This window comes from Hemibagrus wyckioides, linkage group LG01 (genome assembly GCF_019097595.1).
Source record: "Hemibagrus wyckioides isolate EC202008001 linkage group LG01, SWU_Hwy_1.0, whole genome shotgun sequence".
NCBI lineage: Eukaryota > Metazoa > Chordata > Actinopteri > Siluriformes > Bagridae > Hemibagrus > Hemibagrus wyckioides.
The window spans coordinates 34705869-34845868 of record NC_080710.1 but is presented as its reverse complement, the minus strand read 5'-3'; the positions used below and the strand labels follow the sequence as shown (position 1 = coordinate 34845868).

General features: G+C 40.5%; 3 protein-coding genes across 7 annotated transcripts in view; 1 reads left to right on the top strand and 2 right to left on the bottom strand.

Annotated features, from left to right (window-relative positions):
- mybpc2b (myosin binding protein Cb) overlaps nt 1-24022 on the bottom strand; it is a 43279-nt gene extending 19257 nt beyond the window's left edge. The window contains exons 1-26 of one of the 2 annotated variants that reach the window (XM_058400697.1): nt 23937-24018; nt 18634-18660; nt 18484-18504; nt 17502-17519; nt 15186-15245; nt 14905-15053; nt 12805-12922; nt 12679-12727; nt 12484-12543; nt 12093-12262; nt 11110-11242; nt 10895-11019; nt 6480-6585; nt 5657-5823; nt 5293-5458; nt 4801-4907; nt 4460-4489; nt 4127-4269; nt 3307-3466; nt 3080-3184; nt 2781-2969; nt 2572-2706; nt 1815-1982; nt 1513-1601; nt 1072-1267; nt 44-183 (exon numbers count right to left, since the gene is read on the bottom strand). In XM_058400697.1, the coding sequence (XP_058256680.1) occupies nt 44-183; nt 1072-1267; nt 1513-1601; nt 1815-1982; nt 2572-2706; nt 2781-2969; nt 3080-3184; nt 3307-3466; nt 4127-4269; nt 4460-4489; nt 4801-4907; nt 5293-5458; nt 5657-5823; nt 6480-6585; nt 10895-11019; nt 11110-11242; nt 12093-12262; nt 12484-12543; nt 12679-12727; nt 12805-12922; nt 14905-15053; nt 15186-15245; nt 17502-17519; nt 18484-18504; nt 18634-18660; nt 23937-23958 (2853 nt within the window). In that variant the 5' untranslated portion in view covers nt 23959-24018. Of the gene's footprint in view, nt 1-43; nt 184-1071; nt 1268-1512; nt 1602-1814; nt 1983-2571; nt 2707-2780; nt 2970-3079; nt 3185-3306; nt 3467-4126; nt 4270-4459; nt 4490-4800; nt 4908-5292; nt 5459-5656; nt 5824-6479; nt 6586-10894; nt 11020-11109; nt 11243-12092; nt 12263-12483; nt 12544-12678; nt 12728-12804; nt 12923-14904; nt 15054-15185; nt 15246-17501; nt 17520-18483; nt 18505-18633; nt 18661-23936 lie in introns of both variants that reach the window. The other variant, XM_058400707.1, reaches the window with a different exon arrangement.
- Nucleotides 24023-29335: 5313 nt separating this feature from the next.
- Nucleotides 29336-109831, top strand: si:ch211-234p6.5 (uncharacterized). Of its 4 annotated transcripts, none has more exons than XM_058392059.1 (22): nt 29336-29413; nt 38694-38760; nt 38933-39028; nt 39275-39347; nt 59381-59481; nt 60037-60155; nt 60300-60452; nt 66122-66266; nt 81969-82079; nt 83047-83094; nt 83174-83254; nt 83365-83502; nt 83592-83690; nt 84588-84696; nt 84841-84896; nt 84970-85074; nt 85198-85261; nt 85328-85374; nt 85479-85739; nt 89631-89737; nt 106643-106701; nt 106787-109831. In XM_058392059.1, exons 1-22 carry the CDS (start codon nt 29370-29372, stop codon nt 107602-107604), a joined length of 2901 nt encoding a protein of 966 aa, XP_058248042.1. In that variant the 5' UTR covers nt 29336-29369; the 3' UTR covers nt 107605-109831. The 4 variants fall into 4 exon arrangements, with proteins under 4 accessions (XP_058248042.1, XP_058248035.1, XP_058248053.1 ...); XM_058392052.1 differs by having other exon boundaries at nt 106643-106710; XM_058392064.1 differs by having other exon boundaries at nt 29374-29420; nt 106643-106710.
- A 456-nt stretch (nt 109832-110287) lies between these two features.
- Nucleotides 110288-132779, bottom strand: LOC131351884 (fibroblast growth factor 19-like). Its single transcript, XM_058387572.1, has 6 exons — nt 132766-132779; nt 132594-132685; nt 114471-114605; nt 111187-111264; nt 110978-111081; nt 110288-110707 (listed from the first exon to the last, which is right to left on the bottom strand). The coding sequence occupies exons 1-6, from the start codon at nt 132777-132779 to the stop codon at nt 110408-110410; spliced, it is 723 nt and encodes a 240-aa protein (XP_058243555.1). The 3' UTR covers nt 110288-110407.
- Between the last annotated feature and the right edge of the window lie 7221 nt (nt 132780-140000).

Below are 140000 nucleotides of genomic sequence, written 5' to 3'. Positions count from 1 at the left end.
AAACTGAATTTAAATGAATTGAATTGAATTGATGATTCCTTACCTTGGTTTTCATATCAGCTTTCTGGATGGTGTAGCCAAGGATCTCACAGTTTCCATCATCTTTAGGTGGCTTCCACTCCAGTGCCGCGTTAAAACCCCAAACATCAGTCACTTTTACGGCTATAGGTGGCCCGGGCTTATCTGTAAACATTATTAACATAATTTCATGTTAATGTAAATGATATTCAATATTTAATAAGATATTTAGATAATGGTCATCATTAAGTGAGAGGAAACCAGAATTTGAACACTTATGATTTTGATATACTGTTCTTGTGGTTTTCTGTAAAGATGCTTTGTGTCTGTGTGCATTGTTAAAAGTCCCATATAAATACAATTGAACTGAATTAAACTGAATTGAATTGAATTGAATTGCATTAGATACAGAGAATGATTGTCATAATTTCAGGGAAACTGTAGAGAATTTGCTAAGTACTAATGTTGGTACTTTGTGGTGTATTAAATTTTTTTTAAACCTGTCTTAAATGTTTTAAATCTGTTTAAAACAAAATAAAACACAAAAATATCTACATATTAAATTAACTATGATTCCCCCTGACCCCACCCTAATAGAACAAAATTATCAAAACTAACAAGGAATAAAACCACAGCAGAAACACACACACACAATAGATATGTAAAAAAATCACTGTAACTTTAAAACCTGACAATTTTATAACCAATTTTATAATGTCTAGTACCACTTAGATTGTTTCACTCCTCTTCAAGAGACTGATGTAAATTCACAAATTTCTCTTCCTAAAATATTTTTTCTTGTTTGTTTTTATGCTGTCCCAACAGGTTTTAGACTCATGGTTTAGCAGCCACTGTGGACGGAGAGGTGGTCAGTATACTGAAGATTCTCATCTGTGTCTTATTACACTGAGATTACTTATGTATCTCTTTGTGCCTTCAGATGATTCCATTCAACAGATGAGAGAGAGAGAGAGAGAGAGAGAGAGAGAGAGGGTCCAGCTTGGGGTAGATGGGATTTAAATTCACAACCTACAGTTTTTTTTTCACACTAACCCACTACACGGATGTCGAGGGTGGCGCGGTCCTCCATGCTCTCAACCTGCAGAACTAGTGTGTATTTTCCAGTATTTTCTCTTTCTGCTGAACGGATAAACAACACTGAGTCAACATTGGAATTTCTGACTCCAACTTTCTTTGGATCGATCGGTTCTCCATCCTTCAGCCACTGAGCCACAGGGCGAGGTTTACCCTAAACACACACAAACACACACATGATTCAGGGCAAGGCTAGTCATTAGGGATAATTAAACTGTCCAGTGTTGTCCAGTGTTCTTCTGGTGTTAAAACACCAAATGTAATGGACATACCAGGAGCTAAGTGCCAGAAGAAAGACATTCAGAAATTCTGGACTAAAGTCTTGGGATGTATTCAGCACTGGATGATGCCAAATAACCAGCAATAGAAGACAATGTGATTATTCAAACACTGACTCACCTGGAAGGGAATGACCAGGTTGATGGTCTCTCCCACTCTCTTGATATATTTGGTTCTCAGATTGCGAGGAAGACGGATTTTAGGATGCTCTGAGAGAAATGGAGAGAAGGAATGAATTTAAGTGTGTAAAAGAATACCTGTCTGTTTTTTATTTATTCATTATTCCAGATATGATAAAATGATAACAGTCACCATGAGAGTTTCAGAACATATTTGCAGCAGAAAATATTAAAATATCACACATTTAAAAAGTTTAGTTAATTCAGATTTCCTTATCAGAATGTTTTGTCATACAGACGTACCCATGATCTCCCTGACAGTGATCGGCTGGGCGAGGAAGGCAGGAGCGCTTCGGCCTGCGATGTTCACCGCTACAACACGGAAGTTCATCTTCTCTCCTGTTGGCAAATTCCTTACCACATAGTTCTGACGGGTCACCAGCTCAGTGTTCGCCACCTGCCACTCCGTATCTGACACACAGTAAAAGGAACACACACATGAAGGAACTGTAGTATGAACAAATAACCAGTCCTGAGATTATCCAGATAATCAAAATTTATCCAGATCCTATCTGAACATTTGATCCTGATCCAGTTCCTGGTGTTTCTGATTCTAATACAGATTTTGTCTCTGATACTCAGAGATCCTGATCCAGCTCATGAATCTGATCTGAATGCAATCATGAATCCTAATTCAGTTCTTAATTCTGATTTATTCTTTGAACTTGTCCTATTGCCTGATCCTGATCTATCCCCAGATCTAAACCTTTCTTTCTGTACTAATCCTGCTATATTCCCTGAACCTGATATATCCCATTATTCAGTCCAAGCCCCTGATATTCACTTGAGATTGATATGGATCAACTTTTGTAGCTCCAGTTATGAATCTGGTTCTAGTCTCTGCCTTGGACTTGGCTCCTGTAGTCTCCATCTGTCCCAGTTACCCTTAGCCTCACAGCATCACCTGGTCTCCTGGACCTTTCTGTGATATGATCTTCTGGTTCCCATGCAGCAGTGTAGATTTACTCATACTGTGAGCTAGCTTATCATTTTTGCTTACCTCCCTCTTTGCAGAACTCAATGACATATCCATCTAAACCACCAGCACCAATTCTTTCTGGAGCCAGCCATTTCAGAGAGCAGGTTGTATCAGTCACATCTTCAACTGTTAACTTAGTGGGCTCACTAGTAGGAGCTTAGAAAGAGAGAGAAGAGGAGATCAGATGAGCACCAGGCAATCATAGTGTGTGTGTGTGTGTGTGTTCTTACCAATTGGCATGAAAGGTTTGGAGTTAAGACTTGGTGCTGAGACTCCAATGCTGTTAACAGCAAAAATTCTCATCTCATATAGAATTCCCTCAATCATCCTCTTGGCTTCATACTTCGTGTCCTCATACACATCAAAGTTCAGCTTTGTCCATCGAGATGATCCTTTCTTCTTCCTCTCCATCAGGTAACCTGCAAAAAAATAGAATAGTATTTATTGATCAGCATAACCTGACCTTCTGTTCGTCCATTGTTATGTGGAATGTAAAAAGTCTTCATCACATCACAATGAGTGGTTTCACCTTTAACTGGTGCTCCACCATCAAATTTAGGTGCCTCCCAGGTTATAGTAGCACAGTCCTCTCCTACTCCAATACACTTCACATGCTCAGGAGGATCAGGAACATCTACACACACACACACACACACACACACTGGGTTATAAAGGCTTACCTGGGTGAAGCTCAGTCCACACAGACACACTGATCTTAAAGCTTCATAATTTTTTATTTTGTCTTTTATTCCTCACCCACTATTTTGATGAACAGATTAGCTTTATCTTCTCCCACTGGGTTAGTCACAGTGATGCTGTAGTTGGCTTCATCATCACGCTCTGCCCCTTCAATGACAAAGGAGCTCAGGCCTTGCCTACTCTCCACCCTGACACGTCCTTCTGTTGCTGTGAGTTGCTGTAAAGGAGGAGGAGCCAATTACAAAAGTACAAAGTGACCAACGCATGGACAGTTTCTGACAGGATGATGCTGTGTACATAACCCTAGCCCTAACCCTAAGATCTGTACAATCTGTCTCATACCTGTCTCAGATCTGTCTTGTGCCTCGGGTTCGTCCTTGATCTGACATAAATCTGTCTCAGATCTGTTCTTAAATATGTTGCCGAAATGTTTTCTCTCAAGTTAAACTAAATACGCTCAGATCTATCTTAACTCTTAGTGTTAGATTTGTCTCGGATCCATCTTTAATCTAACTCCAGTGTCTTAAATGTGCCTCATGTCTGTTTTCAATCTAAGATAAGATAAGATAAGATAAGATAAGATAAGATAAGATAAGATAAGATAAGATAAGATAAGATAAGATAAGATAAGAGAAGATAAAACTTTATTGATCCCACAGTGGGGAAATTTGATTGTCACAGCAGTTCAACAGACAGATAACATGCAGGTTTTTAACCTAAAGATAGAAAGAAATTTAAAAAGACAGATAGTAAAAGAAAAGAAATGATGTAATAATTATAAAAGAAAATAAATAATATAAAATAAAACTTAAATCTCTAAACTTACTCAAATATGTTTTAGATATGTGTGTGTGTGTGTGTGTGTGTGTGTGTGTACTTCATCCCCCTTCTTCCAGCACACAGTAGGGGCGGGCTCTCCTGTGATCTCCACATCAAGGCGGAGCTTGTTGCCAGCGACAACAATGATGGTGTTCTGTGAGACGACGTTACCTGACACATCCAGATGGATCTTAGGAGGATCTGGAATAGATAGATAGATAGATAGATAGATAGATAGATAGATAGATAGATAGATAGATAGATAGATAGATAGATAGATAGATAGATGGATAGATAGATAGATGGCTGAATAATCAAATTAATGCAGTGAGTGATGGACAACATCATTGAGTAATTGATTGATTGATTGACTGATTGATTGATTGCTCACCTTGTCTTGGTACATAGTCAATCTTAATCTCTGAGGGAAAAAAGAAAGAGAAAATAAGGTTGATGAAAAAGAGAAATTATTTATGTGTACACTTTTATTAAATAAATCAGACATGTACAGACTCAGTAATAAACAGTGACTTGGACTTTTGCAGGAAGTGGTAAAATACTCAAACCTGTAGAATTTACATATTCATTCTTTGACTAGTGTCTAAACTTTTAGCATGTTTTCAGACACTGCTTTATCTGCTTCATTAATGAACTTCTTATAAAATTATTTTAAAGAGGCTTCTGAGTAATGAACAATAATTAAAGAGTAATTAATAATGAATAAAACCTCACCCAGGAAGTTGAGTTTGGCGGAGATGGACAGAGCGTATCCATCAGGAACAAATGTATAATCACCAGCATCACTCTGCTTCACATCATCTATAGTCAAACGATGGATCCTACACACATACACACGCGCACACACACACACACACACACACACACACACACACACACATTGCTTATATGGAGCATGTATATTTGAATCAAAGATGTATAATTGAAGTGTGTGTGTGTGTGTGTGTGTGTTTGTGTGTGTGTATATGTTTGTGTGTGTGTGTTTGTGTGTGTGTTTGTGTGTCTGTGTGTATGTTTGTGTGTCTGTGTGTGTGTGTTTGTGTGTATGTGTGTCTGTGTACATGTGTGTTTGTGTGTATGTTTGTGTGTTTGTGTGTATGTTTGTGTGTCTGTGTGTGTGTGTTTGTGTGTATGTTTGTGTGTGTGTGTGTTTGTGTGTATGTTTGTGTGTGTGTGTGTGTGTTTGTGTGTATGTGTCTACATTACCGGCCAATGTGTGTGATTTTGATGCGGTCATTTGGCAGAACTTCCACTCCATCTTTAAACCACTTTCCTGTCACCTTCTCATCTGAGACCTCACACTTAAACATGGCCTGTTCCGCTGACTTCACCGTCAGATCAGCTATACTTTGTAAAATCTCCAACTCCTTCTCTACTCAGATACAGACAGGGGAGGGATACAGGGTGGGAGAGAGAGAGAGAGACAGAGAGACAGACAGACAGAGAGACAGAGAGAGAGAGAGAGAAACAGAGACAGACAGAGACAGGAGAGATAGTGTGTTTGTGAGAGACAGTTGAACACAGCTCATACAGAGTACAGAGCTCTTCATGCGGCCACTCAGGTATCTACCCTCCACAATCAGCTCTCCTTTGGTGTGACCCCCGGTGGTGTAGGCATGGTACATTCCTGTGTCCTCCAGCGTGGCCTCCTGAATGATCAATGTGTGGCGCATTCCATCCTTCTTAAAGCGATAGTGACGACTATCATCACGGCTCAACTCCTGTTCCTCATAGCACCTACACACACACACACACACACACATACATCAAGTTCTTAACCCTGGTGTTATGTTGCTGGTCAAATTGACCCATTTTAAAGTTAAAAAAAATCTATAAAAAAAAAAGTTTTGGTATGAAACTTCTTCTGCTTGTGTTAATTACTGTGATCAACATATAGAACAACCCCCACCCTATTCCCCACTCCATGTTTATATTACATATATACTGTTTTCTGTTTTTGTGGGCAAACTCCACCCTCATTAAGTGGAGACTGGGCAGGGGAGGGGCAAAATATAGAAGGATTCTCTGCATGTGAGAGATCTACTAACATTACACTCCACAGCTACATGTGATATCCTCTCTGTCAGAACTTTACAAAATGAGCAGCAGAAGGAAACAGAGGCTCTGGAACTCTTTTTTGATCATGACAGTGAAATAGAGGAGGATGTGTCTGAAGATGAAGACCATCAATTGTGAGTCTGATCATTCTGATTATGAACCAAATGAGGAAACTGCTGTTCATAGTCCTCCAAGTAGGACATTCACATCGAAAAAATTGTCAGTCCAAATCCTCATGACTCGTTTATCTTGATTTTTAGTCAGCGGGTCAATTCAACCCTGAACAGAAAAGAACTGTGTTTAGAACTGTGTGTGTGTGTGTGTGTGTTTCTAACCAGATGACTTGTGCTCCTTCATCTGAAACTTCTACCTCAAACTCCACCCTCTCTCCAACCACCACCTGGTAGTCGTCCAGCAGCTTTGTGATTGTAACAGGTGGCTCTAAAACACACACACACACACACACACATTCCATATTACTTAGGTGAATTATAGCTAGGATGGTCATCAAAAACACTGATACAGTCTATCATCTGACTCTTGTAATGAACTTTGGAAAACAAATAAATGCTGGACTGCATGAGGAGCTACATGACCTCAGGACTGCATGCTGCTGTCTGGGATAGAAACATCACCTGACATAACATCACCTATTTCTAACACTCTTGACCCTCTGGAGTTTGCATACCAGGAGAAGGTGGGAGTGGAGGATGCCATTACCTACATGCTTCACAGATCCCTCTCTCACCTGGACAGCAGCAGTGGGGCTGTGAGAATAACATTTTTGGACTTCTCCAATGCATTCAACACCATCCAGCCGCTGCTCCTCAGAGATAAACTAACAGAGATGGGAGTGATCTCACACCTGATCGCGTGGATCACAGACTACCTGACAGGCAGACCTCAGTACATGAGACTGGGGGATTGCAGGTCTGACACTGTGGTCAGCAGTAGGGGGGCACCACCGGTCCTGTTCACCCTGTACACGTCAGACTTTCAGTATAACTCAGAGCTCTGCCACGTGCAAAAGTTCGTGGACGACACCGCTATCGTTGGCTGTATGAGGAAGGGACAGGAGGAAGAGTACAGAAAACTGATACAGGGCTTCGTTGCATGGTGCGTCTTAGGGCTGCATGATGACAAAAATCATAATTGTCGATTAATCCCTTGAAATTGTAATTGCGATTATTCATTACGATGATCACAATTTACATTAAATGGTGTTTTGAATAGCTTTATATCATTGTTTGAAGCAACTGCATGCCATATTTTATAACATATAAATATTTTTTATCTTGATGACTTTTCTATCCTATTTTTTTGAGGGTGGAATCATCAGAGAGTATCTCCGAGCCTTGAGTAAAACGGTCAATCACCATACTAGTATTTCTAGTGCTGAGAATTCCTTTATCAACAGACAGAACAGCCGAATGATGGAGTCTGTTCTGGTCCATTGTTCACCTAAACCACGTCTGTATTTTAACTTAAATACTGCATTAGTTGAATAATAGAAAGTCATGATGTTCAGACTGTAATGTCTTAGTGCTTTAACAGTTTAGATTTTATTTAGATCTGTCTTTAGGATGATTTAATTTAAGGCTTTTGTACGTCTTATGTATGGAATAATATTCTAAAGGGTCCTATATGTCAGGGGTTTTCAGAATCAGAGACAGTGGGCCTCCTTTTGGACACAACATACATTTGTTAGTGACTTTTATCAACTGTGTTAACATTAAATATAAGAAGTTATGCTATTATCTCAATAATAAGATTGTTGTGTCTTCTGACCATTTATTTTTTTTGCTGTCGTGGTCAAGAGCTGTAAGGTATTTTAATCACGTGGTGTGAAAGTAGCGCTGCACAGACCGATAGGTGTAGGACATTACAATATCGTGAGCACAGTTCTAGAGCATATTCCTTCACACACTCTTGCGGTATTTTGACCTCTTTGTGTGTGTGTGTGTGTGCACAGAGAGATAAGTCAAAAGTCATGTCTTTTCGGATCTAATTCTTGATTCTTCTCAGCAACACTTTGCAAACTAGTTAATGTTTCTTTATCAGTGCACATGTTCACCAAATGAACATGACGAGATAGACATGTACAAGTGGATAATTGGGGCGTTGATAAGGACAAGCCTACAGAATATTAGAACTATTAAAAGTTTTTATTTGTCCCTCACAACGTAACATGCAATAAACACCCCTTAAACACGCAGAATAATGGAAGTAGATTTTTTATGTAATCGCAGCTTTGAACGATTACATAATCGTGGCATCTGTAATCGTAATTGACATTAGAAAATCCATTAATTGTGTGGCCCTAGTGCGAAGATAACCATCTGCACCTCAATACCACAAAGACCAGGGAGATGGTGGTGGACTTCAGGAGGCCCAGGCCTCAACCGGAGCCTGTGGCCATCAACGGTGACTGTGTGGAGTTTGTTAAGACCTACAAATACCTTGGAGTACAGCTGGATGATCAAATGGACTGGACTGCCAACACAGCTCTGTGCAGGAGAGGACAGAGCCGGCTGTACTTCCTAAGAAGGCTGGCATCCTTTAACATCTGCTTCTATGCGGCAGTGTGCTGGGGAGGCAGCATCAAGAAGAAGGACTCCCCACGTCTGGACAAGCTGGTGAGGAAGGCGGGCTCGATTGTGGGCTCAGAATTGGAAAGCCTGACATCAGTGGCAGAGAGACAGGCGCTGAGCAGGCTCCTGTCCATCAAGGACAATCCACTGCATCCACTGTACAACATCATCTCCAGAGAGTAGAGCAGCTTCAGTGACCGGTCATTCCTCCCCCATGCCATGCAACTCTTTAACTCCACTCGGGGGGACCACACTACATACCGTATACTCCAGTTTGCACAGAACCCTTAAATACACTGAGATTTGCACAGGACTCGTTAAAAAACACACTTTATGCAGATTACCTCATTATCTCTTGGACCTTTAAATTTCTAGTATTTAGTAATTTTTGATATATTTTTTTTTAATTTTTTATTTATTACCTTATTACTTATGCTTGTGGATACTGGAAGTTATAAATTTCCCATTGGGATGAATAAAGTATCTATCTATCTATCTATCTATCTATCTATCTATCTATCTATCTATCTATCTATCTATCTATCTATCTATCTATCGGTTTTCGGTTCGATTCGGTTCTGATGTCAAATTAAAGTTGTTGTTTTTTTCCATTATTCTTTGTTTAGGTGACAGGGACAATAAGAAGTTAAGAAGAAAAAAAACTGGTTTTAGTTGCAATTCTCTTTATTTTACTTAAATGCAAAAATCAACTTGTACACATTCATAGTGTACTGAAAATAGTGAGATATAAAAATTAGCGCTTGTATGACTTTATTACAGGAGATGGGTTTGGAGTACAGCGCTCTTTATTTCCTGATCCGGTATGTAATGACCAGTCAGGGTGAGATAACTCTCTGTAATGACCAGTCAGGGTGAGATAACTCTCTGTAATGACCAGTCAGGGTGAGATAACTCTCTGTAATGACCAGTCAGGGTGAGATAACTCTCTGTAATGACCAGTCAGGGTGAGATAACTCTCTGTAATGACCAGTCAGGGTGAGATAACTCTCTGTAATGACCAGTCAGGGTGAGATAACTCTCTGTAATGACCAGTCAGGGTGAGATAACTCTCTGTAATGACCAGTCACGGTGAGATAACTCTGTTACCCCTGAGCTCCACCTATCTGTTATTAGAGCAAGACTTTGTGCTTTAGCCGATTCGGTTTTGATTTTTTTGTGCGTTTTTTCATAGAGATCGGGAAAAAAGTCCGTGTCAGTAGTGTGTAACACGGTTCACTTTTATAAGTTGCTGAAAGCCCACATCACCGATCACAGAAAACGGCTGCAAATCTTTAGCAATTATTATATTATAATTATTTTTGTGTCTCTCTGAACCAGTTGTGTCTGAATGCTGGAAGGGATCAGATAGGGGACTGTGGTTTTTTGGGTTCCTGTGTTCCCTGCTCTGCCCTCCTGCTTCCACACAGTGATATCTCTGGGTGATGGAGCTGTAGATGTGTGGTCATGTTGAAGTATGTCCATGTCAGTAACTCGTGTGGAACAGCGCTTAAACACAGACATGTTTTGTTTAGTGTTTTTGTTTCATCTCCATCAAAGTCCACAACAAATCCGAAATCTTCCCACACCACAGATCTGAGAGACGGAGCTTCCTCATGTTCCTGTCTCACTTCACCTCTCTCCAGGGTTAGAGTGAAATCTGACACCAGCATCACAAGCATGGTCACCGCCCCTAACTTTAGCGCTCACTGATTGGATATTTACTCGAGGGGAGGCGTGTCTGTCTCAGCGTGTAGACATACAGTACAGGCAAACACAAACAGGAAGTTCAGAGAGTAATAAAAGACATGGTTATTATTATTTTAAGGAAAAACTGAAAAAAACACGATTCACATACACATACTGAACCGTGGAGATCGTACCGAATGCTTCAATATTATATTGAGTATTACTACTATTTACCTAATTCCATACAGCTCAACCCTACTACACACCTGCCTGTTACACAGGTGAGGCTCTTTACTGCAGAGTTCCTGTGCTCCACTGCACTACAGCTCCACTCCACTGTACATCAGCTCCACTGCACTGACCACTGTTCTCTTTTTCTTCTGGATATTTACTTATTATAAGGGTGTATTTACTGTCCTGCGCTCATATTTGCACTTTATTGACCCCTGTATACTGTTATGTGTTTGATGTACCTTTGACATAGATCTCTGTGAAACATTTATCTTCTCCAATCACACACTCATAAGCTGCATCGTCGGCCAGGGTGCACTTATTTATGGTAAGAGTGCGGACATTCCCATTGGCCTCCATAATGTACCTACAACACAGAGGGCCAATAAGTTGTCAGAAAATAATCAGACAATCAGATGTGTCAGACTCAGAATGTGTGTGTGTGTGTGTGTCTCACTTGGCTGAAGGTTTAATTTCCTGGCCATTTCGGAGCCATTTGACTTCAGCATTGGGATCTGCAACCTCCACACGAAGCACAACCTTCTTCCCCTTCATTACAGAATACCACTCTTCCAAGCGCTTCAGAAATGCTACACACACACACACACACACACACAGATTACCCATTCTTTCAAAAGTCTTTTTCTCTCAAGCTACCAGACCCCTAGGAAATATTTGTATATAATAAAGTGAGGAAGAGGATGAAGAGTGGCTGTAGAAGGTGGAACATGAGGAACATGGTTATGGAGAACTAAAGGAGTTTCTGGAGCTTTATATGAAGATATAATGACCAGAGGTGAAGGCTACACGGTGAAGGTAGTATGTGTATTCTAGTTAGATGGACTGAAGAATTTGCTCAGATGAGTAGTGAAACGTTTGTAACACATAACTTCCAGAGTGGTATGAAGGGTTAGGATGGAATGAGGATAGGAATTGAGATTAAAGCAGATGTTTTTATGAAATGATTGAGGAGGATCTGGAACTGAGGTGAGATGTGGTTGATGGGACACTGAGCATGTGGATCAGGAGAGTTTGGGAGTGTGGCTGAAAACTTTATTGAACTTTATTGTGGAAGCTTTGGGCTTGTGGATGAGGAGGCAGTGTAAATGTTCGGGGTTTGGGACCAGGGTTCTCGTGAACTTTATTGTGGATGTCCTGGGATTCCTGTGGCAGGGGCTTTGAGGGTCTGGGGGTGTGAGGAGCTGGGACAACAGTTGAGGGTTGCTTTTGGAATGTGGTTCCAACTGTGGAAAGACCAATAGCAGAGAAAAATGTTCTGCTCAGTGACTTCAGGGAGAAGGAATCAGCATCTGGGGAACGTTCTTGGCCATGATGTACGGTTGTTATGGTAACAGCAGGATAAACCTCATTATTCCTCCTTCCTTTACTGTCACCCCCTCCACCCCCACCCCCGGAACCTCAAGAACCTCACACTCTCACCTTCACTGTGTTTCTGCTCCACAGGTTTCATCTTCTTCAAGCGCTTCAGCATTCCTCTCAGATCTGTAATCCCATATTTAAATGCAATCTTCTCATATTCACTCGGGTGAGCGTTCTTCAACATCTCCCAGATCTCATTCTCATCAATCTGTGGTTGCACCTTCGTAGGCCTGACACACACACACACATACACACAGACACACACAGACACACACACAGTGAGTGAAGGTATCTAATAAACACAGGTGATTGTTATTCTGTTCAATAAGATGACAATAAATCATATTATTATTATTATTTACACACTCTTATTTTTTATGTTTTGAGCAAATTATGGATAAAATAATTTCAAAATGTTTTAGAATTATTTAAAAAATAGTTGATTACTGACTTTTTAGCGGCTTTGAGCAGCGCGCTGAAGTCCAACTCTCCTTCATCCTCACCCGCATCACTGGAAACACACATTAATAAATACTCACACTTCACACAGACAGACACACACTGATCAGTCAGACCCAGAACCCACACTTCACACACTTTACACACTTCACACACTTTACACACTTTGTTTTACATACAGACTTACGCTCTTTTGAAGGCAGAGAGAATGTCCTGAGGTTGATCTGCTTCAGCAGCTAGAAGCACACATGGTTTCAGGTTTAAACTTAATGATACATCACTGTGTGTGTGTGTGTCTGTGTGTGTTGCTTACCTTCCACAGAGACCTGAAAGGTACAGCTGTCGCATTTATCTTTTGCGGTCACTTCACACCTGTAACCTCCTGCATCACCTGGCTTCACTTTCACTAACTTCATCTCATACGTATAGACCTGAACAACACATACACACACACACACACAGACACACACATACACACACATACACACTTAACAAGCTTCATCATATGAAACAAAGTTCTTCTCAACCAGCTCCAGGTGTTTATGTCTCCCTGAGACAGCTCTTTAGCCGTAGAGCTGGTGATGTTTGCCTCATGAAGCCACCTGAGAATTGTTCTTCATTTTAACCAGAGAGCAGAGGAACAGCTGATACAGGCTCACTGGCTGAAGAAGATGAATAAACTTTATCCAGACTCTGACCTATGAAACTGGGAACTATGGTATTGTGTGCTGTGACAGGACTGTGGTCTGTTCTGGTCAGTAAAACTGTTAAAGACAACTATACAACTACACAACTACACAACTGTACAACTACACAAATACAATGAGGGAAAAAATGATTTGATCCCCTGCTGATTTTGTACGTTTGCCCACTGACACAGAAATGATCAGTCTGTAATTTTAATGGTAGGTTTATCTGAACAGTGAGAGACAGAATAACAACAAAAAAATCCAGAAAAACACATTTCAGAAAAGTTCTACATTGATCTGCATTTTATTGAGTGAAATAAGTATTTGACCCCTTTGCAGAACATGACTTAGTACTTGGTGCTTGTTGGCAATCACAGACGTCAGACATTTCTTGTAGTTGGCCACCAGGTTTGCACACATCTCACATCTCAAGGAATTTGGGCCCACTCCTCTTTGCAGATCCTCTCCAAGTCATTAAGGTTTAGTGGCTGACCCTTCAGCTCCCGCCACAGATTTTCTATGGGATTAAGGTCTGGAGACTGGCTAGGCCACTACAGGACCTTAATGTGCTTCTATTTGAACCACTCCTTTGTTGCCTTGGCCGTGTGTTTTGGGTCATTGTCAGGGTGGAATATCCATCCACGACCCATTTTCAATGTCCTGGCTGAGGGAAGGAGGTTCTCACTCAAGATTTGACGGTCCATGGCTCTGTCCATCGTCCCTTTGATGCGGTGCGGTTGTCTTGTCCCCTTAGCAGAAAAACTCCCCCAAAGCATAATGTTTCCACCTCCATGTTTGACGGTGGGGATGGTCTTCTTGGAGTCATAGGCAGCATTCCTCCTCCTCCAAACATGGCGAGTTGAGTTGATGCGAAAGAGCTGGATTTTGGTCTCATTTGACCACAACACTTTCACCCAGTTCTCCTCTGAATCATTCAGATGTTCACTGGCAAACTTCAGATGGTCCTGTACATGTGCTTTCTTTAGCAGGGGGACCTTGCGGGCGCTACTGGATTTCAGTCTTTCATGGCGTAGTGTGTTACCAATTGTTTTCTTGGTGACTGTGGTCCCAGCTGCCTTGAGATCATTGACAAAATCCTCCAGTGTAATTCTGGGCTGATTCCTCGCCGTTCTCATGATCATTGAAACTCCATGAGGTGAGATCTTGCATGGAGCCCCAGACCGAGGAAGATCGACAGTCCTTTTGTGTTTCTTCCATTTGGGAATAATCACACCAACTGTTGTCACCTTCTCACCAAGCTGCTTGGCGATGGTCTTGTAGCTCATTCCAGCCCTGTGTAGGTCTACAATCTTGTCCCTGACATCCATGGACAGCTCTTTGGTCTTGACCATGATGGAGAGTTTGGAATCTGATTGATTGCTTCCTTCTGTGGACAGGTGTCTTTCATACAGTTAAGGAGCTGAGATTAAGAGCACTCCCCGAGAGTGCTCCTACTGTAATCTCAGCTCCTTACCTGTATAAAAGACACCTGGGAGACAGAAATCTTTCTGATTGATAGGGGATCAAATACTTATTTCACTCAATAAAATGCAGATCAATGTAGAACTTTTCTGAAATGTGTTTTTCTGGATTTTTTTGTTATTATTCTGTCTCTCACTGTTCAGATAAACCTACCATTAAAATTACAGACTGGTCATTTCTGTGTCAGTGGATCATTTTTTCCCTCACTGTATACACACACACAAACCCATACACACACACACCTTGGTGTTCCTGTCATACGTCTCTTTAAACTGCAGGTGTTTTCCAGCTTTACTGCCAAGATCAAGCCACTTCCCTTTCAGCCACTTCATAGTGGGCTTCCTGGCAAGAGTGGAGGAATCCACCTTAGCAATAAACACCACATCCTTCCCTACACACACACACACACACACACACAAACAAATGCATACAATGAAACACAGTCCAGTTTATCTGAAATCTGAATTGATGTCCATAGAAAGAAACTTACTATAGTGTGTATTTGTGTGTGTGTGTGTTGTACCTGTAATGGCCACTGTATCTTGCGGCTTCTCCACAAAAAGACCAGTCAGCTCAGTCTTCTCTTTAAACACAGAAACAAGTAAGAAAAGTAAGAACACACACACACACACACACACACACTGGATGTAAAAAACACACATCACTGCAAAATTACAACACACACTGACACACTGTAGCACACAGCTCATTGTGTATTTTACACACAACATGCATGGAGTACAACAAAAATCGCACACTTAAAACAGTTCATTATTTATTTGTGTGTTTATGGAGTGTTTATCAGGGAGAGTGAGGACAGTTTTTTTTTTTAAAAGCACTTTTAAAAATTGACAGAACAGATTTACAGAAATATAAACATTCTGGATTTTAATTATTTATAAGCTTATTCCTAACACTGGTGAGAAAAATCTCCTGAAAGGGATCTGAAAGGGAACGATACTCATCCGGGGAGCATCAGCCATAACATTCTGACCACTGACCGGTGATGTGAATAAGACTGAGTATCTCCTCATCATGGCCCCTGTTAGTGGGGGGGGTATATTAGGCAGCAAGTCAACATTTTCTCCTCAAAGTTGATGTTAGAAGCAGGAAAAATGGACAAGTGTAAGGATTTGAGCACGTTTGACCAAAAGGGCCAAACTGCAGCTCTTGTGGGGTGTTCCCGGTCTGCAGTGGTCAGTATCTATCAAAAGTGGTCCAAGGAAGGAACAGTGGTGAACCGGCGGTCATGGGTGTTCAAGGCTCATTGATGAACGTGGGGAGTGAAGGCTGGACCGTGTGATCCGATCCAACAGACGAGCTACTGTTGCTCAAATTGCTGAAGAAGTTAATGCTGGTTCTGATAGAAAGGGGTCAGAATACACAGTGCAGGACAGTTTGTTGCGTATGGGGCCGCATAGCTGCAGAGCCATCAGTGTACCCGTGCTGACCCCTGTGCACCACCAAAAGAACCAATAATGGGCATGTGAGCATCAGAACTGGACCACGGAGTAAAGGAACTTACCTGGGGAACACATGGCACCAGGATACACTATGGAAAGAAGGCAAGTCGGTGGAGGCAGCATCATGCTTTGGTCAGTGTTCTGCTTGGGTCCTGCATCCATGTGGATGTTCCTTTGACACGTACCACCTACCTAAGCATTGTTGTAGACCATCTACACCCTTTCATGGAAACGGTATTCCCTGATGGCTGTGGCCTCTTTCAGCAGGATAATGCACCATGACACAAAGCAGAAATGGTTCAGGAATGGTTTACAGGACTTAAAGGATCTGCTGCTAACATCTTGGTGCCAGAGCCCACAGCACACCTTCAGGGATCTAGTGGAGTTCATGCCTCGACGGGTCAGGGCTGTTTTGGCAGCAAAAGGGATAATAGAAGCATAATGTTATGGCTGATCGGTGTATATGTAAAATGCTTTGTCTAAAACTTTAAACTCACATCTTCATCCTCATCCTCCAATACAAACACTTTTAACACAAAATAAAATATGTTTAAAAAATCACATGTACAACACACACACACACACACATTGAGAGAAAGAATGGATCATATGTCTATTCACATTCACACACAGTCAGCACACAAATAAGAACTGATGTACTATTTATAAATTTTGATAATGACCAACTTTATTATGGAACACACACACACACACACACACACACACACACACATATATATTCAGTAAAATAGATCACATGTTTATTTTACACACAAACACACAACACAGTGAGAAAACGTGTGAAACGTCTTCATCAGCATCTCCCAGTCTCCTAGTCCTGAGCTCCTTATTCTCCTGATTCTCTGTGATTAATTCATGTGTGTGTGTATTAAATCACAAAACAGCAAAATAATATATACACACCTTATACATGTGTGTGTGTGTATTTATATAATTACTGAATAGTGATTTAATGCAACACACAGGTCAAAGATGAAGAGTTCCTAAACACAAAAAGTGATTGTGTGTGTGAGTGTGTGTGTGTATGAGTGTGTGTATGTGTATGTGTGTGTGTGTTTGTAAGTGCGTGTGTGTGTGTATATGTGTATGTGGCTGTGTGTGTTTATGGGTAAGCAGAGATTAAAATTATATTATGTTTTAAAACAAATAAATAAATAAATATAAACACATCTTTGACCTTCATACACAGGTATAGATGTATAATATATATATCATATGTGTGTACATATAAATATATATCCTCACATCCGCATGTGATCACATCTGCATTTTACTGCCTCTGGTGCTCTGTTATTATTATTATTATTATTATTATTATTATTAATATTATGTCTCCATGCACCAGTGTGTCTCACCATGTTCTCCATCAGTGTCTGTTAGGGATTAAACCAGTCATTGTATAAAGTGATTAAAAATAAAAAAAAGACTAAAGAATAAATATACAGAATCATTTTCATTGTGGAGGATGAACTGCACTAGTGCTTTTGTGTCCCAAAATCCAACGCATATATTACCACTAATTAGCACATTTGCTAGTAATTACTACTAGCTAGCAAGTTGCTAACAAGTTACAGTGGAACCTCGCATATGGACAAACTGAATGAACTGAATGTTACGCGTACGTCCAGGAGCCGGTCAGAACTCAGCATCAGTGGAAAGCCAAGCGAAAACTGTGTGGAAGGGTCATCCCATGATACCAACACTGCCTTCAGCATGTGTTCTAAAGCTATTTGATTTTTGGTGTTTTTTTGTGGACAGATTGGTGGTGTTGGCACTCTGTTCTATTTTTAGCCCAAGCTTGTTGGCACGACTTCCTGTGAGGAGACTTGACATGGAATGCTTTGCTTGGGTCAGTTCTTTGTAAGCAGTTTACATACGCTTTGTATTGGTCATATCGGTCAGATGTTTGGGCAGCTAGAACGGATTATCTGCATTTACATTCTGATGAGAAAAATTTATTTCACAATACAGATCTTCACCTGAAGAACTCGCCTCCAGAACCAATTCCATTCTTGTCCTGAGGTTCCACTGTACTGAAAAGGTTACCACAGAATAAGAGCTTCATAGTGACTCCATTCCGTGTGCAGCATTTAAAACTCTGCTGTAGAATAAATTTCACTAAAAACTCTTCTTTCACACATTTGAGACACAACCTCAGTGAAAATAACCAGACTGATGAGGACTAAACCCACTAGGGGGCTCTGATGAGCTCATTTCTCATCCTGAGACAAAATGTCACTTAAATTTAGACAGAAAAAAAAAACAGGATTAAAGTCATCAAATGAAAAATACAATAATTCTGTCAGCTCACACACACACACACACACACACACTTACCATCAGGTTCAGTTTCTGGGCCTGAAATTGACAAACAGTGGTGATAAGAAACATAATAATAATAATAATAATAATAGAAAGAAAGAAAGAAAGAAAGAAAGAAAGAAAGAAAGAAAGAAAGAAAGAAAGAAAGAAAGAAAGAAAATTTACCTGCTTGCTCTGCAGGAGCTTTCTTTGCTTCAGAGTCCAGGAGGAAAAGAGAAGAGAGTTTTAAAAGGAGAACTTTCTACTTATTTTCTTTATTTCTACTAATATTTACATATTTATGTGTTTGTGTAATAGTGGAATAAATCTATATTTTTCATCCTTTATTATATTTCTGTTCTAATACCCTTTACTCTGACGATTCTGCATTTCTCCCAACGATATCTCACTGTTCTGTACAGGTTCAGTGACCATAAAGAAATCTTCTCTTTTGTAGCTTCAAGAGTCTTTAATGTGGGTTTTTTTTATCTTTAATAACATAACACATTCTCTCAAATTCATTTCCTTATTCAGTTTGAATGTATAAATAATATATACACACACACACACACACAAATATATAAACACACGGGTGCAAACTGATCCTCATAAACGTAAGAGAGTGGGGGGGTGTGAAAGAGAGAGAAACCTGAGAAGAGATTGACCTTAAGCTTGACATATCTTCTTCTTTTTTCCACTTCTTCTGTTTCAGATGACCGAGTGTACTCTTATAATTTATACACATTGACAGATCAATAGACACACAGACATGAAGTCACCTCTGCTGGAGAAAATCAACTGTTTAAACCAAAACTTTCAGGCCAAGAACAACCAGGTTCTCTGGGTTCTCCAGTCCATATCTGAGCTGTGACCTGACCATTCAACTTCACAACCAATAACGAGAGAGGAAAGATCTTAAACCCATCCTAAAGAAGCTGTTATTCCGGATATGAGGATGAGCACTGCTTACACCCAGATCTCCACTCACGTCCCACATGAGCACAAGATGATCCTTTACATATTTTTATTGGTCACGGTCAGTAGCTCATAATTCTGTTTGGATTAAAGAATATCCAGGAGTATCCTGAGCTCATGTTAACCATGTCCTCCAGGACATACCACACTGCTTCATATGCAGCACACTGACGACAGCCTGGTGTTCTCTGGATTAATGAGCATGACTATTAAATCTGATAAGTCCTTCAGCACCATGAGCACCAGCGCTATATCTTCCAGGCTCCTCCTGTGGGATTATCATCAATCAGATAGATCTAATGAAGAACCAAGTGTCCAGAGACAAGCAATAAGTCATCAGAAAGAAGATGGTAGAGTTCTGTTTTCACCATTTCATCTGTAGCTTAAACACTAAGCACTTGCCTTAAGTAAGACTTCCTTCACTAAGTTCTTCTAGTAATACAGCCTGACTCTGCTGGACATGGTCAATACTGGACCTTTGTCATGTGACAGTACAATTGACCCTGGTCATGCTCATAACAATTCAGTAATTATTTGCTTTGTAAGAGTGGAAGTACTGACTGTCAGCTGAACACCTGAATGACTGTCAGGCCAGTCTTTCTCTCTCTCTCTCTCTCTCTCTCTCTCTCTCTCTCTTAAGAGTTTCAACTTAATCCTTCCACCCTCCACCCAAGAATGTGTAATCAGATGCCTTCACCACACAGCTCCAGCCTCCAGCGACAGAAATGGAATCTCAGATGATTGTCCCGAATTTCAAGAATTTGGCAGCAGATCAGTGGGGTATGCAGACCGTGGTCCAAGAAACACTACAGGGAGAACTGGATCCAAGTGTTGGACCTCTAACCTGCCCTCCAGTTCAGAGTGCTGAAAATGGGCTATTGCATCACCTTCATGGCCACACAGGGGCAATACTGTCTTGATATGGGCACTTACTCCTGAAGAAGTCCAGGGTCTGTTTTTGGTGACTCAAAATAGGGACAGACAGCAGAGCTCTCAGAAACGTCTTACCCCATTACTGTGACCTTACTATATCACATTCACACTGTAATACAGACTCCCTGGAGAGGTGCTTAATTAGCCATAGCCTTAGCTGTAATAACATTCAATGCTATTTAATATGGTCTTCTTTTTTGCTTCACAAAGACCAAACTTTTAAAAGTTAAAATGTCAGTCAGAGGTACAAAATGTCATGAATTCAGATAGTACTCTTTAAATTCCATGACCCCATTGTTGACCCCCATGACCACCGTGACTTTAATGCCCAAAGGTAGGTGGACATCTGACCATCACACCCAACTGTGTACTTGTTGAACATTCCATTTAAAACCCTGGCCATTTATGTTGCTCAGATTTGATCAATTGTACCTCACATGCTGGAGCAGGGTTTGGAATTTGAGTTTGGGGAAAAACACAAAGGAGTGTGATGGTCAGCAGTTGGCCATATAGTGTACATTTCTTCTTCTTGTTCATACTCCTTTTTTTTACTTTAATCAATAAAAGGAACTTTAAAATGAGGAGTAATGTCATTACTAATACAGTTTATTAACTCAGTGTTTCATCATACCTGGACACTGTACATTTTCTGCCTAAGAGCTGCTGCTGTAATCATAAGGACTGTCCACAGCTTAAGAACAAACATTAGTATATAAATAGATGAAAAGTTTGCTAAATGCTATTGCTAATACACTGATTTGTAGTTAAGCAGAACGTGATACAGTTGTCTAGCCATTAGACAGTAAACTAGCATATCCTTTCAATGGCTTTTAGTTGTTCCTTTCTTTAATTTTCATTCAAGTAATATAATTAAAAACAGGGTTGATTTGTTTTAACAGAAAGCTGCTGCTCCTCCCCCTGATCATGGAGCTGCAGGATTCCTGCCCTTCTGTTAGCAGGTTCCATTTTTGACTGCTAGCTGCAATAATAGCACTGTGAGGCTAATAGGGAAGTCAGCACACTGCACCAGGAATGCACGACATATAGAAGGAGAGCAACTCAATGGAACACACACACACACACACTGTGTAATATTGTGTGAATAAAAGCTTTAACCTCATGCTGTTATTAAAGTGTGTAATGAGTGTGTTTAAAGAAGAAATAGACTTTTTTTGTCACATATACATTACTGCACAGTGAAATTCTTTCTTCACATATCCCAGCCTTGGAGGTTGGGGTCAGAGCACAGGGTAAGCCATGATACAGTGCCCCTGGAGCAGAGAGGGTTAAGGGCCTTGCTTGAGGGCCCAACAGGGCATGGTGCTGGGGCTTGAACCCCCAATCTTCTGGTCAACAACCCAGAGCCTTAACCTCTTGAGCCACCACCGCCCCTAACACCCTGCTCTGAAAGTATTTAGAGCTTTATCTATAAATTTGACAGATCAGTAAGCCCCTAAACACACACACACACCCACACACACACCCACACACACCAACACACACACATACACACAGGTGTGAAGAGAACTTTAATGTAACACCATACAGCTGATGGACAGTAGCGCAGGTTTATATTAACGCACTTGCTCTGATACCTTATCATTTCCATAGCAACAGCTCATTCATATTAAACAGATTAAATAGGTGTGTAAATGTTGATATAAAGAATCTGTCTGTGATTTATGTAAACTATATGGAATGAGTCTCCAGTGTCAGTGCTTTGGGATAAATTTACACATTAAACTTTAGCTGATTTGTGACGATGCCAGTAATTAAAAGCAGTACACGAATAAAAGAGGACAGAATTGAATGTGTAAACAAAGTAAAGCTGTAAGTTAAAGTTTCCCACATCTTCTGGACAGAAGAGTATACACTTCTGTATACTTCTGCGACTTGCATTATCTTACAGCTGTAATCTAGATTATTTTACACTTTTAAATTACTTTCACTTTAAACTCTTATGCATTTAACGCATGATATACTGCAATGTAAATGTTTCAGTAATTATTTAGTCTCTGTGTTCAGGCAGGTGGAAATGTCCTGCGTCGTTAGATCCTGACTCACAGAGTTAACAATGAAGAACGATCAATTTGAATAAAATACCAGATATTCCTCTCTGCAGGGGTTAAAGCGATGTGTTTATTGGCTCAGACCTCGTGTTAGGGTGAAGACACACACACACACACACAAACACACACACACACACACACACAAACACACATGCATGTGTGTTGCGGAGATGAGGTCATATTCCTCTGAGTGTTAATTTGGGAGATTAACATTGGCTGAGGTTATTAAAAGGTTGTAAGATGAGAGGAAGGATAAAATTTTACACTCTTTACAGCTCAGCCCATTCCTCTTAAGCACACACACACACACTCTCTCTCTCTCTCTCTCTCTCTCTCTTCATGTTTGTAATGTCTCAATAATAATAATAATAATAATAATAATAATAATAATAATAATAATAATAATAATAATAATAATACACCGTATTTTTAATATATATAATATATATATTTTAAAATATTTAATAATAATTATTATTATTATTATTAGGTATTGAAATACATTTTCGTTAATAATTAATGTACATTACATTTGGATAATGTTAAATATGTTATAGAATTTCTAAACGCTCAAATGTTCTAATACTCTGTGACATCTGTGTTTATAATGTTATAATGAGCACATATTATAATGCATTATGTAATTCAGTTCAGTTCAGCATTTCAGCTCATGTAAGTGATATAGTGATGATATAGCCAATGTTTTCACTCTTTATTTTCTTTAATATTAGTCAGATTTCCCAACGTTTCATATTGTACATGTTTAACTCACAGGACGATCCCAATTACAGCGGAAATGACCATAATAGTGCCCTAAGCCCTGCTCCCATTTTCAACTGTGTCACTGTCCCAAACAGCACAAAATCACAGAATACACAAATACAGATACCTCACACTCACACGACACAGAACATACTACACACAATACAGTTAATACACACACCACCACAACAGCTTTACACAACCTGGATACAGATCTAGATTTAGATCCTAATGACCAAACCAGAGGTGACAAAATAAGCTTCGAGCAGAAACAGACCCAAAAATGAGCCCATCCTCACATGTGTGTGTGGGTCATTATGATTCCAAAACTGGTCCTGAGACCACAAATATCTGGACATAATCTTATTGCAGTGTATTATGGGATTTTATGGTTATAACCATGACTATAAAATGCCCCCCCTACACACACACTCTCTCAGATATCACTGACATTTAAACACACCTGTTAAGCCTCGCCCTAATCACACTGCACACTCTGCACTTCTTATTAATCTTTAACTCTCTGCAGTTTGAGTGTGTAACACATTTAGAGTATAATTATATTTACAACAACATGCTAACAATTATAACATGCACTTTACACGCATTTGATACACACTTCCATTTATACTACTACTACTAACCGTAATAATAACCATAATCATGTTGATTGTATCTTCTTTGAGGATGATGTTAAAATGGCTAATAATTCCATTAGCATGAAATCTAATCAGAATGAAGGTGAGGTACCTTTAGCTTTGGGCTCAGGCATGGTGACGGCTGAATCTCTCACTGGTCTGCAGTCGGAGAACTTTTTCCTTTTTATTCCTCACTCTGTCATTCCTAAAGGAGGAGGGGGAGAGCGAGAGAAAAAGATAGAGGGAAAGTGAGAGAGAGAGGTGACACCTTAAACCCCTCAGTGACTTCAAGGAGAATATTTTGGGATGGTGATCAAGCCCAGAACAGAAGTGGGGGTTCTGTTTCTCCTTTACCCTTTAACTGCACTCTTATTCTTTAATATCTATCTATCTATCTATCTATCTATCTATCTATCTATCTATCTATCTATCTATCTATCTATCTATCTATCTATCTATCTATCTATTGAGCTGTCTTGCTGTCTGTCTCTCTAAGAGTTGACAGAAAGACAGTAAAGCAGAAAGAAGAAAGAAGCAGAGGAACAACAGAGAGAAAAAAGAGAGAGAGAGATAAAGGTGTTGAAGTGAATGATTGCCGTCGCTGCCGTGTTGAAGTGTTGTAATGTCTGAATTTTCACTTGGCTTTGCACAAAGTCATGTAACGTTTCTCTGTATTCCTTTCATATATCTATCTCTTCATTTAACCTTCTTTTATTACACTCCTCAAACCGCTACTCTCTTTCTCTCTCCTTCTCTCTGTCTCTCTCTCTCTCTCTCTCTCTCTCTCTCTCTCTCTCCTTCTCTCTGTCTCTCTCGGCCTCTCTCTCTCTCTCTCTCTCTCTCTCTCTGTGTGACCAAGGTCATTTGTGGTTCCTTCCTTCACAGTATTTTCTACTAAATTTAGTGGTGAGCCACAAAAACACTGTGATTCCCTGAAAGTGTCCTGAAGAAAATTGAATTTAAGTGTGTTGTGTTGTGTTGTGTGTAGTGTGTGTAGTGTGTGTTGTGTGTAGTGTGTATTGTGTGTAGTGTGTGTTGTGTGTAGTGTGTGTTGTGTTGTGTGTAGTGTGTGTTGTGTGTAGTGTGTGTTGTGTGTAGTGTGTGTTGTTTTGTGTATTGTGTAGTGTGTGTAGTGTGTATTGTGTAGTGTGTGTTGTTTTGTGTATTGTGTAGTGTGTGTAGTGTGTATTGTGTAGTGTGTTTTGTGTGTAGTGTGTATTGTGTATTGTGTAGTGTGTTTTGTGTGTAGTGCGTATTGTGTTGTGTGTATTGTGTAGTGTGTGTTGTGTGTAGTGTGTATTGTGTAGTGTGTGTTGTGTGTTGTGTTGTGTATTGTGTAGTGTGTGTTGTGTGTAGTGTGTATTGTGTTGTTTTGTGTATTGTGTAGTGTGTGTTGTGTGTAGTGTGTGTTGTGTAGTGTGTGTTGTGTGTATTGTGTAGTGTGTTTTGTGTGTAGTGTGTATTGTGTAGTGTGTGTAGTGTGTATTGTGTGTTGTTTTGTGTATTGTGTAGTGTGTGTTGTGTGTAGTGTGTGTTGTGTTGTGTGTTGTTTTGTGTATTGTGTAGTGTGTGTTGTGTGTAGTGTGTGTTGTGTTGTGTGTTGTTTTGTGTATTGTGTAGTGTGTGTTGTGTGTAGTGTGTATTGTGTAGTGTGTGTTGTGTGTTGTTTTGTGTATTGTGTAGTGTGTGTTGTGTGTAGTGTGTGTAGTGTGTATTGTGTAGTGTGTTTTGTGTGTAGTGTGTATTGTGTTGTGTGTATTGTGTAGTGTGTATTGTGTAGTGTGTTTTGTGTGTAGTGTGTATTGTTTTGTGTGTATTGTGTAGTGTGTGTTGTTTTGTGTATTGTGTAGTGTGTGTTGTGTGTAGTGTGTGTTGTGTGTAGTGTGTATTGTGTTGTGTGTTGTTTTGTGTATTGTGTAGTGTGTTTTGTGTGTAGTGTGTATTGTGTAGTGTGTTTTGTGTGTAGTGTGTATTGTGTTGTGTGTATTGTGTAGTGTGTGTTGTGTGTTGTTTTGTGTATTGTGTAGTGTGTGCTGTGTGTAGTGTGTGTAGTGTGTATTGTGTGTTGTTTTGTGTATTGTGTAGTGTGTGTTGTGTGTAGTGTGTGTTGTGTATTGTGTAGTGTGTGTTGTGTGTTGTTTTGTGTATTGTGTAGTGTGTGTTGTGTGTTGTTTTGTGTATTGTGTAGTGTGTGTTGTGTGTAGTGTGTGTAGTGTGTATTGTGTAGTGTGTGTTGTGTGTTGTTTTGTGTATTGTGTAGTGTGTGTTGTGTGTAGTGTGTGTTGTGTTGTGTGTTGTTTTGTGTATTGTGTAGTGTGTGTTGTGTGTAGTGTGTGTTGTGTGTAGTGTGTGTTGTGTTGTGTGTTGTTTTGTGTATTGTGTAGTGTGTGTTGTGTGTAGTGTGTGTTGTGTGTTGTTTTGTGTTGTGTGTAGTGTGTGTTGTGTGTTGTTTTGTGTTGTGTGTAGTGTGTGTTGTGTGTAGTGTGTATTGTGTAGTGTGTGTTGTGTGTTGTTTTGTGTATTGTGTAGTGTGTGTTGTGTGTAGTGTGTGTAGTGTGTATTGTGTAGTGTGTTTTGTGTGTAGTGTGTATTGTGTAGTGTGTTTTGTGTGTAGTGTGTATTGTGTTGTGTGTATTGTGTAGTGTGTGTTGTGTGTATTGTGTAGTGTGTGTTGTGTGTAGTGTGTGTTGTGTGTTGTTTTGTGTTGTGTGTAGTGTGTGTAGTGTGTGTTGTGTTGTGTGTTGTTTTGTGTTGTGTGTAGTGTGTGTAGTGTGTGTTGTGTTGTGTGTTGTTTTGTGTTGTGTGTAGTGTGTGTAGTGTGTGTTGTGTTGTGTGTTGTTTTGTGTTGTGTGTAGTGTGTGTTGTGTGTAGTGTGTGTTGTGTTGTGTGTTGTTTTGTGTAGTGTGTAGTGTGTGTTGTGTGTAGTGTGTGTTGTGTGTAGTGTGTATTGTGTGTTGTGTGTTGTTTTGTGTATTGTGTAGTGTGTGTAGTGTGTGTTGTGTTGTGTGTTGTTTTGTGTTGTGTGTAGTGTGTGTAGTGTGTGTTGTGTTGTGTGTTGTTTTGTGTTGTGTGTAGTGTGTGTAGTGTGTGTTGTGTTGTGTGTTGTTTTGTGTTGTGTGTAGTGTGTGTAGTGTGTGTTGTGTTGTGTGTTGTTTTGTGTTGTGTGTAGTTTGTGTAGTGTGTGTTGTGTTGTGTGTTGTTTTGTGTTGTGTGTAGTGTGTGTAGTGTGTGTTGTGTTGTGTGTTGTTTTGTGTTGTGTGTAGTGTGTGTAGTGTGTGTTGTGTTGTGTGTTGTTTTGTGTTGTGTGTAGTGTGTGTAGTGTGTGTTGTGTTGTGTGTTGTTTTGTGTTGTGTGTAGTGTGTGTTGTGTTGTGTGTTGTTTTGTGTTGTGTGTAGTGTGTGTAGTGTGTGTTGTGTTGTGTGTTGTTTTGTGTTGTGTGTAGTTGTCACTCAGCCACAGTTCCAGGTGAGTTGTTAGTTGAATCTTTTTTGTAGTTCATCAGCAGCTGAAGATGAGCTGTGGAGGAACGCAGTACAGTAACAGGCAGGAGGTGTGAGAGACCAGCAGGAGCTGGACTTTACTACAGAAATCCAAGAGGAAACACTACCCAAAAAAGAAATTTCTTTAAAGGTCACATCTACAGGTCAGTGAGGTCAGCGGTTTATGAGAGTAATACAGATATTGAGTATGAGTTCAGCTTGGACTCACTGACGTGAGTGAAGGGAGAGTTCCTGGCCCAAAGATTTTCTTACACGAGCCTAGGATGGGGTGAAAACATCGGCTATGGCAACCCAGGCCTATTTCATGCTTTGGCCCTGGACAGAAGATGCAGCAGAAGAAGTAGCGGAAACTCCAGAGGAGTTAGTGTACACCCTGTAGTGCACTGAATGTTAGAGTGTGTGTGTGTGTGTGCCTTTAACCGTATTTAGAGAGCCCCCTAGAGGAAGGGAGGGGTTGGTGCAATGCCACCATGGTCTCAGTGTGTGTTTGGTGCAATTTGTGACACGCCTACTGTCCACTCTTTAAGTAACCGGTGTATCCACCTTAATAAATAATCTGTAATTGTCGACACTGAAAAAACAATGATGCATGTGTGACAGAGGCCAGCGGTTGGTGCTATGCAGGTAAACTCACTCCCCTGATCTCACGCTAGTGGCTGCAGTCTTTAGTCTCCTTGTTAGTGTGCCTGCCTCCCATGCCGGAGACCTGGGTTCGAGACCTGCTTAGAGCGGAGTTCACATCAAGACTCAAATCTGTAGAAACAGTTTAGCATGGGTTCGCTCAGCAGGTGAGGGAGTAAGTGTGGTGTCACAGGGTTACTAATCAGAAGGTCAGAGGTTTGAGCTTCAGTGTTGCCTAGTGGCTACTGTTCATCCCTTGAGTTAGCCTTAGCCCTCTCTGCTCCATAGGTGCTGTATCATGGCTGACCCTCTGCTCTGACCCCAAACCTCCAAGTGTGGAGAAAGAATTTCACTGTGCAGTAATGTATTCGTGACAAATAAAGACCACTTAAAGCTTTTAAATTTTTAATTAAAAGTCGTATCTCAGGATGTACATTTATGGACAGTGGTGGCTCTGGGAAGTGGTTAAAGATCTGATTTGTTTATCAGGTTCTTCTCTCTGCTCCTGGAGAACCATATCATGACTGACCCTGTGAACTGACCCCAAACTCCAAAGCTGGGATTTGTAAAGAAAAAGAATTGTACTGTGCTGTAACGTGTGTGTAGCAATAAGGCAGGCTTCTTCCTCTTCTTCCTCTTCTTCTTCTTCTTCATACACTGTAACTTCACACAGGTAGTATTCTTAATCTCTCTGTCTCCATCTAGAGGTGAAATCATGGAATTTACAAATGAATGCAAAAATAAAATTACAGTGATTTCTTTAGTTGCTCCCACTCACTGTGTGTATGGAGTTTATATGTTCTCCCTGTGCTTGGTGGGTTTTCTCCGGGTGCTCCGGTTTCCTCCCACAATCCAAAGACATGCTTCTAGGCTGATTGGAGTCTCTACATTTCCCGTAGAGTGTGTGTGTATGTGTGTATGTGTGTATGTGTGTGTGTGTGTGTGTGTCCTGCGATAGGTTGGCACTCTGTCCAGGGTGTATCCTGCCTTGATGCCTGATGACTCCTGAGATAGGCACAGGCTCCCCGTGACCTGAGTATAGATCGGATAAGCGCTACAGGCAATGAAATGAAAAAATATGTTTCACAGTTTCCTGGTGTTAATAGCAAATAAATAAATAATTAGTGTAAGGTTTATGGTGCATTTAAAGACAGAATCCACTGTTTCAGACAGACAGATTAATAAAATAGGGAATTAAATAAGATGTGAGTGTGATGTAAATGCCTTCATTGTTAAAAAGGCTGCTGAAATGAAAAGGTCACCGTGATGAGAGAGAGAAAGAGGGAGGAAGGGACAAGGACAGAGAGGCTAGTGTTCAGGGAAGAAACTGTGAGTCTTTACACAAAATGTGTAGGTGCAGAAAGCTTTGGGGGGTCTGGGGGGGGGCAGAGAGAGAGAGAGAGAGAAAGAAAGAGGACGAAGAGATGATGGAGTTAGAAATTGCTTTCGGACACAGACAACAGAACGGGTAAAAAGTAATCTTTCTTTGTTCTCAAAGATAACTGAAAGTGTGAAGTGTGTGTGTGTGTGTGTTATAGAAAGAGAGAGAGAGAGAGAGAGAGAGAGAGAGAGAGAGTTTGTTTATAATTACTTATAATTACTGTTCATAATGCTTTTTTTTTTTTAACTTTCACAATCCTACATGAACTTATAAAGCCTAGATTTTAGATATTCCAGTTTTTGAAGTGATGATGGTCACTTAGTATTGTGATGGAAAGACAGAGTGGGATTCTGATGATTCTGAGGATTTCGGATCTTCTGAATATACAGACATGACCAGATAGCATGATGTCATGATCTAGCAGAGTTTTTATACAATTGTGATGTTATGTGTCTTGAATTGACTTGATAGTAGAGACAGAGCAGAAGGTGATATTTATTTTAATACTTATTATTAGTTATTATTAGTTATTATTATTATTATTATTATTATTATCATCATCATCACTTCATTGTTTAATTATATGGGGTTTTACTTTAATTATTATTAATTGTAATTATTAGTTATTATTATTATCTGTTAATTATTTCATTTTACAAGACTATGGATCTGATTCATATATCTGTTTTTATTTATTTGTTTTTATTATTATTTGCTTACAAAGTTTGCTGAATTGAATGGGAAAACATTCTTCAACACCCACACACACACTCCTACAACAGCATTCCACTGAAAACACACACACACACACACACACACACACACAGACACAGAAACAATTTGTTTATTAGCATAAAAATGTGAGTCCGGCTGTGTTTACATGCATCAATTTCTCATCACATCGTTTATAATTTCACCCTAAACACATTCATCTGTCACTAATTTAACATAAATATAATATAAATATTTAGATATAATTGTTTATACTTAGTCATCATCATCATAGTGTATTATCAGATATAAATTATACATTTAAAGTGTGTCCATAATGAGCAAATCAATGGAACAGTGGCAAAACCTCCCTGTGTCCACATGAGGAAGAAACCAGACTGAAAGGAAAACCCATCCTCATCTGGGTGGCACTGGATGATGTGATTATAAATAATTCACTTCTATAACTGTATAAAAGTGCTAATTGTGTTAACTGGAATTTGTGCTTAAGCATTATTTAAGTTCATCTTGAGAAACGTTAGTGCAAACTGAGCTTAGAACTTACAGTCCTGTGGAACAACATGCACAGCTTCCTTCATGTTTTTCTCTGGTCCAATCCCACAGTCATCTCACTGACCTTTAGCAAACTTCAGAAAACCTGAGTGACCATGTGAGAGTGGTAAGGAGACAGCATCCAAACATCCCAGTACACCAAACACTCTATGACCATGAACCTTCCAGATCTGCTCCTTTACCTAAGAACTATATATTAAAAGCTTGACTAAACAAATGTGTCTTCAGCCTTCAACACTAATCTGAAGGCTGTTCCATAACTGTGGGGCAACACCAGTAGGGAGACACAACCCTGATCAGAGGTCAGTAACAGGTCATTGACCACTGTAACCAGTGCTGTCTCTGTGCTATGATGAGGCCTAAATCCTGACTGATACATTTCATAAATGTTATTTCTATGCAGGTCTGAACATAACTGCTGTGCTACAGCCTTTTCTATGATCTTGGAGATAAAGGGCAGGTTTGATATCGGTCTATAGTTAGACAGCTGACCGGGGTCGAGGTCCGGTTTTTTAATCAAGGGTTTGATAACTGCTAGCTTAAAAGATTTAGGCACATAGCCAGTGCTTAGAGAAGAATTAATTATTTTTAGAAGGGGTTCAGTAGCTACTGGTAATATCTGTTTAAGGAAAGATGTGGGTAAAGGATCTAGGATGCGGGATGATGTAAATGTAAGTGGAGGATTTTCTAGAAAAAATTAGTGAAATTAAATCAGTCTCTTGAAAAGGAGTGAAACATTCTAAACACTAGTCTAAGATCGATGTTAGTGTTATCTACAGGATTATCTATCAGATTATCTGGTTTTAAATGAATAGTCTAATTTTCTGCCTGATATTTTCAGTTTTGCCATCAAAATAAATTCATGAAGTCATTGCTGCTAAATGTAGATGGTGTGCGCTTTTCTACAGTGGTTTTACTCCTAGTTAGTTTTGCTACAGTGCTAAATAAAAATTTAGGATTGTTTTTATTATCTTCGATTAAGGAAGAGAGATACGCTGATCTAGCAGCACTAAGAGAATTTTTGTATCTCAGAAGGCTTATCATAAAATAATGATGTAAGGTCTTAGCATAAGAAACAATAAACTAGTAATAAGACTACAACAAAAAAATTACTAATAAGAAAAAAATGAATCAATCATTTAAACTAACAGGGAGAGAGTAAGAGTGTAAATGAGTCGTTACTATAGAAACAATCACAGGTTAGAAACAACATATTAATATCCATCTGTATAATTAATGAACACTTTCTGACCAATCAGAATTCAGAACTGAACAGTGCTATGATATGTGTGTGGTAGTGTGTGTGTGTGGTAGTGTGTGTGTGTGGTAGTGTGTGTGTGCTGTAGTGTGAGAGACAGTGTGTGTGTGAGTGGTAGTGTGTGTGTGCTGTAGTGTGAGAGACAGTGTGTGTGTGTGTGTGTGCTGTAGTGTAAGAGAGACAGTGTGTGTGTGTGTGTGTGTGTGTGTGTGCTGTAGTGTGAGAGACAGTGTGTGTGTGTGTGTGCTGTAGTGTGAGAGACAGTGTGTGTGTGTGTGTGTGTGTGTGTGCTGTAGTGTGAGAGACAGTGTGTGTGTGTGTGTGTGCTGTAGTGTGAGAGACAGTGTGTGTGTGTGTGTGTGTGCTGTAGTGTAAGAGAGACAGTGTGTGTGTGTGTGTGTGTGTGTGCTGTAGTGTAAGAGAGACAGTGTGTGTGTGTGTGTGCTGTAGTGTGAGAGACAGTGTGTGTGTGTGTGTGTGTGTGTGTGTGTGTGCTGTAGTGTAAGAGAGACAGTGTATGTGTGTGTGTGTGTGTGTGTGTGCTGTAGTGTAAGAGAGACAGTGTGTGTGTGTGTGTGCTGTAGTGTGAGAGACAGTGTGTGTGTGTGTGTGTGTGTGTGTGCTGTAGTGTAAGAGAGACAGTGTGTGTGTGTGTGTGTGTGTGTGCTGTAGTGTAAGAGAGACAGTGTGTGTGTGTGTGTGTGTGCTGTAGTGTAAGAGAGACAGTGTGTGTGTGTGTGTGTGTGTGTGTGTGTGTGTGCTATAGTGTAAGAGAGACAGTGTGTGTGTGTGTGTGTGTGTGTGTGCTGTAGTGTAAGAGAGACAGTGTGTGTGTGTGTGTGTGTGTGTGCTGTAGTGTAAGAGAGACAGTGTGTGTGTGTGTGTGTGTGCTGTAGTGTAAGAGAGACAGTGTGTGTGTGTGTGTGTGTGTGTGTGTGTGTGCTATAGTGTAAGAGAGACAGTGTATGTGTGTGTGTGTGTGTGCTGTAGTGTAAGAGAGACAGTGTGTGTGTGTGTGTGCTGTAGTGTGAGAGACAGTGTGTGTGTGTGCTGTAGTGTAAGAGAGACAGTGTGTGTGTGTGTGTGTGTGTGTGCTGTAGTGTAAGAGAGACAGTGTGTGTGTGTGTGTGTGTGTGTGTGTGTGTGTGCTGTAGTGTAAGAGAGACAGTGTGTGTGTGTGTGCTGTAGTGTGAGAGACAGTGTGTGTGTGTGTGTGTGTGTGTGTGTGCTGTAGTGTAAGAGAGACAGTGTGTGTGTGTGTGTGTGTGTGTGTGTGTGCTGTAGTGTAAGAGAGACAGTGTGTGTGTGTGTGTGTGTGCTGTAGTGTAAGAGAGACAGTGTATGTGTGTGTGTGCTGTAGTGTGAGAGACAGTGTGTGTGTGTGTGTGTGTGTGCTGTAGTGTAAGAGAGACAGTGTGTGTGTGTGTGTGTGTGTGCTGTAGTGTAAGAGAGACAGTGTGTGTGTGTGTGTGTGTGCTGTAGTGTAAGAGAGACAGTGTGTGTGTGTGTGTGCTGTAGTGTGAGAGACAGTGTGTGTGTGTGTGTGTGTGTGTGTGTGCTGTAGTGTAAGAGAGACAGTGTGTGTGTGTGTGTGTGTGTGTGCTGTAGTGTAAGAGAGACAGTGTGTGTGTGTGTGTGTGTGCTGTAGTGTAAGAGAGACAGTGTGTGTGTGTGTGTGTGTGTGTGTGTGTGCTATAGTGTAAGAGAGACAGTGTGTGTGTGTGTGTGTGTGTGTGTGTGCTGTAGTGTAAGAGAGACAGTGTGTGTGTGTGTGTGTGTGTGTGCTGTAGTGTAAGAGAGACAGTGTGTGTGTGTGTGTGTGCTGTAGTGTGAGAGACAGTGTGTGTGTGTGTGTGTGTGTGTGCTGTAGTGTAAGAGAGACAGTGTGTGTGTGTGTGTGTGTGTGTGTGTGTGTGCTGTAGTGTGAGAGACAGTGTGTGTGTGTGTGTGCTGTAGTGTGAGAGACAGTGTGTGTGTGTGTGTGTGTGTGTGTGTGCTGTAGTGTGAGAGACAGTGTGTGTGTGTGTGTGTGCTGTAGTGTGAGAGACAGTGTGTGTGTGTGTGTGTGTGTGCTGTAGTGTAAGAGAGACAGTGTGTGTGTGTGTGTGTGTGTGTGCTGTAGTGTAAGAGAGACAGTGTGTGTGTGTGTGTGCTGTAGTGTGAGAGACAGTGTGTGTGTGTGTGTGTGTGTGTGTGTGCTGTAGTGTAAGAGAGACAGTGTATGTGTGTGTGTGTGTGTGTGTGTGCTGTAGTGTAAGAGAGACAGTGTGTGTGTGTGTGTGCTGTAGTGTGAGAGACAGTGTGTGTGTGTGTGTGTGTGTGTGTGCTGTAGTGTAAGAGAGACAGTGTGTGTGTGTGTGTGTGTGTGTGCTGTAGTGTAAGAGAGACAGTGTATGTGTGTGTGTGTGTGTGCTGTAGTGTAAGAGAGACAGTGTGTGTGTGTGTGTGCTGTAGTGTGAGAGACAGTGTGTGTGTGTGCTGTAGTGTAAGAGAGACAGTGTGTGTGTGTGTTTGTGTGTGTGCTGTAGTGTAAGAGAGACAGTGTGTGTGTGTGTGTGTGCTGTAGTGTAAGAGAGACAGTGTGTGTGTGTGTGTGTGCTGTAGTGTGAGAGAGACAGTGTGTGTGTGTGTGTGTGTGTGCTGTAGTGTAAGAGAGACAGTGTGTGTGTGTGTGTGTGTGTGTGCTGTAGTGTAAGAGAGACAGTGTGTGTGTGTGTGTGTGTGTGTGCTGTAGTGTAAGAGAGACAGTGTGTGTGTGTGTGTGTGTGTGTGTGTGTGTGCTATAGTGTAAGAGAGACAGTGTGTGTGTGTGTGTGTGTGTGTGCTGTAGTGTAAGAGAGACAGTGTGTGTGTGTGTGTGTGCTGTAGTGTGAGAGACAGTGTGTGTGTGTGTGTGTGTGTGTGCTGTAGTGTAAGAGAGACAGTGTGTGTGTGTGTGTGTGCTGTAGTGTGAGAGACAGTGTGTGTGTGTGTGTGTGTGTGTGTGTGCTGTAGTGTAAGAGAGACAGTGTGTGTGTGTGTGTGCTGTAGTGTAAGAGAGACAGTGTGTGTGTGTGTGTGTGCTGTACTGTAAGAGAGACAGTGTGTGTGTGTGTGTGTGTGTGTGTGTGTGTGTGTGCTGTACTGTAAGAGAGACAGTGTGTGTGTGTGTGTGTGTGTGTGCTGTAGTGTAAGACAGACAGTGTGTGTGTGTGTGTGCTGTAGTGTGAGAGAGACAGGAGACAGTGTGTGTGTGTGTGTGTGTGTGTGCTGTAGTGTAAGAGAGACAGTGTGTGTGTGTGTGTGCTGTAGTGTGAGAGAGACAGGAGACAGTGTGTGTGTGTGTGTGTGTGTGCTGTAGTGTAAGAGAGACAGTGTGTGTGTGTGTGTGTGTGTGCTGTAGTGTAAGAGAGACAGTGTGTGTGTGTGTGTGTGTGTGTGCTGTAGTGTAAGAGAGACAGTGTGTGTGTGTGTGTGTGCTGTAGTGTGAGAGACAGTGTGTGTGTGTGTGTGTGTGCTGTAGTGTGAGAGAGACAGGAGACAGTGTGTGTGTGTGTGTGTGTGTGTGTGCTGTAGTGTAAGAGAGACAGTGTGTGTGTGTGTGTGTGTGTGTGCTGTAGTGTAAGAGAGACAGTGTGTGTGTGTGTGTGTGTGCCGTAGTGTGAGAGAGACAGGAGACAGTGTGTGTGTGTGTGTGTGTGTGCTGTAGTGTGAGAGACAGTGTGTGTGTGTGTGTGCTGTAGTGTGAGAGACAGTGTGTGTGTGTGTGTGTGTGTGTGCCGTAGTGTGAGAGAGACAGGAGACAGTGTGTGTGTGTGTGTGTGTGTGTGTGTGCTGTAGTGTAAGAGAGACAGTGTGTGTGTGTGTGTGTGTGTGTGTGTGCTGTAGTGTAAGAGAGACAGTGTGTGTGTGTGTGTGCTGTAGTGTGAGAGAGACAGGAGACAGTGTGTGTGTGTGTGTGTGTGTGCTGTAGTGTGAGAGACAGTGTGTGTGTGTGTGTGTGTGTGTGCTGTAGTGTGAGAGAGACAGGAGACAGTGTGTGTGTGTGTGTGTGTGCTGTAGTGTGAGAGAGACAGGAGACAGTGTGTGTGTGTGTGTGTGTGTGTGTGTGTGCTGTAGTATGAGAGAGAGTGTGAAATTCTTTTTGACATCTGAGGTTGAGAATTTAAGTGTGGCCATGTCATGGGTGTGTGTGTGTGTGTGTGGCTGTGAGTGCCTTCCCTAACATAGTACTCATTCCTCTGACTCCGCCCATGGTGACCACCTGTCACCTATCACTCCAAACTTAGCAATAGTTCATGTTCAGTGTGTGTGCATGTGTGTGTGTGTGTTTTCTCACAGGAATGGTTAAATGTGAGTGCAGAGGAGCTTCATCCAGCAGGTTAGAAGTGTGTGTGTGTGTGTGTGTGTGAGTGTGTGTGTGTGAGTGTGTGTGTGGGTGTGTGTGTGTGTGTGTGTGTTATATTCAGTGTTTCATGACTGTGTGCATTGAAAATGAGAATCTTGTACTTAATGTCACTCACAGTGCATTTTATTTATTTTACTTTTACTTAATCCTAGAATTATGTTACACCTGAGATAATTCTAGTCAGATGGATTTGAGGGTCAAGATGATTTAAGATGATTTGGATTCTTTGACTGTGTTGTGTCTCCATCTCAGTTTTATCTGTTTTTACATTAATTCTCGCAGAGGTGGATGGAAATGAAGAGCAGATAATCAGCTATAAATTAGAGTCAACTGCACCATAAGTCACATTATCTTAGGGTATAAACATACAGATTGAACTGTTTAGCTTCACAAATATTCCTCTTGGCTCCCAGAGCTCTGTAATGAGTCTCTGCTTCTATTGCCACATTCTTTATCTTCTCCTTATTTTCTTTTCCTAGGATAGTTTTGTTTTTAAAGCCTGCATGTTTCTAAGCAGTGAATAGGATTCATCAAATTTTGTTTATGCCTGAGGAAGTGTGTACATTCCCACACATTCCTGACCAGGTGAATGGAAGAGTTGTGGTGTAAAAGTGGAACAGCAGGTAAAAAAACCTGCCTCTGTTTTTATGCTGATGGTATCCTCAGTCTGTGATCTACTGAAGCAGTGTTAATGTATTCACTGAAAGAGACTTTAAAGTACTCTTGTACGTCGCTCTGGATAAAAGTGTCTGCCAAATGCCAGAAGCGTAAATGTAAACTGACTGTAATCTTCTCCAGGTATCATGTACTGTCATGTAACCAAGAGAGTAAATGCTAATTTCGGAGATCAGACAGGTGACACAGAGGAAATGATGAGTAACACTGAATAAAACATTTAAAGATGGTTTGGGGTTTTGCCTTACGTGAAGATTTGGCACATGCAGCTTTGTCAGTGGTCACTGTGTACAGCTGTGGACACGCAAGTGTGGTAAATAATGACCTCAGAAACTACACTGACCTGTCAGTTCCTCAGGAGCTCTTGGTTGCTGTACAAAGGACACTATTTACATTTAAATGATTTATTGTCCAGTGTCACCCAGATGAGGATGAGTTTCTCTTCTGAGCCTGGTTCCTCTCAAGGTTTCTTCCTCAGATCATCTCAGGGAGTTTTTCCTCACCACCGTCAACTTTAAACATTTATCTTTTTTTTTACTGTTTATGTTTATGTCTATATTTCTGTAAAGCTGCTTTGAGACAATGTCCACTGTTAAAAATGCTATACAAATAGAATTGAATACAAATTAAATTGAATTGAATTAAAAATCATTCAATTTTTTTGTGCTGGTGGCTTTTTCATCTAGATTGTCATTAATGAGACTCCTGGTCTGATCTCGTCTCCGTGTCTGATTATAATGTCATGTGTGTGCGTCCTATCAAATATAAACCTCTTATAGTACGAGGCCATGCTAGGCTGCCAGTCACCAACAGGGGGCAGCAATGGTGCACAGTGAGAGAGCCATTCTGGAGAACTGTTCATATGGATTGCCTGCAGCTAGCAGGGAGGATATTTAAGGCCAGTCTCAGTGTTCCCTCTCACACCTTTGTAGAGGGCTGTGATAGGTCAGGGATTTGTTTGAGCTTGATCGGAGTTAGAGTTAGAGTTAGAACTGCAAGAATCGAAAAGAAAAACAAGACAGAACTGGAAACTACTCTTCCTAAAAAGCTAAAGCTTTCAGAGGCCATTTTAATTCATAATAACTTTAACAATGTTCAGTGTACACAAAGCAGCTTTACAGGAATATAAATGATCAATTTTAAATTTAAATTTATCCCTAATGAGTGAGACAGAGGTGACTGTGGTGAGGAAAATCTTCCTGATACGTCATGAGGAAGAAACCCAGAGAGAAACCTCATTCTCATCTGGGTGCCACCGGAGAGTGGGATTATAAATCATTCTAAACACAGAGAGTGGGATTATAAATCATTCTAAACACAGAGAGTGGGATTATAAATCATTCTAAACACAGAGAGTGGGATTATAAATCATTATAAACACAGAGAGTGGGATTATAAATCATTATAAACACAGAGAGTGGGATTATAAATCATTATAAACACTGAGAGTGGGATTATAAATCATTATAAACACAGAGAGTGGGATTATAAATCATTATAAACACATTTTTTCATATTAAGTTCATATGTGGATTTCTTTGTGATAATGTTCATAGTTAACAGCACTATATAAAAGTAAAGGATCTACATTTGATCATTAATGAAAAGTTCTTGACCAGAAATAAAGATAAGGGCAGAAATCATGACAGTGTAATAAATAAAACCAGGTAGAAGTATAAATCAGTAATCGAGGAAAAGACATGAGACAAAATGTGACAAGAAAGACAAAGAAAAAGACAAAACCTGTCTCTGTCTGTCTGCAGGATGATGGAACAGGACAGAGTGAGTCAAGCCTCTAGTGTGGTCACAGTTTCCTCAACCAGAGACAAGGTGTGTATATTAAACACACACACACACACACACACACACACACTTTCAGTGAGCCTAAAAATGTCCAGCCTACTTATTCAAAAAAATTGTAAATTCCTATCAAATCTTTCTGCCTAGAGCTATTGATGATGATGATGTATGTGTGTGTGTGTGTGTGTGTGTGTGTGTGTAGACTGACAAGAAACTGCAGTCATTCTGTAAAAGGTCTCGCTCAGTGCAGAGAGATCCAAACTGTGCAGTAGTGATCAGAGGCTGGCTTCATAAAAAAGTGAGTACAAATACTTCCTCTTCTTCTTCTTCCTGTTCTTCTTCTCCTTCCTCTTTCTCTTCTTCTTCTCCTTCCTCTCCTTCCTTTTCTTCATCTTCTTCTTCCTCTTCTTCCTTTTCCTCTCATCTTCCTGTTCCTCTCCTCTTCCTGTTCACTCCCATCTCTAACTTTATAAACATCTTAAAATTAAAAGTGACTGTCTAATCTACTCTCTCTCTCTCTCTCTCTCTCTCTCTCTCTCTGTAGGACAGCACAGGGTTGAGGTTGTGGAAGAGGAGGTGGTTTGTTTTGTCTAATTACTGTCTCTTTTACTATAAAGGTAAGTCATACACTCTGTGTGTGTCCGTGTGTGTGTCTGTGTGTCCGTGTGTCCGTGTGTGTGTGTCTGTGTCCATATGTGTGTGTGTGTCCGTATGTGTGTGTGTGTGTGTGGTTGCTTTAATGTTTATAACTCATCATCTGTAATTAACAGGGATGTGACCTCTGACCTCCTCATACTGAGTCTTGATTGATTCTGACCACAACAAATGTCCAGTCTCAGAATCTGCCTTTATCTAATGTTTAGATGTAAATGTAATATTTCCTGGGCCCTGCTACATGATCCATCACTGTCAAGAAGGTTCCCAGGAGGCTGAACATCAGATCTTACTCCTATAAGATCACTGAGTGTTATTATTCTACATAACATGTCTGTCTGAACACTGAGTGAACACACACTCCATGTCTGTCTGAACACTGAGTGAACACACACTCCATGTCTGTCTGAACACTGAGTGAACACACACTCCATGTCTGTCTGAACACTGAGTGAACACACACTCCATGTCTGTCTGAACACTGAGTGAACACACACTCCATGTCTGTCTGAACACTGAGTGAACACACACTCCATGTCTGTCTGAACACTGAGTGAACACACACTCCATGTCTGTCTGAACACTGAGTGAACACACACTCCATGTCTGTCTGAACACTGAGTGAACACACACTCCATGTCTGTCTGAACACTGAGTGAACACACACTCCATGTCTGTCTGAACACTGAGTGGGAACTTCTCTTAAAAGGAATTTATTACAGTCTGTATATTACATAAACCAGAGCAAGTGCTAATTCTCTCTCTCTCTCTCTCTCTCTCTCTCGGTGCATGCTGGGAGTGTGTGGGTGTGCGTGAGGGTGAACATTGTGAGAGGGTGACAGTTTGGGAAACCTGACTGTTTTTGCTGCTTTTCTTACTTTCTTTTTGATAAAAAGGTTAGATTGAAAGGCGATTTAATATTTTATTAGGGGCGATTTTTGTGAGGTTTTGTTGGCGGTCGCGACGGCGTCCCCACCCACGGAGGGCGTCCGTAACGGCGTCAGGTGTGTACCTGTGCCATGTGTGACGGTGGAGGAAGTGTTAGAGAAGATGGAAAAGTCTATCGGGTATGAGAATCTAGTGTCGGCTTCCCGCATGAACAAGGCAGTGGTGGTGTTTGTGAAGAAAGAAGACTTAGTGAATGATCTGATTAGTGATGGCATTGTAGTGAACGGAGCTCACGTTATCGGAACACCGCTTGTAGCTCCGACAACTAAAGTCACATTGAGAAAGCGCTCACGTGCTACGGAAAGTTCGCCAGCGCAATTAAATCTATTCCGTTCGGATGTAAAAAGACGTATCTAAAACACGTTACTTGTTTCCGCAGACAAGTCCTTATGTATTTAACCGAGCCTGATCTGGATGTTTCTTTTCGGGTGTGGTTTGAAGGCAGACCATTCACCATCTATGCCAGTACAGGCAAAATGAAATGCTTTGAATGTGGAGATCTGGACCATAAACTGGCTGCATGTCCACACAAGGCAAGCACCAGTGGAACTACTGTGAGTAATGAGTCCACCTCAAACTCAGGACCTGGGAGCAGCTCCTCCAACAGTGAGGAAGAACATCCCCAGACTGTAAGTAACACTGGTGTACACAACACTGAGGTGAGTGATGAAGGGACAGCGGTTGGTGAAGCGGATACTGTGGAAAATGTGCATGTTGAAAACACTATAGATATGGATAAAAACATTAATGACGGAATGACGGACATGATAACAGAAAAGGAGACTGACCAAACACTGACAGAAAGAAATATGGGTGTAAGACAATACACATGGATTAAAATTACAGATAACAAGCTGAGTGGAGCCAGGTTAGATCATTTATATATAGGAAAAGAGTGGAGCAATAGAATAACTCACACATCAATCACTCCAAATGGTTTTACAGATCATCACATGATACATCACATGGTACACAACATACCATGTCATGTTTTTAACATGAAGCAAAGGTCAAAGCCCAGGTATATCTTGATTTTTTATTGTCTGAGCAGGTCAGAGACACTTCAATCAGATCACGCTTCTGCTCTGTCAAAGATATGGATTCACCAAGCACAGTCTTTTTTGGCATGGAGAAAAAGAGTGTCCACAAACAGGAGATGAACCACCTACCACGTCCAGATGGGAGAATAACTGCAGACATGAAAGAAATGAGAGACCTGGCAGTGGAGTTCTACACCTCACTGTACAGTACACTGCGATCCAGAAAGCACTGCTAATCTTCTACAAGACCTACCAAAACTGGACTCTGAACAGAGAGCATCTCTGGAGGAAGAGATCTCACTCCTGGAACTAACCAGTGTGATGAAGCAGCTAACCAGTGTGATGAAGCAGCTAGCCACTGGACGATCTCCTGGAGTGGACAGACTCCCAGCTGAATTTTTCCAGCACTTTTGGGAAACCCTGGGAAAAGATTTTCAGGAAGTGCTAACAGAATCCCTAAAAGAAAAAACACTCCCAACCAGCTGAGGGCATGTGCTATCACTCCTGCCGAAGAAGGGCGATCTTGGGCTTTTAAAAAACTGGAGGCCGATCTCACTGCTGTACGCGGACTACAAAATACTGTCCAAATGCTTGGCCAAAGGTTTTAAATACAATAATTCACAAGGACCAAACATACTGCATCCCAGAAAGGTCAATAACAGACAATCTGTTTTTAATAAGAGATGTCATTGATCTTGGGATTTTTAATGATCTTGATCTGGGTGTCCTGTCATTAGACCAGGAAAAGGCTTTTGATAGAGTTGACCACAGCTACCTTTTTAATGTTTTAAAGAGTTTTAACTTTGGACATAATTTTATCTCTCTGGTTAAGTTATTGTACAATGATGTTTCTGTGATGTTAAAAGTGGGGGGAGGACTTAGCGCTCCTATAAAAGTTACAAGAGGGATCAGACAGGGATGTCCATTGTCTGGACAGCTGTATAGCCTGGCCATTGAACCCTTTCTAATGTATGATAAGGAGGGAGCTCTCAGGCACTACTATGAAAGGTGTTAAAAACTGTCAAGGTACATCTGTCTGCTTATGCAGGTGATATCACACTTTTTATTTCAAGACGGAGAGACGTTGAAGTTTTAAACAAATGTATTCAGCATTATGAGAAAGCCTCAACAGCCAGAGTAAACTGGGAGAAAAGCAAAGGTTTTATCACCGGACAGTGGAGTGGGGCTGGCTCCCCAAAACTTCCCAAGGGTTTAAAATGGGAAAGAGAAGGGTTAAAAGTATTGGGAGTGTTTTTAGGAACCCCTCATTTCCAGACCAAGAACTGGGAGGACCTGCTGGACAGGGTGTTAGCCCAATTGTCTAAATGGAAATGGCTATTACCACAGATGTCCTATCGGGGTCGAGTCCTGCTAATAAACAACCTGGCTGCCTCAAGTTTATGGCATAAAGTGATGGTCATGGATCCACCTGATGAACTGATCCACAGAATCCAGCGAGCAGTTGTGGACTTCTTCTGGAGTGGGCAGCACTGGCTAAAGGCTGCAACACTATCACTGCCGAAGGAAGAAGGAGGACAAGGCCTGGTGGACATCAGAAGCCGAATCCGAGCTTTCAGACTGCAATCAGCACAGAGACTGATGTACCATGAAGACCTGGCATGGACTCACACTGCCTGTCTGATTCTGCAGAAGGCTGGTCATCTCGTACTGGATAAACATCTGTTTCTGCTGAAAGGTGAGGAGGTGAATCTAACTGGGGTCACTCCATTCTACAGGTCAATGCTACAGACCTGAAGGACAATTTTAAAAACAAAAAGGACTGTGAATGAGAGTGAAGACTGGGCCCTAGAGGAACTGCTATTTTTTAACCCACTCATCCAAACCAGACTGTTGTCCTCAGCGAGTGTGCGAGCAGTTCTCATAAACAACGTCACAAAGCTGGGACAACTTCTCGACCAGCATGGATGGAAACCTGATGAAGACCTGAAGGTGATGACAGGCCGGCGGTCTACACGTCTCATCTCAAAAATGAGGGAAGAGATCTTTGCTGCTCTACCGAGTAGCTACAGAGGCATCATCACCAGAGAACTTCAACAGAATGGAGAAACCAATTAGGACCTCCCCAAGATAACGATCAATCCAGCCATCAGCAAGGAACAACAAAAAGTAAAAGTAAAGGAAGTAGTGATAAATGACTCACTCATATCAGTGCTTCCTCTCAGTACTCCATCTAAAAAAATCATACTGTCATACAGAAAGCTACTGCAGATGTTCTATCAGACTGTTGTGGTGAGTGCCCTCTTCTATGCGGCAGTGTGCTGGGGAGGCAGCATAAAGAAGAAGGACGCCTCACGTCTGGACAAGCTGGTGAGGAAGGCGGGCTCGATTGTGGGCTCAGAAAACAGCCTGACATCAGTGGCAGAGAGGAGGACGCTGAGCAGGCTCCTGTCCATCATGGACAATCCACTGCATCCACTGTACAACATCATCTCCAGACAGAGAAGCAGCTTCAGTGACCGGTTGGTGTCACTGCCCTGCTCCACTGACAGACTGAGGAGGTCGTTCCTCCCCCATGCCATGTGACTCTTTAATTCAACATGGGGTGGGAGGAGTCAGTGCTGACACTACTCTCTCTCTGTACTGGACTGTACAATAAACCACACACTACACACACTACACTCCGGTTTATACAGAACTCTCACTACACTCCGGTTTATACAGAACTCTCACTACACTCCGGTTTATACAGAACTCTCACTACACTCCGGTTTATACAGAACTCTCACTACACTCCAGTTTATACAGAACTCTCACTACACTCCGGTTTATACAGAACTCTCACTACACTCCGGTTTATACAGAACTCTCACTACACTCCGGTTTATACAGAACTCTCACTACACTCCGGTTTATACAGAACTCTCACTACACTCCGGTTTATACAGAACACTCACTACACTCCGGTTTATACAGAACTCTCACTACACTCCGGTTTATACAGAACTCTCACTACACTCCGGTTTATACAGAACTCTCACTACACTCCGGTTTATACGGAACTCTCACTACACTCCGGTTTATACGGAACTCTCACTACACTCCGGTTTATACGGAACTCTCACTACACTCCGGTTTATACGGAACTCTCACTACACTCCGGTTTATACGGAACTCTCACTACACTCCGGTTTATACGGAACTCTCACTACACTCCGGTTTATACGGAACTCTCACTACACTCCGGTTTATACGGAACTCTCACTACACTCCGGTTTATACGGAACTCTCACTACACTCCGGTTTATACGGAACTCTCACTACACTCCGGTTTATACGGAACTCTCACTACACTCCGGTTTATACGGAACTCTCACTACACTCCGGTTTATACGGAACTCTCACTACACTCCGGTTTATACGGAACTCTCACTACACTCCGGTTTATACGGAACTCTCACTACACTCCGGTTTATACAGAACTCTCACTACACTCCGGTTTATACAGAACTCTCACTACACTGAGATTTGCACAGGACTCATAAACACACAGTTTTTGCACATAACAGTTTCGCACATCAGCTAGGTCTGTAACCTTAAACACTTGTTTTGCACATTACTTCTAATTCTCCATATTCATTCCTAAATCTCTGTATTTAGTATTTTTTTTGCTATATTTTGTTATATTGTTATATTCTGTTATTTTGTAATATTTTATATTTTGTTATTTGATTTTTTTTTAAATATATTTTATATTTTGTTATTTGATATATTTTTTTTGTTATATTTTGTACCCTAATTTGGGTATTTAGTATTTTTTGTTATATTCCTTCCTATTTTATCTATTACCTGTGTTTGTGGACACTGCTGGAAACTGTGAATTTCCCTTTGGGATGAATAAAGTATCTATCTATCTATCTATCTATCTATCTATCTATCTATCTATCTATCTATCTATCTATCTATCTATCTATCTATCTATCTATCTATCTATCTATCTATCTATCTATCTATCTATCTATCTATCTATCTATCTGGTGTGGATGAGCTAGACCTGGTGATGAAGTTTCGGGTTGATGGTTTTGATTATGTTGTGTTTGTCTCAACCGACGTTGGCATAAATTGTTTCAATTGTGGTGAAAATTGGGCCATAGAGATTCTGGGGAAGATGGTACCCCAAATGCTATTGTGGCTAAACCTGCAGGGGACAAAGCAGGAGCGACTGAGCCTGTGACTGGTAGAAAAGGTATGGGCAAAACAACGCCCAGACAACCCAGGAGGAACCGGAGACTATGATAGAGACAACGGAGGTACTGATGTTGATATGGAAGCAGAACTGGCTTTTAAAGTCCCCACTAAGAGGAAGAAAAGGTCCAAGAGTAAGAGCAATAAGCAGGCAAAAAAAAGTGAGTCAGAGCTGGAGGAAGAGAGCGATGACTGCTCTACTGACTCCAGCCTATCACAACTTGATGAGAAAGAGGTGGTCTACACAGCTGCATACATCTCAAAATTTTTAAAAGACAATAAAGGGAAAAGGGCAGTAAATCCAGAGGAGTTTTTTCCAGACACAGTGCAGTTTGTGCAAGACTTCAAAAAATGAATGCGAAATGGAGCTTTTGAAAAAATCAAGATTCACTGTCTTAAAGCAATAATGAGCAAACTCAGAAAGAGCACAAATTAATGAAAGTAGCTTTTAGAATGTATAGCTCTGACATAAATTAATAATGGCTATACAAGATTAACTACACAAGATTAGAGGTTACTTTCTTTATAATAATGAGTGCTATCACGGCAGTAACCCTTAATATTAATGGTGCCAGAGATCCAAGTAAAAGGGCAACACTCTATGAGCTGGTGAAGCAGAAGCGAGCCGATGTCATTTTCCTGCAGGAGACACACAGTGACGCAGGGAACTCCTCGGACTGGGTGAGCGAGTGGAAAGGGCTTGTGGTTCACAAGTCACAACACCTCACTTAGTGATGGGGTCACTCTTATGTTTTCACAGTCTTTTATCCCGCAGTCTTATGATGTTGAAGTTTTAGAAGGAAGACTTTTAAAAGTAAAAGCATGTTTTGAGAATGAGGTTTTTGTTTTTATTTGTCTGTATGCTCCTACTCTGAGAGTAGAGAGAATGTTGTTTTTAAACACTTTAAGCACTGTCATTGGTTCCTGTAAGCAGAATGAAGTTTTAATCACTGGTGGAGATTTTAACTGCACTGCAGACAGCATAGACAGGAATCATCTAGAACCTCATGCTGCCTCCCAAAAACGACTATACATGTGAACTAATAGAGACACATGACCTGAGTGATGTATGGAGGAACTTCCACAGAACACAGAGACAGTACACATGGTCCCACTGCAAGGACAACACACTCTCTCTGGCAAGGCTTGATTGTTTTAATACTTTTAAACATCAGCTAAATATTTTTAGGTCTTGTGTTATTTATCCTGTGGGTTTTTCAGATCATTTTATGGTACAGTGCACTTTTCAGAAAAATAATGTAAAGCCACATACCGCATACTGGCATTTTAATGCTGCTCTTTTAGATGATGTTAATTTTAGAGACAGGTTTATTTTCTTTTGGATTGTTTTTAGGCTCCAGAAGCCAGTTTTTACATTACTGCAAGATTGGTGGGATGTGGCAAAAGTGCACATTCAAATGTTTTGTCAACAGTACGCTCACAATGTGACTCAATGTGGTCACTTAAAGCTCTAGGAAATCGAGGCCATATTGAGGCTCTCAAAAAGAAAAAACATGCGTTGGGTAAGTTGTTGGACACAACAGTGCAGGGGGCGCTGGTCCGCTCTCGCTTTAAAAGCGTAACAGAGATGGACGCTCCTTCCAAGTTCTTTTTTAGTCTTGAGAAGAAAAATGGACAGAAAAGGTTTATACATGCTTTGTGTACAGATTCAGGGGAGCTTGTAACTGATCCCACTGAAATTCGCAAGCAGACAGTCAGCTTTTACTCAAAGCTGTATGAGAATGAGCCCACAGCTGTGCAAGAGGTGGAAGAAGATTTTGTCAGGAATCTTCCTAAAGTAACCGAGGAGTCAGCTAGGGAACTGGACAGGGAACTGACCATCGAGGAGTTGGAGGTTGCAATTAACAGCATGGAGAATGGGCGGTCACCTGGCATTGATGGGCTATCCGTCAAGTTTTTCAAGGCTTTCTGGTCAGTATTAGGGAAGGACTTGCTAGAAGTGCTGAGGGCGAGCATACACGAAGGCAGACTGCCGCTGAGTAGTCGCAGAGCAGTCCTGACCCTACTCCCAAAGAAAGGTGATCAGACTGACCTCAGGAACTGGCTCCTTACTCTGCACAGACTGTAAGGTGCTCTCAAAAGCATTGGCAACAAGACTACGGAAGGTAATGGAGCAAGTTGTCCACTTTGACCAGAAGTACTGTGTGCCTGGCAGGTCTATCCATGACAATGTACACTTGATTTGTGACATTTTGGACTTCTCTAGGCTATTGGGATTGAAGACTGGTCTTATTTTCATGGATCAGGAGAAGGCTTTAGACCGGGTTGAACACCAGTATTTATGGAGGGCGCTAGAGAATTTTGGGTTCAACTCCGGGTTCAAGGCCATGATCCAGGTGCTGTACAGTAACATTGAGAGCGTACTGAAAGTTAACAGTGGTTTATCTGTGCCTTTTAAAGTGTATAGGGGTATTAGGCAGGGCTGCTCTCTGTCTGGCATGTTATACACCCTAGCTATAGAACCATTGCTATGCCAGATAAGAAGCAATATTACTGGTCTGTCAATACCAAGGTGTAATACCCCATACTGTGTTTCTGCTTATGCCGATGATGTTGTTGTGATGGTGACTGAACAAAGAGATATTGACATTTTAACTGAGATCATAAAAAAAGTTTAATGTGATATCTTCTGCAAAAGTAAACTGAAACAAAAATGAAGCCATTTTAGTTGGTGATTGGAAAGGTGGGGAGCCATGTCTCCCAGATAATTTAACATGGAAAACAGGTGGTTTTAAATATTTGGGAGTGTACCTGGGAGACAATAGCTATGTAAATAAAAACTGGGAAGGCATAAGTGAGAAGATAAAAGGACGTCTTAACAAAGGGAAATGCCTTGTTCCAAAAATGTCATATAAAGGCAGAACTTTGGTTAGAAATAATCTAGTTGCTTCAATGTTATGGCACAGACTGGCCTGTATTGACCCCCCTCCAAAACTTCTAGCAGACCTGCAGGCCATGATGGTGGACTTTTGTTGGGACAAACTGCACTGGTTACCACAAAGCATCCTATACCTACCCAAGGAAGAGTGCGGACAAGGACAGGTGTTTGTCATGTACAGAAGCTCCTCACTGCCGCAGAGAACCTCTCATGGAGAGCAGCTGCGAAAGGAATACTAAACACAGTGGGAGAATGGGGTCTAGACAGGTCACTGTTTTTAATTGACACTTAGCTAAAACTAAGCCTAGCTGGATTACCTGCTTTTTTATCAAGGTATTTTTAAAGTTTTTAACCATTTCAGGGTGCAGAAGGAGGACTGTTCGTCACTGTACTGGCTTCTTGATAAACCACTCATCCATGGCGCTCAGCTGGATGTCACATGCAGGATCTCTCCATCCTTAACCAGAGAATTGATCTCCACAAGGACTGTGACACTGCGACAGTTGGTGCAATTGTCAGGACCGGACTTTACTTACTCGAACCATGTAGCAACATGGCTAGGGGTGAAGTCTGTATTTATGATTGCACAGCTTTTACAGAGGTGGAGGTCAGCACTCACATCTGAGGAGCGCATGCAGCTCAGGGACTACTGCGCAGGGGTGGTCAGCTCTGAGGAGGGTGAGCCCAATCCAGTTCTTTCTCTTGTACCCAATCTGTCAGAGTTCTCAGGTCTCCTCCTGGGAGATGGGGAAAAAACAGCTATAGGCCTTAACACAGCCTAGGGTAAGAGCCTCTACAATCTGTGTGTCAAGGTATATAACAACAGATGGTTAGATGGGAGGGTAGACACACCCTGGCGCAGTGTCCTTGGGCTGAATGATAATGTAAAACCTGAGTGGCAAACGTTGTACAAACCACCGTTAATGCCATCAGACTTTTTTCTGATGAAGAAAAGTGTAAAGGGTCATTGGCTTTTCTTCAAAAAAGGGTTGGCTTTGATTTGCTGAGTGAAAAAAAGTGCTTTCATTTAAGAAAGCAGATCACAGCTATACATAAACGTAAAAAGAAATATTAAGTTATAGCTTGGTGTACAGATAAGCCATGTTTCACAGGTGTCTTCCTCCTCTTTATTACTGCTTCATCTTCTCTCTTTTCCTCTTTCTCTTTCACATGGAGACTCTAAGAGTGGGCTCTTTAAACATCAATGGGGGAAGGAATAGATATAAGTGTGCTGCAGTAGCTGAAACTATAAACCAAAAAAAACTGCACATTGTTTTTCTTCAGGAAACACACACTGATGTAGATAATGAAGTGGGGTGGGTGAGGTGGTGGGATGGACAGCAGAGTTTTAGCCATGGTACAAACTTCAGTGCAGGAGTGGCAGTTTTGTTTTCTCCTGCAATTGGTGTAAAAATTATTCGAACACAAGAAATAGTTAGGGGCCGATTGTTAACAGTAAAAACAGAGATTAGAGGTAATGTGTTTAACTCTAACACAGCTACTAAAAGAGTTTAACCTCTTAGACACATGGAGAATTAAGAATTCTACTGACAGAATGTCTCTGACAATAGAGTTAGTGCAGCTCGGCTAGACCGAATCTATTTATTCAGACACTTCAGCAGCAGAATCATGGAGTGTTCAATCTCTCCAGTTGGGTTTTCTGACCACCACTTGGTTACACTCAATGTTTTTTTGTCTAAGTTTTCTGGTAGATCACCATACTGGCACTTCAATGTAAAACTCTTGCAGGACACTGAATTTTGTGAACAGTTTGGTTTATTTTGGGAGCACTTTAGGAGTAAAAAGAACCTTTTTGAGAATTTAAGACAGTGGCAGGACATTGTAAAGGTGCAATTAAGAAGTTTTTGTCAGCAATATACTTCATTATCAAGTTTTAGAACAAAGCAAATTATAAAAGACCTGGAAGATGAGATAAATTATATAGAACTCAAACTGATTAACAAACACGACACTGCCTTGTCAAGGAAGCTACAGGGGAAGAAAAAGGAGCTGGGGTCCTACATGAATGAAAGAGCGAAGGGAGCTCTGGTGAGATTCCGATTTGCATCAGTTGCTGACATGGATGCACCAACAGTGTACTTCTTCAACCTAGAACGTGTCACTGCACAGCATAAGCAAATGACCTGTCTCCATCTACCTGATGGAATGGCAACTTTGGACACTGGGGAAATGCGAAAGCATGCGGTGGATTTCTACTCTGCTCTATATAGGGCAGAAAACTGCGACTCAGAGTGCACTGAACTACTGACTCAAGGACTTCCACAGCTGGATGCAGAATCTGGAGCTGACCTGGACACTGAAATAACTCTAGAGGATCTCACAGTGGCAGTCATTCAGCTCAGATCAGGAAGCTCACCAGGCATTGATGGCCTACTATCAGCGTTTTACAAACATTTCTGGAGTCTTGTGGGAGGGGACCTCCACGAAGTCTTTCAGGAAAGTTTCAGATTTAGATGTTTACCGCTTTCATGCCAGCGTGCAGTGCTGTCTCTGCTACCTTAAGGGGATCTTTCACTGTTAAAGAACTGGAGACCGGTAGCACTTCTATCTACAGACTATAAGATTATTTCAAAATGTCTTGCAAATAGACTAAAGCACTATCTACGCAAATAGACTAAAGCACTATCTACATTGTCATACAGAAAGACCAAACCTATTGCATTCCTGAAAGGTCAATAATGGACAATCTCTTTTTAATTCGAGATGTTGTAGACCTTTGTAACATTTCTGACATGTTTGTGGGTTTGCTTTCTCTTCATCAAAAAAGGTTTTTGACCATGTATATCACTGCTACCTCTTTAAAACTATGCCGGCTTTTGGTTTTGGGAACAATTTTTGGAATATGGTTAAATTATTGTACACTGACACAACATGTAAGATTAAGATGGGGTGACCTAAGCCAGCCAATTGCAGTCACCAGAGGTATTAGACAGGGATGCCAGTTATTTTGCATAGCCATCGAACCATTGCTTACTCTACTTCGGGGGAAGCTAGAAGGTTTTAAGGTTCCATTGCGCTTGCAGGAATCATGCTATCTGCTTATGCAGATGACCTCTTAGTGTTTGTTAACAACAGTAGGGACATCAAAGTTTTATCGGAAGCACTTGATGTATACCAGAAGGCTTCTTCTGCTAAAGTGAACTGGAATAATAGTAAGACTTTATGGGCAGGTCAAGTTAATGCAGAGGGTCTTCCTCTTCTTCCAGGGAACCTGAAGTGGAATAGAGAGGGTCTAAAGTTACTGGGTGTATTTATAGGAACAGAAGAGTACAGAAAACAGAACTGGAATGGTGTAATGGAGAGAGTGTGCACCAAATTGTCTTGATGGAAATGGGTACTACCCCAGCTGTCCTACAGAGGAAGAGTACTGGTGGCCAATAACCTTGCTGCCTCCATGCTCTAGCATAACCTAAATGTTCTACAACCACCTGCTGGATTTGTACAGGAGATACAGAGAGCCTTAGTGACCTTTTTTTGGTCAGGCCAACACTGGACAAATTCAGCTGTACTCTACCTTCCTCTACAAGAAGGGGGTCAAGGTCTTGTGGACATTAAATCCAGGATTATGACTTTTTGGTTACAAGCAGCTCAGAGATTGCTGTTCAGCAAGTCTATCACTTGGGAATATACTGCAGTTTCCACAGCAGGAGGAATGGGACTGGACAAACATCTGTTTTTAATGAAACTGCAAGACTGAACTAGTAAGCCTAACCCTGTTTCAACGGTCAGTGTTGGAGGCTTGGAAGGTTCTCTCCTGCTCAAGGCCATGTGACTCACCTGCTGGCATGTGGTTAATGGAGGAGCCTCTATTCTCGAACGGCTTTCTACCTTCAAGGCTTCTGCTCTCTGCTGTTCTGCGGTCCCGTCTCTTAACCACAGGGTATATGAAGCTGGGAGACGTTGCGAGAATGGACATGTCGGTGTTGAGCGAAAGGACTGGAATCCGCTCAAGTCGTCTTCTAAACCAGCTTACAGTGGAGATATGGGGCTCACTGCTACCAGACTATAGAGCCTTTCTAAGGAATCTCTCTAACTGTGTGCAATGGAGGGAGGGCGTTTCATACAACTTCCCTGCTTTGAAGGTTAGTGCTGCTGTGGGGGACTGGAACGAGAACCAACAACATCTCCTGTCATTCACCACACCAGAACTGGATAGCTTCAAAAGTCAAGAGAAAAAAGCGCTGTACACAACCTGTGTGAAAGTCAGCAATATACAGCTTCTGAAAGAAGTTCCATCATCAAGGTGGCTTTCTTTGGCACCGACTCTTCCCCTAAAGGCTGCTGGCGGTCCCTGTATAAGTGTCCAATTGACAAAAGGACTGCTGACCTCCAGTGGAGGATTGTACAGGGGCTATAGCCACAAACAGACATCGGGTGCACCTCGATCCTACGGTTGGGGTGGGCTGTCCTTTCTGTCTCGAACCTGAGTCCCTTTTCCATCTCTTTGCACAATGCAATCGTTTACGCAACTTATTCCTAACCTTAGATCGAAGGTTCTCATGCTTAGGTGAAGTCTTTTCCCTTCAGTTGTTTATTTTTGGACCCAAGTACACCGCACAAAAGGAAAGTGTTCTGACTCTTCTAAATTTTATATCTGGAAGAGCAAAGTTAGCTATATGGAAAACCAGGAAGAATAAGTTGACAGGACAGGGAACAGTGGATTTATCGGCCATGTTGAGGGGTTTAGTGGAGGCGCGGCTCAGAGTTGAATATGTGTACTTTAAGTTGGTGGGTAAGCTCCCGGTGTTTATGAGCAGTTGGGGCATAAAGAAATTGCTGTGTACACTTCATGAGGAGACTGAGGAGTTACTATTGCTTTTCTAATTTGTGTCATGGTATTGATTAATCATTAGTGTTGTTATTATTGTTGATGTTTTAATATTATTCATTTATTTGTTTATTTATTCATTTATCAGTTAACTTATTTAATTATTTTCATTTTCATTTTTATTTATTTATTTATTTTAATTTTTTTCGGTTAACTCAGATATCGATTTATTGCCAGTTTTTTTTTTCTAACATCAATACTAAAGTGAAAGTCTTTTCCTGGCTTTATGACTGATCCAATAAAGGTGTTTTTAAAACTCAAACTCTCTCTCTCTCTCTCTCTCTCTCTCTCACACACACACACACACACTCTCTCTCTCTGTCTGTTTCTCTCTCCCTGTCTCTCTCTCTCTGAGAGGTGCATGCTGGGAGCGTGTGTTAGTGAGAGCGTCTATTGCTGCATGCTGTTTTTTCTCTTTTTTTTGATCGTTTTGTTGCTTTTGGTTTTTTCCTTTTCTTTTCCCCCTTAGTGTGTATTTTAAAATACACATATTTCCATTCCCCCCTTCTTTCTTGTGTTTTATTTTATTTTATTTTTGAGGTTTAGAGTGAGTAGGTGAGTGGTGTGCCATGTTCTGCACGGGCCTACTCGGCGTCAGGTATGGCGTCTGTAGCAGTGCCTCTATCCCTCTGCCACGGCTTCAGGTGTGTTCCTGAAGCGAGTGTGACCATTGAGGACATGTTTATAGCTGTGGGAGATTTAGTGGGCCATGAAAATATCAATTCCACATCAAGGATGAATAAGGCTGTGGTTGTGTTTTTGAAATCTGAAGCACTGGTCACTGAGATCATTGACAGTGGTATTTGGGTTAAAGGGACCTATTTAAATATCACTCCACTCTATGCTCCGGCTACGAAAGTTACTATCTCCAACATGCCTCCTTTCATCACTGACGGACTGATCACTAAAGAACTCGTGAGGTTCGGAAAAGTTGTAAGCGATGTGAAAGTTATTCCGTTAGGATGTAGAAACCCGGCATTAAAACATGTTAATTCGTTCAGGAGGCAGGTTTTCATGTTTTTGAACTCTCCGGATAAAACCCTGAATGTGTTGTTTAGAGTGATGGACGGTGACAGTTCATTCATGATTTTTGCACGGATAGCCTCCGGTGTTTTGAGTGCAGTGACATCGGTCACAAACGGTTTTCATGTCCGCATAAAAAATCATCGGACAGAAACCGGACTGAAACTGACCAGCTAGTGGAAGAGCCAGCGACAGGGGAGAAGGAGAGTGCACAGGAGCCAGAGCAGGAGACGGTAGGCCCAGTCGAGGAGCTCGTGGTGGAGATGGGTGAGGAGAAAGGCTTTGAGGTGAGTGAAAGCGGTGCTAAGAATGAAAATGAAGAACCTAATGGTAATGTTGTAATAATGACTGATATGGATAACGAAAAGCCTGGCTGTAATGGTACAATTAATGATGGCAGTATGGAGTGTGTATTTCTGGACAAGCCTGATGATGATGTGGTCACTGATACAGTGTTACTGAGTCAGGATAGTGTGATGAAAGATGATGAAAGCTTGTCTGATTTATCAGATCTTCAGAAATTAGACAATGATTTTTACTCTGTGGAACAGATTAATGCTTTTCTTGATGAAACTAAAGGGAGGAAAGTGGATGTGACAATTTTTTCCTGATATGGATAAATTTATTGCATCTGTGTATTGGGCTCATAAAGAGTGTAACTACAGCCAATTATTACAGCAGAAAAGGTTCTGGCTTAAGAAACATATAACAGCATTGAGACAAGCCAAAAAAGTGGTGATGGAAGGATCAACTAAAGGAAAAGCTAAATAGTTGACATGGCCTCTTGTCTTCTTTTTTGCTATCTAACTTTCTTCTGCTGTTTTCTATCTATTTCTTCCCTTATGGAGTCGCATAGGCTCTTTAAACGTAAATGGGTTGAGGGATAGAGGGAAAAAAGCTGTAGTCACCGAACTTATTAGTCTTAAAAATATTGGAAGAGTGTTTCTTCTGGAAACTCATAGTGATCATGATAATGAGATTGACTGGGGTTTGTGGTGGGAGGGGGAGCACATCCTAAGTCATGGCTCTAATACCAGTGCAGGGGTTGCAGTCCTTTTCCGCTCAAGTTTAAAAGTCAAGATCATTTCCAAACATGACGTAGTACCAGAGAGATTACTCTTAGTTAGAGCTGAAGTTAACGGTGTTATTTTTCTCCTTGTAAATGTTTATGCTTCTAATAATGGGCTAGAGAGAATCCAGCTATTCAGAAAATTGGGGCAGGTATTAAGTGATCTTAAATCACAGGAGGTTGTTGTTATGGGAGGAGACTGGAATTGTACATTAAATTTTACCCTTGATAGAAACGGAGAGGAACCACACCATCAGTCAGCATTGGCTTTAGCTAAAGTCATCACAATGTTGGACTTCACTGATATTTGGAGGACCAAAAATCCCTCTGTTAAGCAGTACACATGGGTAAAGGTGTCAGAGAATAGAGTTCATGCAGCGAGTGTGCAGTTCTAGTATTATTCCAAACATCATCTCAGATCATAAAATGATCACTGTAGACATTATATTGTCAAGGGAAGGTAAAAGGAGCCCATATTGGTGCTTTAACACAAATCTGTTACAGGACACTTCATTTTGTAGAAATTTTAAACTGTTTTGGGAAACCTGACAAATGCAAAAAAGTTACTATAACAACATCATTCAGTGGTGGGAGATTGGAAGGGTGCAAATACAGGTCTTATGTCAACAGTTTTCATCTCATGCAACCAAAAAGTTGAAGATGCTGATACAGAGTCTTGAGTCTGCCATCGAGGAAATTGAAGAAAAGATGATGACACAGAGTGGACATGAGCTGGACACTGCTATTGCTGGAAAAAGGTTTCAGCTTAGCTCTCTGCTGCAGGACAAAGCAAAAGGGGCCCTCGTTAGGGCACGCTTCACTCACATCAGAAACATTGATGGACCCACAAAATTCTTCTTCAGTTTGGAGAAAAGGACTAATCACGATAAGCAGGTGGTTTGTTTGATGAACAGTGAAGGTGCTGTTACATCTGACTCCTCTGAAATGAGAAAATTAGCTGTTGATATTTACTCTGAACTCTACACAGCTGATGAATCTGATCCACAAAGTCGATCTGAACTCTTCCAACTTCTCCCAAAGCTTACACTCACACAACAACAGGATCTGGATGCTCCTTTAACATTTGAGGAAGTTACAAAAGCTGTGCAAGAACTCTCCCCAGGCCGGAGCCCTGGGCTAGATGGACTTCCCTCAGAGTTTTACAAGGGATTCTGGGATATTATCGGAAAAGAATACTTTGAAATGCTATTGACTTCTATACAGACTGGATCTTTCCCTAGAAGCTGTAAAAGAGAGCAGTGTTATCATTACTGCCCAAAAAAGGTGACCTCAGCTACTTAAAAAACTGGAGACCTGTTGCATTAATGAGTATGGACTTTAAGATTTTTTCTAAATGTATTGCAAACAGGTTAAACAAGTTCATGTGTTTTTTAATTAAGAGGGACCAGTCTTACTGTATTCAGGGAAGATCTATAACGGACAACTTATTCTTGATGAGAGATGTTCTAAACTATGCCATGAATAACAACATTGATTTAGGAGTAATTTCTCTAGATCAAGAGAAAGCATTTGATAGAGTGGACCACGTTTATCTTTTTGAACTGTTAAAGGCTTATGGTTTCGGGGATGTTTTTATTTCATGGGTCAGTCTGTTGTACAGTGGTGCTGAGTATATGGTGAAGGTGGCTGGGGGGTTAAGTGTACCCATAAAAGTTCATAGGGGAATAAGGCAGGGCTGTCCTCTCTCTGGTCAGCTCTATAGCTTGGTTATCGAACCCCTCCTTTGTAACTTGAGAGTTGGGCTTGCAGGTCTACAAATTGAAGGTTCACAAAACACAAACTCTGTAAAACTGTCTGCTTATGCTGATGATCTCACTGTGATAATCAGAAACAGCAGAGATGTACACTTTAATCTAGATAGTCTCCAATGCTATCAAAAGGCCGCTAAAATAAACTGGACGAAAAGTGAGGCTTTATGGTGTGGCTCAGGAAGAGGGGATAATAAGAGTAAAATGCCACTGCTGCCTAGTGGTGGTCAGTGGAGTAGAGATGGGTTTAAATTTTTGGGAGTGTTTTTAGGATCTGAGCCGTACATGGAAAAGAACTGGGAGGGTTTAGTGGAGAAGGTGTGTGCTCGGTTATCTAACTGGAAATGGTTGCTTTCCCAGCTGTCCTATAGGGGAAGGGTCCTGATAGTCAACAATCTTATAGCCTCAGCACTGTGGCATAAAATGGCGATACTGGACCCTCCTGCTGTTGTCATTAAGAACATTCAGAGGCTTCTTGTGGACTTTTTTTGGTCAGGACAGCATTGGCTCAGGGCACCAGTGCTGTACCTGCCTGTCCATGAAGGAGGCCAAGGACTGATCAGTGTGGAATGTAAGATCACTGCTTTCAGGCTGCAGGCTGCAGGCTGCACAGAGACTCCTGTATGGGGAAGATATCAGCTGGACTGATGTGGCCTGTGGACTCTTGAGGAGAGGTGGACAGCTGGGACTCAGTCGTCATCTATTTCTGATGGATCTGAATAAGGTGGATCTGACCGGGTTGACACCTTTTTATAAGACTGTTCTTAAAGCATGGAGGGTTTTTACTTTTTCCCGTGAACAAGGTTCTGAAGGTGGATCTTGGGTAAAAGAAGAACCTTTACTCTATAACGCTGAGTTCCCTGTAAAAAGCTTAGACTCTGACTCTATGCGGGCTGCGATGGTAAGAGCAGGATTCATAAAAGTTTCCCACCTCTGGAAGGACGGATGGCTGACTCCTGAGGAAATTGCAGTCAAGCTTGGTAAAACCTCAGTAAGAGTGATAAATAACTAAGGACTGAAATTTTAGCTGTCTTACCATCAACCTTCACACAAGCTCTGCAAACAGAGCTTTCAAAACAAAGTGGCAACCAGGAAGCAGTCAACTTCCCAAGACTGAAGTTGAGAGCATCTGTGGACATGTGGGAAGAGGAAGAAAGAAGGCTATTGAGTTTCAAGACTCCAGAGCTAAAAGACTTTCAAGATGCCAGAAAGAAAGCTCTGTATTTCATTTGTGTGAAAGTGATTCACCTTCAGTCTCTGAAAGATGTACCAGAGTCTAAGTGGCAGGAGTTGGGAGGACCAGGCTCTTCCCCGAAAGGAAGCTGGAGAACCCTGTATAAAGTCCCTATTGACAAGAGATCTGGTGATCTGCAGTGGCGGATAATACACGTGATAATAGCTACAAACAGATACAGGACACACCTGGATCCAACAATAAAAGACACTTGTCCTTTTTGTGATGGTTCAGAAACTGTCTCTCATTTGTTTTTAGAATGTGACAGGTTACAGCCAATATTCGCTCTGTTAAAGGGCTGGTCAGAGAAATTAGGATATGGTTTCACACAGATTGGTTTTATTTATGGACCCAAATACAGCTTTAAGAGCAGAAATAGAGACGTGCTACTGAATTTTCTTCATGGACAGACTGAACTGGCGGTGTGGTTGACAAGAAAGGCTAAAATGAAAGGGGGTGCATCTACTGATGTGATGACTGTGAGGGGTCTGGTATCTGCTCGCATTATGGTTGAATTTGCTTATTATAAACTGATTGGATATTTGAATTCCTTTCAGCTCTCTTGGGGCTTGAATGATGTTCTTTGTAAAATAAATGATGATGGGTCTTTAGAAAAGTTTGTGTAAAAGGGGGAGGGGAATGATGTTTATTTTTTTCATTTTTGTTTAATATTGTATTATTATTATTATTATTATTTTTATTACTATTATTACTATTATTCATTTTTTTATCTTTTTATTTTGTTTATTTATTTATTTATTTATTTATATATTTTTTTGTTTTGTTTTTTTAATTATTGTTATTGCGGTTTTGGTTTTGTATATATATTTGACTATCCTATTTATGTTTCTTAAATCTACTGCTTAAAACTTTGGTAATAAAAGAGACCTTAAAAGTCAAGTCTCTCTCTCTCTCTCTCTCTCTCCTTGGCCTCCCCCCCCCCCTTGTTCTCTCTCTCTCAGACAGTAGGGAGGAGTGTGTGTTAGGGAGTCTTCCTCTCCCCAGCTATAAGATTTTCCTCTGCTCTCCAGGAGAGTGTAAGAACAGGAAGTATGCTTTTAAGGTATGTGTGTGTGTGTAGGTGTGTAAGTATGTAGGTGTGTGTGTGTGTGTGTGTGTAGGTGTGTATGTGTGTAAGTGTGTGTGTGTGTGTGTGTGTGTGTGTGTGTATGTAGGTATGTAGGTGTGCATGTGTGTGTAGGTATGTGTGTGTGTAAGTATGTAGGTGTGTAAGTATGTAGGTGTGTGTGTGTGTGTGTGTAGGTGTGTATGTGTGTAAGTGTGTGTGTGTGTGTGTATGTAGGTATGTGTGTGTGTAAGTATGTAGGTGTGCATGTATGTAGGTGTGTGTGTGTGTGTGTGTGTAGGTGTGTATGTGTGTAAGTGTGTGTGTGTGTGTGTGTGTATGTAGGTATGTAGGTGTGCATGTGTGTGTAGGTATGTGTGTGTGTAAGTATGTAGGTGTGCATGTATGTAGGTGTGTGTGTATATGTGTGTATGTGGACAAGCATTAATAAATACCAGTGCCAAAAATCTGTATAGAATTTTTTTTTTTTTAAATAATTACACTGCATTTGCTTAACTGTGTGTGTGTGTGTGTGTGTGTGTGTGTGTGTAGGTGGTTCATCAGGGAATGCGATCATATTTGCTCAGTGCTGATACTCAGGAGGACATGCTGGGTTGGGTCAGAGCTCTCCGCCAGTCAGCATGCATGGAGAATGATGACCTTATCAGCAGGTGCATCACTGACCACTGACCACTTATATCATAGCAATTACAGCTAATGAACAAATTTTAAAAAACTTTTAAATTTAAAAACAAATGTGAACAGACACACACCACGTTTAGGTTAAATCTTTAAAAAAATGCTATCTCTGGTAGACGCTGCTCCAGCTATCACGACTTCTCTCAGCTAGGGGGCAGCACTGAGTCAGTGAACCCTCTGCATGTGTACAAGATCCAGAACAAACCCTGTCTCACTGCAGGGGGTGTGGACATGGGGGGGGAGAGGGGCAGACACCGGCCTTCACACAGGTGACACCTTTAGAGATGATGTACATTACTCTCATTACATTTCACTGCTCATAACTGTTTCTCTCTCTCTCTCTGTTTGTCTCTCTGTCTCTCTCTCTGTATCTCTGTCTCTCTCTCTCTCTGTCTGTGTCTCTCTCTGTGTCTCTGTCTGTCTCTCTCTCTCTCAGCATGCGTGGTGGAGAAGTGAGTGTGGCGTGTGGAGTGTGTGAGGGCGGTTGGCGTTTTGCCAATCTTTCAGCACTAAAGTGCATTTTTTCCTGGTTAATATCTTGGAATATTTATATACTTTGTGTGTGTGAAAAACAAGTGTGTGTGTGAGCGAGTGTGTGCGCATGTGTGCGGGTGTGTGTGAGTAGTGTGTCGGTGAAACATGGTTATGGCGGATCTGAACACAAGGCTATGTGAGAGTCTGACTTGCCGGCACAGTGTCCGTGTTGTGTGTCCGGCACGGTGTCCGTGTCGTGTGTCCGGCACGGTGTCCGTGTTGTGTGTCCATGTTGTGTGTCCGTGTTGTGTGTCCAGCATGGTGTCCGTGTTGTGTGTCCGGCGAGTGTAGAGGAATGTTGTCTAGCAGTTGGTAACGTGGTGGGACATGAGAACATTGTCTCTGCCTCCAGAATGAACAGTGCCATTGTGGTGTTATGTTGTCCAATGTCCCTCCTTTTATTTCTGATGAGGCTATATGTAAAGAGCTGTCTCGATACGGGCGAATTGTTTCCCCCATTAAGAAAATCCCCCTTGGTTCTAAGTCCCCACTGGTGATACACTTGGTTTCTTTTAGCAGAATGGTGTTTATGGTTTTTAAAGAAGGTTTGGAGGAGGGCTTTGATTATAAAATATTTGTTTCTTCTGATGCTTACATTAAGTATTTTTGGTAAAACAGGCCATCTTCTTTGGGCCTGCCCTTAGAGGCAGAGTGACCCCAGTGTTTCTAAGCAACCAGGGCAGGACGCAGCTGAGTCGGGTCGTTCCCCCTGCGGCTACAGTTCGCCCGACAGCTGAGGGCCCCGGAGCTGCTGCTGTACCAGACCCAAAGGAGAGTGAATCCCAAGCCCAGCCTGCAGCCCAGAAGCCCACTGGAGCGATGCCAGCCCCGGAAAAGCCAAGAAGAGCTCAGTGGGTTCTGGAGCAGTGCTGGAGCTGCCTACGCTGGCAGAGGCAGGCACGGAGGTGCAGAGCGACCGCTCGGAAACACCGGACACTACACCAGTGCAGGGGGACAGGGGAGGCGTGGACATGGTGGATGAGCCGGTTTTTAAAGTTGTGAATAAAAGGAAAAAACAACGTAAGGGACAACGAAAGAAACAGTTATAGAAAGAGACAAAGGTGGAGGAACGAGGATCGGACAGTGACGACTGCATGTCAGACTCGGTTTTAACCTTCGATTATCAAGAGGAACAGATTAATTTCGTGTACAGTGCAAAGGACATTAAAGAGTTTTTAAGGAACACCAAACGGCAGTTTTTCCCTGACCGTAAATAGTTTATTCATGAAGTTAGCTTAGGGTTCTTTAGAAGGAGCTTTTGTTGATATAGAAATTTTCTGTCTGAAGAATCTAATAACGAGGATGAACAAGAAAAACTCTGATGATGACTGATGTGTGGTGTTTTTTATTTTAGAGTGTTTTTTTACTCTCTGTTTAGTTTTATTTATTTTAATAATTGGAATTAACATTGCATTTAAATATTAATGGAACAGGAGAGCAGAATAAGAGAGCTAAGCTGTATGGTCTTTTAAAGCAGATGCACATTGACGTTGCCATGCTGCAGGAAACCCACAGTGATCTCAGCAATGCTGCTGATTGGGTGAAGGAGTGGGATGGGTTGGTGATTTTAAGCCACAACTCAACACTCACAGTTTTATTCCCTGTTCTTATTCAGTTGAGAAGATTTTAAATTGGAGGCTTTTAAAAGTGAAAACTTTATGAGAATGAGGTTTTAGTTTTTATCTGTGTGTACACTCCCACCAGTGCAGTGGAGAGGATGATGTTTTTAGACACACTGAACAATGTCATTGCTGACTGCAACACTGCAGAGATTTTAATTCTGGGTGGAGATTTTAACTGTACTACAGATATTTTAGATCAGAACCACACAGAACCTCATGTGGCTTCCCGTAAGCGTCTGTGGGAGATGATGGACGCCCATGAGCTAAGTGACATATGGAGAACTTTTAATAAGAAAAAGAGACAGTACACGTGGGCCCATGCTATAGATAACACACTCTCCCTGGTGAGATTAGACCGCTTTTATGGTTTTAAACACCAGCTAACATTTTTTATTGTTCCAGTAGGTATCTCTGATCATAGCGTGGTACAGTGTACTATCACTAAAGAGAAGGTTAAACCTAGGAGTGCCTACTGGCATTTTAACACAGCACCATTAGCAGATGCTAATTTTAGAGAGTCTTTTATTTATTTATGGGATTGTTTTAAGTCTGAGAAGGCAGCTTTTAACTCTTTACAGAGTGATGGGATTTTACCAAAACACAGATCAAAGTATTTTGTCAACAGTACACTCTCACTCTCTGGTCCGCTCAGAAGTGTGACCAAAATGGATGCTCCTTCTAAGTTCCTTTTCAGTTTAGAGCAAAATAATGGACAAAAAAGATTTATACATGCTGTGCGAACAGAATCAGGGGATCTCTTGTCAAAACCCACTGAAATTCTACTTTCGAGCTTCTACTCGAAACTGTACAGCAGTGAGAGGTCAGGGGCGTAAATGTTGGAGGAGAAATTTCTGAAAGACCTGCCGAAGCTCTCAGAGCAAGCGGCCAGGGAGCTGGACGGAGAATTGACACTGGCAGAGCTCCACAAAGCTCTCCAAGGTATGGAGAACGGACAGACGCCAGGTATAGATGGTCTCCCTGTTGAATTCTACAAGGCTTTCTGAGCAGTTTTATTTCTTTACATATTAGCAATTGAACCTCTTTTAAATAGACTGAGAAGTCATCTTTCTGGTTTTAACATTCCACACACCAATACCTCTATCTGTCTGTCAGCATATGCAGATGACCTGGTAGTAATGATAAACTCACAGAAAGATGTGAATGTTTTAACTGACATTTTAAATGACTTTCAGGTTTTATCTTCTGCAAAAGTCAACTGGACCAAAAGTGAAGCCATTTTTGTTGGGGAGTGGGGAGGAGGGCAGCCTTCACTACCAGGGGGTCTAGTGTGGAAAAAAGGTGGTTTTAAATACTTGGGTGTCTACCTGGGGAATAATGAGATTTAAATAAAAACTGGGAAGGCACTGTAGAACATTCAAATTCAAATGTTATTAGTCACATACATAATGGTACACAGTATGATGTGCAGTGAAATGCTTACACAACTGTTTTGACTCTTGAAAAAGAAAAAGGAAAAGGAATAAGGACAGAACAAAGACAAGGATAAAATAAAAAAAAATACGAAATATAAAATATAAGAATACGAATTATACTAAAAATACGAAATATAAAATATAAAAACAACAAGTTCACAGTAGGTAAAAAATAAAACAGAATAAAAATACAATAAAATATAATAAATATAAATAAAGTAAGGTATGGTATATATGTATATAAAATATGTATATAAAATAGAATATGTATATAGGAAGTGTAAAATACAACAACTGTGTTATGCAAAATTATATAAAATTATATAAAGTGAATAGTGTGTAGTGCAATAGTGTCCAAGGTGCAGACAGTGACATGTGAAGGGTAGACTGAGCAGGTGGAAATGGCTGGTCCCAAGGATGTCCTACAGGGGGCAACTTCGCACAGCCATTAAAGAGTAGTGGACCAACATTCCACAGGCCACAATCAACAACCTGATCAACTCTGTGAAGGAGATGTGTTGCACTGCGTGAGGAAAATGGTGGTCACATCAGATACTGACTAGTTTTCAGACCCCCCCCCCCCCAATACAGCAAAACTGCACATTTTAGAGTGGCCTTTTATTGTGGCCAGCCTAAGGCACACCTGATATGCCACACCTGTGAGGTGGATGAATTATCTCAGCAAAGGAGAAGTGCTCACTAACAGATTTAGACAGATTTGTGAACAATATTTGAGAGAAATAGGCCTTTTGTGTACATAGAAAAAGTCTTAGATCTTTGAGTTCAGCTCATGAAAAATGGGGGCAAAAACAAAAGTGTTGCGTTTATAATTTTGTTCAGTATATGTATAATGTGACTTCGAAAGACTAATCAGAGACTTCATCAATTCTTCCCTACCTGACACCCTGGACCCTCTACAGTTCGCAAACTGTCCCAACCGCTCTACTGAGGACACCACTGCACACCTCCATCACACAGCCCTGAGTCATCTGGACAGCAAGAAGGGGAATTATGTCAAAATGCTGTTTGTTGACTAGAGTTCAGCGTTAAACACCATAATTCCCTCCATACTCACCATTAAGTTGGAGATCCTGGGCCTTAGCCCATCCTTGTGTCGATGGATCTCCAACTTTCTGCAAGACAGACCACAGGCAGTATGGTTGGGCAACCATGTCTCACCCTCACTCACCCTCAGCACTGGAGCCCCCCAGGGTTGTGTTCTGAGCCCCGTGCTGTTCTCACTGTACACCTTTGACTGTGTGGCCACTTCCAGCTACACCAATATCGTTAAGTTTGCAGACGATACTGTGGTAGTGGGCCTGATCTCCAATAACGACGAGACAGCCTACCTAGAGGAGATTAGAAACCTGGAGACATGGTGCCAGGTCAACAATCTCCTCCTGGACATCAGCAAGACTAAGGAGCTGATACTGGACTTCAGCACCAAGCAGGAATTACCAGCCCCTCACTATCAACAGGACCCCAGTGGAGAGAGTGGACAGTTTCCGGTACCTAGATGTTTACATCACGCAGGACCTGACATGGTCCTCTCACGTTAACACCCTGGTGAAGAAGGCCTGGCAGCATCTCTATCATCTTAGATGCCTAATGGACTTTAAACTGCCCTCAAAGGTGCTAAAGACATTCTACACCTGCACCATTGAGAGCATCCTGGTGGGAAGTATCACAGTCTGGTTTGGAAACAGCACCAAACAGGACAGTCAAGCTTTCCAGAGGGTGGTGCAATCAGCCGAGCATACCATCCACACCAAGCTTCCTGATCTGGACACTATATACAGCAAGCGGTGCTGGACCAAGGCCAGGAAGATAATGAAGGACATTAGCCATCCCAACAATGGACTCTTCTCTCTGTTGAGGTCAGGGAAATGTTTCCGTTCCTTGAAGGCAAACGCATAGAGAATGAGGAGGAGCTTCTTCCCGCAGGCCATTCGGGCCCTTAACCAGAACACCTAGAACCTGGACCTTCTGGACTTACCCCCACACATGAGCATTACATTCTACTTCAGCTGATTGTCGCACATGCAATAATTGCACTACTCTGCATACTCTGCACTATTCTGCATCTTTGTGTGCACACTGCACCGTCACTTTACTCCCTGATATTCCTGTTCAATTGGACTTTTATATTTGCCTTATATATAGGAATACAAATGTAGGACAGCCATAAAAAGCATTTCACTACATGTACTGTGTATGATTTTGCATGTGATAAATAAAATTTGAATTTGACTTGTTTAAATAAAGGACTGTAAAAAAGTCTTTGTCTGTCTCTCTGTCTCTCTCTCTCTCTCTCTCTCTATCTTCATGTCTCTTTCTCTTTATTTGTAGTTATGACACTCGAACTCGGTCTCTGAGTTTGGACCGCACAGGTGAAGATCACTTCCGATGTCATGGGTCAGGACCATTGACCCCCAGATGTCAATATGAGTCACAATCACACAGCCCAGTGGGCAGAGTTGACCTACGACCTCAGGTAAGTACATCTGCACGCATTAACCCTACACTTAAACAGGTGGTCTGGCCAGGAGAAGCTTCCTGTCTGTCTCTCCTTCCCCCAGTCTGTCAGCCTCTTTACCCACAAGGCTGTGTGTGTGTGTGTGTGTGCTAAAGTAGACTATATTATGTATATCTTTCCATCTTTCTTATTTTTCTCATTCTACACACTACTCACCTGTACATAAAACAGAAGGCAAGGTACACACTGTACACACACTACACACACGCTATACAATTCAATTCAATTCCATTTTATTTGTATAGCGCTTTTAACAAAGAGCATTGTCTCAAAGCAGCTTTACATAAGAAACAACATAAGAAAACAACAAACATATAAACAGACAGACAGACAGACAGACAGTCCTAGATGTTATCCCAAGTGAGCAAGCCTGAGGTGACTGAGGCAACTGTGGCAAAGAAAAACTCCCTTAGATGGTATGAGGAAGAAACCTTGAGAGGAACCAGACTCAAAAGGGAACCCATCCTCATTTGGGTGACAGCGGAGAGTATGATTATATTCTGCATTTGTGTGATGCCAATACAGCATGTGTAGAATATTATGCAAATTAATAAGGAAGTTCTTGTCATCCACATAGGGTTGGTAGAGCTGCTTTGAATACCCCAATCCTCACGAAGCAGAACCCGGCTGGAGCTGGTCCATCTCCAGATGCCACTGGAGCCGGCACAGTCTCTGTATGCCTCGGGATGGGTAGAAGAAGGGAAACAATGGAACAGAATTAGCATAGCTGCCGTTCATAATATTAGCAGCACTAGATGATAATGTGCATTTAATCAGATGTACTGGAGCACAAGGTTATGGGATGTGTTAGATGTTTGCCAGGATAAAGAGATAAGTCTTTAATCTACATTTAAACTGGGAGACTGTGTCTGAGCCCTGAACATTGTCAGGAAGACTATTCCAAAGTTTAGGAGCTAAATACAAAAACGCTCTACCCCCTTTTGTGGACTTTGATATTCTGGGAACTACCAGAAGTCCAGAGTTTTGCGATCTTAAAGAGCGTGGTGGATTGTAACGTGTTAGAAAACTGGTCAGATACGTTGGAGCTAAACCATTTAGAGCCTTGAATGTAAGTAGTGCTAATTTATAATCAATTCTAAGTTTAACAGGTAGCCAGTGCAGGGATGATAATATGAAACCTGGCTTGAGGGATGATTATATGATCATATTTTCTTGATCTGGTAAGAACTCTGGCGGCTGCATTCTGGACTAACTGTAGCTTGTTTATTGAAGATGCAGGACAAACACCTAGTAATGCATTACAGTAGTCCAGTCTGGAGGTCAGGAATGCATGAACTAGCTTTTCTGCATCAGATACAGATAAAATGTTCCTAAGCTTGGCAATATTTCTAAGATGGAAGAAGGCTGTTTTTGTGATATTGGAAATATGATTTTTAAAGGATAAGTTTGCTGTCTAATATTACACCCAGGTCTTTCACTGTTGAGCTAGTAGTAACAGTGCATCCTTCTAAATACAAGCTGAATTGCGAGAGCTTCTGTGTACTGGTTTTTGGACCAATAAGTAATATCTCTGTCTTATCAGAATTTAATAATAGGAAATTATCGGTCATCCAATCTCCAATATCTTTAAAACATTCAGTTAGTCTAGACAATTAGAAACTAATCCCATGCCTTCTAATGATGTCACCCAATGGAAGCATATATACCGAGAAAAGCAGAGGTCCTAAAACTGACCCTTGTGGGACCCCGTATTTCACTGGCACTACACTGGACAGTTCTCCATTTAAATCTACAAAGTGGTATGGATCAGACAGGTAGGATCTAAACCTTTTTAATGCCTGTCCCTGCATACCTGTGTGATTTTGTAAGTGATCTACAAGAATGTTATGATCTATAGTGTGGAATGCAGCACTAAGATCAAGCAGGACTAAAATGGAGATGCAGCCTTGGTCCGAAGCTAAAAACAAGTCATTTGTGATTTTAACTAGTGCAGTTTCTGTACTATGATGGGGCCTGAAACCTGACTGAAATTCTTCAAGGATATTGTTTTCCTGTAGGAAGGAGCATACTTGAGCTGACACCACTGTCGGAACTCAGAGCCCCCTCCGAGTGGATATATCACAGGGTGGAATTTTAGATTGTGTCAGTTTCTATTTTGTCCATAATCTTACCCAATGAGCTCAATTAACTATCAAATACCTAGCCAAAATAATGGAGTTCTCAGTCAGCAGATGAGAAGAAGCAGGTTTCTTTATTCAGACATGCAGTCAATAACATGCATTTCTGAAGAGAGCAGCTGGTCTGAAAAACCCTGAGAAATTCCCCTCTACTTATACCGCAGGTGCCCCATGGCGCCCCCTTGTCTCTAATTTGAATATTTCCGAAATATTTTGAATATTTTACGTTATATTTTACATACGGGTCGTTTTGACCGCACACACTGGTCCCCACAGATTATCTTGGCCTCGCTTGCTGCCTTCCACAACGATGTTTAAGTACCCTGATCTCTTCTTTTACGTTATTTTGACATTTCCTTATCTGCTTGATCCAGGTTAGATGGTTAGATGCGCTGCTATGTTTAAGTAAGACTTGCAATTTTTTTTCTGTCTCATATCCTCCCCGCTTCATCGCTGGCATTCCAATGCTGTTGTTTACCATAGACTAGATCACACTGCCCTAACAGTCTTGGTGCCTGCAAAGCTTTATTTAAGATTACATAGTCACACGATATGCACCTCACTCAGCTGTAACTTCTAATGTTTTCTCTTTTTCTATGTCCAGTCTCAGTGTGGATATTATACTAGCATGCTAATATTAATGGTTCTGCATGATTATTATAAAGGTTATACTTGATTGTTATAGACTAATCAAAGCAAGCCAGCTATTTAATCAATAGCTAAATAATTTTGATAGATAGATACTACTTTTAGGCAGAATATTGCTAAATTAAAGCTAAGTATATTACTTTTAGGCCAATTCAAAGCTACTGTAGGTATATAATTCTAAGATAGGTATATAATTTCTCTCTGACACCACTTTTTGTAGTATTTTAGATATAAACAGAAGGTTTGAAACCGGTCTGTAATTTGATCATTCATTAGGGTCTAGTTTAGGTTTTTAAGAAGAGGCTTAATAACTGCTAACTTGAGAGGTTTTGGGACATGACCTAGATATAACAAGGAGTTAATAATATTGAGAAGAAGCTCTCCAGCTGCATGTATCACTTCTTTCAGCAATCTAGTTGGTATTGGATCTAACAAACATTGTAGCTCTAGATGTGGAGCTTTAGGCTGGACTGGAAATTCATAAAGTCCTCACTACTAAACTGTGATGGAATACTCTCTCCAGAAATCTGATGCTTTGTTAGTCTAGCCACTGTACTAAATAAGAATCTGGGATTGTTTTGATTTATTTCTATCAGTTTGCTCAGATGCTCAGCCCTAGCAGCTTTTAGAGCCTGTCTATAGCTGGACAGACTGTCTTTAAACGCAATTCTAAAAACTTCTAATTTGGTTTTTCTCCACTTTCGCTCGAGGTCACGGGTTGCTCTCTTGAGGGCGTGAGTATGACTATTGTACCGTGGTGCAGGTGTTTTATCTCTGACCTTTTTTAGTCGGATGGGGGCAACAGTGTCCGGTGTGCTGGTGAAAATAGTGCTTATGCTGTTAGTTACTTCATCTAAATCATCTACATTTAGGGGTCTAGCAAGAAGTTGAGACAGATCTGGCAGATTGCTTGTAAATCTGTCTTTAGTGGTCGGAATAATAGTTCTGCCAAATTGATAACGTGGAGAGACGTGTCTAATATGTTCTACAGGTAGAGCGTACACTAAGAGGTGATGGTCTGTGATGTCATCGCTTTGAGGTAGAACGGCTATATCTGTAACATCGGTCCCATGTGATATAACTAAGTCTAGTGTATGATTAAAACGGAGTCCTAACGCATCGTTAGCATTGTCTACATGAATGTTAACGTCTCCTACAATTAACACTTTGTCAAAACTGAACAAAAGATCTGACAGTAAATGTGCAAACTCTTTAAGAAAATCACCGTAGGGCCCCGGGCATCTGTACACGGTGGCCAGAGCAAGATACAGTAGGGATTTTTTTTTATGCATGTCAGTGAGTGCAACATTAAGGATAAGCACTTCAATTGAGCTAAACCTTGGTCTTGTTTTCTGAGTAACGGTAAGAGAATTGTTATAGATAGTTGGAACACCACCTCCACCACCAGTCTGATGGGGCTCATGCTTATAGGAATATCCCGAAAGAGTAGACTCATTTAGGCCAATGTGGTCATTTGGTCTAAGCCAGGTTTCAATAAGATAGAGTGCGTCGAAACTATAATCTGAGATCATTTCATTAACAATAATTGTTTTCGGTGCAAGGGATCTAATGTTGAGAAGCCCAAACTTAACACTACACACACACTGTACACACACTGTACATACACTACACACACACTATATACACACTATATACACTATATAGTATATATATATATACTAAGACACTACACACACTATTCACACTATACACACACCCACTATTCACAAACTATATGCACACACTGTATACACACTTTACGCACACGATTCACACTACACACACTATAAACAACTAACGGGCCATGCATTTCACACCTAGGCCTTCACTGGTGTTCTTCCTGAATTAATCCACCGCTATACCATCATTATGACGCCATGGCAATAGATGCTAATCAACTGTTAAATAGCAAAGTAAAAAAGAAATTAGGCTACAGTATTTCACAGCTCACAAGAAATAGTCAATTTTATTACAGTCCACCTTGAAAATGTATTTGTAAGGATGTCTGCGACCAAACCGATTTCTTCTCCTCTGTCAGCCATTGTGAGTTAAAATATATATATTTTATTTAGTTTGTGCAGTTCGCTGCCTCTGACTACTCCAATTATCCAATCAAAGGACAGGAAATTGCTGACAGAATCGTATGCCTGCTAGATGGCCCCAGTGATGCCAGTTCGAAATCTGATTGGTTAATGGAACAATTTCATTGCCACTTATTTTAAGCTCCGAGTGCCTGCACTATTGATTCTGAAGGCCTTATTCAGATCACTGCTGTTTAGGCCAGCAGAGGAGCCCTTGCTGGCCCTGACGGCCCACCACTGCTATGCACACACTATGCACACAATATACACACACTATATACACATTATACACACACTATACACACACTACATACACACTACATACACACTACACACACACACTATAAACACACTATACACACACACTATAAACACACTTCTTCTTCTTTCGGCTCTTCCCTTCAGGGGTCTCCACAGCGAATCATCTCTCTCCACCTATCCCTATCTTCTGCATCCTCAACACTTGCACCCACTAGCTTCATATCCTCATTTATTACATCCATATTCCTCCTCTTTGGCCTTCCTTTTTGCCTCCTTTCTGGCAGCTCCATGTCCAACATTCTCCTACCAATATACTCACTCTCCCTCCTCTGGACATGTCCAAACCATCTTAATCTCTCGTCCCTAACTTTGTCCCCCAAACATCTAACATGAGCTGTCCCTCTGATGTACTCGTTCCTAATCCTGTCCAACCGTCTCACTCCCAAAGAGAACCTCAACATCTTCAGCTCTGCTACCTCCAGCTCTGACTCCTGTCTCTGTCTCAGTGACACTGCCTCTAAACCATACAGCATGGCCGGTCTCACCACTGTCTTGTACACCTTTCCCTTGATTATCGCTGATATTTTTCTATCACACAGAATTCCCGACACCTTTCTCCACCCATTCCAACCTGCCTGCACTCGCTTCTTTACCTCTTTCCCACACTCTCCATTACTCTGGACTGTTGACCCCAAGTACTTAAACTCCTGTACCTTCTTCACCTCTTCACCCTGTAATCTTACTGTTCCACTTCCCTCCCTGTCATTCACACACATGTACTCAGTCTTACTACCACTGACTTTCATTCCTCTTCTCTCCAGCACAAACCTCCACCTCTCCAGGTTTTCCTCCACCTGCTCCCTGCTCTCACTACAGATCACAATGTCATCTGCAAACATCATTGTCCAAGGAGACTCCTGTCTGACCTCCTCTGACAACTGGTCCATCACCATAGCAAACAGGAAGGGGCTCAGAGCTGATCCCTGATGCAGTCCCACCTCCACTCTGAACTCCTCTGTCTGACCTACAGCACACCTCACCACTGTCCTGCTCCTCTCATACATGTCCTGCACCACTCTGACATACTTCTCTGCTACTCCTGACTTCCTCATACAGTACCACAGCTCTTCTCTTGGCACCCTGTCATACGCTTTCTCCAAGTCTACAAACACACAGTGCAGCTCTCTCTGACCATCCCTATACTTCTCCATCAACATTCTCAGAGCAAAAATTGCATCTGTTGTGCTCTTTCTGGGCATGAAGCCATACTGCTGCTCACAAATTTCCACTACCTTCCTTAACCTAGCTTCCACTACTCTTTCCCAGAGCTTCATTGTATGGCTCATCAACTTTATCCCCCTATAGTTGCTGCAACTCTGCACGTCACCCTTATTCTTAAAGAACAGCACTAATACACTTCTTCTCCATTCCTCAGGCATCTTCTCACTCTCTAAAACCCTGTTAAACAGACTAGTTAAAAATTCCACTGCCGCCTCTCCTAGACACTTCCAGACCTCCACCAGGATGTCATCAGGACCAACTGCCTTTCCACTTTTCATCCTCTTCAAAGCCTTCCTGACTTCATCCTTTCTAATCTTATCTACTTCCTGTTCCACAGAGTTCACCCCTTCTACTCTTTTTTCCCTCTCATTTTCCTCATTCATCAGCTCTTCAAAGTTCTCCTTCCATCTCCTCTGTACACTCTCCTCACTTGTGAGCACCTTTCCATCTCGATCCCTCTGCCTAGCTAACCTGTACAAATCCTTCTTTCTTTCTCTAGTGTCTAATCTAGTGTACACCTCGTCATACGCCTTGTGCTTGGCCTTAGACCCCTCCCTCTTCACTCTGCGCTGTAACTCCTTGTATTCCTGTCTGTTCTCTTCAGTTCTGTCCATGTCCCACTTCTTCTTGGCTAACGTCTTCCTCTGAATACTATCCTGAACTTCCTCATTCCACCACCAAGTCTCCTTATCTTCTTTCCTCCTTCCAGATGACACACCCAGCACCTTTCTTCCTGTCTCCCTGATCACTTCTGCTGTAGTTTCTCAGTCATCTGGCAGCACTACCTGACCACCCAGAGCCTGCCTCAACTTCTGTCTAAATTCCTCACAACATTCCTCCTTTTTCAGCTTCTATCTCTATCTTTGACCTCTTCTTACAGACCATCAAAGTCATCCTACACACCACCATCCTGTACTGTCTGGCTACACTCTCTCCCACTACCACTTTACAGTCACTAATCTCTTTCAGATTGCCTCTTCTACATAGGATGTAGTCTACCTGTGTGCTCCTACCTCCACTCTTGTAAGTCACTCTATGCTCCTCCCTCTTCTGAAAATAAGTGTTAACCACAGTCATGTCCATTCTCTTAGCAAAGTCCACTACCATCTGTCCTTCAAGGTTCCTTTCCTTAACTCCAAACTTGCCCATCACCTCCTCATCACCTGTGTTCCCCTCACCAACATGTCCATTAAAATCTGCTCCTATCACCACTCTCTCCCCCGTGGGAATACTCTCTATCACCTCATCTAATTCACTCCAGAATCTCTCTTTCTCCTCTAACTCACAACCTACCTGTGGGGCATAACCACTAACAACATTCAACATCACCCCTTCAACCTCTAACTTCAGACTCATCACCCTGTCTGACACTCTCATCACCTCCAGAACATTCCTCACAAACTCCTCCTTCAGGACCACACCTACCCCATTTCTCTTACTATCCACCCCATAATAAAACAGCTTGAATCCTGCTCCTATACTACGAGCCTTGCTCCCCTTCCCCCTGGTCTCCTGTACACACAGTATATCCACCTTCCTTCTCTCCATCATATCAGCCAGCTCTCTACCTTTCTCTGTCATAGTACCAACATTCAGAGTTCCTATTCTCAGTCCTACACTCTTACCTTTCCTCTGCTCTCTCTGTCTGCACACTCTCCTCCCTCCTCTACTTCTTTGACCAACAGTAGCCCAATTTCCACCAGCGCCCTGTAGGTTAACCTGGGCCTCGACCAATCCAGTATGAATTTCAGAATCTGACGATTCGCATGGTTAAATTTGGCAATATTTTACTCCTGATGTCCTTCCTGATGCAACCCTCTCTATTTATCTGGGCTTGGGACCGGCACAGAAGTCACTGGACTGTGATCCCATGGCTAGATCACACACTATACTCATACTATAAACACACTATACACACAATGATCTTGAAATTGGTGATTTAAGTTTTTCAGATCATAAACCTCTGATGTTCACCTGTTCTATTTTAGATCAGGTTGCCTATTATTTGGTCACATATGTTTAGCTCTACCTTTAGTGAGGATTTTGATGAGGCATGTAAGTTGGGTTTTCTTGACTGTACCTTTAATAATTTAGATGCTGAACAGTAGCTTACTTTATTTAATCCTACTTGTTCTAAAATTTTAAACTCTTTTGCTCCATTTCGGAGTAAGCAGCCTAAAGTTAAGGCAGAGCCATGGTTAAATACTGATACATGGGCTCTGAGACAAGTATGCCGGCACGCAGAACGTAAATGGAAAAAAGATAAGCTGTGAAGGAGGCTAAATAAAAATATTTCTCTGACATCTTAGCTAGAGATTATTTTATTCTTCACAATTAACTCTGTTATAAACACTTTTATTGATCTGCATTTTGATGACCCAGTTATTGCCTGCAAATGTTTTTTAAGGTACTTTACAAACAAAATACATGACATTAGACAGCTTATTGTCCCGATAAACTATGACCTATAGTACTATACTATAGGGGTGGGCAATATGGAAAAAACATTAGATCACGATTTTTTCTGGAAAAATCACGATTCACGATTTTATCCCGATTCTTTCTCATGTTGGTTTTAAGACTGTTTGGCAAATTACAGAGCTACAATACAGCCAAATTAATGTCTCCATATTAAAAATATAATCTTTACCATTTATGTTTTCAAGTATTTTTTAATCAAGTTAACATTAAATGCAAGTGCAACTCTGCAAATTAAGAACAGTCAACAAGACTTGCATAACAATGAGAGACTTGCCATCACAAAATGAACATTGATTTAAGAAATGTTACATTGGTAGTGGTAACAGTTGTAATAGTCAGAATAGTTTATTAGACCTAGATCCTCAGCAAAGAGGTTCAAAAATGTAAATAGCGTATTCTTACAAAGTTAAATAAAAATAGTAACTTGGTCTAGTCAAATAAATGCAAGTTCACAGACTTGTGAACTCCCAAAATAGACATTGGCTTCAAAAGGTAAAAACAAACATACAAAATGTAAACTACCTTTTGTAATCTGTTAAGATTTTTTTAAAAGTGCAACATGATTCAGAATCAAAACATTAAAATAAAGGCAAAAAAATATTTCCTGACCTGAGGCTTGTAAACTTAGCAGCTTTAGAACATATCAATTTCTAAAAGAACACAAAGTATGACTAATCACAAATTTTTAGAAAGGAAAACCAGCTGATTCACTTTATCTGGCTTGAGAGTTGCCCTTTGGCAGGTGACAATGTTGCCACCAGTGCTGAAGGCTCTTTCTGAGGGAGCACTTGTTGCTGGAATGCATAAATACTTTCTAGCAAGTTGGCTAACTCTTGGAAAGTTTGCCTCATGGACTTTCCACCATTCCAGCGGATCCATGTCACTTTCGGCATTTGGTGTGGACAAGTAGCCCTTCAATTCCCCTTCTATTGCTTCTTTTAAAGAAAAGGAAGCTGATGTTGTGGCTGCAGATGCACTTACAATACCTGAGGCTTTCAAAAAGCTGGCAAGTGATCTCTTTGCTTTCTTGGGTGGTGTCTGATCTTCATCAGGGTTTTGTGATGTGGAGGTTGAAGTACTAGAGGTAGGCTACTGATTTGATGATGCTGGATTCTGTATGGTCAGCAAAGACTCCAGCTCAGACACAGCTCTGGTTTGTATTCCCTCAATCTTGTCTTTGTCTATGTATTGTGTTTTGAACCTGGGATCGACAAGTGAAGCCATATCCAGCAGGTCATCAGTGGTGGGGTCCTGATATTTGTCAGTGAGGTATTCAAGAATGGTAGTCTTCATTGTTTTTGTTAGTTCAGTATACTCATCATTCAGGCTCAAAATGTTGTCTTTCAACAAGTGAAGCACTGGCTTTACATAAGATACACTCACATAGTCCTCACCTGAGAGTGCATCAGTAAAGTCTCTCAGAGGACTCAGAGCCTTTTTCATAGATTCCATCACGTCAACATCCTGCCATGATGGGACTAAATGCCTCATCTTCCTGTCTGCCTTTAGGACCTGAGAAAACGCCTTTTCCTGTTCAAGCACTCTCTCAATCATGTTGAGTCTCAACCCCATCGTGTTGGAGACTCAGTGATGGGTTTCTGCTGAGGTAGTTTTAGGTCAGTTTGAGCATTACTTAAGTCCCTCTTTTTCTTCCAGCTGAACAAGAATGTACTGATGACTTTCTTGCAGACAGATGTTACACGTTCAACACGAGGGTCTTTGGCACTTTTTTCTAACAAAAAAAGAATAATGTATTAAATTAGATTTAACCTAATGCACAATGTAAAATTTAATTTACAAATGTTTATATTATAAAATTATATAATTTTATTGAAACCGTTTAGATGTTCGCCTAAACGTTTTATTTCATATACAAAACAATTACATATAACAGTGCAATTATTATTGCAAACTAATCTCATAATTTTACCCTGTTCAATGTTCTTAATGTAATTTTTAATTTATTATTTACAAACATTTATTATGAACGGAATAAAGCTGTGGAATGGCATCTTTCCAGCGCTTGCTCGTTCTGTCATACAGAGTTCCTTTCTCAAATGCTTCTTTCGTTAGAGTTGCTTGTTTAAACCTTGTAATTTCTGGCTGCTTGGTTGTACCTGCTGATGTACTCACATGGAGTCCCTTTATAATTTGACTGTCGGCATATTCTTTCGGATGCTTTCTTTTAAGGTGGTTAAAAAGGTTCGTTGTGTTGCCATCCGACGTGCGAATATTATCATTGCAACATTTGCAAATAACTGTGGTTTGCACTGTGTCTGTTGGGGAAAAACCAAACCATTTCCATAACACTGATGTTGAGTTTTTTTTAGGGACCAACTCCTCTGTGTTTTCCTCCATTGTCACTGAGTGCGTCGCTTAATCTCACTGAATTTACGAGCAACGCATACGAGCTTTTTAACCTGGCGCCATCTAGCACGGGGATGTACACGAAATCAGTAGAACTACAATGGATATAACGTGCACCATATAGGACGATACAACGATTTTTTTGGAAAAGTGGATCTTGCAGTCATTTTAATCGTCCGCGATCAAATATCATCATATCGCACACCCCTACTATACTATCTTTGCCGGTCTGTACCTCATCTTGATAGACTTTCTGTATGAACTGGTTATGAAGTTAAAATTAACCACATCTGTAACTGACATTATGCAGGTGTGCCAATTTATTCAGGTTTTTGATGTTGTTGGGCCCTGTATCTTGGCAATAATAAATAAGAGTCTTTCTGTCGGATTTGTTCCAGAACATTTTAAGCATGCTACTATTATACCGCTGTTGAAGTAATCTAACCTTGATGTGACAGTTCTGTAAAATCTATAAATTATCTCTAAAATCATTGAGAAGGTAGTTTCTATCCAATTATTACATTTTTTAGAGTCAAATGGAGTTTTTGAATCTTTTCTATACACACTATTGATTGATTAACTCGGTTGATTCTGGGAACTCAGTAATACTTTTGCTGTTGGATTCGAGTGTGGCCTTTGATACAGTCGATCATGACATTCTTATTTCTCGCATCTTGAATGCTGTGCAGGTATCAAAGGTCATGCACTGAACTGGCTCAAATCTTATTTGAACAATAGAACCTTTTCGGTTTATATAAATGGATGTTTATCCTCCAAAGCACATCTGACCTATGCGGTTCCCCAACGCTCAATTCTTGCCCCCATTCTGTTTTCTTTATGTATGCTCACTTTGGGCTCAATTTTTAGAAAACACTGAGTATTTTTTTCATTTTTATGATGACACTCAAATATATGTGCCCATCAAGCCAAATGACAATGCCGGTCTATCTGCTTTAACTGCCCGTTTGTCAGACATTAAGGCTTGGATGCCCAAATATTTCCTGAACTTAAACGAGAGTAGGACTGAGGCAATTGTGTTTGGTCCGTTAGCTTTCTCTGGTAGCTTAAATCAAATGTTAGGCAGCTTAGCTGCTTATGTAAAACCATCTGTTAAAAATCTAGGGATTGTCTTTGACTCCGCCCTGTTATTTGACAAGCAGGTCAATGCAGTCGTCAAATCGTGTTTTTTCCAGGTGAGACTTCTGGCTAAAGTTTTACCTACTGAGTTCAAGAGAGCAATTCATTCATTTATATCTTCTTGTCTAGACTATTGCAATTCAGTTTATATAGGTATTGGTCACTCCTATATGAACCGCTTGCAATTAGTCCAAAATGTAGCTGCTAGACTCCTTGAGAGGAACCAGACTCAAAATGGAACCCATCCTCATTTGGGTGACAGCGGAGAGTGTGATGTGAACAATGTCCTTTCTGCATTTGTGTGTAGTCAATTGTGTGATGCCAAAACAGCATGTGTAGAATGTTGTGTAAATTAATAAGGAGATTGTTGTCGTCCACATAGGGTTGGCAGCGTTGCTTTGAATACCCCAATCCTCACAAAGCTGAACCCGGCTGGAGCCGGTCCATCTCTGGATGCCTCTGGATGGGTAGAAGAAGGGAAACAAGTGGAAAGTAATTAGCGTAGCTGCTGTTCATGATATTAGCAGCACTAGATGATAATGTGCATTTAATCAGATGTACTGGGATATAAGGGATGTATTAAATGTTTGCCAGGATAAAGAGATAAGCCTTTAGTCTATGTTTAAACTGGGAGACTGTGTCTGAGCCCCGAACACTGTCAGGAAGACTATTCCAAAGTGTATGAGCTAAATACGAAAACACTCTACCCCCTTTTGTGGACTTTGATATTCTGGGAACTACCAGAAGTGCAGAGTTTTGCGATCTTAAAGAGCGTGGTGGATTGTAACGTGTTAGGAGACTGGAGAGATAGGTGGGAGCTAAACCAATTAGAGCCTTGAACATAAGTAGTGCTAATTTCTAAGTTTAACAGGTAGCCAGTGCAGGGATGATAATATTGGGGTTATATGATCATATTTTCTTGATCTGGTAAGAACTCTGGCGGCTGCATTCTGGACTAACTGTAGGTTGTTTATTGAAGATGCAGGACAAACACCTAGTAATGCATTACAGTAGTCCAGTCTGGAGGTCAGGAATGCATGAACTAGTTTTTCTGCATCAGATACAGATAAAATGTTCCTAAGCTTGGCAATATTTCTAAGATGGAAGAAGGCTGTTTTTGTGATATTGGAAATATGATTTTCAAAGGATAAGTTTGCTGTCTAATATTACGCCCAGGTCTTTCACTGTTGAGCTAGTAGTAACAGTGCATCCTTCTAGATGCAAGCTGAATTGCGAGAGCTTCTGTGTACTGGTTTTTGGACCAATAAGTAATATCTCTGTCTTATCAGAATTTAGTAATAGAAAATTATCGATCATCCAATCTTTTATATCTTTAACACACTCAGTTAATCTAGACAATTTAGATATTTCATCTGGTTTTGATGAGATATATAACTGGGTCAAGTCATTTAGTGATTTTCATTAGTGCAGTTTCTGTACTATGATGGGGCCTGAAACCTGACTCAAATTCTTCAAGGATATTGTTTTCATGTAAGAAGGAGCATACTTGAGCTGACACCACTTTTTCTAGTATTTTAGATATAAACAGAAGGTTTGAAACCGGTCTGTAATTTGATCATTCATTAGGGTCTAGTTTAGGTTTTTTAAGAAGAGGCTTAATAACTTGAGAGGTTTAGGGACATGACCTAGATATAACAAGGAGTTAATAATATTGAGAAGAAGCTCTCCAGCTGCATGTATCACTTCTTTCAGCAATCTAGTTGGTATTGGATCTAACAAACATTGTAGCTCTAGATGTGGAGCTTTAGGCTGGACTGGAAATTCATAAAGTCCTCACTACTAAACTGTGATGGAATACTCTCTCCAGAAATCTGATGCTTTGTTAGTCTAGCCACTGTACTAAATAAGAATCTGGGATTGTTTTGGTTTATTACTATCAGTTTGCTCAGATGCTCAGCCCTAGCAGCTTTTAGAGTCTGTCTATAGTTGGACAGACTGTCTTTAAACGCAATTCTAAAAACTTCTAATTTAGTTGTTCTCCACTTTGGCTCGAGGTTACGGGTTGCTCTCTTGAGGGTGTGAGTATGATTATTGTACCATGGTGCAGGTGTTTTAACCCTGACCTTTTTTAGTCACACACACTATTCACGTGATACACACTATACACACAATACATACTATACACACACTATACACACACTATTCACATTATACACTATACACACCAGTGGCGGGCCGTGCATTTCACACCTAGGCCTTCACTGGTGTCCTTCCTGAATTAATCCACCTCTATACCATCATTATGACGCCACCATGGGTGTCGCTAGGCCATTTTCTACTCGGCCCTCCTAAAATTCTGTGATTCTCCATAAACTCTACACAAATTGGTGATCTCCTCAGTGCCCTTTAAATTTCATATGAAAACAGCAGCAGACTTTGGCTCCTCCCCGTCTTTCAGCGTGTTCTTCAATCCACAGACCGCGGAGTGTGTTTGTGTGTGTGTGAAAAAAGACATTCTTGATGCCGTATGCAGCAAACTGCAATCTCCGGAGGACGCAGCATCCGAAATGAGACGCAGTGAATATAGAAACACTGTATATGGGCGGGTCGCTGCCTCTGACTACTCCAATTATCCAATCAAAGGACGGGAAATTGCTGACGTAATCGTATGCCTGCTAGATGACCCCAGTGACACCAACTCGAAATCTGATTGGTTAATGGAACAGTTTCATCACCACTTATTTTAAGCTCCGGGCGCCTGCACTATTGATTCTGAAGGCCTTAAGGCCGGGCAACACATGATGTCAGCCACTGTCTGAAATATGATTGGATAAATACTCTTATCATAAATATACACTACTGGAAGCAGCGCAACCGAGAGAAAAGCTCTGAAATGTAGAGAATAGACTATTGGGAATAATTTAATACACATTCATGGAAAAATATATTAAATATATTAAAATGCAAGTCAGTGATTCAGATCACTGCTGTTTAGGGCAGCAGAGAAGGACTTGCTGACCCTGACGGTCCACCACTGATACACACTATACACACCATTCACAATACACACACATTCACTATACACACACACTATACACACACTATTCACTATACACACACACTATACACACACTATTCACATTATACACACACTTAACACTGCACAACACAAGCAAAGAGACACAACTTTGCCAGTAGAAGGTAATTTACCACTTCAACCACTTTTATTACAAACACATTATGCTGTATACTTTTATCATAATATCGTGTCATTTGTGTGTGTGTGTGTGTGTGTGTGTGTGCAGGAGATTCAGTCTGATCAGCTGCCCCCCTTACCCCCCTCCAGAATTACCCACAATCCTTCAGGCCCTCTGCACCACAGCACTGCCTCTGTGTGTGTGTTTCCATCCAGTATGGTACTGTTTAGTATTACACTGCATCTGTGTGTGTAGTGTTATTCATATTATATATTTACATGATAATAATAACAACAACAATAACTAGAATGCTGCATTTCCAGAAGAAAATGCGAGTGTGATTGTGAATATGTTGCTTAAACTATTGCAAGACATGCTCAAATAAAAAAAAAAAAACCCTCCTCCCTCACTCTAGCTGATGTCACACACACACACACACACACACATACACACACACACAGCAGCGGTCTGAAGTCCATGAAAAATACATTCAAAAATCCATCTAAAAAAACTATAATACTTACCAGCATGAAAACTAATAGCACACCTAAGCAGCATTTTAGCATTGGAACCATGTTTCTAGCTGTTACCGTTTAGGACCAGTAATGTTTTACATGCTTGTTTACGACATCTACAGATGCATTACAGCACATACCCGAGAAAGACCGAATTGTACGGAAACCAGGAAGTGAAGTCCGTGAAAAATGCATGTACAAATTAATATAAAATAAACTACAATACTTATCAGCATGAAAAGTAATGGCACACATAAGCATAACATGGGCAACATTTTAGCGTTGGAACCATGTTTCTAGCTATTACCATTTAGGACTAGTAACGTTTTACATGCTTGTTTACGACAGCTCCCGAAAATCTCCGAGAAAAGCCGAACTATGCTCGCTCTCCTTAAATGCCCGTGAGGAAACCGGGAAGTGAAGTCCATAACGATCGCATTTAAAATTAATATAAAATAAACTACAATACTTTTCAGCATGAAAAGTTATAGCACACATAAGAAACACATGATGAACATTTTAGCGTTGGAACCAGAATTTTAGCTATTACCGTTTAGGACTAGTAGCGCGCCCAGGAAATGGAATAATAATAATAATAATAATAATAATAAATAGTGACGATAACAAGAGTAATAATAATTGTTGATGTTTCTTGCTGTTTTGTGATGTAGTGTGAGAAAGAGATACACACCCTCTCAGCACTACAGGGAGACACAGATGTGAGTAATGAGCACACATACACACACACACACTCACACTCACACACATTAACACTTTTTGATGTCTGTGTGTTGTTAGATGGTTCTGACGTGTTTGTGTGGCTGTGATAAAGTACTACAGACTTTCTCTATTGAAATGGATCTTCTACAACATGATAAGGTAATGAAACACACACACACACACACACACACACACACACACTACACATCTGTTCCTTACATCCAGCATTTGTGTAAGTGTGTGATTATGTGTCATGGGTGTGTGTGTAGGATCATGCTGAGTTTGCCTTGGACATGTCTCGTATAGAGCTGGGCAAGGGCCAGCTAAATGAACAGCACATATCCCAGAAGGCTTTGCTGCAGGAGGAGCTAGTCACCATCAGAGCCAGAATGTGTGACATATCACGGGTATGCAACTGGGTGTGTGTGTGTGATAGAGAGAGAGATTATTTCATAGACTTTTTCCTAAATGTATTGTGTATTTTGTGTGTGTGTAGGAGATGGAGAGGGTGTGGTTGGACTACAAGAGGATGGAGAGTGAACTGTGTGTGTTTCGTTCTCACCTGCAGCACATCTGCCATTTTGGACTTCCACAGGTACTGATATTAAATCTAACCTTTAGGATGACATCATCATCTCTGATAAAAGTGTGTGTGTTTGTGTGTGTGTGTGTGTGTGTGTGAGAGAGAGAGAGAGAGAGAGAGAGAAAGAGAGAGTTAGAGAGAGAGCTTGTTTAGCAGGTGTAGTCATGTACATCAGACTAATACGAGAAAAATTAATCAAGATCTGTAACTGTGTATAAACATCAAACATCAGGACTCCACTGAAATGCAGTGGAGTTTTCAGAAATAGATAAAAACTCATTTCTGAAAGAAAAACAAATTTTTTGTACCATACACCTTTCACACAGTTCTTTAGTTTCCACATAATTAGTCCTGTGTGTGGTTAAAGTTCTATCTGATCTAGCTACATCTGATCCTGGAAGAACCCAGAGTTTGTAAGAGAAGAGAATCTGCTCACACACAGTATCATGAAGACCAAAGAACAAGCTAAACTAATCCAATGTAATATATTAATCAGGGTTTTGTTATAAAATAAACAGTCAACTACTTTAAACTTTAAACTCTCAACTAAAACTCAGTAAAGAGCAAAAAAATAGGGGATTGATTAAAAAAATCTCATTATAACACTATACTCTCATGGAACTCATGTTTATACTGTTTATATTATTTATATTGTTTATACTGTGTATACTGTTTATTTTAGTTTCTTATATATTAATAGTTATTTAATTACTTATTGATTTTAATTATTTTTCATTTTTTAACTGCTAACCCCAGTTCACTATTTTGTACCACTGTGATGATGGGCAGTGTTGGGTCAGTTAGAAAAGCTACAACAAGCTCTAATGTTTTCATATGTGCTTTAGCATCTCTCTCTCTCTCTCTCTCTCTCTCTCTCTCTCTCTCTCTCTTTCTTTCTGTCCTGCTTAGGAGCGCTCCTTGGCTCAGAAGCAGATCTGGATGATGGATGATATTCTGAGTGGTCTGAAACCCAACAGGAGACGATTTAAAGCACTGATTGCTTTACACACACCAACAAGTGAGTGACCACAACAATGCACATGACTGTGGATGCTGGTGTTATCATGGGCATGACTGTGGGGGGGGTAAGTGACTGTGGGGGACTCTGTTATTCTAAAGTGATGTTAATGAGTTCTAATTATCTGCTTTATTCTTCTCTCAGTGTTTCCACTTCTACACAACTCATCACTCCATTCAAAGGAAAGTGTGCATTACTGGGTGAGTTGTGTGTGTGTGTGTGTGTGTGTGTGATGATTTATAATTAAAGGCAGATACTTCTTTATTTGTTAAGGGGGAAGAGTTACAACCACCCGCACGTCCTCCTTTACCTCTGGAACTGGAGAACACAAATAAGAGCTCGAAGCTGAGGTCTGAGTGGGCAGAGCCGTATTACACCGTGAGTAAAGAGAGAAAAAAATGTGTTTTTCAGCCAAACTTCTACTTACTATTATTACTGTTAGCATTAATATTAATAATAATAATAGTAATAATAATTTCTGCACTTTTCTCTCACACACAGATGTTGTACAACGCTGATACAATCAACACAGACTCCATTACACACACCAACACACACCCAGCAGGTAAACACACACACACACATGCACAGACACAGACACACATGTCTTAAACTTGTCTATGTTTTACAGAATCCAAGTCAGTGTGTTTGGGGGAGGAGTCTGGTCATTTCATCCAGGTGTGAGATCATCAGAATTCAGGATAAAGAATCAACATTAATGTAAATCTATAGATCTGTTATCTGCTGAAAATGCTGAAGATATCTTTCTGTGTTGCTATCAGATGGCCCCGAGTTGCAACCAGAAAAAAACGCACACTAAGAGGAGCCGAAGCCCAGATTATCAGATGAACATGGCTGATAAGCCCCGCCCATTCACTGAGTCCGAGTCTGAGTCCTCTCCTCTCTGTCTGATGCACATAATGAGGGCGGAGCTTCCTTCAGTTCTCACTGCACAGAGAGTGCGTGTGGAGGAATCGAACCCTGAGGAGGACAAACTACACACACAGAGTCACAAACATGAAGAACAGAGTGATAATGACAATGTACACACACACACACACACACACACACACACATAGAGCATATACACAAACACAGTTAAATGCACAGTGAGTTTTAATAATGTATTTAAACTTTATTCGAGTTCGTTTCTCCTGCATGATATCAGTGAATGTGAGGAGCAGTGTGAGGTCCAGTGCCTCATCTGACAGGGCAATATCAAAGGACAATATTAAATGTGAGCATTTGAGCAGTGCCAGGTGAAGTGAAAATGATGATCTCCTCATCATGGCACCTGTTAGTGGGTGGGATATATTAGGCAGCAAGTGAACATTTTGTCCTCAAAGTTGATGTGTTAGAAGCAGGAAAAATGGACAAGCGTAAGGATTTGAGCGAGTTTTCAAAAGGGCCAAATTGTAATTGTTATGCCAAGATGGCACCGCAGATGGCAGCCACTATGTTTTGGTGCGCTCTACTTTTTCTTGTTTTGTGTTGTTTTTCAGTTTTCTGCCACAGTTCTGGTGGCTTCTTTTCCAGGGAAGAGCTCATGAACATCAGAGCTACTACACCAGTGGACTTATTTCCAAGTTTTCTGGCTTCTACCATGGATTTACTGGCTATTTTGATCAAGGAGGCAAGTAACAAAGTGAAGCCCCGCAGAAGAGGGAAACGCTCATGAGTGCTCGTGCGTCTCCGCACTCAACTCTGTCCCCAGACATGGAGGCTTTCACCATTAACTGCAAGCCCTTTTACTCGCCCCGTGATTTCTCCTCATTCATTCTCGTTGGTGTTTACATCCCACTGCAAGGCAATGTGTGTGAAGCGCATCACACGCTGGCTGGCTGTGTGTGGAATGGACAAACCTGGACACCTTGGTCACTGTCCTAGGAGACTTTAATAAAGGTAATCTCTCCCACGAATTGCCCAAATACAAACAGTTTATTAAGTGCCCGACAAGAGAGTGGAATGTACTGGACCATTGCTACACCACCATCAGCTGTGCTTATCATGCTGTCCCTCGTGCTACACTGGGCCAATCCCATTTGATTCCTGCATACTGGCAGAAATTAAAACTCTGCAAACCTGTTGTGAGGACATCAAAGAAGTGGACCAGTGAGGCTGTGGGAGAACTACAGGGGTGTTTGGACTGTACAGACTGGGACATTTTTAGATCGGCCACCAACAGTCTGGATGAGTACACAGACACTGTGACGTCCTACATTAACTTCTGTGAGGACAGCATCATTCCATCACGCACCAGGGTGAGTTATAACAATGACAAACCCTGGTTCACAGCTAATCTCAGACAGCTTAGGTCAGAGAAAGAAAGAGGCCACATTCAGAAGTGGGGACAAAGGAAAATACAAGGAGGCTAAGTACAGATTTAGCAAAGAAGTGAGAAGAGCTAAATCAGAGCATGGTGAAAGAATGAAACAGCAATTCCAAACCAACGACTCTGCCTCTGTCTGGAAAGGGCTTAAGGCGAGCACCAAATACAAGCCTAGAGCCCCCCACTCTGTGAACGACCTGCACCTGGCCAACAACCTGAATGAGTACTACTGCCGCTTTGAGAGACAATGGGACAGACCTGACCTCCCCCAGTCCTCCCCCCACCAGCTATTGATCAGCAGTAGCCCCCCCTCCTACATTTTCATACCTGGATTACTCCCACAGCTCCACACCTCAGCACCACCCTCCCCCTCACACCTCTCACCATCAAAGAGGAAGATGTGAATAGGCTGTTTAAACATCTTAACAACTGCAAGGCTACAGGCCCAGACTCTGTCTCCCCCTCCACCTTGAAGCACTGTGCCAATCAGCTGTCCCCAGTGTTCACAGACATTTTAATACTTCACTGGAGACCTGCCATGTGCCAGCATTCTTCAAGACCTCAGCCATCGTCCCAGTCCCCAAAAAGACAAGGATCACAGGACTTAATGTTTACAAACCCATCATCCTGACTTCTGTGGTCATGAAGTCTTTTGAGCACCTTGTTTTGTCCTACCTCAAGGACATTACTGACCCTCTCCTGGATCCACTACAGTTCCAACAGATCTGTAGACGATGCTGTGAACATGGTCTTCTACTTCATCCTCCAACAGCTAGACTCTCCAGGATCCTATGCCAGGATACTGTTTGTGGACTTCAGCTCTGCCTTTAACACGATCATCCCAGCTCTGCTTAGAGACAAGCTCTCCCAGCTGAATGTGTCTGACTCCATGTACAGTTGGATCACGGACTTCCTGACAGAGAGACGGCAGTTTGTAAGGCTGGGTAAGCATGTCTCTGACTCCCAGAACAGCACTGGATCCCCCCAAGGCTGTGTCCTTTCTCCTCTGCTATTCAGCTGCACGGCTGCACATCTGGTCACCAGTCTGTCAAACTCCTGAAGTTTCAAGAAGTACCCAGCCCCCCTTCCCCCATCATCCTTTGTGACTCTCCGGGGACACCTGTCGAGTCCTTCCGCTTCCTGGGCACCACCATCAACCAGGAGCTCAAGTGGGAGAAGAACATCAGCTCCCTCACTAAGAAGGATCAGCAGAGGATGTATTTCCTGCTCCAGCTGAAGAAGGTTCTCCTCCCTGTGAAGATGTTGGTGAACTTCTACACTGCCATCATCGAATCTATCTTCACATCCTCCATCATGGTCTGGTTTGCTGCAGCTACAGCCAGGGACAAGGCCAAGCTGTAGCATGTCATCCACTATGCTGAGGTGATCGGCTGCAGTCTTCCATCTCTCTGGACCCAGAGACGTGCAGCCAAGATCGCAGCTGACCCCTCTCATCCTGGAAACAAACTCTTTCAGTCCCTCCCCTCTGGCAAGAGGCTCCGGTCCATCAGGACCAGGACCTCACACCACAAGAACAGTTTCTTCCCCACTGCAGTCAGCCTGCTGAACAGTGCCCCACTTACCCCCAGATGACCCCCCCCACCCCTAAAAAACATATGGACAGTCACTTTCACATTCTAAATTGCACTACTGTTCATTCAAACTCACACTTCTGTACACAATATTTATTTCATTCTAGAGTGTGTACATACTTCATATCTGTATATATGTTTGGACAGTCACTTTCACTTTTACATTCTAAATTGCAATACTTTTCATACAAAGTCACTTTATACAGTATGTATTTAACTTATTCTAGCTTTATTCTAAAACTGTGTACACATTTCATATGTGTATATGTTTGCACCTGACACCAAGACAAATTCCTAGAACTGTAAAGTACTCTTTGCTGACCCTTTGCTGTACCTGGACCTAAAATAAAACTTTTTCTGATTCTGATTGTGATGGCTAGACCACTGGATCAGAGCATCTCCAAAACTGCACTTCTTGTGGGGTGTTCCTGGTCTGCATTGGTCAGTATCTATCAAAAGTGGTCCAAAGAAGGAACAGTGGTGAACCAGCAACAGGGTCATGGGTGGTCGAGGCTCATTGATGCACATGGGGAGCTGCTGATGCAAGCTACTGTTGCTCAAATTGCTGAAGAATTTAATGCTGGTTCTGATAGAAAGGGGCCAGAATACACAGTGCAGGACGGGTCAGGGCTGTTTTGGCAGTAAAAGGGGGACCAACATAATATTACCAGGTGGTCATAATGTTTTGCCTGGGCAGTGTATGTCCCAGTAGGCTGTATGCAGTTTTTACTGATCTGCTTGACTTCTGACATTCTTTACATGTCCGCTTGGCATCGCTATATGCTGCTGTTGGCTATATGAACAGATGAAGACTTCCACAAATATTCATTTCCTGACTACATTTCTGTCTAGTTCCTGATTTCTGCCGGGGTGATGATGGAGACATGTTTTAGGGCTGTGTTATGGTGTACACACTCTTTATAAATGAGATGCTACAGAGTTGCAGGACTGAACTCAACACACCGTTGAATGAACACAAAACATTTCAATCATTTATTCTGTGTGTTTTACAGCTTGATGTCCGTGTCATGAAGAGAGATTCTGATTTAAACATGATGTCTGAACAAAGACATGCTAAACTCAAGCGAGCGGATCGCATCAGAGAGCGGGGACTGAAGAGGTGAGTGAGATTCCTCCTTCAACACGAGAGACATGAAATTCATCAAATCCTCTGTTATTTATGATTTTAACACAAATACTGCTCTGATCTGAACCATAATACTATTTATTCATAGTGTTATAAAGTTCCTCTTAAAATACCAACCTATAATCTTTATAATCTAACTTAATATCAGATATTCATCTTTATCTCACTGCATTAGATTTTTTTTCAAAACATTGTGTATTTTAAACCGTGGACATAAAACACCAGTGTACACACATACAGAGCTTACAGATCATCATGAAGAATAGTAACTAAGTCAGGAAACATATTCCTTTCATCTCTCTCTCTCTGTCCCTCCCTCTGTCTGTCTCTCTCACTCTCTCTGTTTCTCTCACTCTCTCTCTGGTGCATGCTTGGAGTGGGCGTGGTTTGTGTGAGAGAGCATGTGAGTGAGCATCTGCAGGTTTCTCTCAGAGTCTCTGTCTTTTCTTCTATTTTTTCTTTAACTTTTTCTATTTCTAATCACTTTTTGAAATAGTTGAAGGTTAGTCTGTGCCTGTGCACAGTGTGTGTGTGTTTCGGCACCCTGGCATCTCCCCCTGCGAGGGCAGCGTCCCCACTTACCTTTAGAAATGGTTTCAGGTGTGTTCCTGATTTTAAATGTCTCAGTTGCAGGGGATATTTTATTTATTTATTTTATTTTTTTTTTTTTAATTTATTTATTTTTTTCCCCTCTCTTTTCTCTGTTTATCTTCTTCTGTAAAGCTGCTTTGAGACAATGTCTCAAATACTCTGTGACCCAGAGTATCAGCTACTCTGAGGTAGCAAAGGGGGCGAGTCGGAGCAAGAGGTACTCCGAGGCTGCTGAGACTGAGAATCAGAGTAATAGTGACTCAGATGATGCTGGGATACCATCAGTGCTCTGGCTGCACTGATGGTATCTCTCAGAGAAACAGATACACTGCCCTGAGTGATAAAGAACAGGTAGTGATACAGAGTGAGTGGCAGAGTGATGACACTTGTTCAGTGGCTACAGAAGAGAGCTTAGGTGATGACGAGTCAGTTACTGATTCAGACATGTTTCAGAGTCAGGACACTGACCTGTTTTGTTGACCAGATAAATGACTTTTTAGATGTGACTAAGGGCAAAAAGGTTGAACTGGAAAAGTATTTCCCGGATTTAAACAAGTTTGTTGCATCCTTGAAGAAAGCACGTAGAGAAAGCAGTTTTGACATTTTATCACAACAGAAACGTTTTAGATTAAAGAAACACTTAACTGCAATCAGGCATGGAGTCGAACCTGCCAGGTCTAAAGGTCAGACTGGTATTGGTAAATTACATTAAGTGCACATGGGTCTCTCTGCTTCTCTCCTGTCTCTTAATACTGCTGTTTGCTATCTCTTCATCAACTTTCACTATGAACATCTTACACCTTGGCTCTTTAAACACAAATGGGCTTAGAGATAAGAGTAAATGGACAGTATTAAAAGAATACATCACCCTGAAAGAGCTGAACATTTTGTTTTACAAGAAACCCATAGTGATGTGAGCAGTGAGGTGGACTGGGGTCTGCACTGGGAAGGGGAGTGTTTTCTTAGCCACGGAACCAACCTGAGTGCTGGAGTGGCGATCCTCTTCTCCACAAGACTGAACGTGAAGATTCTGTCAGTAGACGAGGTGGAAAAGGGGCGTCTGCTTATGATAAGAGCAAACATCCATGATATGGAATTTTTATTCGTTAATGTCTATGCTCCTAATACTGGTCATGAGAGAGTGAACTTCAACACTGTTAATTACACACTGATTTCTTCCACACAACACGATTTACTTGTCATTGGTGGGGATTTTAATTGCACACTCAATTTCACTATGGACAGAAACAGTGAAGAACCTCTATCAATCTGCAAAAGCTCTAGAGGAAGTGATGTCTCAGTTCCAGCTGGTTGATGTTTGGTGGGAGAAAAATAAGGGAGTGAAACAATACAGTTGGGTCAAAGTGTCAGCAGGAAGAGTGAGTGCTGCATGTTTAGACCGCTTCTATATGAGCACCAACATGAGGAACAGAGTAATAAGTGCATGTATCACACCATGTAGCATTTCTGACCATCACCTCATCACATCCAACATCACCCTGTCCCGGACAAGACCACAGCGCTCCTTCTGGCGTTTCAACACAAAACTAACACAAGACCTGCAGTTTTTTGAGAGTTTTAAGGTCTTTTGGGAACATCAGAAAGGACAGAAAAAAGAGTATGAGAATCTTCTTCAGTGGCAGGAGATGGGAAAAGTTCAAATAAAGATGTTCTGCCAGCAGATCACATCACAAACCTCCATCAAGATCAAACAAGCCATGCATAACACAGACAGAAATCCTGAGACTGGAAAATGCTTTAATCAATCAGAACTCTGATATTGCACAGAGACACCTTATGCAGAAGAAACAGGATCTCAGCAACATCCTACAGGAAAATGCTAAAGGAGCCATGGTTAGAGCTCTCTTTCTCTCTGTACAAGAAGTTACTTTTTCAACCTGGAAAGAAAGACTGCACTCAACACCGCTCTTCTTTCCTCAAGAGGCCCTGATGGAAAGATCACCTCAGACCCAGCGGAGATGAGGAGACTAGCTGTGAACTTCTACTCAGCCTTACATTCTGAGGAACATACAGATGAACAGTGCTCAGATGAGCTTTTTAACAACATGCCATCACTGGACAATGAACATAAAGAAGAACTGGACTCATAACGGACCTTTGAGGAAGTAATGGTTGCAGTTCAACAGCTTTCCTCTGGACAGGCACCAGGGATAGATGGACTACTCATAGACTTCTACAAAACCATTTGGACAATTCTAGGCAGAGACTTCTTTGACACTGTTGAGGAAATTCACAAGGCCAAAAAGCTTCCCCAAAGGTGTCAGCATGCTGCCATCTCTCTACTTCCGAAGAAGGGAGACCTTTGTCCACTCTCTTATGCTCGGATTATAAAATCATCTCGAAATGTCTTGCTAATAGACTTAAGAACTCCCTAGACACTCTAATACACAAGAGTCAGTCCTACTGTGTACCCAAGAAGTCTATTTATGATAACCTGTTTTTATTACGAGACATTCTTGACTACTCAGAAGTATACAGGGTTGATGTGGGTCTCCTCTCTCTCGATTAGGAGAAAGCTTTCAACAGAGTAGACCACCAGTATTTATTCAAAGCTCCAGAACATTACGGCTTTGGCGAATATTTCCTGTCCTGGATTAAAATCTTGTACACAGACGCCTCTTGCATGATTAAAGTTGGACGAGGACTAAGTACACACATCATGATGAGGAGAGGGATCAGACAGGGCTGTCCAATGTCTGGTCAGCTGTACAGCCTCGCGATAGAACCTCTGCTGTGTCTGTTAAGGAAAAACCTCACTGGACTGTTGATCAGGGGGAGCAGAGCACCTGAGACCTTTCAGCATATGCTATTGCCTTTAAACTTTCAGCATACGCAGATGACATCACAGTCATAATCAAGACACAGGAAGACATCCAAGCTACAAAAAGAGCTCTGAAAACTTATGAAAGAGCCTCATCAGCGAGAGTAAACTGGCAAAAGGCATTGTGGTCTGGATTTAGTGAGAACCCACCTGATCTTCCAGAAGACATCCAGTAGGGAACAACTGGAATAAAATGTCTGGGAGTGAACCTCGGAAAAGAGGAGTTCAAAATCAAAAACTGGGATGGACTAATAGAGAAAATTAATGTTAAACTGGCCAAACGGAGATGGGCATTACCCCAGCTATCTTACATTGGAAGAGTTCTGATCATCAACAACTTCATCACATCAATGTTGTGGCACAAGCTCATGGTTTTAGATCCACCAAAGAACCTGATTGATGAGATCCAGAGAATTCTTGTTGACTTCTTCTGGTCAGGACAACACTGGCTGAGAGCTGCAGTTCTCTACCTCCCAGTTCATGAAGGAGGACAGGAACTAATCCACATGCAGTCCAGACTGGCAGCCTTTCATCTACAAACACCACCAGTGGATAGATGTGGCACATGCCCTGCTCAGAAAGTTGGGAGGAATGAGCCTGTTCACCCAATCCTTAAAGAGAACAGACATGGAAGGACATACATCATTCTACAAACATGTACTCCAAACATGGCAGACCCTGTCCTCTTCAATAGAATGGGAAATACCTGACCAGTGGCTGTTTGAAGAACCTTTGTTTTTTAATCTGCTCATTACCGCAGAGATACTATGTTCAGTCACCATCAGATCTGCATTGAAGGAGGCAGGACTCCTCAAAATTCATCACCTGAGAAGGGGATCAGGCTGGATAACAGCTAAGGAACTAGCTGGCAAAATAAGACTTAAATCAACACGCCTAGCCTAGCGCTTTTTAATTGACCTGGAAGCTGCTCTACCAGCTGTAACAAGTAGATTCCTGAAGGACAAACCAGTGGAAAGTATAGACAAGTTTCTGACCTTTCCAGAAATTCTTGTCTCTCTGAAGAAGGAAGAGGAACTGGAAAACTACTTACAATTACCATTCCAGAATTAGGAGCATTCAGCACTGTGAGTAAAAAAGCTATCTACAGAATGTGTGTCAAACAACTCAACTATCAACAACTTAAAAATGTTAGAAGTGCTGGACCCAGGCTTTTCTCCAAAAGGCAGCTGGAGATCCCTGTACAAAAGACCCATTGGAAAAAAGTTTGGAGATCTACAGCGGAGAATTGTACATGGAATATCTTCCATATTTTCTTTGAATGTCCACGTCTGTCTGCAGTACTAAAGCTAGTAGAAGCCTGGGGACAACAGCTTGCAGGATTCTATAACAAAACTGTTCATACACAGACCAAAATACTCTGCAAAAATGTGTGAAGGAGGTGAGAAATGGCATCATGGTAGTCGTTGAGGGAAGCAGGATGGGGTTTCTTCAGGACAGGAACAATGATGGACTCTTTGAAGCATGTGGGGATTGCCGACAGGGTTAAGGAACAGTTGAATATGTGTGTGAACACTGGTGATAGCTGGTCAGCACAGGCTCTGAGGACTCACCCTGATATTCCGTCTGGTCCTGCTGCTTTCCTGGTGTTCACTCTCCTGAAGACTCTCCTCACATCATGCTCAGAGATGATGAACGCATTTCCGGTGTTGGCAGTCTCTTCCTGTCTGCAGCCATTAGCATTGGCTGTAGCATTAGCTTTAGCATTAGCATCATTAACTGCAGCCTCGAAGCGAGCGTAGAAGGTGTTCAGCTCGTCTGCCAGAGACACTTCCACATTCGTCATACCGGATGTTGGTGCTTTATAGTCCGTTATTGTCCTTAATCCCTGCCACAGGCTCCTAGAGTCACTCTGAGCTGTGACTCTAGTTTCCTCCCACAGTGCTGCTTCGCCTCCTTCACTGCTTTCCGCACGTCGTATGACGTAGCCTTGAATGAGTTCATGTCGCCCGATGCAAGTCCCGCGTTATAGGCAGCGGTGAGACATCTCAGAGCAACGCGGATGGTCTTATCCACCCATGGCTTCTGATTGGGAAACGTTCTGATGGTGGTTTTCTGCACAGTATCATCTGTTAGTTTCCCGATGAATCACCACAACCACTTCCGTAAACACATTGATGTCATCAGAGCTGCGCCAGAACCTAGCGATCTGGGTGAGCAGAAAACTAGAAGGAGGTGTAGTGGTTAATCCTGTGTTAATGCTGAGAGAATTAATAAGGAGAAGGTTAACTGTAGAACATGCCTACTACACACTGGTGAATAATGTAAATGAGTTCTATCGTGTTTGGGGTATTGATGATCTTGTATGTAAACCTGATGAGTGGGGTTTCACTTTAATCTGAACTGTCAGTTTATTTCCTGAACATTTCTGTCTGATTGCATGAATTGATCTGCAAAACATTTACTGTGTGTCATTGATGTTATCGTTCAATTAATACGGAATGACTATTTTTTTATTTATTTATTTTTTTGTCTTTTCTTTCTTCTATTTCTATTTTTCTTTTTCTTTCTCACTAAATCCAGACCACAATGCCTCATTTTTTTGCCAGTTTACTCTGGCTGATGAGGCTCTTTCATAAGTTTTCAGAGCTCTTTTTGTAGCTGTAACGTCTGGGACCCCCGCCCTATGCGGGGCTCGGCCCGTGGTGTGTGTGCGCACGCCGGCACACGGTGTAATGAGACCCATGCGCAGGATTCAGCGAAGCACTGCTTTTATTAAGACGCGACATAGGGAAACAAACGTAACACTAGACATGGCGTGGTTAACTAAACAAAACGAAAACAAAACCTAGACCTTAGCTTGGACATGGAACCTAGCAAACAAAACCCCAACATAAACCATGGTACAGATAACAATCATGGACAAGGACACAAAGGCAAGGATCCCTATTTATAGGGGTAGACATTAGGGCTAATGGGATACAGGTGACACAATCAGGATAGAAACAATAGGAAGGGCATAACAAAAGACACACAAAGAAGCAGGCTTCCAAGGTTCACCTGCCAGCGCCCTCTCTGGGCCTGGCAGGGAACTGTCCAGCTGTTCCTGACAGTAGCTTGGATGTCTTCCTGTGTCTTGATTATGACTGTGATGTCATCTGCGTATGCTGAAAGGTTTAAAGGCAATAGCGTATGCTGAAAGGTCTCAGGTGCTCTGCTCCCCCTGATCAACAGTCCAGTGAGGTTTTTCCTTAACAGACACAGCAGAGGTTCTATCGCGAGGCTGTACAGCTGACCAGACATTGGATAGCCTTGTCTGATCCCTCTCCTCATCATGATGTGTGTACTCACAAGGTGTACTCATTCCTCCTGCCACTTTAATCATGCAAGAGGCGTCTGTGTACAAGATTTTAATCCAGGACAGGAAACATTCGCCAAAGCCGTAATGTTCCGCCTTTTGTCTCTAACAACGCCATCACCATATGAGTTAAAGCGCTTCAGTAAAGTTGCAAGCCCCGTTAAAATGATCCCTCTCGGCTGTAAAAACACTGCGCTTAAACATGTCCTGTCTTTTAGATGGCAGGTCTACATGTTTTTAAATTCACCAGAGCGCACACTAGAAATATCCTTCCGTGTTTTTCATGAGAATAATTCTTACATGGTGTACACGAGTAGACTCGTGGAGATTTAGGCTTCTTGTGCCCGCATAAAGACAAATATTGACCCTCGCACGTCTATCTCTAACATTAATGTAAATAAGACTGGCCATCATACTGAGGACAAAGAACGAGAAGCTTCTATGCAGGTGAATGGAGCTACTGAGGAGGTGAAGGGGCAGAAGGAGGTGAACTGGCAGAAGGAGGTGAGTGAGAATGGGGCAGAATGTGTGAGTGATGGACAGCTTGGATGTAGTCATGATCATGTAAACACTGAGAGTGAGACTGTTTCTGCTGAGAAGAGTGAGGTTCAGGGCAGTGCTGATGCAGTACAGGCAGAAGGGTCAGGGGACAGCCTGGATGATGACCTCGATAAATTATCTCAGCTCACTGATGATAGTATTAGAGATGAAGAGCAGGGATTAGATCTTACTGAAACAGGAGAACAGGACTGGTACACTGTTGAAGACATTAATTTTTTTCTTGACAAAACAAAAGGAAAAGCATGTGTAGAAGTTACTGATTACTTTCCTGACCTCGATAAGTTTGTTTCTTCTGTGATGTGGGCACAAAAATGTATAATTATAAACTCTCACAACAGAAGCGCTCTTGTCTTATAAAAGTACATCACCGCAATCAGACAAGTTAAACTGTCTCATGAAGAAAGGCTAACGAGAAGGAAAACAAAGCAAAGCTTTTTGTCTATATCTATACTTCCTTGCTACACTTCTCTCTCTATTTCTCATGGAGATGCCTGGCTGAAAGTTAGCGCTGGTTTAATTTCCGCTGTACATTTGGACTGGTTTTATTGATCTCAGAACATGAGAAACAAGTTTCCAAACATGGCTTTTGTTTCTGGAACACTTTTTATCTTCATATTCTGTATTATCATATGGACTTTAGATAAAGAGATATGGATGGAGCATAAAGCTGCACGGAAGAAACAGACCTACAGTCTAAGGGACAGAAATGAACATATGACCTCTGACTTAGTGGAAATGTGCAGACTGGCTGTGGACTTTTACTCTGCTCTCTACACTGCTGAAAATTCAGGGGAATGGTGCAGAAGTGAACTCCTGCAGGGTTTCCCTGGTCTGAACGTAGAGCAGAATGGAGGTGGAACTCATAGTAGATGTAATGACTGATGTAGATGTAGTGACTGCAACAGGAATAAACAGAGATCCTGCTGGACTCTGTAAGAACTTGTGGACTGTCACTGAAAGTGATCACTCTGGAACTCTTCATGAATGCATCAGTGAAGGACTTTTCCCTAAGAGCTGCAAGTGTGCAGTTTTATCTGTGCTCCTAGAGACGGTGTTCCAACATCCTCAAAGAGACCTGGGAATTTTTTTTTTTTGTTCTGAGTACAGAATCCTTTTTAAATGTTTAGTTTAAGGATGAAGGGTTTAGAGCTGATTATGAACACTGAGACCTTTAAGTACAGGTGGAGATAAAACACTCACACTGTGAGGATGATGATGAAGGTTTTCTGTTATCTTTTGTGTAATGATGAGTTCTATGTGGAACAAGACTGGTTTTTGTTTTGTGTTAATTTTTTGAATTGTCACTGTATGATATCAAGTTCTGACTTTATAATCCTTCTTTCTCTCTTTTTTCTCTCCTTTCTGTTCTTTCCTTTCTTCTTCTTTCCTTTTTTCCTTTCTTTCTCTCCTTCCTTCTTTCTCTTTTCCTTTCTTTACATATAATTTCCCTTATTATTTATATATTCATCTACTTACATCTTGTCATTGTCTGCATATTTTTAACTTGCATTAATAGTGTTTTTTAACTTTTGGTAATTTAAAGAGCTGTTTAAAAGATTGTGAAGCTTTAGAATCAATTGGGATATACAACTGAGTGTCATCTGCATAGAGATGATACATAATATTGTATTTTTGAAAGATACAGCCTAAAGGACACATATACAATGAGTATTAGATCATATGGAGTATAAGGCCTAAGAATGGAGCCATGGTCCATGGTATCAAAAGCTGCTGTAAGATCAAGTAGAATGAGGATAACTATCTTTCTGAAATCAACTGCTAATAAAATATCATTAAAAACTTTAAGACGTTTCTGTACTATAAAAAGAGCTTAAGCCTGACTGAAGCGTTTGCATCTAGATATGGTCGTAGTTGAGATAAAACAATTTTCTCTAATATTTTTGATAAAAAAAGGTAATTTGGATATTGGTCGATAATTACTTAAAACTGTACAATCTAAATTTGACTTCTTCAGCAGTGGTTGCACTACTGCATGTTTAAAACAGGCTGGAACAACTTCACTAATTAAACTACTATTAAAAAGAGATTGAATAGTAGTACCTAAAAGATTAAACAAATTTAACACCAAACAAGGGGGAATAGGATCTAAAGGATGCGGCGCTGGTGTTGTAAGCTTTAAGATATTTTCCAACTGTACTAAGGAAATTGGTTCAAAACTAATAAAGGAACTTGGGGAATTTAAATGTAAATCATCAGTTTTTCAAAGAATAATCTGAGCCTGCAGATTATCAGTTTTATTTACAAAAAATTGTAAAAAGTCCTCACACATCTTTTGATCGCCCTCAACAGAGTTAACAGGAGCAGGCAAAATCACTTTATTAATTGTTTTAAATAAAATATTAGGCTTCTTTAAATTCTGATTAATAATATTTGAAAAATAATTTGCTTTTGCAGTCTTTACAGTAGACTGAAAACGTGACGGGGCTTCTCTTAAAATTTCAAAAGATACTTGCAGCTTATCCTTCTTTCATCTTCCCTCGGCCCTTCAACAGGCTTGTCTAGAATTGCGAATTACATTATTCATCCAAGGCTGGGGCTGAGTTTTTAATTCATGATACTTTAAAGGTGCAATCTCATCTAAAATGTCAGTGCAAACAGAATTAAATGAATTAAAATATTCATCCACACTAGTAACAGGGTTAAAAAACTCTAAATTGTGGTAACATATCAAAGCTAAAAAGGCCTCAATATAGTAGATGTAGAAGTGTTTATAGAACAAGAGTAGAGGCCAGCCCTTCTGTTGACAGTATTTAACAAAGGAAGTGAAGCATCGAAACAAACAAACAAATGATCAGATAAACAAGCGTCATCTACAACAACATTCATGACAGAGAGACCCAAAGACAATACAAGATCAAGGATATGTCCGCCCCTATGAGTAGCTCCAGTCACAGACAGAGTAAAATTAAAAGAATCAATCAGCTGTAAAAAATTCACTAACTTATGGCTTGGAAGGACAGCACACATGTATATTAAAATCTCCAAGAATAAGAAAATTATCACATGAAGTTACTGTGCCAGATAAAAATTCTGAAAATTCGGTAATAAAATCCTTGTTGTACTTTGGAGGCCTATGTATAAGAGCACATAACAAGGACGCAGCAGAATCAACCCTGAATAATTGCAGTTCAAAACTAGTATAAGATCCAGATGGCAGTTGACAACACTTAAAAAGATTTTTATATACTGTTGCAATGCCACCACCTCGACCTGAAGTTCGAGGAGAGTTAAAAAATGAATAATTAAAAGGAGAGATTTCTGATAACGGGCTCTAGTCCAAAGCATTAAGCCACATTTCAGTCACAGAAAGGAAGTCCAGATTGTTTGATGAACAATAATCATTTAGTAGGCCATGAAAATAATCTCCAAAATACAAGTTTAGCAAGGCGGTGAGAGAAGCTAAACAGCTGTACTCTGAGAAACTACAACTGCAGTTCTCAGCTAACGACTGGAAACGGCTCAGACAGATCACAAACTGTAAAACCAAAGCCCCCCACTCTGCTAACGACCTGCGTATTGCCAACAGCTTGAACGAGTTCTACTGTCGCTTTGAAAGACAATGGGACAGTCCTGGCATCACCACTCCAGCACAGCCTGATCACCCCCTCCACAGTAGGGACCTCACAAATACACACCTCAACAGCCTTCTTCCCCTCCTCCCCCACCCCAAGAACGACTCTCTCCATCCTAGAGAGTGACGTTAACAAAGTCTTTAAGAGACAGAACCCAAATTCAAATTTTATTTGTCACATACATATACATACACAGTACGACATGCAGTGAAATGTTTTTTTTCACGACTGTCTGGTATGTAAACATTTATAAAAATAAAAAAAAAGTATTGAGAAAGAGATCCATAAAAATAAAACTAGATTATCTTAAAAGTATAAAAATAGAAAATAAAGTAAAATAAAATATAGATAAATAAAAATAAAATAAAATATGAAAATATAGGTGTAAATAAGAATATAATATAAATAAAAAACAAAATATGAAAATATAGGTGCAAGTAGATAAATAATATATATATATATATATATATATATATATATATATATATATATATATATATATATATATATATATATATACACACACTAACAAAGTGGTATACACACATATATATACACATAAATGCAGACATGAACGTGATGGGATGTTTGTGTATATGGCATATACTGAGGTGATCCAGTGTTTATCATTAAAGTGTCCATGTGCTGGAATAATTGTATAAAGTGACTTGTGTCAGTCCAGTGTCAAAGTGTCAGTTTGTGCAAAGTGATGAAAAGTGATGGAAAAAAAAAAGCAGAGTCCCCGTATCTGTATCAGGTTCTAGGTGTTTCCTGGTTCAGACTCCGAATGGCCTGCAGGAAGAAGCTCCTCCTCATTCTCTCTGTGTTTGCCTTCATGGAGCAGAAGCGCTTCCCTGAACGCAACAGAGAAAAGAGTCCGTTGTTGGGATGGCTGAGGTCCTTCACAATCTTCCTGGCCCTGATCCAGCACCGCTTGCTGTAGATGTCCTGCAGGTCAGGGAGCTCGGTGTGGATGGTACGTTCAGCTGAATGCACCACTCTCTGGAGGGCTCGCCTGTCCTGCATGGTGCTGTTCCCGAACCAGGAAGTGATGCTACCCGTCAGGATGCTCTCAATGGTGCAGGTGTAAAAAGTCTTTAGCACCTGAGAGGGAAGTTTAAAGTCCCTAAAGCGTCTCAGGTGGTATAGACGCTGCCGGGCCTTATTTATATGGATCTAAATAAGGTGCCACCCCCACTTGAGACACCCCCACTTGAGCCACCACCACCCTATCTATGGATCTGATGGATCTAAATAAGGTGGATCTGACTGGGTTGACACCCTTTTACAAGACTGTTCTTAAGGCATGGAGAGTTTTTAACTTTTCCCGTGAACAAAGTTCTGAAGGTGGATCTTGGATAAAAGAGGAACCTTTACTCTATAACCCTGAGTTCCCTGTAAAAAGCTTGGACTCTGACTCCATGAAGGCTGCAATGGTAAGAGCAGGATTCATAAAAGTTTCCCACCTCTGGAAGGACAGATGGTTCACTCCTGAGAAAATTGCGGTTAAACTTGGTACAACCTCAGTAAGAATAATAAACAAAGGACTAAAATTCTAGCTGTTTTACCATCAACCTTCGCACAAGCTCTGCAAACAGAGTTTTCAAATCAAAATGGCAACCAGGAAACAGTCAACTTCCCAGGACTGAAGGTGAGAGCATCTGTGGACACGTGGGAAGAGGAAGAAGGAAGGCTATTGAGTTTCAAGACTTCAGAGCTAAAAGACTTTCAAGATGCCAGAAAGAAAGCTTTGTATTACATTTGTGTGAAAGTGATGCACCTTCAGTCTCTGAAAGTACCGGAATCTAATTGGCAAGAGTTGGCCTGAAAGGGAGCTGGAGAACCCTGTATAAAGTCCCCATTGACAATAGATCTGGTGATCTGCAGTGGCGGATAATACACGTGATAATAGCTACAAACAGATACAGGACACACCTGGATCCAACAATAAAAGGCACTTGTCCCTTCTGTCATGGTTCAGAAACTGTCTCTCATTTGTTTTTAGAATGTGGCAGGTTACAGCCACATATGTTGATGGCGGATGTTGATGGCGGCACTCTGCTCAGCTGCGGCTGTATTAGCTCGCAATGTTTTTCCCACTTTTTCTGTGGTTTCTTTTAACCTGGACACTTCAAATCCAGTGCATTTACTTAGTTCATGCCGGAATCTAAGATATGACCGCAAGTTTTTACTAGAATTACAACAGTCTAATAATTACGGAACGGACTGTTACGCCAAGAGGTTAGAGATACCCTGGTAACAGTGAGACGGCCAACCAACCGTGGCCGACACGAGAGGAGACATAAGCGGTGCTACAGGAAGCAGAAGCGCAGCTGCCGGGGGGGGGGCCTAACAGCTAAGCTAAAGGCGAAGCCATGTAGAACCCCGCTACTGTCTATTCTGTTGGCCAACGTTCGCTCCCTCAAAACCAAACTGGATTATCTGCAACTGGACTGGACAACAAGAAAGGAGATGAGAGACTGTTGCATTATAATTTTGACAGAGACTTGGCTAAAATCATCGGTCCCCGATGCGGCTGTTAGCTTGGAGGGGCTAACCATATATCGGATGGATAGGAGCTGTGAACTGACTGGAAAATCCCGTGGCGGTGGTGTGTGTATTTACATAAATAACAGCTGGTGCAATAACGGTACTGTTGTCAGAAGTCATTGCTCTCCTGATGCAGAGTTTTTGACTATAAAATGTCGTCTGTTCTATCTGCCCCGAGAATTTACCAATGTCTACATCACAGCTGTGTATATCCACCCCAGTGCAAATACCAAAGAGGCTCTGAACATTCTCTACCTCTCCATCAGTGACTTGCCAAAGGCACACCCAGAGGGAGTTTTCATTGTAGCAGGAGACTTTAATCAGGCCAACATGAAAACTGTCCTCCCTCACTTCCATCAGTATGTGGATTTTCCAACCAGGGGAGGAAATAAACTGGATAAGGCCTACAGTAACATCAAAGATGCATTCAGAGCAGTCCCCCACCCCCACCTCGGCTCCTCAGATCATCTCTCCATTAGGCTCGTTCCAGCATACAGGCCTCTGCTAATCAGAGAGAAGCCCTCTGTCAAGCAGGTGAGGGTTTGGACTGAGGGAGCTATGAGTGCACTGCAGGATTGTTTTGAAAGTACAGACTGGAGCATGTTCAGAACAGCAGCAACATACAATTAGCACATCGATGTGGATGAGTATGCTATGTCTGTGTCAGGATATATACAAAAATGCATGGAGAATGTTAGTGTCACCAAGAACCTCATCATCCGGGCCAATCACAAACCCTGGATGACTGTAGAGGTGCGTGCCATGCTGACAGTACGAAATACAGATTTTAGATCAAAAGACATGGTGGCACTTCGAACAGCCAGAGCCAACCTCAACCCGGACAATCAGAATGGCAAAGCGCACATATGCACAGAAAATTCAGGACTTTTTCCATGATTCCACCAACACTAGGAATATGTGGCAGGGCATCCGGGCAATTACAAACTACAAGCCAGCTCAGATGCCCTGTAAGGATAGCATAGACTTCCTCAACCAACTGAATGAATATTTTGGAAGGTTTGAGGCACACAATAGGACACCATCAAGAAAAGCAGTACCTCACCTGAATGAGCAGGCACTGACCCTTGAAACAACAGCAGTCTGCAGGATCTTAAAGAAGATCAACACCCGGAAGGCAGCTTGGCCAGATGGCATACCTGGGTGGCTGCTCAGGGAGTGTGCAGACCAGTTGGCCCTGGTTCTGACGGACATTTTTAACACCTCCTTGAACCAGGCCATTGTACCATCCTGTTTCAAGACAGCCATAATCACACCAGTACCAAAGAAATCCACCATAACCAGCCTAAATAACTATCGCCCCGTCGCACTCACTCCTATTATGATGAAGTGCTTTGAGAGACTCATAAAGCAACATATGGTTTCCAAACTCCCCTCCACATTTGACCCATGCCAGTTTGCTTATCGGCCAAACCGCTCCACAGAGAACGCCATCTCCACTGCACTACACCTAAGCCTTCAGCATCTAGAGGAGAAGAACACACACGTGAGAATGCTGTTCGTGGACTTTAGTTCAGCGTTCAACACGATTATCCCCCAGCATATGGTAACAAAACTGGCACCCCTGGGCTTTGATACCTCCTTATGTAACTGGCTGTTAGACTTCCTCACTGATCGGACCCAGTCTGTGCGAGTGGGCAAGAACACTTCCTCGGTCATCACTCTGAGCACCAGCTCCCCACAGGGCTGTGTCTTGAGCCCCCTTCTTTTCACCCTGATGACTCATGACTGCGTTGCCAGGTCCACTGCTAACCACATCATCAAATATGCCGATGACACAACAGTAGTGGGCCTTATCAACAATGATGACGACAGGGCATATAGACAGTAGGTGGAAAAGCTGGTGGAATGGTGTGGGAAGAACAACCTCTTCCTGAATATTGACAAAACTAAGGAGATTATTATGGACTTCAGGAAGAGCCAGCCATGCCACGCTCCTCTGCTAATTAACAACACAGCAGTGGAGATTGTGGGAAGCACCAGGTTCCTAGTGGTGCACATCACAGACAGAATAACCTGGACTGAGAACACCGCATCTCTGGTGAAAAGAGCACAGCAGCGACTGCACTTTCTCCGCAGGATGAGATCACATCTCCCCACTCCGATTCTTACCACTTTCTACCGAAGCACCATAGAGAGCACTTTGACAAACTGTATCTCTGTATGGTGTGGCAGCTGCAAAGCTGCAGACTGGATGTGTCTCCAGAGAGTGGTAAGGACAGCGGAAAAGATCATAGGGACTTCTCTCCCTTCAGTACTGGAGATCGGACATAAACGCTGCCTGTCTCATGCCCTCAGCATCATCAGAGACTGCTCACACCCCCATCGAGGACTGTTCTCTCTGCTGACCTCTGGCAGGAGGTACCGCAGTCTGAAGTGCAGAACAGCCAGGTTCCGTAACAGTTTCATTCCACAGGCCATCAGAATCTTGAATTCAGTATAGACAATATAACAGTATGAAAGTGCAATACATGGGAAATAAGTGCAATAAATATCATTCAGTGGTATGTTTGTATAGAAATTATTTTTAGTCTTGTTGGTGATATTCACATAGCACATGTACAGTATTTTTATTTGGGACTTCTAAGTTATGTGCATTGCAATCTTATTCATATTTTATTTATATTTTATTTTTATTTCATCTATTATTTTTATTCAATTGGCCCTATCTATTTTCATTACATGTTCTACCACTTCGTCAATTATTTTACCTCTCCTCTACCTTGCGAGTAATGCAAATGTAATTTCGTTCATATGCGTACTTGTGACGTAAAAATGAATGACAATAAAGTTGAAAGTTGAAGTTGATATTAAAGGGCTATTAAAGGGCTGGTCAGAGAAATTAGGTCATGTTTTTACACAGATATATTTATTGACCCAAATACATCTTTAAGAGCAGAAAATGTGCTAGAAATGTGCTACTGAATTTTCTTCATGGACAGACTGAACTGGCGGTGTGGTTGACAAGGAAGGCTAAAATGAAAGGGGGTGCATCTACTGATGATGTGATGACTGTGAGGGGTCTGGTATCTGCTCACATTACTGTAGAATTTGCTTATTATAAACTGATTGGAGATTTAACTTCCTTTCAGCTTTATTGGGGCTTGAATGATGTTCTTTGTAAAATAAATGATGATGGGTCTTTAGAAAAGTTTGTGTAAAAGGGGAAGGGGAATGATCATACTTTTGTGTGTTTGTTTACATAGAATGCATTAATGTGTGCATTTCTTATTATTATTAAATTATATTGTTTTGTTTTTTTTTTTTTTAAATGTTTGACTATATATATCTTAAGTCTTTGTTACTGTTTTAAATTTTGTTAATTAAAGAGACCTTAAAAGTCAGAGTCTCTCTCTCACTCTCTCTCTTTTTCTCTCTCTGTCTCTCTCTCTCTCTCTCTCTCTCAGTGCTCTGAGGCGGAGTGACTCCGCTCATCCTCTGAAGTTCATTGATACTGAAGGATCTGGTAATCACAGTAAGACTCTTGCTGTGTGTGTGTGTGTGTGTGTGTGTAAAATGTATATCTCTAATGAGTCTAATCTGTGTAAAAGGTCAAAAGTCCACACACTCCCTGCGCACTGATGGAGTCCGTTTCCATGGAAACACGTGGATGACTGAGAGTGATGTACCTGAGACACCACCCACATTTAGTGACATCAAGCCTTCATCAACCAATCACGTTTCGACACTCACGATAAACAACATAGCATCTGAGGAAACAGATGAGAGAGTGAACTGCTCCAGTCTGACCAGTCAGAAGGCTGAATGGTTTCTTTCCACTAACCACTGGCAGGAGTTCATTCCCCTCAACATCCAGGAGGAGGAGCTTTCTCCATCCACACAGAATTCAGACACATCAACTAATCAGAATTCAGAGCAATCAACTAATCAAACTCACCTTGGAGGAAACCTGAACATGACGACATTGTTAGTCGCCATGGAAACGCTTAATAAAACCACTCCCAAGCTCTCAGCCGCTCTCTCACATCAGCCAACAGGAACTTCACCTGACAATCACAAGGAGTTACAGTCTGACCGCTCAGGACCGGAGCTGTGCGTCTATGAGGAGATTCTGCACAAAGCTCCAGAATCAGCCACAGAGGATAACGGGAGTGTGATTGGTGAAGCCAACGTCCAACAAACACACCTTTCCACCAATCACAACTCTAGCCCTCCTCTGTCTGCCAATCAGCATGCACCATTAGACTTTGGGGGAGGGGGGAATGGAACTACGGAAGAAGAAGTGGCACAAGAGATCAGTGGGAACTCTACACAACAAATGTATGGTTGTTGGAGTAAAAACTCAGTGACCAGTCCGAGTGATTCCTTTAACAAACCACGAGTCACGGTGCTCAGGACAAGCTTATAGAGAGGAATTATAAGAGGAATAATAATAATAATAATAATAATAATAATAATAATAATAATAATGTTTGCTTTAAAGTGTTTGTACCTCACTTTAAAAAAAAAAATTAATTTCATTTTTAAATACACTGTATTGCCAAAAGTTTTGGGACACCCCTCCAAATGGTGTCGTTTTTCAGGGGTTGGGCTTGGCCCCTTAGTCCCAGTGAAAGGAACTCCTCAGCTTCATCCCAAGACATTTTGGACAATTTCATGTTCTTTGTGGAAACACTTTGGAAGGGATGACCCCTTCCTGTTCCAACATGACTGCACACCAGTGACCAAAGCAAGATCCATAAAGACATGGATGACCTCAACCCCATAGAACCAAAGGCTTTGGGACGTCTGCCTTTCCATGCAGATGAATGTAATATGGAGTTGTCCCGCCCTTTACAGCTATAACAGCTTCAACTCTTCTGGGAAGGCTTTCCACAAGGTTTTTATGTTTTATGTTTATGTTTTAAGGTGTTTATGGGAGTTTTTGATCATTCCTCTAGAAGCACATTTGTGAGGTCAGACAATGTTGGACGAGAAGATCTGGCTCACAGTCTCCACTCTAATTCATCCCAAAGGTGTTCTATGGGGTTGAGGTCAGGACTCTGTGCAGGCCAGTCAAGTTCCTCCACACCAAACTCACTCATCCATGTCTTTATGGACCTTGCTTTGGTCACTGGTGTGCAGTCATGTTGGAACAGGAAGGGGTCATCCCCAAACTGTTCCCACAAAGAGCAGGAAATTGTCCAAAATGTCTTGGTATGAAGCTGAAGCATTAAGAGTTCCTTACTTTTGGCAATATAGTGTAATTCACAAAATAGCTAGTATAATATTGGATAAATATAACATCTGATTTCTCTTTAAAATAAAAAGCTGTTCTTGTTTATTTATTTTAATATTATGTGTTTTTAAATGAAATTTTCATTCAGTTTATTTGATTGATTGTGTTAATATTGTGTGTTTAATGTTTACACTTACAGCATCCTGCAGACGTTACTGCACTTATTTACACAAAGAGTTTACACTCAGGTGTTGAACAGAGGGAGAGAGGTGACCAGACTGACCACACAGCTAAAACATTTCACTAATAACACAATCAGTTTTATTTGATGTGATGCAGCACAAGTTTATTTGTGTTTATGATCAATTTCGCTAAAATGCTTTCATTTTAAACATTGTTTTATTTGCAATCCTTCAAAGTCACAATTTAACTGCTGTTTTATTGTTTGTACATTTTATTAAATACATTATAGTTTAGTTGTTAGTTAGCTGAAGTGCTGAAGCTCACTGTTTAATACCTCAATCACTCACGCTGCAGCAGTGAATCAAAATGGAACAGGAAGTTACATCACAAGCTCCTGGTTCAGATTGACACTAATGTGTGCTTTTCATGTGTAAAAGAAAGATCATGAATATGAGGCATCTTTGTTAATAATAAACTTAAGTGTGGTGACTTGGCCATGGTCAGTTCTCCAGACTAAATAAAGCCTAAAGGTGTTGGACATCTGGATGACTGACCACAGAGTGACTACAGATTACAGATGTGATGATCGAGTTGGAATGAAATGAGAAAAAAAAAAAAAAATTACAGCAATTGATGAAATATGTGTGTGAAATAAGTGTGTGTGTGTGTGTGTGTGTGTGACTCTACCCTGTTTTCAGAGTTCTTTACGTCTCTGTGTCCTACACGTTCACATTTTTGGCATTGGGCAAAAGCCCTGATCCACAACACCGTCTCCATCACTGGTCACATCATCTCAGTGGTTCATACTGACCTCTAGAGGGTCATAGGGGAAATGGTGCAAAGTAGAAAGCACTAAAAAAAAACACACAACTGGAAAATGTGGAAAAATGTTATACTAGGTTATACTAATAACCAAGAACCTTCCAGATCTGCTCCTTTACCTTATAAAAACTATACAATAAAATCTTGACTTAAAAAATGTGTCTTCAGCCTAGACTTAAACACCGAGACTGTGTCTGAATCCCCAACACTAATCTGAAGGCTGTTCCATAACTGTGGGGCTTTGTAAGAGAAAGCTCCGCCCCCTGCTGTAGCCTGCGTTATTCAAGGTACTAACAAATAACCTGCATTAAGCAGGAGAAAATTTATGTAAATTCTATTTTTTAATTTTTTATCTATTTTATGTCACGTTGTACTCTGCATGGTTGTGTATGTGATCAATAAAATTCCTATTAAAATTATTTATAAAAAATCTTCACATGTGCACTTAATGTAGTCTTGTGTAGGTGTGTCTCATACTGGAGGAGTGTTTCACTTCACTGTGTACTTTATTGATCGGCTGAAAGGACAATACACTCACTGACTTAATAACTGTCCAAAAGTCCAATTTAATTAACAGGAGCCTTGATGAGATGAGAAAATAAAGTACACATTGTATTTAATTCCTTTTAAAAATCATTGTTAAATATTTGATATAACTCTGATTTTGTGAATCTTGATTTTGGTAGCCATTTAGTTAAGCTAATAATTAAGTAAATAAATATGTTTTATGAATAATTTATTAATTTAATTAATCATTAGCCCAATAATCATCTAATGCCATTTAATAATCAATATAAATCATTGAATATTGAAATGAGTAAATTAGTGTTATTAGCACTTTAAGATAACAGCTATAATATCCAATCTAACTGCAGAAAACACACAAACTAAAATTTGCACATTATTAAAAAAAAAAACAATAAATAAACTATTAAACTAAATTCTTAGTGCAAATCTATTAAAACTCTTCAGGATCTGATCTGGTTTCTCATTGGTTGATGTGGAACATGGGACTTCTCAGGTCCTGCTGTGTGTTCGTGAGTCTCAGCGGATCGTCCGAATCAAAATCTGCAGTGGTCAGAAAAATGGATGGTTCTTCATATCCCTGGATCTCCATGGACAGGTGAGTTCTAAGCGGTAGAAACTGGGAGAAGGTGAGTGTGTGTTTCCCAGGAGATCCTTTCAGACTGAGGGACACAGGAAGTCTGTGGTGAGCAGACAGGAAGTGTGTGTAACCATCAGGCTGTAACATCTCACTGAAGGAACAATCAGCATCCAGAAACACACTCTGTAAACACACACACACACACACACACACATTCCCATATTCAAAGCAGATTTAATAACTCAGTGAATATTTAATACTGAAATTACACACATCGCACATCAGTATTCAGACCAAACAGAGTCATGTCTCAGTTACACACCAATCTTTTCTTACATGATATCGAATGAGGAGTAGTGTTATGTCCAGCTCCACCAAAAAGACCAGAAGTATCCTCCCAAATTTTTGCCTGGTTGTTGTCATAAGTAGAATAAGTTTAGTCATGTGACTCACCAGAGTGAATAAGTGACCGGCTCCATTCATACACAGGTAGAGTGATGACATCACACCCCGAATCGCTGTGTAACCTGGTTTAACAGCTTTTAGCTCTAACAATGCTAACACACACAAACACACAGTTTTAGTCACGGGCTATATATCCATGGGCCTTCTCATAACACACAATCATGCACAAAAACACAGAAACATAGAAAGAAACTCACTGTAAGGTGTCTGACCCTGAGTTACTGACACGGTGCCATTGGGTAAAATCTCAACAAACAGGCTGTTGTGTTTATTTTCTGCATAACAAACACACAGAAACAAAATAAAAAAACAGGTTTCAGTGCTTAGTTTTCCAGGGAATATGAAAAATATCTGTGATCTGTCTGCAAACAAAGACTGAAAATATTTTTGGATTATGAATAACAAACAATGCTTTGAGAGATAACTGTACAGTGGTCGAGAAGTGCAGAACACAATAACAAACCAGAAAACACAGGGACGAATCAGAACAAGCGGAAAGGTATAGTGTGTGAACGGAATTCCTCCCCCTGATTGGACGAGACATCGGTCACTCAGGATCTACAGGAAGTCCAGCAGTATCTGCAGCAGTAGAAAGTGGATTGGTGTGTGTATGAACACAGCTCTGCTCTTATAGCGCTCCTTACATCCTTTAATCTGGAATAGTTTTGTCTTCCAGAACATTCCTGCTGTGTTTTTAGAGATCACAAACTAATCTTTACTCCATGATACACTATCAGTATCTCCAACATCACACTGACCATATGAACGTCCTTCCTCACAGTAGCGCTGAATGAACTCCATTTTCTTATAAAGATAAATATATATGTTTGTTATTTTCTTTTAAAGATTTAAAGTTGCACTGTTGGAAAATAATGGTTTAAAGTGAAGACAAAACTCCACACATGTACGGGAAATAAAGTTACATACACAATTTCCCACTTCCTGTATATCCTGAGTGACCGATGTCTCGTCCAGTCAGAGGGAAGAATTCCATTCAGACACTATACCTACCTTTTCTGCTTCGTCTGATTCGTCCTCGTGTTTTCAGGTTTGTTATTGTCTTTTGTATTTCCCGACCAGCATTGATCCGTATTAAAACGTATATATATATATACATAATGTTATGTTTTGGAAGCAGGAAAAAGCAAGTGTAAGGGTCCGAGAGACTTTCACCAGACTGTGATGTCCTAGATGTCTGAATCAGAGCATCTCCAAAACAGCAGGTGTTGTGAAGTGTTCCCAGTGTGCAGTGGTCAATACCGACCAAAAGTGCTCCCAGGAAGGACAATAGGTGAACCAGTGATGGTCATGGACACCAAAGGCTCACAGACGTGTGGGCAGCGAGGGCTAACTCATCTGGTCCAGTTCCACAGAAGAGCTACTGTAACACCTGCTGAAGAAGTGACCGCTGGCTCTGATAGAAAGCAGTCAGATCACACAGAACATCACAGATCACTGTGTATGGAGCTGTGTAGCTGCAGCTCCTGGACACCACACAATGCTCCTACACTGGACACCTGAGCATCAGAACTGGATCATGGAGCAGTGGAAGAAGGAGGTCTGGTCTGATGAATCACAGTTTACTTTACATAATGTGGAGGCTGGGTGTGTGAAGGTCAGTTATCTGGGAAGAGATGGTACCAGGATGCACTATGAGAAGAAGGTGAGCTGGTGGAGGCAATGTGATGATCTGGACAATGTTCTGCTGGGAAACCTCGGGTCCTGGAGTTCATGTGGATATTACTGTGACACGTAGCACCTACCTAACAGTGCTGTAGTTCAAGTTCACCTCTTCATGGACAGAGTCCTCTTTCAGCAGGATGAAGCTCCCTGACACACTGATAACTCTGTTCAGGAACCGTTTGAGGAACATGAAAAAGAGTTCAAACTGTCAATATTCCCCTGACCTCAGTGTGATCAAGCCTCTGTAGGATGTGCTGGACAAAACATCTGGTCCATTAGGAAGACCCACACAATAATAAGTAGGTGGTTTTATTGTTTTGAGTGATTGGCGTGTATACAATGGATTGTTGAAAGTCATTGATAGAGGGGTATAGAAGAGCCTCAAAAACATTAGATAATCCACAGAACACTGTGAAGGCCATAATCAATAAACAGAGAACTTATAAGGATGCTGCCAAGAGACCAGCAACATTAAAGGTGCTGCAGGAACATCTGACATGAACTGAAAGCAATTAATCAGAGGCAATGCACAAACACTGATCAGAGCCAGTACAACAATTTGTAATGTCCTGAAGAAGAAAGAAACCACTGGCGTACTGGGAAACAGACACCATACTGGTCAGCCGAGGAAAACAGCAGCAGCTGTTGACAGAAACATGATAACTGTGATGAAAACCCCCAGAAACATCCATCAGACATCACCAATAACCTCCCCAGGGCTGGGTGAAGGTCTCACAATCCACTGCTGGAAAAATAGCAGAAAAACCGTACCTCAAGATGAAAACCTCTCATCAGATGAAAGAATCAGGAGAGCATTCACCAAGAAACACAGAGAAGATTCAAAGAAATCCTGGAACCAAGATTAACCCATGCTTAGTCTTGAACCTGCTCATGATCCAGAACCTACAAGCTTCTCTGTGATGTGTGCTGAAGGTAGCGTCATGGCTCGGGCTGGCACGGCTGCTTCTGAACCAGACTCACAGATCTTCATGGTGATGGAGCTCCTGATGGTAGCAGCAGAATTCATTCAGAAGTCTACAGAAACATTCAGTGCCACAATTTACACTGAAATACATCTCATCTAAATCAGGAGGAACTTCATCATCATGCAGAAGGACAAAGATTCAGAACACATGAGTAACTCAGGACTTCATCAGGTGGTCAAGGTTTTAGACTGGTCACCGGACCTTAACCCAACTGAGCAGTGTTTAACATCCTGAACAAGACACTGATGGGAGAGACACCCTCACACCCACATCCACCGCCCACCCCCCACCTCCCAAAAACAAACAAAAATTCATAAAGCTACGCCTTAAGCCAGGAAAAGCTTCAAAGAAGAAGAACCCAACAATTTCAGTGGGTTAGTGGGTCACAGCCATGGTGCAGTTCTGACAATAATAATAATATTAAGGTTATTTATTTTCTTTCTCTTCAAGATCTGTTCCTATACTGCCGCCAACTAGAAATGTGTAGTCAAAAAAAAAGTTCTATGTTTTATGTTGTTTAATGTTTTATGTTGTTTAATACTTCTTAAATACAAGGAAATAAAGGCTGAAATCCTGAAGGGATCTTAATATATAAATCATCTGATCTCAAATCCAACTGTGTATAACACAAACTAATGTTCTGGCCGTGTCCATCCAATCATTCTGGAGAGGACTGCATCCTGTCTGGACTTTGGGGCAGGACAAGAGGCTTTCTCACTAAACGTGTCTAGTGTGTGATGGTCTGATGAGACAAATCCCAAAAACTATATGTATGTGTGTGTGTGTGTGTGTGTGTGTGTACGTGTACATACCCACATACAGGTGCCTCTGCCGAACTTGATCGTTGAAGGCCAGTACTGGAGAGGAATCGTGGATGGATGGAGAGAAAGAGTGCAGGTTAGAGAGAGGGAGAGAGAGAGAGAAACGAAGAAAAAGAAAAAAAAATCCTACAAACAGCAACATGACCCAAACACAAGACAAACAAAAGTCTACAAACTGGGGCAGTGAAATAAATAATGAATAAATAATTAACAAAATAAAAGAAATTAATTAAATAAATAAATAAATTAACCATCAGTGAGAAATGCTCATTGCGTTAGAAGCTGTGAAAGCATGTGTTTGGTTTTTATAGGGGATGTGGCAGGAGGGAGACGCTGAATCACACGACTTACGGAACCAAACACAATATTCTTAAGAAACATCACACACTCACGCAGTGATAGTGACCATGTATGGTCTTCCTGCTTTAACCACAAAACTCTGTAGTGTGAATGATGTGAAGTGGAAATAAACATTAATTCATAAACACACAGATTTAAAATATTCCTGTACTATCCTGTATCTGCTGCTGTGTAGAGAAGAATGTAATCACAGCAGACTGATAACAATCCAGTTTATTTTATGTAGGACTTTCTGTCATTCTCTCAAGGTAGCTTTACAGATGTTTAGATAGAACACATAATAGATGACACAGGAAGCCAGAGAGAAGAGGACAGGATGTCAGAGGAAATGAGAGCAGAAACAAACAGGATGAAGATGAGGTTCAAAGAGGAGGAGTAAACAATCAGGTAAAGGACGAGTAAACAAACGGTCAGTTTTATTCTGGAAGAATTTCAGAAAGCCACTACAAAGTGTGAGAGCGTCTGTTTGTGTAGAAGAAGGAGGCTGAAGTATTTTAGACGGTTTTGATCAGACCAGCAGGTCAGCATTTATAACCAAGTCCAGATAAACTGATTAGTAAATATCATCTCTACTACAGAAACAACCACAAGTCCAGTTTTCTTAAGAAGTGCTTTAGGACTCCATGCAGTAGTTTGAAGAACTATGCAGAATCATGCAGAATCATCCCATCTCACTGTGTGTGTGTGTGTGTGTGTGTGTGTGTTTATAAAGCAGTGTTTACTCTAGTCTCTGGCATGTTAAACTGTTTATAATCGTCAGCAGAAAGAACAGGAGCACTTCATGGTGCCGAGTGAAGACATTAGAGGCGCAGAATGTGGAGGAGAACTTCCTCTGGCTCTGAGAGACAGGAATTTATTCCACCTGATCATCATCTGCTGGAATTCTCTCGGTTTGCTGACATACACACAGAGTTATGTTACTAACAATATTAAGGATTTGAGCAGTGACATGAATGTTCCACATTTTCACTTTAAATCAGACAGCTTAATAGAATAGAATAGAATAGAATAGAATAGAATAGAATAGAATAGAATAGAATAGAATAGAATAGAATTTGTTTATAGATTCTTCCACTGGTAGGGTACAAAATATAAGATAGAACAATGTAAAAAAGTATAGTAGAAAATCAATATTTAAATAAAATAGACAGTACATATCACTGCAGTCCAAAGATATGTGCGCAGAATATTATTCATTCTAAATTTTAAAAATATTATATTCTAACAGTTGGCAAACTGTTGTGGAAAAATCAGAACAGCAGAATAACCAGCCTCAGGGTGTGAACAGTAACTCAGCTCTGTATTACTGCAACACTAAACTGCTGAGTCAGTAAAAGGGACACCCCCAAAAATAAGAAATCACACAGTAAGATCAGATTAGAAAAATTATATATATAAAAATATCCGTCCATCTGCTGACCATGAGCCTGCGAGGGCCGTTCATCTGCTGACCGCAACCCTGCCCTCTACATGAACTAACGTTTCTCAGCAGCTTCCTACTCATATTTCCACTTCCTTATCTTCTGATTCAAGCGTGCTGGAAAATGTGCAGCATTACTAATGTTCTGTCATTTTAATGCACAATAATAAAATTAATATCTGTTTGAAATAGTTTGATAAACACATGAGTAATATAAACAACTCTGTGTGTGTTGAGTGAAAAGTGAACATTATTAGTGCTGGACACAGACTGGACACAGGTCAAGAGCAGATTAGTCAAGCATTTTCTTTTTTGTTCTATGATTATGAATTTCTACCATAAACAAACAAACAAACAAACAAACAAACAAACAAATAAGATTTAAATACAAACTTGCTGAGCAGCAGCACAGCAGTCCAGCACACACTCCAGCACATCAGTCCAGCACATCAGTCCATCACATCAGTCCAGCACACACTCCAGCACATCAGTCCAGCACATCAGTCCAGCACACACTCCAGCACATCAGTCCATCACACACTCCAGCACATCAGTCCAGCACACACTCCGGCACATCAGTCCAGCACACACTCCAGCACATCAGTCCATTACATAGTCCAACACATCAGTCCATTACACAGTCCAGCACATCAGTCCATTACATAGTCCAACACATCAGTCCATTACACAGTCCAGCACATCAGTCCAGCACACACTCCAGCACATCAGTCCATTACATAGTCCAGCACATCAGTCCATTACATAGTCCAGCACATCAGTCCATTAGATAGTCCAGCACATCAGTCCATCACATCAGTCCCCAGTAAAAATGAATAAAATGCATGCAGCATGATTCATTGTGCTGTTCCTCAACAAACCATGTTACATATTTTAAATAACTTTAAAAAAGTAGAAATTATACAAAAATGATCTAGATTTATTTCTGTGAAATGAATGATCAGTTGATGTTACACAGTTATTTGAAGGAGAATGTGAGGGAACTGGAGGCTGAAGTGATTTTCCCCGAACAGCATCATGACAGAATGTGTTTACTTCAGACTGAAAGCTTAGTGTAGATCGTAGTCTAAAACATTCCAGGTTCTGTGCTGAGGAAAAATGATGAGAAGAAGCTGTAAACACATAAAGCCTCTGAGCTTAAAGTTGATTTAGGTTTTTTTTGCTGGATGACATCATACAACTTTTTAGTATTTGGTAGACAACCTCATCCAGAGCATCTTATTCTGTCTCATTTATACAGCTGAGCACTCGAGGGTTAGGGCCTTGCTCAGGGGTCCAGCAGATGCAGGATGGCAGTGCTGGGATTTGAGTCCACAATGTTCTAGTCAGTAGACCAACATCTTAAGCACTGAGCTACCATCACCCCAGGACATGGCAGATAAAGATCCTGTGGAGTATAAGAACTTTAATCTGGATGTGGCGCGTGATAGCTCAGGGGGTAAAATTCAAAATCAAATTTTATTCATCACATACAAAATCATACACATTACGACATGTAGTGGAATGCTTTTTACGACTGTCCTACATTTGAAGAAGAAAAGAGAAAAAATTAAAGTGTGTGGACATGAAAAATAAAGGGATATAGTTAAAATTATAAACAGAAAAATAGGGAAAATTAAATGTAGAAATTGACGACAAAAATAATTGTGAAAAACCAATAGTTATCAGATATGCATATGCAAATATGTATATATGTATATATATATATATATATATATATATATATATATATATATATATATATATATATATATATATATATGAATATAAATATAAACAGTAAATATAATATAAAAATATAAAACTAAAATAATAACAAAATATATATAAAAATAAAACAATAAAATATATAAATAAATAATATATATGTGTATGTAAATTCTATAATATATAGAAAGATACAGTATATACATATATGCAGATGAACAAATTTAAATGTTGGCCTACTGGTCAGAAGGTTGTGAGTTTGAACCCCAGGACCACCAAGCTGCCTCTGCCTGACCCCTGAGCAGTGCCCTTAACCCTCAACTACTCACTTGAATAAAAGGTAGGTCACTCTAGATAAGGGTGTCTGTTAAATGCATACGTATTTTGCTGTATATAAGACGCTTAAAGCACACTTTATGCACATGCTAATAAACTTGAAACCCTCAGCTGTATAAAATGAGCTAAAATTCTAAGTCGCTATGGATAAAGGCATCAACCAAAATGGCAGAAATGTAAATGTAAAATCTCTATAGGCTGAACCTCTATATGCTCTGTTGAAGTGGTTATGTTGATCCCAACATTGTTGTTACTTTGAGTTATGATTAAACTCATATTTTCAATTTTGTCACTTGTCAATGACATCTCATAAAGACTACTACTACTGTTTTTTGGATTGTTAGGATATCTTTGAAGAAACCCTCTAAATGAGCTATATTCAAGGGGAAGAAAGCTGTAAGGTCTCGTTGTGTCCATATTCTGCATGACCAGTAGAGGGAGCTCAGGTGAGATAGTGTCTTGTGCTGACTTGGAAGGGGTGCGGCAAGAGATTATGCAGGGACCCGCCTTGAGGCTTTGTGCACCCTCAGCCGGCTGCCTACACCTTCACAGGGCCCAGGTCAGCCTGACAGTAATCTCCACACTCACCTGGCAGGAGACATGCTGTGATTAAGGAAGCAGTTAACCTGAAATGAGTTCAGTTAATTGTCTTGCTGTAATTCTGCTGGGAAAATAAGACAAAGATAGATAATGCAATGGATTTTTCAGGATCTCTCTGCAGTACAGGTAAGAAAGATCTATTATAGTCTCATCTGCTCACTTGGACGGGGACAGTTGGAAATTATGCACAAACCTGTTCTTCATACTGACCTGCAGTGGTAAGAGTAGGGACTGTGTTTGTTCCCTTTATAACTCTGTACAGAACATTCAGCTGAAAAGGGACAGAATTCAAGGGACAGAAAAGTTCAGACTGAATAACAAACCTGCCTGTAGGTTGCATATGATTAAGAGTTATATACTATTATTATTAACCACAGTGATAAATATTATGTGACTGTTTGGTCACTTGTGTATTTCCCCCACACCTCACTTACCTCGTCTCCAAACTGTACCTCAGATTTACATCACACTCATTTAAATCATTAAAAACTGTTTATAACAACACAAACTAGAGAAATACAAACTTTATATTCGAATGAAAACATTGGTTTGATCTTTGCTGGCTTTTTGTTTCTACGTGTAATTTGTTCTGGTCAGTATTTTGATGACGCAGAAACCTAAAGATGGATTTTCAGCCTGTGTGAATGAGACGAAAGGAGGCAGAGTTTATCTCTTAGTTTTATTTATTCCTAGTCCTGGGTTTCTATTTATTATATATATAGTTCTGTTTATTTGTCAGGTTATATCTTATTCAGAAAACTATCAACCTTTTGAACGACTAAACCCACATCCTTGTCTGCTGATCCAAGTTCATGTAAAAAGTTTAAAGATACATTTTTATTGTGAACATTTTTCATTCTTCAATGAATGTGAATTTTTTAAAACATGCATTTCAAAATTTCTTCCTGATTGCACTGTAACTATATGAAGCACTAGTTAATACCTGTACTGTCACTGTAGACGGTTCTGCAATGTGTGTGTGTGTGTGTATGTGTATGTGTGTGTGTTATAAAACAGTGCATATAGCACTCAGTTAAAAATCCTTTATTTTCACTACCTGGTGTTTCTACATCCTCTGCTTGATATATTGCTTTACTTGTACACTATATTGCCAAAAGTTTTGGGACACCCCTCCATGTCATTGAATTCAGGTGTTCCAATCACTTCCATGGCCACAGGTGAATAAAATCCAGCACCTAGGCATGCAGACTGCATCTACACACATTTGTGAAAGAATGGGTCACTCTCAGGAGATCAGAAAATTAAAGTGTGATATCGTGGTAGGGTTCTACCTGTGCAATAAGTCCATTCCTGACATTTCCTCACTACTAAATATTACACAACCAACTGTCAGTGGTATTATAACAAAGTGGAAGCAAACATCCCAAAACCTTTGGCAATCTGGTGTATATTGCTTTACTTGTATATTGTGTGAGGAGAAAATGGCCCAGTTTCTTTTAACCAATAATGATATCTTAGCTATGCTTAAGCCTAGTCTTGTGTTAGAGAAAGATTATATTGGTGGGTAGTCCTACAACAGCGGTCAGACCCAGGGCAGGTTTTATGATGAATGCAACTTTTTGTTTTTTCTGTTCGAGTCCTCCATAGACAGCTGAGACGTACAGACTTTCATTACAAAAAAGGTCACTAGCCGAGCTGATGACACTGAGCTGGGTTTTGAGGATTTTCCATCAAGCACGAAGTAATTGTTGTAGGACAATCTGATGAGGTGCTGGTTTGAGAACACATAGATCTCCTAAAAACATAGGAGCAGCTATATAAGCTATAATTGTAGCCTTCTTCCATCTCAGAAATATCACTAAGATAAGAAATATGATGTCACTTCATGATGCAGAGAAACTAGTTCATGCTTTTGTTACCTCTAGGTTGGATTATTGTAATGTCTTACTGTCTGGATGTTCCAGTAGGAGCAGAAACAAGCTCCAGTTAGTCCAGAACACAGCAGCTAGAGTCCTAACTAGAACCAGAAGATATGAACACATCACTCCTATTTTATCCACACTACATTGGCTCCCAGTCAAATTTCACATTGATTATAAAATCCTGTTAATGACCTTTAAAGCACTAAATGGTCTCGCACCACAGTACCTGAGCGATCTTTTAGTCTTTTATGATCCGCCACGCCTACTCCGATCAAAGGGTGCTGGTTACTTGGTAGTACCTCAAGTAGCAAAGGCTACAGCAGGGGGCGGAGCTTTCTCTTTCAAAGCCCCAAAGTTATGGAACAGCCTTCCAATTAGTGTTGGGGATTCAGACACAGTCTCAGTGTTTAAGTCTAGGCTGAAGACACATTTGTTTAGTCGAGCTTTTAATGTATAGTTCTTAGGTAAAGGAGCAGATCTGGAAGGTTCATGGTCATAGAGTGTTTGGTGTACTGGGATGTGTTGGATGCTGTCATCTTACCACCCTCACAAGTCACTCAGGTTTGCTGACTGTGAAGTGGTTGGACGCTTTATGTCCCGGGAAGCCTTCATGTCTGTGACCTTCTGGCTCTCCCTTTTAGTTATACTGTCATAGCTAGTCTTGCCGGAGTCCCTGCCTGCACTTTACACATAATCTTACATTGTCTTTAAACATCACATGATCAGAATCATACTTAATATCTTTCTCTTTCTCTCTCTGTCTTTCTCTGTCGAGCTATACACCCCACTCCTGAGCTCCCAGTGTTTGCCAGTGACTCCCTGGTCGGAGTCTCGTCGCTTGATGGTGCCCACTGATGCTGTGGATGGATCTGTGTGGACCAGGAGACAGCCATGGACAGAGACACTTGGGGACTTTCACACCATCACAGATCTGCCGTTTCATCTGTCAGCTTGTGACAGCAAAGAACTAGTGTTTATAATGACCTTAGAAACTACACTGACCTAATAGTTCCTCATGGGCCAATGGATTCTGTTATAGAAAGGACATTAATCAGCTACAGTTACATTATTTACTGTTTAGTGTCACCCAGATGAGGATGGGTTCCCTTCTGAGCCTGGTTCCTCTCAAGGTTTCTTCCTTATTCCTTCCCAGGGAGTTTTTCCTTGCCTCTCATTAGGGATAAAATAGGGATAAAATAGTTTAATTATTAAATTTAATGATTTACTCTTATTTCTATTTATTTATTTATTTTATTTGACACTGTCTACTGCTTTGAGACAGTGTTCATTGTAAAAGGCGCTATACAAAATAAATTGAATTGAATGAATTCAGCTTTAGATGATTAACAGTCTAACTTTGTTCAGTGTGGATACTGCAAAAACATTTTTTTTAATTACTGGGTTTTATTGTCTCTGTGAGGGGCCTCCTGCTGGTCCAGCTCCTGGTGGTCCAGCTCTCATTGCCGCGGCCCGGATTCAATTCCCAGGCGGGGCACCACCCCAGCCAATGAAGAGTTGACTCTCAGGCCTAGTCCCAAGCCTGGATAACAAAGGGAGGGTTGCGTCAGGAAGGGCATCCGGTGTAAAACCTGTGCCAAATCACATGGGTCGATAGATCCACTACAAAAACAGTGGACCCTGCAAATGTGTAGGACAAAAACTAAGAAAAAAAAAAATTGTCTCTGTGCTGCACCACAGTATGACACCACAATGATTTATAATCCAACTCTCTGTGTTTATAATGATTTATAATCCCACTCTCACTGTTTATAATGATTTATAATCCAACTCTCAGTGTTTATAATGATTTATAATCCAACTCTCTGTGTTTATAATGATTTATTATCCCACTCTCAGTGTTTATAATGGTTTATAATCCAACTCTCAGTGTTTATAATGGTTTATAATCCCACTCTCAGTGTTTATAATGATTTATAATCCAACTCTCAGTGTTTATAATGGTTTATAATCCCACTCTCAGTGTTTATAATGATTTATAATCCAACTCTCAGTGTTTATAATGGTTTATAATCCCACTCTCAGTGTTTATAATGGTTTATAATCCCATTCTCAGTGTTTATAATGATTTATAATCCCACTCTCAGTGTTTATAATGGTTTATAATCCAACTCTCAGTGTTTATAATGATTTATAATCCCACTCTCAATATTTATAATGATTTATAATCCCACTTTCTGTGTTTAAAATGATTTATAATCCCACTCTCAGTGTTTATAATGATTTATAATCCCACTCTCAGTGTTTATAATGATTTATAATCCCACTCTAAGTGATTATAATGATTTATAATCCACTCTCTGTGTTTATAATGATTCATAATCCACTTTCTCTGTTTATAATGATTCATAATCCACTTTCTCTGTTTATAATGATTTATAATCCCACTCTCAGTGTTTATAATGATTTATAATCCCACTCTCAGTTTTTATAATGATTCCTAATCCCACTCTCAGTGTTTATACTGATTTTTAATCCCACTCTCTGTGTTTATAATGATTTATAATCCCACTCTCTGTGTTTATAATGATTTATAATCCCACTCTCTGTGTTTATAATGATTTATAATCCCACTCTCTGTGTTTATAATGATTTATAAACCCACTCTCAGTGTTTTTAATGATTCATAATCCCACTCTCTGTGTTCATAATAATTTATAATCCAACTCTGTGTTCATAATGATTCATAATCCCACTCTCTGTGTTTATAATGATTCATAATCCCAATCTCATTGTTTATAATGATTCATAATCCCACTATCAGTGTTTATAATTATTTATAATCCCACTCTCAGTGTTTATAATGATTTATAATCCCACTCTCTGTGTTTATAATGATTCATAATCCACTTTCACTGTTTATAATGATTCATAATCCACTTTCTCTGTTTATAATGATTTATAATCCCACTCTCAGTTTTTATAATGATTCATAATCCCACTCTCAGTGTTTATAATGATTTATAATGATTTATAATGATTTATATTCCCACTCTTAGTGTTTATAATGATTTATAATCCCACTCTCAGTGATTATAATGATTTATAATCCCACTCTGTGTTTATAATGATTCATAATCCCACTCTGTGTTTATAATGATTTATAATTCCACTCTCAGTGTTTATAATGATTTATAATGATTTATAATCCCACTATCAGTGATTATAATGATTTATAATCCCACTCTCAGTGTTTATAATGGTTTATTATCCCACTCTCAGTGTTTATAATGGTTTATTATCCCACTCTCAGTGTTTATAATGATTTATAATCCGCTCTCTGTGTTTATAATGATTTATAATACACTTTCTGTGTTTATAATGATTTATAATCCACTCTCAGTGTTTATTATGATTTATAATCCCACTCTCTAAGATTATAATGATTCATAATCCCACTCTCAGTGTTTATAATGATTTATAATCCCACTTTCTGTGTTTATAATGATTTATAATCCACACTCTGTGTTTATAATGATTTATAATGATTTATAATGATTCATAATCCCACTCTCAGTGTTTATAATGATTTATAATCCACTCTCTGTGTTTATAATGATTTATAATACACTCTCTGTGTTTATAATGATTCGTAATCAATTCTCTGTGTTTATAATGATTTATAATACACTCTCTGTGTTTATAATGATTCGTAATCCAACCCTCTGTGTTCATAATGATTCATAATCAAACTCTCTGTGTTTGTAATGATTCATAATCCCACTCTCAGTGTTTATAATGATTTATAATCCCACTTTCTGTGTTTATAATGATTTATAATAATTTATTATGATTTATAATCCCACTCTCTGAGTTTATAATGATTCATAATCCCACTCTCAGTGTTTATAATGATTTATAATCCCACTTTCTGTGTTTATAATGATTTATAATCCATTCTCTGTGTTTATAATGATTTATAATGATTTATAATGATTTATATTCCCACTCTCAGTGTTTTAAATGATTTATAATCCCACTCTCAGTGTTTTATAAAGATTCATAATCCACTCTGTGTTTATAATGATTTATAATACACTCTCTGTGTTTATAATGATTTATAATCCCACTCTCAGTGTTTTATAATGATTTATAATCCACTCTCTGTGTTTATAATGATTTATAATACACTCTCTGTGTTTATAATGATTTATAATCCCACGCTCAGTGTTTTATAATGATTTATAATCCACTCTCTGTGTTTATAATGATTTATAATACACTCTCTGTGTTTATAATGATTCGTAATCAATTCTCTGTGTTTATAATGATTCGTAATCCAACCCTCTGTGTTCATAATGATTCATAATCCAACTCTCTGTGTTTATAATGATTCATAATCCCACTCTCAGTGTTTATAATGATTTATAATCCCACTCTCTGTGTTTATAATGATTTATAATCCACTCTCTGTGTTTATAATGATTTATAATGATTTATAATGATTTATAATGATTTATAATGATTTATAATCCACTCTCTGTGTTTATAATGATTCGTAGTCCAACCCTCTGTGTTCATAATGATTCATAATCCAACTCTCTGTTTTTATAATGATTCATAATCCCACTCTCAGTGTTTATACTGATTTATGATCCCACTCTCAGTGTTTATTATGATTTATAATCCCACTTTCTGTGTTTATAATGATTTATAATCCACTCTCTGTGTTTATAATGATTTATAATCCAACTCTGTGTTTATTATGATTAAATTCCCACTCTCAGTGTTTATAATGGTTTATAATCCCACTCTCAGTGTTTATAATGATTTATAATCCCACTCTCAGTGATTCTAATGATTTATAATCCACTCTCTCTGTTTATAATGATTCATAATCCAACTCTCTGTGTTGATAATGATTTATAATCCCACTCTGTGTTTATAATGATTTATAATCCCACTCTCAGTGTTTATAATGATTTATAATGATTTTATTCCCACTCTCAGTGTTCATAATGGTTTATAATGATTTATAATCCCACTCTCAGTGATTCTAATGATTTATAATCCACTCTCTGTGTTTATAATGATTTATAATCCCACTCTCACTGTTTATAATGGTTTATAATCCCACTCTCAGTGTTTATAATGATTTATAATCCACTCTCTGTGTTTATAATGATTTATAATCCAACTCTGTGTTTATAATGATTTATAATCCCACTCTCAGTGTTTATAATGATTTATAATCCCACTCTCTGTGTTTATAATGATTTATAATCCACTCTCTGTGTTTATAATGATTCATAATCCCACTCTCAGTGTTTATAATGGTTTATAATCCCACTCTCAGTGTTTATAATGATTTATAATCCCACTCTCAGTGATTCTAATGATTTATAATCCACTCTCTGTGTTTATAATGATTTATAATCCACTCTCTGTGCTCATAATGATTTATAATGATTTATAATGATTTATATTCCCACTCTCAGTGTTTATAATGATTTATAATCCCTCTCTCTGTGTTTATAATGATTCGTAATCCAACTCTTTGTGTTTATAATGATTTATGATCCCACTCTCAGTGTTTATAATGGTTTATAATCCCACTTTCAGTGTTTATAATGATTCATAATCCCACTTTCAGTGTTTATAATGATTCATAATCCAACTCTCTGTGTTTAAAATGATTTATAATCCAACTCTCTGTGTTTATAATGGTATATAATCCAACTCTCAGTGTTTATAATGATTTATAATCCCACTCTTTGTGTTCATAATGATTTATAATCCACTCTCTGTGTTCATAATGATTTATAATGATTTATAATGATTTATATTCCCACTCTCAGTGTTTATACTGTTTTATGATCCAACTCTCTGTGTTTATAATGATTCATAATCCCACTCTCTGTGTTTATAATGATTCATAATCCCACTTTCAGTGTTCATAATGATTCATAATCCAACTCTCTGTGTTTATAATGATTTATAATCCCACTCTCACTGTTTATAATGATTTATAATCCCACTCTCAGTGTTTATAATGGTTTATAATCCCACTCTCAGTGTTAATAATGGTTTATAATCCCACTCTCAGTGTTTATAGTGGTTTATAATCCCACTCTCAGTGTTTATAATGGTTTATAATCCCACTCTCAGTGTTTATATTGGTTTATAATCCCACTTTCACTGTTTATAATGATTTATAATCCAACTGTCAGTGTTTATAATGATTTATAATCCAACTCTCTGTGTTTATAATGATTTATAATCCCACTCTCAGTGTTTATAATGATTTATAATCCAACTCTCTGTGTTTATAATGATTTATAATCCCACTCTCAGTGTTTATAATGGTTTATAATCCAACTCTCAGTGTTTATAATGGTTTATAATCCCACTGTCAGTGATTTTAATGATTTATAATCCCATTCTCAGTGTTTATAATGATTTATTATCCCACTCTCAGTGTTTATAATGGTTTATAATCCCACTCTCAGTGTTTATAATCCCACTCTCACTGTTTATAATGATTTATAATCCAACTCTCAGTGTTTATAATGATTTATAATCCAACTCTCTGTGTTTATAATGATTCGTAATCCAACTCTTTGTGTTTATAATGATTTATGATCCCACTCTCAGTGTTTATACTGTTTCATGATCCAACTCTCAGTGTTTATAATGATTTATAATCCCACTCTCAGTGTTTATAATGGTTTATAATCCCACTCTCAGTGTTTATAATGGTTTATAATCCCACTCTCAGTGTTTATAATGATTTATAATCCCACTCTCAGTGTTTATAATGATTTATAATCCCACTCTCAGTGTTTATAATGATTTATAATCCAACTCTCTGTGTTTATAATGATTTATAATCCCACTCTCAGTGTTTATAATGGTTTATAATCCCACTCTCAGTGTTTATAATGGTTTATAATCCCACTCTCAGTGTTTATAATGGTTTATAATCCCACTCTCAGTGTTTATAATGATTTATAATCCCACTCTCACTGTTTATAATGGTTTATAATCCTACTCTCAGTGTTTATAATGGTTTATAATCCCACTCTCAGTGTTCATTATGGTTTATAATCCCACTGTCAGTGATTTTAATGATTTATAATCCCATTCTCAGTGTTTTTATTGTTTTATAATCCCACTCTCAGTGTTTATAATGATTTATAATCCAACTCTCAGTGTTTATAATGATTTATAATCCCACTCTCAGTGTTTATAATGATTTATAATCCCACTCTCAGTGTTTATAATGATTTATAATCCCACTATCAGTGTTTATAATGATTTATAATCCCACTCTCTCTGTTTATAATGATTCATAATCCAACTCTCACTGTTTATAATGATTTATAATCCCACTCTCTCTGTTTATAATGATTCATAATCCAACTCTCAGTGTTTATAATGATTTATAATCCCACTCTCACTGTTTATAATGATTTATAATCCCACTCTCAGTGTTTATAATGATTTATAATCCCACTCTCACTGTTTATAATGATTTATAATCCCACTCTCAGTGTTTATAATGATTTATAATCCCACTCTCACTGTTTATATTGATTTATAATCCCACTCTCAGTGTTTATAATGATTTATAATCCCACTCTCAGTGTTTATAATGATTTATAATCCCACTCTCTGTGTTTATAATGATTTATAATCCCACCCTCAGTGTTTATATTGATTTATAATCCCACTATCAGTGTTTATAATGATTTATAATCCCACTCTCTCTCTTTATAATGATTCATAATCCAACTCTCAGTGTTTATAATGATTTATAATCCCACTCTCACTGTTTATAATGATTTATAATCCCATTATCAGTGTTTATAATGATTTATAATCCCACTCTCTCTGTTTATAATGATTCATAATCCAACTCTCAGTGTTTATAATGATTTATAATCCCACTCTCACTGTTTATAATGATTTATAATCCCACTCTCAGTGTTTATAATGATTTATAATCCCACTCTCACTGTTTATAATGATTTATATTCCCACTCTCAGTGTTTATAATGATTTATAATCCCACTCTCAGTGTTTATAATGATTTATAATCCCACTCTCAGTGTTTATAATGATTTATAATCCCACTCTCAGTGTTTATAATGATTTATAATCCCACTCTCAGTGTTTATAATGATTTATAATCCCACTCTCAGTGTTTATAATGATTTATAATCCCACTCTCAGTGTTTATAATGATTTATAATCCCACTCTCAGTGTACCAAACACTTGATGCCCTTGAACATTCCTGATCTGTATAGAAAAACTATACATACAGATCTTGACTAAACATATGTGTTTTAGTCTGGATTTAAACACTGAGACTGTGAATAAAAGAATGACAATAAACATAAAATAATTACAGCTCTACAAACAGGACAAAGTTAACACTGTAAACAAAACTTGTGCAGAAGATGGCAGCAATGTTTCATTGCTATTTCCCATTTACTGAGTACACTTCTTCCTTCACTGCTAACTTCTGTTTACTTCTTATTAATATCAGCCCATCATCATTTATTATACTGTTCTACAAGGGTGTTAAATAAAGTAAGTAGTTCATGGGACAATGAATGTCAAAATAAATAAATAAACTTATTGAATGTAGTGACTGATGTGCTTTCATGCTCCTCATGTCAGTTCTATGGGAACTGAATCATTTGCTATGAAGGTGCATGTGAAGGGTTTGGTAACGTGATGGTCTGTGATTGTGTGTTTATCTGTAGTTCTCTAAATATCCACAGGGTGTCGCTAATTTCAGGTGTTTCTCAAATGTTGCTGTGGCTCCACACGTAGGTCAAAGCTTCCTTGAACATGCTCACAATTTTCTGCCCAGTATTTCTTAATAAATCCCAGTTTCTACATGGGAGGATTCGTATGCACCATCCAGACTTATTTATAAATGTGGTCCTGCACAGTGAGCCAGATGTAGAGGGGAAGTGTCCAGATGTGATGTTCAAAGTCTAAATCCTGATAAAATTTATCTGTTTAAAAATTATTGTTTGATTAAAAGTTTAGGTTTCTTTATGTAAAGATTGTTTTTTATTTTTTAAGATTGTATCCGGTCACATGACTAGAGTTTAGTGGAGAGTCTGTAGCATTCTGGGATATCTAGGATGCAGAGGAAAATATTTTGCAGCCCCAAAATAACTTCATTCTCATGGTCCAACAGGCACACACTGTAATGTCTTCTGGGTTTTTTTGTTGTTGTTGTTGTTGTTTATTTTTACATGGACAATGTAATATTATTTTCCAGGATTTTATAGGATTCATTACATTTCTGTTGTGCTAATGAGCTCCTGATTATCTATAGACACTAGCATGAGAGACTTGATAATGACCAAAAGATGTTTTTGCATATGTATATTTGTATTTGTATAGCACTTTACAGAATTTACAGAAATATAGAGAAAAAAATGAAAGTTAAAAGTTAAGTTATTATTTTATCCCCAATGAGAAGCCTGAGGTTACGATGGTGAGGAAAAACTCTGAACTGAGGAAGAAACCTTGAGAGGAACCAGGCTCAGAAGGGAACCTCATCCTCATCAGGGGGACACTGGACAGTAAAAAGATTCTTTATGATGCATGGCCATTATTCTACTGGACCAGTGTAGTTTCACCGTATGGCATCACTGGATATGAATTTATGCAAGTTTTCATCATCTACTGTGGGTCCAAAGTGGAGATCGTCAAGAGCACCAGATTTCTTGGTGTTTACTTGGCAGAGAACTTCACCTGGTCACTCAACACCAGCTCCATCACCAAGAATGCCCAGCAGCATCTCTACTTCCAGCTAAGGCTGAGGAAGTCTCATCTTCCATCTCCCATCCTGACCATCTTCTACAGATGGACCATTGGTTTGGGAACTGCACCGCAAGTCCATGCAACAGATAGTGAGGACAGCTGAAAAGATCATTGGAGTCTCTCTTCCCTCTATTATGGACATTTATTCCACACACTGTATCCGCAAAACAAACAGCATTGTGGACGACCCCACACACCCCTCACACACTCTTACACACCCCACACACTGTTACACACCTCACACACCCCTCACACACACTCTTACACACCTCACACACCCCTCACACACACTCTTCACCCTCCTGCCATCTGTAAAGAGGTATTGAAGCATTCGGGCCCTCACAACCAGACTGTAACAGTTTCTTTCCTCAGGCAATCAGGTATCTCAACAGAGAACTGAACTGAGCTGGACACGGACACACACACACACACATACACACACATACACACACACACACACCTACAACTGAGAATTGTTCTCAACAGAGAACTGAACTGAGCTGGGGACACACACACAAAATTTGTCTTGTTTACATGCACGTCACTTTAAATATTCATAACTCTTCAATTTAGATTATTTAAATACACAGGTCACTTTAATTAAATGTATCTGTTTTAACTTCTGCTTCAGTTCTACTTCTGCTGCTATCTTCACTGTACTATCACTGTACTAAACCTGTCTCTATCCGTCTTTGCACCCACTGTCTAACACTATTCTTCTGCACAGAGTCGGTGTCATGTGTCCTGTTTGACTGCACTGTCTTGTCTTGTCATCCTGTGCACTTATACTGTATGTTTAGTTTTAAAGAATGCACTTGTAGTATAGTTTATCTCTATGTTATAGCTCTATGTTTGTCTGCATCTCCTGTACTGTGTCTGTGTTCTGTGTAGCGCCTCTGGTCTAGGAGGAATGTTGTTTCACGTCACTGTGTATTGCATCAGCTATATATGGTTCAAGTGACAATAAAGCTTCTTTGACCTTGACTTTGACTTGCTGACCCTCCACTTCCCCTAGAGGGCAACACTCGACCACCACCCAGCAACTACTGACACACACACACACACACACACGTATGTAAGATAATATTATTTCAATTTTCATCCATAAAACACACACACTGCCCCCCACACCCCACCCCACCACCTCCACCCCTAACCCTAACCCACCAGCAGCTCCATTTTATTTTTAAAACAAGTCCATGATTACAAAAGGGCAGGAAGGTTGAAGTCTGGATCATATCTAATGATTTATTAAAGAATTGCAGGGCAAATGTAGAGCTACAGTACTTTACTGAAGTAAATGTTTAATTACAGTAAAGTCTGTACAGGTGAGCATGTGTCTGCTGGTTTGATTAAAATATAGTGTTTTGTTCTAGCAGCATGAATAATGGTGTGAGACTGGGAGTTAGACATCTGGGCCCGTATTCACAAAGCTTCTTAAGCCTAAAAGTTGCTCCTAGTCACGAAATTATAAGAAAATTCTTAGAATTATGACATTTTCTTAGAATTTCCCCTTAAATTTAGGACTAAATCTTAGTAAAGATAAAAATGATTCACAAAACATCTTAACCCTAAAAACAGCTCCTAAGGTAAAAATTGTTAAGAGTAGAGAGGAGGACTTTTAAGAGGCTTAAGAGTTTCTATAGCAGAAGACAAAATGGCGAAAAGAAAAGAAATATTCTCCAAACGATCGTGAGGTAATTAAACGCTACAGATTGGATCACGTTGGGATAATGTTTGTGGTCGAACTTATTAGAGATGTGCTGACATCTCCCACCCGACGTAGTAATGCCATAACGCCAGAAATGAAAGTGATTACAACACTGAGGTATTTGGCAACTGGAAAAATGCAACAGGTCAGTAGTGATGACTTTGTGTCTGTCACAACCTTCCATCAGCAGAGTGATCACACAAACTACTGAAGCGCTTTCACAGTCTCATATAGTGACACAGTTCATTTCATTTCCACTGGACATTCACACTCTGCAGGGTCACAAAAGGGCATTCATGGACATAGCGGGGTTCCCCGGTGTTGCTGGTGAAATTGATGGGAGGCACATCTGCATAATCGCACCTTCGGAAAATGAAGAGGTTTTTGTCAACAGAAAGAGATACCACAGAATCAATGTGCAACTTGATTTCAGTGCAGATTACAGGATTTTAGACATTGTTGCAAAATGGCCTCAACACATGATGCCAGGATACTGTCCGAGAGTGGCCTGAGACAGCTTTCTGAAGGACATTATGTGCTAAGTAACTGTCATTTGTTAGGGGACAGTGGCTATCCATGCAAACCATGGCTCCTCACACCTTACCTCCACCCAGACCCAGGACCACAGCTAAACTACAACAGGTACCTAAACAGTAGAATAACAGTGAATCATTGTGTATGAAAATAAAATGTAGTTACAAATGTGCTGAATATACTACAAACAAGAGATATGCTTTAATCAAACATATTCACATTATTGTTGAGTGCATTAGGCCACCTGATGTCTTTTGCACTGACTTTTAGAGCCCACAAGAAAACACACTCAGTAGTTGAGGGGGGTATTGGCCAGCTGAAGGGTATTGACCAGCTGAAGGGTATTGACCAGCTGAAGGGTATTGACCAGCTGAAGAGGAGGTTTCATGTGTTGCATGGAGAAGTGTGCCTGTCACCAGCTAAGGTCTGCAAAGTTATTACAGCCTGTCCAGTGCTTCACAACATCTGCAAAGCACAACAAATCCCAGAACCTCTCGAAAGCAGCCATGGTAACGGTGATGAAGATGATGGTGATGAAGATGATGATGACATTCAGTTTACCCAGGGGAGAGACATGTCCCATGAGTGAGATTCGTCACAGAGCTCAATTTACAAATTTGCATTCTAGGTAAGTAACAGTTGATGTAATATCCAAACTGGTGTCTGTAGCTTATTGAACAAACATTCCATACAACCGTAGCTGAACAGAACTGCTGTTATGAAGACCACGTGACCGTGATACACTTTTTATTTGTCATTCTTCTTATATTTTAGCAGCTCAATTTTTAGCTTATAATACTCCTCCTGTAAACAGAGAACTTTTTTGTGCTGTGTAAGGGAATCAACTTCGATCTCCAATGTTCTGTCCAGCAGGGGTGGATGCAGCAGGCAGGCTTATCTGATACGCTGGCTGAGGCTGAGGGTTTCACACTTGTGACGTTGACAGCCCTGGTTCCTCTGACGGCTCCATGCTGCAGAAAATGTGGAAAACAATTCTTTTATTTATTGTTTTGTTTGTTGTTCACATGCGAGAGCACAAAAGACGGCACATGGTCTATATATTAAACAGCACTTGTTCTTGATATTTCTTTTTATTTGCCCATTGCCTACTTGTCCTACCTTTGTTGTATTCCCATTAGCTGGATCATTGAGCTGTCTGTGCCTTCCTTCAGCCCAGTGATAGATATTTCCGAGTGTCCAAGTACATTAAATACAGTTTCTGCTACCTGAGACAGTAGCTTAGGTGTATAGTTCTGTAGGCATATTTAACCAAGCCAGATATAGTAAGAAACTGCAATATCACTCCCCTGTGCTTGAAGAATCCCGTTTGTGTGCTGCAATCTCCCTCCTGGCTTGAGACTGCAACACATACCACCGCTTTTCACAATCCTCACTGGTGCACACAACCAGAGGGAATGAGGAGTTTATCTGCTGAGATGTTTTCTCCCAGGTCTGCCTCTTTCCTTGAGCTGTGACGCCGGAGCCAAGTTTACCTTTTAAAATTGCTTTATTTTCTTTAACTAAATGAGCTAAAAGTAAACACTGCTCTTCTGTCCAATTTGGTTTTCTTGTTCTTTTACTTCCCTCCATCTCTCTTGGATTGTTGGCTACATAACATCCAAAAGTGCACCTTAAATAGACTGTCCTGCAATCATGTAAATTGGTAAAAGGTGAGCCATTTTGCTCCCATCAATCTGAAATGGATTACAAGTAATAAAATCAGTATGTTTAATAAATGTAAGAACTATAGTAACTACTGTGTGGAAATTAGTTGCTTCAAAAGTAGACACATTTTCAACATTTGCCTTTTAATTAACTAAGATATTTAGTCTATAACAGAAACTTTGCATAAAGTAGCTTGTTTTCATAATTATATAATTTCTTTATATACAAACATTATGATTTCACTGTCCATTCTATTATCATATATTCTATTTTCACAAAGAGCACATTTTAAGACCTTTACAGATTTTTTTATCAACCAATCACAGTCTTAGAATTGCTGCGTCATCCCTAGCAATGGGGTCAACCACACCTCCTCACTAAGATAAAGGTTTTTGTACTTTCCTTACTCAGAGTTGCTCTGAGAAGTTTCCTAAATCACTTTTAGTCTAGGACTCCCCGCTAGGACTTTTTTAGGCTAAGATAGGAGCTCTCTAAAAGAAGAAGCTTTGTGAAGACTGCTATGTGAAGGCCCTGAAGACTGCTATGAATATAAGGACAGTTCCTTTTACAGACAGCAGAGGGCAGTCTCACACTTCACACACATTATTAAATTACCCTCCAGAACCTTCAGCACACACATAGACCTCTATTCTGTATTTCTCAGTTTTATTGTTTTCTCTTTTTTTAGCTATGCTGTGATTCTATCTGCCCTGTCTGTCCAACCTGTCTCTCTGTCCAACCTGTCTCTTTGTGTCCTGTCTCTCTGTGTCCTGTCTATCTGTGCCCTGTCTCTCTGTGCCCTGTGTGGCGTTTGTCGCTTAGCTTAATAACACAAATCGCCAGGCATTTCGCTAAACAATGCACAACATTTTATTAAAGAAAACGTGCAGGGCTACAAACAGAAGTGTGTGTGTGTTTTGTTCACATCATACATGCACAGTAGCCAATTAAGTCAGCTTAAACAATTCCACTATGCATGACACCCTGTCTCTCTGTGCCCTGTCTTTCTGTGTCCTGTCTCTCTGTAAAACAGGAATGAGTAAGGGTCCCTGTCCAACCTGTCTCTCTGTGCCCTGTCTCTTTGTGTCTTGTCTGTCTGTGCCTGGTCTCTCTGTGTCTTGTCTCTCTGTGCCCTGTCTGTCCAACCTGTCTCTCTGTACCCTGTCTCTCTCTGTGCCCTGTCTCTCTATAACACAGGACTGAGGAAGGGTCCCTTTTTTGGATGTCTATTGGCAGAAAATGCAGGGTCAAAACAGACAGGGTTTGCACCAAGAAAATTCCATGGTAGAAAATTCCAGAAAACAATCCAAACAGAGCAGTGGCAGTTGGTGCTTGAAAAAATTTGGGTGGGCACAAACAAACATAAAATCAAACTGTAATGCAGGACTGTAACTAGCCATTCATCAGGGGCCTCATGTATCAAAGCTGCGTACGCACAAAAACCTTGCGTACGCCAGCTTTCATGCTCACGGTCGGATTTACTAACAGAGAAATTAACGTGAAAATGTGTATTCCTCCACGCCAACTTCGAGTCTGGCGTACGTACATTTTTCATGTTTTTTGTCCGTTGGTGCCTCTTATAGAGGCAATAAAGCAAACATTAGACAATTAATTATTCTACAAGTCTGTCGCAACAACACCTGTGAGAAACATTGCTATTAATTTTTAATTGATAAAATAGGCTAATTGACATCATATTTTTCTATCAATTAATTGATTCCAAAGGGAACTGGCAGACCGCTCAGGAATAAGCCAGTCGTCTTTGAGCCACGCAATACCAGCTGTATGGGACGGGATCATCCGCATGTCTACCAGGTATATAAGGTTCCCATACGATGCAGTTGACCAGCCAAACATTAAAGCACAATTTGCTGCGATAGCCGGTTTTCCTAATGTAATCAGAGCGATCGACTGCACACACATTGATATAAAGGTGCCATCTGAAGAAGAATATGCATACATCAATTGGAAACATTTCCATTCAATAAAGGTGCAAATAATATGTGATGCACAAATGGGCCTAACAAATATTATGGCAAGGTGGTCTGGGTCAACACATGATTCATACATCCTTACAAACAGCACGGTTGGGATGAGGCTCCAAGCTGGCAGGGTGCGCGATGGGTGGCTTCTTGGTGAGTGATGCGTTGATGGTTCTATTTAAGTGTTGTGTTTATTTTTTTTTTGCGTTTAATTATTCAACTGCCTATCAGGGGACTGCGGTTATCCATTAAAGACGTGGCTGTTAACCCCCGCTCACCAACCCACAAACTGACCGAGAGTGCAGATACAATGATGCCCATTCTCGCACTCTGTCAGTTGTAGAGCGGGTGATTGGACAGCTGAAATGCCAGTGGCGCTGCCTTGATAGGACCGGGGGGATGCGTCAGCCAAACTCTCCCACCCACTCCACTTTTTTTTCTTTTGTTATTAATTCCAGAGGACAACATTCCAAATAAGATTTTTTCCCTCGTTTCTACCTCTGATAGTAGCACCTCCAATTCATTTTCTGTAAAGTTTCGTTTCTTGCTTGCTTTTGCCATTTTCTTGCTGTTTGATTTTGCCAAAGTGGGATCATTACATATTTAAATTTATTTATTTGAGGGAGGAGACAGGGTGGGGTTTGGTGCTCGTGCATGTGCGCTCAATTTCAAGTTAATTGGGATGTACAAAGAGAATATGCGTGGGATTCTCCGTACACAGAGTTTGATACATCTGATATTTTTGTGCGTACGCACATTTACAGCTTTATCCGTACGCAATGTTTTAGTATTAATTCAATGCAAGTCTTTTTACATGAGGCCCCAGGTGATTATGTATCATTACTGCTAAGATAAAATACTGAAAATGTTACTGTTAAAGTCGACTGTTAAAGAAGTTCACTTCCAGAACAAAAATCTACAGATAATTTCCTCCCCCCTCATCATCCAAGATGTTCATGTCTTTCTTTCTTCAGTTGTAAAGAAATGATGTTTTTTGAGGTAAGCATTTCAGGATTTTTCTCCATATGGTGGACTTCAGTGGTGCCTGCAAGTTTGACCTTCCAGAATGCAGTTGTAATGCAGCTTCAGAGAGCTCTAAACCATCCCAGCCCAGGAAGAAGGTTCTAATCTAGACAAACCATCGCTCCCTTTTTAAAAAAAAAAAATCATGCATGACGTAACCCCCACTGTTTACCAGTGTGGAGAAGGAGGAGTGCTCCGAAGTTGTTGTGTATTGAATGACACAAAGTTATATGTACCTTTGTTTTAGTAAAGAGAGTGTCACTTATTTGCACTTCCTTGGTCTTTGCACGTTCGCTTTGTAAACACTGGGTCTGTAGCTCCGCCTACATCACATGGCCACTAACAGGTGCCATGATGAGGAGATCATCAGTCTTATTCACTTCACCTGGCACTGCTTACCGGTGTACATCATTATAAACACAGAGAGTGGGATTATACAGATAGATACTTTATTCATCCCAATGGGAAATTTACAAACTGAGGTTGCAGTTTGTAAAATCATTCATTAATTTCATCATTTCATTAAAGTTTTAAGTTTATTGTATTAAATTGAAGTTATCCCACTGTTCAATGATTGGAACTCGTGTAGTCTTAAAGAAATCCATGCAAGAAAATCCTCAGATATTTAGGGGAACCATGAGGGACCATCCACAACAATTCCATGCTAATCTTAATGCTATTGCTGCAGCACCATCCTCAGCAACAACCAGTGATTTTCCAGTGAAGGAGACGCTCCAGCAGTCACATTAATATAATGGACCTTGTAGAACACCGAACATAACCTTGGTATGCATAGAGAAGTGACCATCTAGATCTACACACTGATAACAGTCAGTCAAATAAGACCTGAGCCAGGAGAGGGCTGTTCCTTTAACACCAACAAGCCTAGTTCTAGCCTTTCAAGTAGAATAGAGTGGTCAGTGGGGTCAAAAGCTGCACTACAACCCAGTAACACCAGCAAGGAGACACAACCCTGATCAGAGGCCAGTACATTTACAGCATTTAGGAGAGAGTCTTATCCAGAGCAGCTTACATAAGTGCTTTAAAGTCTCTGTCAATGAAAACATGGATACTGGTTCACTAGGACACTGACTAAGAATACCTAGAAGGTCTGAGGGATGTGATTTGAGGTAAGAAGAAGCTAGTCCATTTTTGGCCTTTGTAGGCAATCAGTGTTTAAAATCTGGCCACTACAAGAAGCACAGTGATGGGGTGGTGGGGGAGAACTTAGAAAGGTTGAAGACAAGTCATGCAGCTGCATTCTGGAGCACTTGCAGAGGTTGAATTGTGCTTAGAGGCTGACCTGCCAAGAGCAAGGTGCTGTACCTGAGTGACCTGTGAGAATCGAATGGGTGAATGTGAGATCCTGACATGGGGATGAATCACCTGGGATGAAAAGTTAAGTTTAAGGTGCTGGTAAGCTGCTGTCCATGCTGACAGGTCTGGCAGACATGCTGAGATCTGAGCAGAAACAGTCTGAAGAATCGAATGAGTTGAGTGTCATCTGCATAGCAGTGGTATGAAAATCTGACTTCACCAAAGAGAATGATTGCTTGCCTATAGAAGGAGAACAGAAGGGGACTGAGTACTGAGCCTTGAGGGATGCCAGTGAAGAGTCTGTATGGAGTAGATGTCAATCCCCCCCATGTCACCTGATATGAGTGACCTTCCAGGTAGGAAGCAAACTATTGTCATTCCAAGACTCATGAGGATGGACAGTTAACTCTGAACTGTGAGCACAGACATAAGACTCTGTAGGCTAATGTTATGAACAGAAGTAGCTAATGTCAGCTTGCTAGCTAACCAATGTCATGGTTATTTCAGAATTCTTGGCTGCATCAGCTGCTGTTTAGGTACACTGGATACCACAGGGCTAGCAAACCAGCTAATTACAGCAACATTTAACTTTGTTCACATGCAGTTTAACATACATTTATGTTTGGTAGACTCCTAACAAGACACCACTTTGGAGTTTCCAATGGAATCTCACAGCACAAGCACTTCTCTGGTCTATAGAGCTCCTTCACATCCAGACAGAGCTCCTATATTAATGTAAGGTATTTTCTTAACCCTAAGAAAAGTGCCCATTTGTGCCAGTTTTAAGGAACATTCTGACTGCACAACAATAGTTTTCTACAAATTCATAACTATTAATATTGACACTGAGACATTACATGACAGTGTCTATAGATGTTGTGATGAATACAAACTAGTCATTTAAAATGGACAGGGCAGCAGTAGCTCAGTGGTTAAGCTGCTGGACGACAAGAGTCTAAGTGCCAGGGCCACCAAGCTGCTACTGCTGGGCCGCTGAGCAAGACCCTCAGCCCTCAACTCAGCTGCACAAATGAGATAAATGTAAATTGCTCTGGATGAGGTCATCTGACAAATGATAGAAATGGAAATGAAATAACCGGAGGTCTTTTGGAACTCTTCTGCTGGTTACAGCAAGACAAAAGGCAGAAACACTATGA

Coding starts and splice junctions, on each gene's coding strand:
- si:ch211-234p6.5 (XM_058392052.1), top strand. CDS start 29,370: ATGATGGAGTTAGAAATTGCTTTCGGACACAGACAACAGAACGG. Junction 39,029..39,274: donor GAGGCTGGCTTCATAAAAAA/GTGAGTACAAAT, acceptor CTCTCTCTGTAG/GACAGCACAGGGTTGAGGTT. Junction 83,691..84,587: donor GCCATTTTGGACTTCCACAG/GTACTGATATTA, acceptor TGTCCTGCTTAG/GAGCGCTCCTTGGCTCAGAA.
- LOC131351884 (XM_058387572.1), bottom strand. Junction 114,606..132,593: donor CCCTTTTGTGACCCTGCAGA/GTGTGAATGTCC, acceptor TGCTGTTTGTAG/GATTTTTTTTTCTTTTTCTT. Junction 111,082..111,186: donor TCAGGGTCAGACACCTTACA/GTGAGTTTCTTT, acceptor TGTGTGTGTTAG/CATTGTTAGAGCTAAAAGCT.